Below are 144,179 nucleotides of genomic sequence, written 5' to 3'. Positions count from 1 at the left end.
TGCTCTGACTATGATAATTATTCCCCTGTAGACCTTGCTGTTGTAACCACTCTCTGAAGTGCACTGCAGGACAGCAGTAGACATTGCCTCCTACAGTCTGTGTACTCGATCAGAGAGAGATCACTTCAGGAGAGACCACTCAACAACTCAGTAACCAAATTACAGTAACAAACCAACTATGTGGGCACGGCAGCTGGTCTCTTTAGATTATGTCTTGATGCTCAGCTATGTAAATTCTATTAGATTTAAATTTAATTATTCACTTTATTTGATATATTAATTTATCCCTGTGATGAAAAGTAGAATTTTCAGAATCAGTACTCCAATTTTCAGTGTCCCATGATCATTCAGAAATTCAGAAGTATGCTGATTTGAATAATAATAATTATAATAGTAATAATAATAATAATTTTATTATAATTCATAGAAAATAAGTATTATATAATCTTATTTTAAACAGAATATATATATATATATATATATATATATATATTTTTTTTTTTTTTTTTTTTATAGAAACATTCTTTTAAATTGTAATAATATTTCACAATAGTATTGTTTTTACTTTATTTTTGATCAAATAAATGCAGCCTCAAAATACATTGTAAAATCAGTAGTGTATATAGAAAGCAGAATACTACCTTTTAGTATGACACATCATGCTTTCATAAATAGCCCATTTTTATTTAGCTGATCAGAAAAATGAATGCAAGTATTAACACACTACTATTGTGTACCCCTTTTGAAGTGTACACAGGACATAAAAAAGTGAATGTAAAATGTTAGATTAAAGAAGAGTCAAAAATGTACAGTAAACATCTATTAGTTCCTTTTAGCTTGTTTTAGTGCAATGGCCACACTATGTAAGGCCTGGCTATTAAATCAGATGTTTTAGCATTTAAAGTGCAGACTTAATCGAGCTGGATGCTGGGTTTTTCATGCCAGAGACTTTTTGAGATGTCAGTACAAATCATTTTATATTTTATTGCTGTATCTGAAAGTCTTGTTTATAATTAGATTTTCCTTTCTTCTTTGTTTTGAGGACACTATTGGACTGCGGATGGTGGCACCAAGAGCCACATATAGGTTTATGAAAGCTTTTTGATTTGATAGCTCTGAGCTTCTGTTTACGCCTTGATTGGGCTTTGTATTAAAATGTTGTCAAGAGCCCAAGTCGTGGATGGCTGGTGCCAAGAAGAAATCATCATGAACTGTGAATCTGTGTGGCGGTAATTACCATGGCAATCAGCAATCTCTTGTAAAAGCGCCTTAAAAAGACAAGGATATTGGAGTGTCTTTTACTATATGACCTCATTAAAATATCACATTTGATGAATACTCTGAATGCACAAAGTGCTAATGATTAACAGCTCTGATGCATAGAAGAGCCCCATTATAAGTCTGAACATGACTTACCGTTTCCCACTGTGGGAACGTTATCACTCCATCACTCAAGATGAAATGCTTTAGGGATAGACTGTACTGTAAACATTGATGAGCACAACAGACAGCTGAATTGAAGGTGATGGTTTGGAGTCTGTAAACATCACACGGAAATATCGTGAGAAGATTTGTTTTGTTTTTTTTTTGTCATATTTCAAATGTCAGCTATTTGCAAACAGCAAAAATAAAACCAATATTTGTGGATTATGATAAGTGAACACATTTTGGACGCCATATGTATTTGAAAAAAGTAACTTATAGTGTTGGGGAAAGTTATTTTCAAAAGCAATGTATTACAATATTGCAGTACAGTAATTACATATTTACTTTTTATGGAACATAGCATGTTGTGTTACTTTTGCTTAACCTTTTCTCATAATTATTGCAGGTTTGCCTCATAATTGTGAGTTTGCATTTCACTGTTTTTATTCATTGTAAGGAATACTCAATATGTTTTAGTGCAAAGATGAATAAATGTGTGTTCACATTTAGTCTAGATTACACAGTGTTTACACAGTGTACACAACGTCTCTCTTGTTAGAAACATGAGGAGCCGAATTCCTCAGAAAGGCAACAGGATGTTGTAAATCAATTCCTAGTGCTGCAAGTCAGAAGCAAGTCCACTAACCAACCAACTCTTTCACAGAACAGCTTTCAACATTAACACCAATAGAACAATTATTGACAATTTCAATTCGGAAATACCTAGCCAAACCAGACTGAAATTCCTAAGGGAACCTTTTAACCTCTGGTCTCCACAGAACATCTTTATGTCAGAGAATGGCACAGAAACTGTCTTTTATAGATGACGATGCACCAAATGAACTCAAAAAGACTTGACATGAATATCAGTCCATTGCTTAACTCCAAATTAATTTATATGTAACACACACATTTGACAAATTGAACATCATGTTTCTAATCACTTATTGTGTATGTCTTTTTAATAACCATTTAATAGCTTAAGGATTCATATTCATGTTTAGTATGTATGTGTCTGAATCTGTTTGCTTGAAACGTTTCTGACCATCAGTTGTTTGTCAAATGTATCATATTTTTGTTACAGGAATCATGTCAAAAATTATACCCTTCAAGAGTGGGAAAATATGGACCACTTGATTGATAAGATAACATATGATTTATCTATGGGTTAAATAAATGTTGCAACACCCCAAGCAAAGACAATATCTAATTGGTCAAGACAACATTTGAGGTGTGGCTGAAAGGCCAGTTTAAATACTCAGGACACCATAAAATTTAGCTTTTAGCTTTTGCTCCTAACTTTTGCCCTTAACCATGCCTTTTGTCATTACATTTAGCGTTCTTTGAGTGTGATTCCAGCGTGCTTCGTCCTTCATGCCTGCTGCTACGGAGCCAAAATGAGAAGAAAAATCACCTAGTTTCATCAAACTTTACTTCTATCCTTTTACTTCAGTTTCTTTTCTTTTCCGTTGAGAGTTTCGTGTTCTGAGTTAAGTTTTGTAACGCTTTGTCTCCAAGTCTGACCTCGAGCGCCTGCTTAAAACTAACCAGCCCATAACTCTGCATCATCAGCCAACGCCCCACCACAGGCTTCCCAAGATGTCACTTCAGCGACTTCTGAACTTCAAGCCAATCAGCAACCTCGGGAAAACCCCTTTTCAACTACGACAAAGGGAACCACCTTTACACAGGCAACACAAGTAACGTACCTCCAGACTCTGATCTGTACTGGTGTATCTAATATAACTTTAACCTCATTGAGGAACTAAATGCGAGAGTTAATTAAGTGTATGATGATTGTTCATGTCTATGGAACTTCACATATTGCTGTAAACTTGGGATTCAACATTTTCATTCTTCCCTAACTTTCTAAAAAAACTAAAATTACCTGCAGAGCTGTAGGTGCTACACAGCCAGAAATAGCAAAAGATTTAGCGGTAACACTTTAGAATAAGGTTCCATTAGTTAATGTTAGTTAATGTATTAATTAACATGAACAAACAATGAATAATACATTTATTACTGTATTTATTCATCTTCGTTAATGTTAGTTAATGAAAATACAGTTATTCATTGTTAGTTCATGGTAATTCACAGTGCATTAACTAATGTTAACAAGCACAACGTTTGATTTAAATAATGCATTAGTAAATGTTGAAATTAACACGAACTTAAGCCCTATTCGGACGGGACTAGTTTTACAGGGGGTCGTTAGAGAAATCTGCGTTTCACAGACGTACTTGGTGATTTTAATCCCGTCCGAATCTGCCACGTCTGTGTTTTTCTCACACAACCTCTGTGATAATTCCAGAGCAAATTACCTACCGTTTTTCAGCAAACTCAGTGATCCTCTGAAAAAACTAATCCCGTCCGAATGCGAATGTCTGTGATTGTCGGTGATATTTTATTTCACAACGCATTTCCTTGTGTGTTTTGGCCAACGTGAATTACCGTAGATGCTCTTACCGTGCGGATGTTTGATAGATTTGCTTACCGGCAAATAAATAATAATAAAAAAATAATACAAATAATAAAATCAAGAGCAAGATCGCGTAAACTGTTAATACCGGCTATTGTAATATCAGCATCAGGTAAGATTACTCACATTCATTTATGTACTCAGTTACATAATGTTTTAATTACATTTAATAAAAAAAAAGGAAAACAAGTTAAACTAAAGGAACCACACATTAACATGGTTTTGCTATACTAGCCATTTAGTATTTATTGTGTAATAATACTAAGGCAATCATTCTGAATAAATGCAATGCACTCATACAGAGCGCGTGATCTCTGTGACGCCCAGATACACAAATCAGACCCTCCCACCTCTGTAATAAACACGGAGATACTAGTCCCGTCCAAATTGGTACATGAAAATCACAGACGTCAGGTGGTAAGAATCGAAACTCAAACGTAGTTTAGAAAACTAGTCCCGTCCGAATAGTGCTTAAGACTTATAAATGCTGTAGAGGGATTGTTCTTGCTTAGTTCATGTTAATGAAAGTAGTTAACTAACATTAACTAATGGAACCTTATTCTAAAGTGTTACCGTTTATATGTCTTAGGTTTATCTAATAAAGCCTTATTAGAGAAGTATCTTGTGTTTTGTGCTTACAAGTTAATGTCTTAAACTGCCAATCTTGTTACTGTGCTAACTGATAGTGTTTTCACTATACTTTGGATCTTAATATCCAGCACAGATTTGATGTTAAACGGCTCGTTCAGTGAATCGCAGGGCGTCTCAGTGATCAGCCGTGAAACAGTGATTCTGTTCAAATTCCCTTTAAAATCATAAATGATTCCCTTTGAGCTAAACTGACTTGGTTTCCCTTACAGTGGCATTACTTTATTTTTATTTATTTTTTTGGTATTTTCTTGTAAATTGAAGAAGTAATGCATTGCTTTACTAGTTACTTGGGGGGGAAGTAATCTCATTAAATAATTCACATTACCTGTAATGTGTTACCCCCCAACACTGGTTGATTATGTTCTCACATATTCAGCTTCATGGAAAGATGAGATGTCATGAATTTACATGAGCAGATTTCCACAACAACAGTTACTCTTGGTTGTAGGAGAAAGCAGTTTGGCATCATGCTGATGCACATTATTTCTAAAGCAACTAATGTAGATTCACTACATTGTCTGAGCAAATGTATCATTTGCAAAATGACAACAAAAAAGTATTTGTTTGCAAAGCATCTATGATCTCACAAAAAGAAAAAAAATCAAGCTCTTTTCTTGATGCAGTTTAAAAAAAACATCTTGCTCTATAGGCTCTTGCCTAATGAACGATGAAAGTCATTTTAGGTCCTTTCACTATAATTTCACACTGATAGTCCGCTCTTAGTCTGTTTCATCATGTCAGCAGTGGATGTGATAAGTGTCTTCTATACACATTTGCAATCTGAAGCAAGACAAATGCCAAAGCAAATCTTCATTCTAAGTTTTTAAAAGAATGTTTGAATTTCTAAGTCGTATATATGAGCTGTCTATGAAAGTTAAGTATGTGCTGAAATCTATATAGGTATACTTTACTCAAAATGAAAAGAAACTGTTGTTTACCTAGATTTCTTTCAGGAACACAAAAGTAGAAATTCTGAAGTCACTCTTTTCCAATTAAAAAATGTACTGCTTTACACTATATAATTATACAATATCCTACACTTTACACAGCTGTCATTTCTTATTGTCCAATAATCTCACTGATAGTAGGACTATGATGGCTTTGATTTGAAGTACACCACAATCTTGACTTCTGTCCAAGTTCTCTTTGGGGAATCCGATTCATGAATGAATCATTCTTATGAAATGGATAATTTGATTCAGTTATCAAAAACAGGAAACATAACAATGTGTTCTTGATTCAATGATCCAGTCACAGGCAAGAGCTCACTGGAGGAGAACATTATCTATTGAACAATATATCACCACACACTGACCGCTTTAATGCTGATTTTACAGTCTTTTTAACGTGTGGAAGCTCCAATCAGCAATGAATGTAATTGCATGGAAGAGAGTACCCAATGAGTGACCAATATGGATGACAGAATTTTCCCTTTTTAAATAAAAGTATAACTCCATCAGATTTTTGTTTCTAGCAGAGGATTCCATTAAATAAGGTAAGTGCTGAAAATGGGAGGTGCTGCCAGGGAACGATACATTGACGGAGAGAGAGAAAGCGTGCAAGCCTCAAGCTAATATTACTCTCACAGTCCTCTACTTGCACAGGTTAGTGCTTTAAAACAGATTTGAGCTTTCCCCTGTGTTGACACCTCATGGTTTTATTCTGAGGTAATAGGACGCCTGAGGAAGGCCAAAAAAGGGGAATTGGAAGGGGATGAAAAGAATGAGATGGAGAGAGAGAGAGGGGTGAAAGTTGTGAGGTGCATTTTAACAGATTGAAGTACTCAAGGTTACACCTGTGGGCACCCAAGTCACCTCTACATGATCAAAACACCGGTTCCCCTTTAAATCCTGATGGCCAAAACATCCTAAACCAGGTCAGAACCTTCAAACACAATCAGTCTGAGGTAGTACTGAAAAAATAGTTCAGTCTATAGTTATATGCACACGTAGTATTTCTTCACACATGACATCACCAACTACTGGCCTGGCATTCACAATGAAGCCTTTTTAATTGTTTTCATTGATCCGTGTGAACAGGGACCATTTTGACAATGTTGTCGTCTGTACACAAAACTTTTCAAAAATGCAAAGGAAAACCTTTCTGTTTTACTACATTGTCGTCATGTAAACATCCCCTATAATGGTATGACCCTATAAAACTATACATATACATAACCCTATAAAAATCAATATACTTACTGTAAACAAATTTGTCTCTTTTATTAACAACCCAGCTCAGCCAATCTTTCGAGGTCTTTATAAGTGTTATTTTTACTGTTTTTTATTTTTACTGAACATCAATACTTGTGTGAAAAGGGTGTTACTGTACATAAGGATGTCTTTCAATGTTTCTCAAAATTGTTTTTTTTTATATGCAGTGTTTCCAAATAGGCAGTTTGAATGACATGTAGACTGGGTTTTCCTGTCTTATCAAAGAAGTGCAAGATGTTTCCACGAAAGATGTTTTGGGAAATAACATCTCTGATAACTACGGGAATGGAAATAGCAGCAACTCATTTCTGCATGGATTCTCGCTAACAGCTGTCTGGAAAGATTTAAATATAACATGGGGAAACTGCATTATTCATGGCATTTAACCAAGGAAATAATGAGTGTTATCGACCTATAACGTATACACCTGACACTACACTTGCCGTGAAGAGTCACACTTTCCCACACCATCCACACTGAGGTCATTACTTCGGTTGACTCCTGAATCTCTGAATGGTGAGGCAATTCCCGTGAATGGCTACTGAATAATTCATGGGTTCATATTATGTTGGTAAATTATTTTATACGATCGGGAAAGATTTATCTTCAGCACTAGGGCCAGTGAGGGGGAAAGCTAACGTCTGTATTATTCTGAAGTAATGGCTGAAGATGTGAGCAGTGCCGCTGAAGTGTTCACATTCGATATTCATAGGCAAAAGTACGGTGACTATCAAGGGTCAAATGACTGCCATCAGTACACAACACATTTAGCTGTTTTCGCTACTTCTAGTCATTTTTTTTCCATGTAAAAAAGGCGATCCAATCCAGCTGGTGTTTTTTTTTTTTTTTTTGGCTGCCACTGACATGTCCCCACTTTAATGGCAGTTGAAAATAAAACTCAATAAAGATTAGACATGAAGTGGTGTCAGAGTGACAGAAAGCACCATTAGAGTGACGCGCCGCAGACCCGCTCTGCTATTTGCCTTGCTTAGCAGAGAGAGATACTGAGACGTGTCTTAACAATATCAGCGAAGTAATGGTGCAGCGGGGCCTGGAGAGAAAGATAGACTTCATTTGAAATCACAGATAGAGAGAGAAGGCTTACTCCTCTGAGATATTCTGCATGGGAGGGCTGTGTCGTCGGTAGAAAATAACTGCAGAATGTGAACCGTTCATGTGGCTTTCTTTCTAAAATGGTGACACATCCGACACCTCATTAAACCTTGTTGTAATTCATGTGAGAGGACCACATTTTATGTATGACTTTTCATGGATTGCTGCCAACCCTTGGATGCATTTAAAAATCTAAAGATTAGCCACTTCTTTCCTCTAATTCCTTTGAGCAAAAAATGATTCATTCAATTCAAAAAGTTAATTTTTTCAACTTCAACTCTGTGCCAATAAATGGGTAATATTTCCCCTGGCTTTAGCTTTTTTTTTTTGCTTAGTGTTTCCATAATGCATAATCATTACTACTGCAGATTGAATAGAGACATTTTTAAAGGAATCTGGATGCTTAATTAGTCTCATAAACATGATGATAGATGTAAATGTCTCAGCATGTGTCTCATTAGACTTTTCTGCTCTCTCTCTCTCTCTCTTTCTCCATGTCTCAGGGAGCAGGGAACTCTAAAGATGAAGTAGAGCATTGGAAGTCAAATCATTGCTCCGTTATCAACACATGTGATGGACTGGTGAATTGAAAAAAAAATGTTGCTTAGAGATATAATTTATGTGTGGTTAAAAGTAGAACAAGTTAGAAATTGTATAGGGCAGGATATTTCCCTGCTTGCACAATTTCCTTTACAGTATGTATATTCATGTAAATTACATTTTCCACAATTGAAAAAAAAACTGGCTTTAGGGAAATTCATTAATTCAAGTCATGATTCAGCCAACAACGTGACCATGAGAAACTGTGAAGCAAGAGTGCCTTATCTGTCAATATCATGCATCTTACAAGACATTTTTTAATAATGATAATACAGAGTTGGAGACCATGCAATACTGCATTTAAAAGTAGCTCAACTGTTAATGAATTTACCCCAATATGCTCTCTCTTATTTTATGTAATGGAAGAGAAAAACTATCAGAGGACTTGGTAATAAAAGTGTCCCTAAGGCTTAGATCTGCATAATGAATGCCAAAATTATCATTTTAAATACATCATCAGCTAACATAAGATTTACAAAACGTTGAATATGTCGCAATAACAGATCCCAACATCATGCACCTCTTCTGCGTCTCTCATAAATTGGGGTCAGTAACTACAGTGGCTGCTGAGAGATGGCTATATGCTGACATTTTGCTGCTAACAGAACAAATAAACAGCACTCAACCAAGCCCGGATGAGATTGGCTTTCCTTTGGAAAGGTTATGCATGAAAATATTCTTTATCAAAAGACCAATATATTCATGTATGCAGGTAATTTAAAAACATAAACCATATACGCTGAAATTTTGCGACTTAGACTTTTTACTTTTTGTCAAACACATACCTGGTCTATTTACACAAAATAATATATTATTTGTATTATTTTTACAATGCATTCACAAATTAATGATTTGGAGAAATGTAGCATTATGTTACTTGCTCACCAATGGATCCTCTGCAGTTAAAGGCTGTCAAGAGTCTAAACAGCTGATAAAAACATTAAAATAATCCACAAGATATCCACATTACTGCAGACCATCAATTAGCATTTTGTGAAGCTAAAAGCAGTGTGTCTATAAGAAGCAAATCCATCATTTAGACATGTTTAACTTTAATATTGCTTTCTGTAGTGAAAAGCTGACTAGTACTATTCTCATTTAATATTTACAGTATAACAGTTCTAAACAAATATGTTATTTAATTTTGATGTGGAAGGACAATAGGGAATGGACTTGTTTTACTGTAGTAAGCATTATTATAGATTATGGACTGAAATTTTAGAATTATAGAAGCCACAGAAAAGTTAAAATGCCAAAATGAAGAATTTGTTTCTTACAGACACATTCAGCTTTTCAATTCTCTTTAATAGACAGTCTGAAGTCGTGTGGATTACTGTGATGTTTTTATCAGCTGTTTGGACTCTCATTCTCATGGCATCCAGTCACTGCAGAGGGTCCATTGGTGAGGAAGTGATGTAATGCTAACTTTCTCCAAATCTGATCCAAAGAAGAAACAAACTATTCTATATCTTTGATGGCAAGTAATTTTTTTTTTTTTTTTTTTTATCATTTAACACATTCCCTTGGACTCTAACCTTATCATTGCAAGTGCCATGCTTTGCTGTTTGAGCTACATGAACACACCTTTAGATATTCTACTAACAATAAGTAGCTTTGCAGCTATATATCAACTCTAACTATAGTTTATGGTTAGTAGAATAAGTTGGCATACTTTTAAAGTTACTTGTTGTCAGTAGAATGTCTGTTGGGGGGGGGGGGCATCAAAATAAAATGTTATCAGATATTAAACAGACAGTCTACTAATACTCCGATGACTGCTAGTCGACATGTTGCAAAGTTACTTATATTTAGTAGAACATCTAAAGTGGACTATCAAGTTACCTAAATTTCATTTTTGGATTTTATTCCTTTAAGACAAACAACAAGAGTAAATCAAAAGTATCTAAGCCATTTGTGAATGATGTGGTCTCTACTTCACATTTGATTCAATGTTTTATTTTGAACAAACCAATTTAATTTCAAGGCTGACTCGATTTTGTAGACGATGTGGAGCATTGGCCGGGTGTGATTAAGTGGGTTTCCAGCTTGTTAGATACGTGCACAGCTTTACCAAACACACAGAACAGCGATCTCATTTGGTCTCATTTGGGCATGCTTGCACAAATCGTTGGCACAGGCTGCTGTTTATGCAAAATAATAATTGAGATGTCATGTTGAGCTTGTTCTCTGGCACATTGGTACTATTTTAGATTGTAAACAGCAGATTTTATTCTTGAATTGTGGTGCTGAGATGTTTATGTAGGGTTTGGTGATTTTTAGATGTGCAAAGTGGATGAGTGACTTTGGGTTGTCAGCTCTCATTACGAACAAAAGCACATTCAGCTATTAAATAATATCTGAGATAAAGCAGGAGATATAGTTGTGTAATGTGTCACTGTCACACAAAATATGTTTTACGACTCTATTACAATGATTTCATGTATTATAGAGTTTTATTCCTCTTAACATTTTAAGTGTGTATATGTCTTTAAGAAATGTATGGCTGGCCTGTCATGTGACTAGGGAGCAGGAAGTACAACTGAATAAGAGAGCAGCATGACAAATGCCTTGTCCAAATACCCAAACTTGTGGTCTTTGCACTTGATCACTTGACTACTTCTATGACATATTTCCTGTATTTGGCCCAAGTGTTCAGTTGAGTATAAAGACCACAGGTGTGTGTACAACTTGTCATTACCTGATGGAACACACTTACAGAGTTGTAATTTTTTTTTTTTATACTTTGCATTTCAAAATAAACTTTTAAATATCTGTTCAGTAGTCCCTATAACAAGTGATAAAAAGCAGTTGCAAATGATGTACATAATAAATATAGGCTACTCACCTTTGAACCAATAAAACATTTAGCACTTTGTTTTACTACCAAATTATATGTAATATCTAATTATTATTAATATTTAACTTACATTGGAAAAGTTTCTGTGACCTCTCACGATCTTGGCAAAAAGTCTTGAGATTTATTTCCAGATCATGATGCATGATGGGGTATACTAAGCCTTGAATACTGCTCTGGAGCGGTTATCAAGATAGTCTGGATTTAGTGTGCGTTAAGGACACTGTGCTATGGTGTTTTTAAGAACTTGGACAGTCTTGCGCACCTAATTCCTGTCTCGTGCACGCACTCTCAAGGGGCCAAGACTGCAATTGTGGGTATTTGGACAAGGCAAAACAAAAGGGAAAACAGTTACCAAACTTACCTGTTTTGAGGAGTTACACCTTCAGAGCTCACCTTTCTGAACACCATCTACGAACTTTGGATTACACTTTCTGTGGATTGTATATACAGTGGTGGACTTACGTTGGACACACTGGGATCCTTGGACTGCTTTAGGGTATGTTTTAGGGTATGGGACAAACAAACCATTTTATTTTAACAGACTGAGTTAACCTGTTTTTATCGTGTGGTTTTAAAGTCTTTACAAGAACATTGTAAATATACCAATCAAAGACACCATTGTAATTGAAATCAATCACCATGTATGTTTCATCCTTTTAAACACTAGTCATTTCTCACAGTTAAATCTGACCCCATTTTACTTTTGTAATTTGGCTGATAAGGCCGAGTGTTACCTATGGTGGCCTGTACAAGACACCAATATATAATTATTGTTATAGTTATCATTCTTGACGGGAACAATTCTCAACTCTCAAGAAAAGTTGAAGGTTACTCAGCTGGTTTGGCATCATAAGCACTGCACTAGAGAGATCAATGAGTTCACTCTAATGTCAGATGTCCTATATGAAGGAAAGTAAGAAGATGAATAAACTGAGATCAAACAACGAAAATAAAGATCAATCTTAACTCCATTTGAGGGCTGGAGGATGAGACGAAAGTTGGAAAGAGGAAAGGGGCTTGATGAGAAAGAAGTAAAGAGGTGAGAAGAGTATCAAGTAGGTTATTCCCCCATGGATACATTCAGCATTTATTAAACTCCCACTCTTCTTTCTCTTCACTGGCCAGAGATCAAACATATGCGCACACTTCCTAGGCTACTTATCAACTTCACCTTTTTTTATTTTATTTTTTTGCTTTCACTTTCTCTTCATCCCAGTCTAGGCATTATACTGGTAAGAAACTTCAATTCAGCTAAAAGAAAAGAATAGAAAATATTCCTCTGTGAAGAGCTGTGTGTCAGCAGCAGTGCTGAGTCATCATGACCATCAGTGAATTAATCAGTGATCAGTCTGCTCTCTCTACAGAGACACCAGGCCTTTGTTCGCAGTGCATTAGCCAATCCATCACAAACAATTTAATACACACTTGACCGTAATATGGCAAATTAAAGATCTTTAAATGCAACTATTTTTCTTGTGAAACACTTTTAGCCCCACACTGCGAGATGGGCATGGTGTCAAGTGCTGCTATTATACAGAGACGCAAGCACAGGCGCTTTTCACAGTCCTCCATTAACTCCCACAGAGATCTTATACCTCAGGCTTTGCATTAACTTAATTGCAAATGTAGTGCATGTATGTGTGTATGGTCAATCTTGACAGAGTTTTTAAGTAAGTATACATAGGCCCACTTTCAGAAGAAATTGACATTTTCATTCAGGGAACCTCGATGTGGGGGGTTTCAAATCAGACTCACTCATGTTGGGATGTGATCTAGTTTGAAACTGACTGAAAAAAGAGAATATCAACCACAAAATTAACAAATATGATTGTAAGGTGGGTATTTTATGGTGTTAAAAGTTAGTTCACCCAAAAATGAAAACATTGAGTCATTAATTACTCACCCTCATGTCCTAAAGTAAGATATTTTTGATGAAATCTGAGAGATTTCTGACCCTGCATTGACAGTAATTCAACTACCACGTTCAAGACCCAGAAACGTAGTAAGGACATTGTTAGAATAGCTCATGTTACATCAGTGGTTCAACCTCAATTTTATGAAGTTGTTATTTTTGTTTTCTTTGTGCAAAGTAAGTGTTGTTGTGGCTTCATAACATTAGGTTAAACAAAAATGGAGTTTCTCTGAGTCAAAAGGACATATCTGTAGGAAATTTTGAAAAGGACATTCTTTTTTAGCATTTCCAACTGTCCTTACAGGATCCAAAGAAAAAGATGGTTGGTGGCAACCATGACAATGCTTTTTTTATGAGGAAGTGACACCACTGTGGAATAAACAGGAAAGGGAACTGTTGCAGTATGTCTCCTTTCTCCTGATTAATTTCCTGGACACCTGTGGGGCCAGCTGGTGAGACAATTTGACTGAAGAGTGCTGACAGACCAGCAGAAGGGCTCATGCTGATCCTGCATCTCTTGCACAAGAAGTGCCAGGCTCACCATGCATTGCTCCAGGACAGAGACAGGCGAGGAGACAAACTGCTGGCAGGTCTATGGCTTGCTCCTCTGCTGTCTCTCATAGTGGCACAAAGTGTCCCCTTGAGGGTGCTTACACATTTTCAGATGAGTTAGATTACTCGGTCAAAATCCAAGTTTGATTCCCTTCCACTGCTGTTCTCCGTTCGCACTATACATAGGCTCATTGGAAAAATGTGCCTTTACCTAAATTTTTGCAAACCCCATAACCTTTTTGCATGATGACCTTAAAGCGCTTTTACCATAGCGCATGACTTGTAAACTAAAAAAAAAAACATTTTAATGATTGCGTCACACAACCATTTGCATATGGTTTTTCTAACTTTGTAAACTTGCTTTGCAGCTCACCTGATACATAATTGCACATTCAAGGTAGAAGTCAGCAAATCCGTTTTTCTCACATTTGCTTTTCTTACAACTATCGATGAAGTTTAAGGTAGGGTCTAGGTAGGTGGTACATCATTTTCAATCGTACATTAATCTTTTATCGCCACTTGCTAGACATTTAATTTCAAACTGCCTCAATATTTACAACAACCAATAAATAGTACAAAGTAATAAAATAGTAATGTTCATCTGTTTCTGAGAAAGCTGAACGTGATTTTAGCGTCACTTACTGGATATTCTAAAGTATCATGAAATATGCAAGAAGAAACGTAATATCATTTTGTACTAATATTGCCACAAATATTGTTTGATACTTTGAGTTTGAATAAGAGTATGATTGTTTAATCAACTGGAGCACCACCTTGAGTATGGTAAGTGTTACCGCTGTAACTAAGTTATGATTTAGGACTACAAGGCCAGCGTCATTGTTTTATTCATGTTTTGTCATTTCAGATTGACCGCCATTAATTTACATGCACAAATACCCAAAGAGAGTGAAAGAAAATTACACTTGCTTTTCTCTGCTACTAATGTACTGCACAGGATTTATACATATAAAAGCAAACTGCTCCGCAAATGCATATTTTGGAGACGCCTATGAGAAATAAATGCAAAGATTACATGATTAATAATTTCAGATGGATCGCATTCACTAAAGAACTTTATAAACATGAACTGCATTACCTTTTTCAACAGTTTCCAATAGCACTTTCACATGAACAATTCAAACCAAGCTCTGAAGACAAAAGCTTTAATGTGGAAGCCCTCAGTGTGAACCTCAGTCTCAGTTTAGTTTTCTAATGAAACACTGAGTCCCTGTTGCCTTGTATCCTCTTTTGCAGCTTGAAATAATAAAAAGACAATGTAACATAATGAGTCTACAATAACTCCGACCTTGTGCTAGAGAAAAGGTCAGGTTCAATAATGAAACACCTTTCACAATCAGCTTCTACAGTACAGAGAACAAACTGCTAACTTTATGCTGCACTGAAAGAATCCAGTTGTCACATCGTTGCACAAGTTTCTTATAGAATATTCTATCCAGGACATGGGACTCCAAACTTTAGCAAAACATTTAAGGCAGCACTTCAGAGGCACTTCATCAAACCAAAGTCTAGGTGTAATTTGTGGCTCATTTCCCACATCGGCATCCAGCCAAAATGTTCTGCAGCACATTATACGAGCAAAGAATCTGAAACCAGCAGACCGACATTAATGTGAAGCCCCTGTGCTCTTTATCATACCTTCTCCAGCTGTGAACAAGACCATGTGACCACATTTAAATCAATAACGCAATTCACTTTCTCTGCCGTTATCCACCAACCTATTTCGCCTCATCCCCGCCGCTCTCTTAAGGAGCTGTCAGCACTCTGATGGGGGGTGGACGGGGGGGTTGGCGGTATGTCTCTCCTGCTGTGTGCAGATGGTAAGGTGTGTGTGATCGGCTGTTCTGTGATCCTGAGGAAGGCACATGGCAGAAACACAGTTGAGCAAGAGTTTACATGAGCACAATAATACAGATGGTGAAAGAGGCAGGTTCTGCATGCATTACAACATTCTGATGAAACATTCTGTGTTTATGAGTGTCCTTTCAAATGGAGATGTTGAGCAAAGGTTTATATGCAGGTTTAATAATAACACCAAAAACATTAGTTGCCCCATGTCTTGTAACAAATTTGGGTCTGTTCTTCCCACAAAGATGTAGTACTTTTAGGATGTGTATATATCATATTTCAAGCTTGATAGTGGTCCAAACCCCTTCACTTTCATTGTATGAAACAGAGCATCCACAATCTTCATGTTCCAGATACACAATCCAGATTTGGACTGATATGATTGAGTAAATGATGACAGAACAATAAGTCCTTTATGGAGGCCTCATAACATCCAGCAGCATGTCCACAGTCTCCTGAACACGCCATAAAGGCAAGAATCGGAAAATGAATTCAATTGCATACAGGTCGGCATGTACCACATCATAATCCTTGAGCCTTTGACATTTATTATCCAAGACAATGTTGTCAATGAGCCACACCAGTGAGGTGGGAATACAAGAGGTAAATGGCGCTTTCCCTCTCAGCATGTTAAAAACCATCTGGCGGAGATCAGAAGGCTTGATACGTTACAGGGCTCTCGTCATGAGAGCACCAAAAAGAGATGCTCTACTTGTGTAACGTATGCTTCCCTTACAAACCCTGTGCTCCACCCGCTGTAGAGACACACTCCACTGGAGTAGATAGTTTAATGAGAAATTAACACAGCTAAGGCATTGGTACAAATATGAGGACATTAGCCACTGATACAGTGGAGAGAGAGAGAGACTGTTTCCGTATGTAAGCACATGCGAGGATGGAGCACCTGTGTGTGTTTGCTTTCACAAGCCTGCTTGAGCATGTGCATTACTGTGTGTACTTACTTTTTTCTATTACCTGTGCAGGTTGTGTGCTGACAAGTGAGTAAACATATCAAGTATAGGGATTTTAAGATGGAAGTGCTGTTTTTAATTTTGCTTCAATCTGATTACTATTCATGCATGAAATGGTTTATACAGGGTCATTTACTGGTTTAATGTAGTGCTAGCTGTGATCTTGTTCTTTAGGCCTGTTTTACACTGTTCATACTAAAACAGAGCATGGAGTGGAATTTTAAGTATACTCGAGCACTAAGTGTAGGTGGTCGGGGCTGGATTCCAGTTCAGTTTTTATACCTTACTAATTTCCCTGTCTTGTTAACATGTACGCCATTGATTACACTGCATGAGCACCCACTACTGGCGGAGTACTTGCAATGGGATGAACTGGAATGCCCTTGATCACTTGGAATAAAATATTGAGTTGATTTATTATTTATACATTTTCCCTTAAGAATTGTTTGATTCAGCATTTATATTGGCAAAAAAAAAAAAATTTATATATATATATTGCCAATATAAATGCTGAATCAAACAATATATATATGCATTACAAGATCTTTAATAATTGCATTTGAGGCTGCACTTGATTCAGAGTCTAGCATCAAGTACCACAACTCTAAGTTAGGTTTCAAGATTGTACACTGTGCTTACACTAGTTAAAAAAGTATTACATTTAAAACAGATATATTTCATACTAATTACAGTTTAAATCATATTTACTGAAATGTTGTTTGAGGCTTTCTGAAAAAAAAAAATCAGCTTTATTTGTAGTTATAGTGATATAATTATACAAACATGTGGACAAAACACATAATATATGTATATTATGCACAAAACAGGATGCGTGCTCTCTCTCACTCGGATGTGCATGCTCAAACCTGTGCACTCAAAGCTATCAAATTGTCTTTTCTCCTGGAATTAATGTTGCCAGAAGCCCATCAACCACCAGACTTCCATGACTTACTGATGAAATAACAGAGTACCTTTCAATTGTAAAAAAAAAAAAAAAAAATACGGATCCATCTTTGTTAGCATTTTCAAGCTTATTTTAGTCAGTGAGTTTATTTTATTGTTTAGCCTAATAGTTATTTGAATTAAGTGCCTATTCTAAATAGGTATTTATTATTTTATGTATATCAGCAAGTGAACGAGTTGCGAAGAAGCTCTTGTAAAGAATGTTTTGTTAGAGTATTTCTAGTCTCTTCGCGAGACATAAATAATATATTTTGTGTAGCCTAATGAATTCAAGCACAATATCGAACGGATAAAAGTATTTCTTGTTTTTAATGAATTAGGCTGTAAAAAAATTGAATTGTTAAAATATTTAAGGTACAGTTGTTGCATGACAACCTAGTAAGTATCATTTGCTCATGGAAACTGATGAATAAAATGTTTTATATTTGGTTTGGAGTGCTTACCGTTGTCCTGTTTCCTCTTTTCCTCCTCCTCTTTTTTTTTTTTTTTTTTTTTTGCTTCAGGCTGCCTGACAGATCTATCCTCTTCTTTATGTTTAACGTGCGTGTTTATTTGTGCACGCAAACTTTTTTCAGTTCATTCCTAAATTGCGCACACTCAATTTCCATATGAAATGGATTAAAAACGCTCTGGTCTGGCATTCTTCTCTACTCCAGTTCATGCATTTTGTAGCATGGTGAGGACACGCAGCACACGCATATTAATATTCCTGTTGGTTTAAATGGTTGGCCATTGGGGGCCCCCTTAAAGTGCAGGGCCCCAGGCATTTGCCTGTCCCATTGCTACGCCTCTTTCTATGGCAGGGCTGGCCAATCTTGCTCCTGAAGGACCAGCGTCCTACAGAGTTTAACTTTAATCTTCCTGGAAATTTTTAATATTTTTTTGCTGTCACAGTTTTACTTTTTAACGTTCATCAAAACACAGTTTATGAAAGTTACTACTGTAGAACAAACACATGAATATTTGATAGGCCGAGATCTGAGACAGTTTCTTATTGGTTGTTTTACGATTAACAACAATTATGCCTCCGGCAGTGTAGTTCAAGGTTAGCAAATAAGCTAAACAAGGATATATATAAAAAAACTTCTCACATTAACAGTGTGAAAATCTTTTTTAATTGCATGTATAAACTGAAAATGTTTGAACATATTCAAGGACCTTTTAGAAGCGGCTGTTCTGGCTGGATTATGATGTGCAGTGGCTTAGAAACTCGACCTAGACAAGTAAAATCCTGGGTTGTGACATTATACACAGGTGGTAAAGCTTATATCTGCTGCCTCCCATGGACATCTGAAGAAGGTCAGCAACCAGAAGATTAAAAACGTAGTATGTAGTGTGTAAAATCGAAACATTTGTGTTTGTGTAAAAACTGCAGGTTCATTCAGACATGGAGGGCGGTGAGATTCATCTTTTCTGTGGAGTGTAACCTCATTAGGAGTGATTAATTCAGCCTCATGACTACTATAGTCCAGAGTGACCCCGAGCTTCCACCCAGCTCCCCATAGACCTCTTCATTCCGTTTCACATAGTTAATCTAGATAGGAGTCTGGACCTGCGGTCAAGGTTGTTCTGGTTAACATGGGCCCTGCTGCTCATACCTACACCATTTTGTAGGCAAAAAGCATCATTCTCCATTGACAGCCACTGAAAAACAGCTGTGTATCCTTACATTGTGGGTATATCGTTAAACTGGAGTAGATGTTTTATCAGTGACAGATTATATACACACACATTTCTCCAGGTAATATAGACCTCCTTAGCTTTGACTCAGACAACAGCTGCTCATCCTTGTTATCACTACACAACACCAAAGCAGGAACCACATCACCCACACAGACAGACATGTTTGCCCTCGAGCTCACCTTCATTTACCTGAATGAAACAAGACAGACGGTAAATGTAGAGCTGTCACCTGGCACAGCACATCACAGATTCCCCTGAGAGGTGAGCTCCGAGCAAAATGCGCTTCACCTGCGGTTGGATATTCACTTACTTTTGACAGCCTACTCAAAAGTTTTTGCACAACTTCTTCAGTCGCTCTCTCTCGCCTTTTTTTTTAGTACCACTCATAACCTACTTAAGCTGTATTTTTGTTTCGTTTTTTCCCACCCTGTCATTCCTACCTATGTGTGAATGTGAGCCCACCCCAGCTCACTGCTCTTCTGGAGCTTGATGTTCTAGAATCTGTGCTCAAGTGAGGTATGAGCTTTACCCATAAGTCCTCCTCTCACCATTTTCCACTGACACATGTTCCACCAACTGCCAATGCATGCGATGTTTCACGTGAAATATTTCCGACCATCATTTCACCCTTAATTTGCCATTTGTGAGAAGATAAGATATAATCTAAGTGAGAATCCACTTCTACAGTCAGTTTAAAGTTTTCATGTGCCCAAATGATCGGGGCAGACTGTTATGAAATGTTAATGAGCTGTATTGACACTAGTCCAATCTGTGCTGAAACGTTATTGTCAATCAAACAATTGTGGGAGGGGCCTGTCTGTGAAAATTCTGAAGTAAACTGGATTTTAATGTTTTGATGATGCAAAAATTTGACCAGAAAAAAAAGTACAATAATGCATGGCCTCTAATGGCTTCTGTAGTTTCTCATACTGTGTAATCAAACTGCCACCAAAATGAAATGCTTTAAAACACTTTCTGCTTGCTGGAACATCACTGCGGCACTGCCAGCTACTGTCACACCATGCTATTCTGGTATTAGTCAACCTTTATCTACCCTGAGGGAACTTCCAGCAGCTCTTCGTACCAGCCACAGTTGTCTGAGTTTCCCATGGATCCTATGAAGTATGATTCAGTGGTTCCAAACATTAGTAGTCTCAAGTCAATCAACCCCTGAGGCAAGGACCCCTGCCAGAATGCCAGAAAATCCGTCCTGCCCAAAGCTGTCTCTCAATAACCTAGTTGAGGGAGGGATATCCTCCCACTTTTAAGTCAGAGTCGATGCCGGGGAAAACATTACCATTTCTATCCCAATCCATTACACTGGTGGAACACCATCCGAAGAGACACCCTGAGAAAAGACCTCATAAGCAGCAGAGGAACAAGCAGTTTCTCTAGTCCTCAGGCAGGCACTCTCTCCACCATTAAATTAGAGGCAGATAGAAAATCCACTAGTTTCAGCTCTGACAAGGATGATTCAAGCGGTTCTATATGCTGGCAGACTACAGACATATCCCTTGGCGCTGAGACAAGTTGGATTTTGGCAGTATCCCCTGAAACAATACTACATTTAGCGGCAAAATCACAATTTAATTAGTAAAGTCTTGGTTGGCTCCCGATTATCTTCAGGAAACAGAAAATTACATCAGATACGGCCAATTAAAGCAAGCCGGACTGAGTGTAAACATTCTGAACATAGCAATCTCAAACTCTCCGACTCCGACAGTTACTCAGAGATGTAAGCTGGAGGCAAGAATTTTGAGGAAACAAGGCCTTGGAGTATTTGGGCTTATACAATAAAGGCCAAAGGAATGATTTCAATCAGAGGGACTAATACATGCAGTTTCTTCTTCGCCGTTCATCCATCAAGGCTAAGACCTCCAATTAATGAAGCTCAAGAGATTTGGAAAGGCGGAGGGCTACTTGTAGAAAGACGAGGAGATTATCACTTGGACAGCACTGATTAAAACATAATCAAAGAGCCAGGTGGGTGAGCCCTTCGTCTTCCTGTCACTTTCATCTCTCTGGTGCTCATCATTTGGACGATGCTGAGAAGACACTTGGGGATTCATATGCTCTGTAGCACTGAAAAGACAACTTTGCCATCATGTTAATCAAACCCATGAGAACACGGCAGGTCTCTGACAGTTGGAGCTGCTCCACTCACCACTTTTAGCTCACTGCTGAGGTACTCTGCATTTGAAATTAGAAACATTAAGGGAAAAAGAGGGGGCTGGAAATTGTTCTGTCATCTAAATTATTCTTGTGCAATCTTCCAAATGATTATTTAGGGCTTAATTAGCAGTGGTTGCTAGTGCTTTAATATGACCAATACTGTTCTTGAAAGAGTTTGCCCAGAAATGAAAACGGTTTCATCATTTTCTCACCCTTTCTGCTTTCACTTTCTGCCGTGAAACACAAAAGATTTCTCAGTATGTCCGAACTAACACGGCACTAAAAAATGACGCCAAACCTGGGTGATGAATCTGTGGATGCATTTCTAACAGAAGACAAGCTTGAATGAATCCTTTAAGGTTCGAGATTTCAATAAAGTACATAGCCTAATGATTAAGCTTAACATATTGATCATCTACTTTTTATATGCAATCAGCTGAATGTGCAATGAAATACTTATATACATTTAATCTGAGCCATATTTAGACACCAATTTATTTGAGAAAGATTTGAATTTGGATTTAGGCCAATAAGCAACGACAAAGCAGTGCACAAATAACCATTTAAAACACCTTAAAACACTCATCCCTGCTCAGTGTAGCCTATGTTAGATTGGGCAGACACCCAGATGGATCTCATTCAGACACACACTGTGTCCAAAACTGAATATGCCCCTGCTATACGAAAAACGTTATGCCAAAAAGTATGTCCATATTCACTGTATTCAAAACTTTCACCAAGATTCTGAACAGTGCATTCAATGGACACTTTTACTATCCAGTGAGGCCATGGGAAAGAATTTCTAAACAGCAGTGTAGTGACACGACTGACGCTGTTAGGTCATGTCATAGTAACAACATGGCAGATCTAGTACATATGAATTTAATTCATACTATATAGAACATAAAGTACTTGCAATGTAAGTTCAAATTCAAATGTAGTACCTACTCATGTGTACTCATTATGTGTGGGGCGGAGCTATCAAATAGGGGCAATACCCTTTTGGGGTAGGGGTGTGTTTGTTTTGGTGATTTGAAATATCAACATTGGCTAACAGAAACCACGTAACCCCACCTTTAATGTGATAGAATCTTGGCTTGAGTTCCACTAAATCATTCTAATCAGTAGAAAGGTGTTTTTATTTTTTTATTTTGGTTTAATTTGAAGAGACAGCTGATGAGTAAGCCTGATTTTCTAAAACAGTGTGATCACTGTGCTTTCAAAACATTACTCTGTTTGATGGAACATCTGAAGTTCTGGCTCAGCCAATATGGTGTGTTTTAGGAACACAACCTTTATGAATCGCCAGAAGTAGAAAGCTAAATGTAGGCTCTAAACAAACTACATCACCTTCACATGACCACCACCATTAAGCTTCCAAAAACTCTTATTATTTTTTTATTTTTTACATCTCTGACAGTTTGAGTTACAATAGATTGCAAGTGTGTAAACACAACAAGGTTGTGAAAGCAGACTAGATGAGTTTTCCTATTCGGTGTGATGACACTTAATATCCCTGACAACATCTTTAGTCATTAGCATTTTAGAATCAACATGAAAATATCCTGAGCTTGTGTTATCCACAGACCTTATTTCAGTCATTTACAGAAACCCATTCACTAATGTCTAGGTTTTGTCCTACAAAAATGTGTCATCCCTACAACACTTTGTATTTTGTTTGGTACTAGCAATGCATAAATTATACATTTCACTTTTTTAATATTTTTGTCCTCTGTTTAGACCCCACCTTAGTGTTGTGTGGCTGTACCAGGTGAGCTACTGAGCAAGTTTACATTTCAGAAAAGCCAAACATATTTAGCTGGTTATATTATAAAAAATTTGCAAATGTATAGATGACAAATTATGCACTATTTAGAAAAAAGTCATGACATTTGCCAAGTATGGTAACATATAATCTGCCACTGCAATCATAATTTGCAATAGTTAGGGGCACTTTTTTCCAATGAGCCTATGTTGATTAAAACAGTTCCCATGGAGCTTTAAACCACCATTCTTTAAGTACGCTGTCACACACGTTCTCTTGCCGTATCTCTCTCCTCTCTTGCTATCTCTCCTTATCTGTCCATCTTCCACTCCCATCTCATCTGCCGCACCATCTGTACTGCTTTGATAAGTGCAGTGCTTTCTGTTTCCTCCCTGTCGTTCCGCCCAGACCCTTTCCCCGTTGCTTTCCTGTTCGACTGGCGCCTCTTCCACTACTGTATGATTCGACAACACTTGTCTCCTGCAGTGGGATGAGAGTGCTGTTGTCAGAGATGGACACACTGTTATTAGACCCTGCAATACATCCGCAGTCCAAGTTGCTACAATACAAAAGCATCGGTTCTGACATGGTATTTTCAACACAATGACAAAGCACTATGCAGCAGTGATGGAATATCAAATAAGGCATTTTGTGATGCCAAAGTGGCCCCAGCAGTTTGAATTCGGAACATTTTCAAACATCGCAGTGAAGACATTTAATAGAATCTGAATCAGTTCTTCAGTGTATGTTTGTCTTAATATAAATACTGTATGAAAGTGGCTATTTATTTTAATTTATGCAAAAAAAAAACATTCATATTAAAAGTAGTCTATTATAGTTCAATTTATTATTAAATGCAATTATTTGAAATTAATGCTTTTCATCCACCTAAAAAAAGACACAAATACAACTTCATATATAATTTCACAACTCTCTTATTTCAAAACACAAGAAGTAATATGTTTAAAGGGATAGTTCACCAAAAACTCTCTGACCCTCCCACAGACAGCAAGTGTCTTTACACCAGAGGTCACCAACCTGTCGATTGCGACAGATATCTACCACTGCCCAAGTAGATCCCAAAAATAACTGTAAAGTAAGTACAAAGAATGTATTACATTTCTCCATTCTTTGTACTGTATTTTTCTGTTATTTTTGGGATCTACTGGGGCAATGATAAAGAAAAATACATCACACCATCTCGAAAAGTTTCAATGGCAATTTTCTTCTCCTCTTACCTCCACATAAAGCACAAATCTGCTTTGTTTGCAGCGGTAACCAAGGAAACTATATATCATGGCTGGTTCACTTGTTGTCAGAGAGTGAATTTGCTCATTCAGACCTGACATTTTGTTTCATGCAGTTTTATTTTATACAGTCTATGGTTTTATGTAGCAAAAAAAAAAAAAAAAAAACATTCTATTTTTGTTTTAAATCCTGAAATCAAAAGCAACTGTCCGTGCAACATGTGTGTAGCATCTTTGTTTGGTTGTGATGAAAATGGTCAAATGGTCACATATATTTTTGTTTAAGGCCAGTTTGTTTTTATAAAGCAAAGAGCCAATAAATAATTTTGCTTTAAAATATATATATATGTGTATCAGAATCAGCCAATTTGCTAGTTTAAAATAAATTAATAAATTGGATTCTGAATCAGCTATGATCAGTGCATCACTAACTAAAATGCTAAATAAAAGGCCTCAAATTGGAAGTAGAATCTGGGATGTCTTTTCTATTTAGAAGATCATGATTTTTTTTTACTTATTTATATAAGGGAAACTCTCTTATATTCTAGATTCAATACATGTAAAGTAAAACATTTAAAAAGTTTTTATATTTTATTTATATTTTTTAGATTATTAGAGCTCACAGCTCATGAAATCTGGTATCTCAAAATATTATAATATTTCCTAAGATCAATCAAAGAATGGATTTGACAGAAAATAGAAAAGTTCATTTTCTTTAAAGTATGCTCATTTATGCACTCAATACTTGGTCAGGGCTTCTTTAGCACACATGACAGCATCAGTGAGGAATGGCATGGAAGCAATCGGCCTGTGGCTCTGCTGAAGCACTATTGAGCCTTCAGCAAATCTGTATTGTTGGATCGACTATTTCTCATCTTTCTTTTGAAAATATCCCATAGAATCCATATGGGGTTCAGGTCAGGCATCTTAGTGTGTGACTTAGCCAATCAAGCACATTAATATCTTGGTCTGCAAACCATTTGGAAGTGGTTTTGGCAATGGATCACTGAGTAACAGTCCGGTTATTTTTCTCCATAGCCCAGGTAAGATGCTTCTGATGTTGTTTCTGTTTCAGAAGTGGCTTTGTAGCCCTTTTCCTGAAGACATCTGAGTGCTTTGACTATCGATGTACTGACTCCAGCTTCAGTCCCCTCCATGTGAATCTCCCCCAAGTGTGTGAATCAGCTTTGCTTGACAGCATTCTCAAGCTTGCAAGTCATCCTTGTTGGTTGTGCACCTTTTCCTACCCAATTTCTTCCTTCCAGTCAACTTTGCATTTAATATACTTTGATACAGCACTCCGTGAACAGCCATCCCTTTCAGTAATTACCTTTTCTGATTAACCCTCTTTGTAGAGAGTGTCAGTTATTGTCTCCTGAACCATTGCCAAGTCAGCAGTCTTCCCCATTATTGTAGTTTCAAAGAACAAGAGATACCCAGAATTTATACTGTTAGGGATGGATGGAACTCAAATGTAAATATTTTGAGATACTGTATTATTATTATTATTATTATTATTATTATTATGCAAGTAAAGAATGTGACAATATTTACATGTATACATGTAACTACTGGATTTGGGAGATACTGTTGGAGACACAGGATTTTGACTTTCATGAGCAGTAAGCTCTAATCATCCAAATAAAAAATAAACAAATTGTTTTTTAAAAACTTTACGTTTCTTTACAAAGTTTAACTTTTGAAAGAAATTACCAAAAAATAAAAAGAAAAACTTTTTCACTATATTTTCTATTTTTATATGTGCCTGACCCAAACGGTTTGAGCTGTGTTTATCTCTCATTTGATTTGTTTAATTTTTACTATGGACCTTCCCTCTGTACAACTTCTCTATCTAGAACAGGGAGATCTCCTTGGTCAGTTGTCAACATGCATGCATCGATTCCATTGGCTCAGCCTCAGGATTTCCGGTTTCTCCTCGGACGCTTGTCGCCGCGGCTCCTACTCGGTCTCCAGGACCATCGGCTGCACGCGGGCACATCAGCTCATCGGCCATCTGGGTCTTCATCTGTGGTGGCTGCATCTCCATCAGTCATCCCCAGGCTGTCAGCTTCCTCATGCTCCTGGCTTCCCATTGGCTCCTCCCACCATGGATTTTTAATTTTTTTTGTACTGTGCTTGGTTTGTCCGCTCCCATGCTTAATTGCATATCTTAAATTGTACTTTAGCACTACTTCAAATTTTAGTACAAAATTGGTTGTTCCAAATTAGCAGACCTTTAAGTATACCAGTTTAGTATATTAAAAGTACAACAGCAGGGCATTTTATTAAGTGCATAAATATGAAAATGAATTTATAGTATACTTAGAATTAAATAAATATATTTCAAATACATTTTAAGTATTTTTATTTTTCACTATGGAGACCATGTTAAGTTGAAAATGACGCAGTCTGTCACGCTACAGTGAAGCTTCTTCAGCACACAATGCACAGTCACCCTCTGTCACAAACCTATATAAACGGGTAAAGACAGCTATAAATCACAGTCGCCTTCCACTGAATGGGAATCACACAAGATTACGTGGCTCAATCCAACTCATCAATAAACCCATTTTATCGGCTGGAGAAGTGTGCCCCATAAAAACAACAAGAACCAACATAAATCCTTTCATGACACAGCAATACATGAGTGCTGTAATAACAAATAAAGACGTTCTAATCACAGAGTGTCAATACTGAACCCAAAGACAGGTAAAAAAAAATAATAATTGAGGTATACAGGTTTGTTAGGACCTAGAGAGCTTGAATTGTTGAGAAAGTTTTGAAGATGCCAAAGGGCAAAAGCTGACTGCCAGCACTGTTCGTCATGCTGAGTGGTCATAACATGGGTCATTAAAGGCATTAAGGCGAAAGAGGTGAGTGTTTTTCCAAGAAAACAGAAATTTTCACATAGTGGTCAGAATTTATCCTTTAACTTGTCAAAGGCCGTTGTTAAACGTGGCACTTCAGCATCGTGATGTTCTACCCGCAAAAAACAGCGAGATGCAAAAATAAACAGATGACTATTTTGCCTTGAAAGTGATGTTTATACTGATGATAGAGAAAACCATCATCCCAGCAGAATGAAGAACTCGAGCTAAACAATGACAAATCACTTCTGTGATTGGCAATGGAAATGTACCAAATCATAAGCACAAAACGTTTTTAGAAAGACTGTGGTGCTGCAAAAGAAGTGGCTGGATGACCATTTTAAGCCCAAAGTTGTTTTGAATGGTTGTGCAAACCGCATAATTTACCTCATTTGAGTTCATGAGTGTGAATTTGAATTAAATAGGCCATGCAAAGAAAATCAAGAAACTTAAGAGGAATGTTTACAAGCTTACGAGTTAAATTGTTAATGTTATATGCATATCAATTCATGTGATATTGCTTTAATAACTGCAAATGTTGACAAATGAGAGTGGTTTTACAATCATAGTTAATTAAATGATTTTATTATTTTATAAAATGTATTAATATTTTAAATAAAAAATTAAACTGAGTACTGAGTTTAGTGTAAAAAAATATAAATTGAACATGCATCTTTTAGATATACATGTTTAGTGGAACTTTGTTGCTGATAATATTTAAAGTTCAGTTATATACTACATAAATATGTTAATTTACATACAAATACAACACATGTTGTAAGTTAGTTTAATGATGTCACTGCTCTGAAATTAGCACAAAAAAAAGTTTAGCAAAAAAACACTTAATTTCCAAAAATTGCACGAAAAAAAAAATGTAATGTGACATTTCAAACAATAATCATTAAGAACATCTAAAGTTCCTGGAACAAACTCCACGTTTCTGTGTATTTTATATTGAAATACAAGAAATTATAATTATACATCCTGTTTTCTACCTTGAATTAACAATAATTTGATGTTCAAGAATCAAATTCCCAATTCAACTCAATTATTGGTGCACAACTCTGGCATTTTGCTCATCCAACATGAAGCAATAGCTGAGGTGAAGAGGCCTTTGGAATATCAATCCTTACAAATCAGTCAACTTAAAATCCTCAAAAAGAGACAAGCTGTTTGAAAACAGCCACCATGCATGTCAATGCCCACAACACAAACATATTGATATTCTAAAATTAAACTAATACATGATGAATGTGAAAGCAATCTTAGAACACCGGTCCTCGGGTGGAGAGGAGCAGATGAGAAGCGATCTGAAAGAGTCAAATTATTTTTCAGATCGATTTGGCTTTATTTAGTGTGTGTATTTAGATTAAAATTGGTTTTTAGAATCTACTTTTTCAGCCATTATCTTGCCTCTAATTCTTCCATTGTAATGAATATCAAATGGTCCAGAGGCCACGGCCAATCGATGCAGCTCTGCTTGATCTCTCTGTGCCAGCGAGGTTTATTCAAACGCATCGGAGGTCAAAGCACTTTAGGGAAAGTTAGTGATCAACTGAAGGGCCGTGCAAGTGTGTTTACACGGCACTGTAGTAAGCTGAATATGGACCGCAGCTTAAAGAGAGAGCAATTGATCAGAAAATAGAGGTACACTTTATTGTGCTTTTATTTACATTTGAAATCAAATGTATTCTAGTTTAAATTTGTACCAAATTCAACTTTTTTTTTTTTTATTGCTGAATTTGCTTAAGTAGGACTTAAAGGGATAGTTCACCCAAAATGAAAATTCTGTTATCATTTATTCGACCTCATGTTGTTTCAAACCTGTATGATTTTAATTCCTTCGTTGAAACCAGGAGAAAATATTTGGAAGAATGTGGGTTATCAAACAGTTACTGGTCCCCATAGGCTTCCATCTGGTGATCGGCAACTGTTTGGTTACCAATATTTTTCAAAATATCTACATTTATGTAGAAAAGAAAGAAACTCACATACCTTTAACTCACAAACTTTTCATTTTTGGTCAACTATCCCTTTAAGCGCATCTTTAATTTCATTATTACTTTTGGTGTCTTAAAGTGTGCTGCAGATGTCACACCCAGGGGCTGGCTATGCTTTGACTAAGCCACACCCCTTCTCAACTTCCACCTCGAGGAGGTCCCCAAAGCCAACCCAATGACCAAACAACACGAGAACAAGTGATAAAACAATCTTTATTTAAATATTTAAAAATAGCTTGGGGAATAGGGAAAGGGCAATTAAAACTAAACTCTGACTCGGCCCTCCAGATGGGCTATGGCCGGGAAGAGGTCAGGGAGCAAGGGGGCCACGGGGATCCGGGGCGTGGGACTCGGGCCCCGGCCTGAGTCTTAGGTATCCGTAGCGCCCTCCTTCCTCCTCTTCGCTGAATACAGCTCACGGTAAGTACTGGTTCACACAGTTCGTTCTCGGGGTGCTCACTCTCTTTCTCTTCCTCCACAGGCAACGGCTGGGACACAAAGGCACAGTTAATTCGGCTTGGTTTTGCTCTCACCTCTTCGCTGATTGCAGCTCACAGTAAGTACTGGTTCACACAGTTCGTTCCTTGGGTGCTCACTCGCTTTCTCTTTCTCCACAGGCAGCGGCGTAAGTACAGGTTTCCTCGGTCTCTCCTCGTGTTACCCACTCTCTCTCCTTTTCTCTCCACAGGTATCAACTTGGGCACAATAGCACAGTTAGTTTGCTTTGAATGGCTCTCACCTCTGGGCTGGACACAGCGTACTGTAAGTACAGGTTTCGCTCCATTTCTCCTCGCGTTATCCACTCTCTCTCCTCCTCTCTACAGGTATCAACTTGGACACAAAACACAGTTACTCTGCTTTGGATGGCTTTCACCTCTGGGCTGGACACAACGTACTGTAAGTACAGGGTTCGCTCTATTCCTCCTCGTGTTATTCACGCTCTCTCCTTTTCTCTCCACAGGTATCAACTTGGGCACAATAGCACAGTTAGTTTGCTTTGAATGGCTCTCACCTCTGGGCTGAACACAGCGTACTGTAAGTACAGGTTTCCTCTGTTTCTCCTTGTGTTACTCACTCTCTCTTTCCTCTCCACAGGTATCAACTTGGGCACAATAGCACAGTTAGTTTGCTTTGAATGGCTCTCACCTCTGGGCTGAACACAGCGTACTGCAAGTACAGGTTTCCTCTGTTTCTCCTTGTGTTACTCACTCTCTCTTTCCTTTCCTCTCCACAGGTATCAACTTGAACACAAAGCACAGTTACTCTGCTTTGGATGGCTCTCGCCTCTGGGCTGGACACAGCGTACCGTGCTATCTCCGGAGATCTGAAGCACGCTCACAACATATACTGTACTGAACTAGGCTAGGACCAGCAGTCTCCTTGTCCTCCCGCGACGAAGTGCGTGAAGGCGGGGGTTTATCTGACAGGACACACGGCAATATACAGCACCACGTCAAAATTATAGGTTTTCACAGCACGAAGACTCACCCACCACACTCAGTGTACGAAAAGGACACCCGTCTTCCTTCACTTCGCTTGGTTCGGATCTGGCGATGGAATATGCGGCCTAGCTAGTGATGTCGTCGTTGTGACTACTTCAATAAGTATTCCTACGGCCCTCCCACCACGCTATATTAGGGGTAGGGCCGCCCTCCTCCTCCTGGAGAGATCTACACAACGCCAGGTCAATATACAGGGCACTTTCGACTGGCTCTTAGTACTCACATCAATGCCGCTTCCAATCCCCTTTTTCACGTCGTCTCAGTTCGCCGTATAATCCGTTCACTTCTCAACCTTTAAGGTTCGCGATGTCTTCACAATCATACAATTCCAGCCTGAGGGAGAGAGAGAGAGTTAGACAGCCACCAGCAGCGCACCAAGACGGGCACAACACAGTGCTTCACACACACCAGAAAGAGCTCCTTGACTGTGAAATAACTTGGCCTTAAGTACTGCCTTGTCCAGCGTATCCTCCAATCACCAACCGCTGTCCCTAACTAGGCACAGGTGCATCGAATTCCCTGATTTTCCCTCTTACGGCGCTACCGGAAGTTCCGGTGTTCTGTTTCTCCGGTCCGGGCGGAACCAAACTTCCCGAATTTTGGTTCCGCCCCTAAAGATCGTCACCTTGTGACACAGACTTTCACAACTAAAAAATGCTTTTAATGTAATTTCTACTGAGACTTGTAGGTTATGTATTTAAACATGTTTATAATAAAAAAAAATTAAGTGGCTAATTGCATTTAAAATATATTTAACAACATTACATTAAACAATTATAATTAAATATTTTACATGTGCTTTAGTTGACTCATTAAAATAACTTAAAGCATAATCAAATATAATAATAAAACAATTAAAAATAGTTTGACAAATCTGACATTATTACAAATGGCATTTTGAAAGTTTACTAAGAGTATTACAAACAATTAAAGAGCATTCTCTTTAAGTACACTTAAGTGGCCTTCTAAATATACAGTAACAGATATTTTAAGGACCAATACTCGCTGTTAACTAGCTGCTTATTAGCATGCAAATTAATAGTGTTAATTAGTACTTATAAATATTAATGCATGGTTACTGTGGACTACATGAACCATATTTTAGATACCTTTCATAACTACCTTTCTAATTATTTAAGCAGCAAATTAGAAGTTTAAAGCAAAAATAAGGAACTGTTGAAGAAAGTCGTTATTTTTGTTTTCTTTGTGTACAAAAAGTATTCTCGTCGCTTCACGTTACAGCTGACTCACTGATGGCAGATGGACTATTCTGATGATGCTTTTCATACTTTCCTGGACCTTGACACTGTTATTTATTTGGCAGTCTATGGGACAGTCCCAAGCCTTCTGGTTTTCATCCAAAATATCTTAAATTGTGTTCCAAAGACAAACTAAGCTTTTACGGTTTTTGGAACGGCATGGGGATGAGTGATTAATGACATTTTGGGGTGAAGTATCCCTTTAAGTAATATGTGTTCCTTTTTCTAAAGAGTTATAATTATTATACTTTTATGATTTGAAGTACACTATAAGTGCACATTCAATACAATTAAGCACACTTTCTTTTCACAGTGGGTGAATAGGAGAATATTATGTTTTTGCTATCTGTGTATGTTATGTGACAGCACCTTGTTCCGTGACAGATCCTACACATGGTGGAGAAATGTTAGTCTAGTTTGGAAATCATGTGTCTGTAATCTATAATTTTCTACACTGAACAGTCTAAAATGGCTGACATCAAGGGCTTTGTTGTATAAGAACAGCATGCGGCCATCTTTGATAAAAGGATCCATTTGACAATCAAATACTCCCCAATATGTTCAGACATGGTTTGAAGTCACCACATTAATGCGTTATGGTGCCTCACAGGCAGCTCCATTCTTATTCATCCCACATACCAGGGATCTGTTACTCTAATAATGTTCCCACAAAGAAAAACTGTCCCCCTCCTCAGCTCCCTTTCCTCCCTTACAAATGGATCTGCCTCCTCTCAGCGCTCTGATTAGGTTTTCCTTATGCTGAAGACGCTCATAATGTGACTTATCACAATGAGTTGACTCTAAACGAGCTGCCGCAGACAACTGGTGCGTGAAAACACCAGCCGTCAGGCTTCAGGATCCTCATTTAATAACATAGATATGGATACACTCTTATAATCTCAAATACTATAGTCATTTATAGTAAATACTACAGTGTTTCTGATCCATACTATAGTAAAGTGTATTATAGTGTATATAGTATTTACAACACTATGTTAATGAATGCTTCAGCATACTGTAGTATTAACTATAGTGAACTGATAAACTGTAATAAGTACTGTAGTATACTTTAGTTTTTGCTACAGTAAACTGTAGTTTATTGTATTAAAATATGCCATATGGTTGTAGAAAACAGAACAGTATTGGGCAAAATAATCTGTTGTTATATTACCACAGCAACTCTAATACTACCACAAATTAATTCAAGTACTTTAATATAGTTTGGTTCAAAACAGGGCTGTCTCTAGACAATTTGACACCCCAGGCAAAATCACTATTGGTGCTCCCCCAGATATATATATATATTCTTTTCAGACACCAGTTTCTTGTCACGTTCAAATTGGTTGTCATAGTAACAACATTAATTTGTGGAGATTCAGTGCATTGTGAGTTCCACAAATCTGAATACATTTGGATTTGGATGTTTAGATATTATCAATGGCTACTTTTTGTATTAATCTGTTTTTTGTTCAATTGTTTTGTTGTTGTTGCTTGAAATGTTGGTTTCAAGTGTCAGTTATTGCCCTTTGTTACCCCAAACTACATATAAAAGCCTGATGGGTGGCATAAAAGTAATCAATGCAGTTACTTAATCCTTTGCTGCTCATTAAAGTGTGAACTTCCACCCTGCCCTCCATGTGAATGACGCTGTTCAGATTAAGTGCTGTTAGAAGCACATTGGCGCATTGTTAACTTCAGGAAGAAGAAAGGAAGCACGCATGACCCCATCCACATAAACAGGATGGCTGTTGAACGTGTCTCCAGCTTCAAGTTCCTGGGAATCACCATCTCGGAGGACCCGTCCTGGACTACAGACACCTCCAGCCTGGTCAAGAAGGCTCACCAGCGCCTCTTCTTCCTCAGGACACTGAAGAAGAACCAGCGGTCTTCAGCCATCCTGGTGAAATTCTCTCCTTACTGAACTCTGTCATCTGACCTCCCCCCCCTTCTTCCTATAGTGTTCATAAACTTTTACATAATCCATCTGTATAGTATGTTCATAGTACACCTATCTGTATATCATGCTGATAATATTTAAAATCTGTAAATTATGTCCATGTATATTTATTGTACATTTGTAGCATATTGTAGACCTTGTATATTCTGTACTTACTGCTTATTGCACTTCTGGTTAGATGCTAACTGTATTTCATTGCCTTGTAACTTACATGTGCAATGACAATAAAGTTGAATCTAATCTAATCTAATCTAAAAACACACACCTTTTGGATAAATCTTGCAACATGATTTATAAAACTGCCACAAGTTTATTTACTGTACCAATATTTTAAATTGGCCTTGAACTTGATGGCAAAGCACTGACAGAGCCCATTGATCTAATAGTGTTGATGAGCACTCCAAATGCAAACTTTGCACGCAACAACCAGGCAGCAATCGACAGCACTCCGATCCAAACACATTCAGGCATCGGTTTGGCAGTACTCTATCCCAACGATGTCAGTCATATTCCATGGTGACCATGCCACTCATAACAACCCTGCAAAAATGTAGCAATGGAGTGCCAGTATGAGCAGTCATTGGCGCCCCTAGATGACCGCCTAGCTAACCTATGCCTAATGGCACTGGTTCAAAAATACCTCTGTGGTGGCATAAGATTCATTTTCAACTGGTTATTATTAGTGTAGGGGTGTAGTTAAAGGAATTTCAAATGGAATTGTGAATATAATCCAATTTCAGAAGAAACACGTGGTGTGCTTGTCAGTGCAAATATGGCTGCCAGGATGTTACTGTGTTTTGGTAGGGTGCTTATGCTAAGATGTTCAATGTCTGTTGTTATGTGATTGGATAGATGAAAAAGGTGAATAGTTTAACTTTGTTACAAGTTGGTAACTGAAAGCTCACAGGGTTTTATGGAACAATGAATTAGCAGCATTTTTCCCTTGAGCATTGTTCTGAATCTTTGCAGTTCCTTTTGAGCTCTGTAAGATTTAAAAACAAATTTGCTATAATTATAACTTCAACTATTAAGTAGCTGGGATATTTACACAATATCAACAAAGAACTAAACTTGTCAATGCAAAGTAAAGGGATTACGATTATGATCATCACATTTGACAGCTTCTTTACTTCTTATCTTTCAAAATGTGAAAATATAAGGAGTTCTGTAATTTTATCAAACCAAATAAGACAAATCAACCAGCATCACAATACGTCACAGAATTCTTGAATTTTCTTGCCAATACTTACTGGTTTTTACACACTGTTGTTTTCCCTCCAAAATGTTGTCACTTCCTTCTGGATGATGTTATCAAGGAAATGATTTTATAAATGACTAACAGGATAGGAAGTATATAATATAAAGTGGCCTAATATACGTATATAATTTTACATATCGCTTGCAAGAGAGCATTTTGTTTTCACTTCATGTTTCGGTCATAAAAACGGTTTAATATTTTATCCAATATATAAAAATATGAAGGAGATGTTATGCCTCTCACGATTTAAAATACACAATGTTGTATGTATGTTGACCTAGCTAGCAGCTGTGGAGAAGATGTTTCATGGCTTATCGAACGATCTGTGCAGTTTCAATTCAGTGAGAATAAATAGGTAATGAGATAAATGAAACCACATCAGCCATCATTGTGTTCCCGCTGGTATGACGATGACAATCCCCGCAGAATCACAATCACTTCATCTTCGCACTTTCTTTCTTCACTTATTCTCACAAATGCTTTTCTTGTTTTTAAAAAAAAAGTTTGAGAGGTCAGCAATTCTTCAGATGTGGCTTGTGACCTTCACACACACTACCTAGAACAAAAAGTTAACTATAAAACCCAGTGACTAAAAATGAAAGAAAATGTCAACCAACCCCCACACACACACTCTTTCTCTAAAAATACACTTGTTCACACACAGGCTTAGAGTCAAACAGAAACACTTTTCCACATAATAATCATACTCCACATAAAAAGTATGTGCAAATTTCCGATCAGCAATAAGCCTTCTAATTAGATTAGAGCAAATTACCATTTGCAGTGTCAGCTCAGTTTTAGTCATGATGATAATCTTTTGATCCTGCCACTGCAGAGACATTAATTACTACCTAAGACAATGAACCTGAAAGAATATAACACGATGTCTATAATTTTCCATTGGATTATATCAGCTACATGTTCATATCACAGCCTTGCAGACTGGGTTATTATTTTACCACAGTTACTTCTGGGTAGATTTTATTAAAATATGCAGTCTTCAGGTGAGTGTAAAACAAATTATAAAAACTACCATTGGTTAAAACGTACTTTAAGGTCCCATTAGTTAATATTAGTTAATGCATTAACTAAAATTAACAAAGACAAATTCATTTATTACAGCGTTTTTATTTTCCACTTTTGTCAACTCTTCATTGTCAGCTCAGGTCCATTTAATTATACTTAACAGATGAGTGTAACATTGTGTTACTAAATAATGAAATAAAAATTTACGAAGATCAATAAATGCTTTTGAATATTTTTATAGCATTAGTTCATGTCAACAAACTGAACCTTATTGTAAAGTGTTAGAATGCTATTCTCTGCTAAACTTTTTTGGGTTCCCTCTTAGTTCCAAGAAAAAAAGCAAGCGAGTCAGACAGAAAGTCATCGACTGAATCATTTCAGCTTCAGCTGTTGAATGCAGATGTGGAGTTCTCTAATGTTTCCGCTGCTTCAGCCTCCAGACTTCACGGATCAGGAACAGAACAGAGATTTTAAGATGGGATAGATGAGTGCGATCAGAATGCTGCCACTCAGGACACTCCCTCCAGAGCTCAGCCTATCACCATACTGGTTAAGCAGCTGCAGAGCAACCCCATTGGTCCACCCGAATCCCAACTATGAGAAAGAAACAAGATGGAGGGTTTGGGTTATCATTCACGGTTGCATAATCCCCACAAGATGAGCCATTCGACATCGTTTAATTTGGTTTGGGTTCGGCAATAGCAGTACTAAAGCTTGCAATACTAATGTCAATCAATGTCTGATATAAAGACTTTTCATGATACATCTTTTTACATTTTCTCTATGAACTTGGAAATTGATGATCTGAGCTTCTATTAATTTGCCGTTCATACTCTAGACACTCTATTGGTCCTCAGGGTCCAGGAGAAAATGAGATTCTACATTTCAAGAACGGTTCTGCTGGACTGAAGAATGCTAATTTACCCCTAATTCCTCCAGAGATTAAAATGTCTCCGAAGCGCTGTGCCCAGCTCCGAAGCAGATTTATGAATTTGAATATGTAAATATGAACAGACCATTAATACCTGAACTTCATACTCGCCACCTCCTCCGGGCTTTCCATCACCGTTGACATCGTACTGTAACAAGGACACGGGGTGAAGAGAATTGCAGGGAAAAAGAGAGATAAAGAGAGAGAGAGAGAGAGAGAGACAGTGAGGAAGTTACAGTTAGTGAACACTAAGTCATAACTTATTCATAAGCATTATTTTATTTTAAAACTTACATTACATTAAGAGAGATAATGCAATGCGACATTTTTTTAAATAATGCATTTAAATAACTGACAAATAACATTTTATTATTTTAAATTACTGAACCTGAACATAGAAACACGGAGCAGTGGGCAGCCATTTAATGCTCGGTGCCCGGGGAGCAGATGGTGGTCAAACTCTCTAACCACTAGGCCACAACTTCCCCAGGGCTGTATCCAACAGGGGTATCCAAAATCGCACACTATTCCTTACATTACTTCACTGATATAGTGACACAGTCCAGAGTGGATTTTAGTGGACTTTACCTTCTCAAACATGGCCTCATATTTGATGTACGCCCTCCAGTTGGTCTGAATCCACTGTTGGGCCAATCTGAAGGCGAGCTCTTTAGCGTGGGCTGAATCGAGCCTGGAGAGACCTGCAGAGACGTGATGGATTGGGTGAGAAGTGGGTGGGTGATTTAAATGGAAAATTCACCAACTACTGAGCATCATTAATCACATCTTAATAGTCACTTCCCAAACTCACAGACAAAATGTGACAGCAGGTAAATTGAATTTTGAAGGGAATAAAGTGATTTAGTTCACACATTGAACAGACCGAAGATTCTTCAAGCACACTGCTTCAAGTCAACTGAAGTGGCTGATCTGCAGAATGTGTGTTTGATGCTCATGTATTATGGCTAGCCTGAGCCTTCGGTGAGCAGTAAACTGCTGTCAGCAGCTGGACGAGAACCAAACTGTTATTGTCTAAAAGGTTTCTTTTTTTCAGGTATGTTCTCTCCTAAACATTTGGTTCCTAGTGAAACATAGCCAAATTTGACAAAAAATGGCAATAAAGTAGCATGACGTGCCCTCATTCTCAAAAACTATGAAAAAAACGTAAATGTAAAATATTGAGAAAACTGTGCAAAATAAGTAAATAATATATATTTATGTATAATACAAATATATTATCAGCTCTAAATTGCTTCATGCACCTATACTCATATTTAACAAACATTAACATCGTGACCTTCTGCTATTCATTGTGAATAGCACTATACAGATCTATGATTTCAAAGATGACTGCCGCAAGATTAAATGACTGCATACCCTCTATAATCATGTGTTGAAGCGGAGGCCAGGCGTTGGGCATGTCCCACTGCTGCTCACTTTTACTAAGAGAGGTGGGAACCCCGTTAGGATAGTCCAGACCTCCACTACCCTACACAGAGAAAGAGAGAGAGAGAGAGAAAACATGACCAGAAAGAGAAAGGGTTTGTGAAAAGCAGAAATACTGTGCAAAGAGTGCCATCTGCTGTTGAGCATGGAGCCTGCTTCAGGGAAATGCAATCTCCCACTGTTTGAGATCTCTTTTTTTCCTGTGAAACCTAAAAATACCTTTCTCTGGTATTTAAGACAAATTAATAAGGAGAAAAAAAATTGGAAGCGAACTGTAGTGTTACTCAAGAGGGAATATATGTGATACAAAGAAACAATTTACTGTGAGTGTGGATGGAAAGTCTTATTAAAGCAGCATTATGTCAAAGGTGAGGCATCTGGAGCATGTCTGCAGGAAGGAAGCACTGCACATGTTGTATATGTCGCCTGCTTATATGACCCACTATAAAAGGTCAGTAATTAACACAAGGGTTTGTACAGTGGCAGGCTCACCGTCAGGTACTGCACAGCCTGGTTGGCCATTTCCGGGTTAGAGTAACATTGTGCCCAGAGAGGTGCCAGGTTAGATGGGTAGAAAGACAGGTGCCGGGTCTCTTTCACCAGGCTGAAATCAAACCAGGCTCCTCTTTCTGCATCCCACAGTAAACTTTCAACCCCTTTAATTCTAGCAGAAAGTGCCTTCTCGTATTCCACTGCCTTCTCTTCATTACCTATAGGAAAAGATAGTCAGAGTGCTTTTAATAAAACACACAAAGCATGCTCTTCATTCTCTGCTGCCTAATTTTCATAGCTAAGGGAACTAAATCATTTCTACCACATATACACTATTACGGTTCAAATGTTTGGGGATCAGTACATTTTTATACTCTTATCTAGCACTTTTAAACACATTTACTGAACATTGTTACACAATAGTTACATTTCAAATAAATGCTGTTTTTTGAATGTTCTATTCATCAAATAAAATAAATAAACTGGATTAAGACATTTTGAACATGTACATTATTTATATATATATATATATAGAGAGAGAGAGAGAGAGAGAGAGAGAGAGAGTATTGTTAAAAATATCTCTAATAAATAAATCTAATTTCAGCACCCAGAGATCAGTCCTCATTTAAGCAGTAGCCTAATGAAGTTATTAAATTTAATGACATCAGCTGATTAGGTGGATACATTAACTTAAAGTAATAGCCAACTATTTGGAAGATCAAACAAAGTATAATTTCCTATGTGTGAAATCTTCTGCTTTGAAATACTGAAATATCTCTAATTTACTGAAGTGACATTACTGCTGACCTGAAAATTAATAATGACAAAAATAAATTATGACCAAAACATTTGTCATACATGATGACAAACTACAAAGGATGTTTCACAAAAAAAAAAAAAAAAAAAAAAAAAATTCGGAGCGACAAAGATTGCAGGGGAAAAAAGTGCACCCTTCTGGAAATTCAATTGGTTACTCAGAATTCAAACTCAAAACAAGGCTGATGACTGATATAGTGCACCATAATGGATATGGATATATATATATATATATATATATATATATATATATATTTTTTTTTTTTTTTTTTTTTATGATTTTATGATTTTATGACAAAGTTTGATAAGTTTGCTAGTTCAAGTTCCAGATTAAAATTTTTGACAAAGTTTAAACCCATCCTTTATGATACAGTAATAATACAGTAAAGATATAAGTAAAGTTGGGACAAGAAATGATGGGGAGAGCATGTGAAATAAGGTAATTAGTTTGAATCGCGAACTAGCATTGTCAACTGTAAATGTATACCAATTTCTAGTCATTTACTAAACTTTTTTTTTCAGTATTGTGTTTAGATCCAAAGAAGTGTGTTTTTACTCTTTTACCCAGAATCCTGTGGAAGGAGGCCAGCAGACGCTCATTGCGGCACATGATGGCATTGAGGTCAGCGGGCAGGATGGAGCTTGTCTTTGTGTCTCTCAGGGTGCCGCTGTTTCTGCCTGTGCTGTCTATATACCAGCGAGAAGAGAAATCCCAGCCTGACTCTGCACCAGATGCCAGTTCTGTCCAAAGTTTCTTCTGAGCCTCTGTAATACATAGTCATATTCAAGCACAAAGGCACAAAATAAATAACTTTTAATATAATTCCTTTAATTTTCTGATGCTTACATGTACCACAAGAAGATTGTTAAAGGAACCGTTCAGCCAAAATGAAAAATTGTTCAGCTTCACAATGTATCCACCTTCAGGCCACCCATGATATAGATGAGTTTGTTACTTCATTGGAACAGACTTGGAGAAATTTGGCATTACATTACTTATTTGCAGTGAATGGGTGCCATCAGATTGAAAGCGTAAACACCTGAATTCAAACACCACTTTTTACCATAATACCAGTTCTTCGTCCAGTGAAAAAAAATCCATCCCCTGTGAACCTCCCACATCAAAATCTACCCATATAAATATTTTTTTAGATCTGTTTTGACTTGTAAATGGTGCTTGATCCCAATGTATTCCTCTCCTGATTCAGACAAGACAACTTTTTCACTGGAGAAAACAAAAATAATGGATAGAGGACTTGAGCCCATGGTATGAATTTTCGCTTCACATGACATTAATCGATGGACATGTGGATTACTTCTAGATTATTGTGATGTTTTCATCAGCTGTTTGACTCTCATTCTGACGGCACCCATTCACTGCAGAGGATCCATTAGCGAGAAAGTAATGGTAATGCTACATTTTGCCAAATCTGGTATGATGAAGAAACAAACTCATCTACATTTTGAACGATCTGAGGTGAACACATTTTCAGAAAAATGTTCATATTTGGGTGAACTATACCTTTAATAGGTAAAAGTAGTCAAAATATTCGCATTTTGGCCTTGATAGAGCCCCTAGATTCCTACCTGCTGACAGGCCCTCAGCCAGCTCTACATCATCACTGTACGACTCAGGTCTGCAAATGGTCACAGATTGAAATATTGGAATGCACATTTTTCACATTTCATTTTGCTTTTGGTGGTGGTGACCCATACATGTTCTTAAACTGCATGGTGTTAATGAGTTGTCTCACCTCGGCATGTCCACCGGTACATTATATCGATTCAGGATGTGAGTCAGTCCACTCATCGCCACAGAAAGAGAGCGATTCTGCATCCAAAAGCTGTACTCTGTTTCCAGTGCTGGCAAAACCTGCCTAAACACACACACAGAGCTCATGCGGTGCAGAGGTGTTGTTCAGAGCGGCTCAGTGCAACACCTCAATATTCAACAAACCTGCAGGAGGGCAGTTTAGTCGGGAAGGTTACCTGAGGAAGTCTTTGTCTCCGGTGACCTCATAGAAACTTTCCACCATTAGCGGAAGGAAGGGAGGCTGACTACGCCGCTCGTAATAAACCCGACCACCGTTTGGGACAAGGCCATATCTGAATGGAAGTAAAGGAAAGCAGTAAGTGAGTGTTTTACAGCTTAAGTCCTTTTGAATTATTAAAATAACAATAATATTGAAAAAAAAGCTTGTGCATTTCTAAGTTAATTATTATGAAGTGAAGCAATCATACTTAGTTCATCATTATTAGAAAAACAGAGTTTATGTGAAGGTGAATAAATAATGAATTTCATTTAATCATTTAAGGAGTCAAATATCTGTTATTTAGCGGTATTGTTTTAAACCAATGAAACTGATCATGTGAAAAGCAAGAGAAATAAGTGCACCTTTCCACCAGGTACACAAAGTTTAGGATCATTCCTCGAGCCGTCTCAGTCATCTCTGACAAAAGGAGACCATTTAATATCCAATATGAGTCCCTAAAGAACAAAAACACCTTGATTATTACAGTTTCTAAAGAAAATATGAGTGGGTTTTGACGGTGCAGAACTAATCATTATGATGCTATTGCTACTATGTGTTTATTAAAGTCACCATGCAATCAGATTTGACAATATTGAACATATTTATCCGTGCATGATGTGTGCCCCAGCAAGAAGGCTGGCTGTGGACATACACTGACACCTAGTGGTGCGGATGCAGAATTACACACATTTATAAACTACCAATGCCAATGTAGAAACTCACTGTATGCCACTAACAGCCATGATTAAGATACATTTCATGAGTGAAAGTGTCCAATAACAGTGTGGTCCCCAAGAAAAATTGAACAACTGAGAGTGCATTAGCGCTCATCCACTTTTTCAGTAATGCTGGTTCATTTTTACAATAGTGATTTTAAAACATGTCTTTGTATTACAGGCTTGAAAAAGCATTTCAAAGGATGAGACAAAGAGTCTGGTGATGTCTATGGGACACAGACTCAATGCTCTGATTGCACACTAGAGTTCTGCAACTAAATAATATTTTGTTTAAATCTTTTCCATCTGCCTTAAGTTCAACTGTCCCAATACTTATGCTCACATCAAATAGTGGGATGAACTCTAAAAGTGCTGTCCTTTTTATTTGGTAAAACATGTATGTGTCGAAAGATCTAATAATAAAATGTGACATTCTGTAGTTTGGTCTCATATTCATCTTTTAATCATATTTGCAAATGTCTTTACTCCACAGCAAAGCAGAATGTTTTTGTTCCAATACTTCTGTAGGGCACTGTATATATAGCTGTCTATAAGCCACTCTTGCAGTGTGTTTAGGTCATTGTATTTCATGTGTCTCAACTGAAGAGAGGATTGAGTTTGGCCACACTGCCATAAAGCCCAGATCAGTGAAGTGTTGCAGTGATGTTTGTCCTTCTGTAAGTTTCCAAGTCATACTCGAAGTGTAGCGACATCTACAAGCAATGTGTGCTCCTGAGCTAAATTTAAACTCAGATAAAGATAAGGTAACGATTGCTTATGCAATGGAATCATTTACATTTTTTTATTTTTAATAAATTTGCAAAGATGTTAAAAACCTGTTTTTTGCTTTACCATTATGGTTTACGGAGTGTAGATTGATGTGGGAATAAAAGTAATTTAGAGCAGGTTAACTTAAGGCAGGAACATAAAATGTGACAAAAAAAAAATGAAGTGGTCGGTCTCTCTTTATTTCTCTCTTAGCTGCAATGATGCAAACAGATGACTTCAACCAAAGCATTTACCATTGACTCACAACAAGTCTGTCTTTAAAGGTCTACGGTTAGGTTTTTCTCCATGTGTGTGATAAAGGGAGAGACTAACCAGTAATAGAGTTCCCTAAAGCGGCCACCAGGCACGACAACTGGGTGAGGGGTGTAAACCTGTGAGTACAGCTCTGGGTGGTCTCTGACATCATCACGGATCTGCACAGCCATGTATATAGCAAGAAGATAAATATTAGTTAGTGGTACACAGTCCCATACATTAGTGGAAACCAACATTTACCTTTCGACCAAGGGACTTCCACAAACTGTGCAGTTCTTCAGCCCAACTGCGATATTTTGAGTCAGAAACCCTGGACAAGAATTTCGGTCTATCGAAGAGGGAACAAAGATGGTTGTGTTTTATTAACATTCAAATTTAAAAGAATAGTTCATCCAGAAATTTAAATTAACACACACTCAGGTCATACAGTTCCAGTATGGCTTTTCTGGAACACTCGTGTTCCACTATCAAAGTAAAGGAATTCCGGTTTAGAACAACATGACGTTGTTTCACATTTGGGGCGAACCATTTCAAGACAGTTCCACTCAAAATGTTCTTACTTTGAATGCCAGTCTGGGGGAGTCCACTGCTCAAACTCCTTACCCGGCTCTTCAAAGTATGTCTGCAGAAACTTCTGTAGCTCTGAGGACGGGACATCCTTATTTGGGAACTCTGAGCTCAGTTTGGCAAAAGCCTCCACAACGACTTCTACGGGTAAGCAGGAAAATAGCAGAGAGTACTGAAAAATCCCAGGCCTAGAGCTTTTCAGATGCGCATCAGGACAAATCAAACATGCTTGACTCACCGGGAGCTCTAGTCAACTTCATATCTACAAAATACTTGTCATCATCAAACAGTTTGGCCATCTGGACCTGTCGCAGGACTTCTCCAGTGCAGTAGATCTGACTGGTGGCAACAACACATGTCAGGCATCTGATGCTCAGAATAACAGGCAGTTTGTGGGTCTGCCCGCTTCTCGTCTGGCACTCACAGGTACAGCTCGTAAAACCAAGATCAATAACTTTCTTTCTACTGCTCTTCTTTGATTAAGGTTCAAAGTTCAGCTTCCCTGCATTCACACCTCCACCTGCTTTGTCATTGACTCGGAGTTCAGTCATATTAAGAATACTATATGGTGGCTGTTGAAGTAAACCAGTGAGGACCATGTTCAAAGCTGATTATTTATAAAGAAATTCACAAATCATTTTACATAACCTAAGTGACAAAAAGGCAGATTTGCACATGCGTTTATCTCAAAGTAATAATCTCAATATCAAATATGGCCACCTCAAAGGATAATTCAAAAAAGCTGCTCAGATTTCAGTAAAGAAGCCTCGTGCCTGTGGGAACTAACCTGTCACAAGGTGCCAGGAGCGTGTCCCCAGATGAGAAGAAATGAATGAACGAAAAGATCACCAGAATTTGCCAACGCATCTTGGTGAGCTAAATTATTGGAAGTCAGAAGAAATGACCAGACAGTGCACTGCTTCCTGGGTTTTTAAACTCTGAACCCTGTTTATCAACGATAAGGCAAAGGGTGAGTTTAAAAATCATACCACAGCCATTAACTTAATCGGTTTCAGCATAGGATAAGACTAGGCTGGCTTAGCTGTCAGATATCAGCACATGGACTATTATTAGTCACGGCATGAAGTTGTTACATAAGTAGCAGTTACTGGAAAATGCCAATTAAAAATACTGACATCTAGCGAAGCAATGTGGGATTGGAAACTGAGATTTGGCAAGTACACCCATAGACATCATATAAGTAGACGCCCTATTGGCCGCTGGGCGACGAGATTTGCGGCCGCCATCTTGAACCGGTCGTACTCCTAGTTTCGTTGCGTAGCAGCAGTTAAGATGCCAGAGCACTGTGCAGCATTTTCCTGTTCTAATCGGCGGACCATCGCAAGTACGGCTCGGGATTACTTTTCACAAGTAAGATTTAACATTACTATTATTACTACTATTGTTATTTGTGTTTGCGCACGTGATTTCAGGAAGTAATGTATATTAACTCTCTGATGGTCTTCGTTTCCTGTCCACACTCGTGTTTTTTGACAATAACATTTAATTTTGTAACAAGATAATAGTTTTTTTTTTACAAATGTAATTTTACTCGGTTTGTTAATGTTTTAACTCAACATTTTGTGCAGTTTTTGGAGGATTTATGATATCTTCTAAATTTCTATAAATAAATATTTATTTAAATAGGCTTTTTACAAAAAAACAGCATTTTATGTAAAATTCACTTTATAAAAGACACAGATTTCTAACTTTCATTCATGGGGATAACATGGATAATTTAAAATGATTTAATGTAACATTTATACCCATTTTTTAGAAAATGCAGTTTTAAAATAAAAATAAAAATCACTTTCACCACTAGATGGCTATAGAGCTCCACTATGTGCTATTTGCTATTTGACTACCTGAAAGATATCTTTTCACAAGTTGGATTCAGTTGGATTCATATCTAAATATTATAAAATCACAATTATAACAAAAATAAAATATTTTTTGTCAAATTTTAGTATTTTTTTACTGAAAAAATCCCAGTTTTTCAATGATGTTACATTACAATGCATTGCAGGCAGTAAGCATGGTAAACTGCATGACTTCTGCAGACGGGGTTGGAGCAGGTTTGTGTGTGTGTGTGTGTGTGTGTGCATGCTAAATTGTTTTGTCTCATCCTGTCATCTCTCTCTCACTCCCTCTTTGGTGGTTTTGCATTTTGCATGATTTTTTAAAAATAATTATAAGAGAGCAGTTGTTTTATAACCTCACAAGTGTGTGTGTGTGTGTGTGTGTACACATTGTCGGTGTCAGTGTCACCACTTTATATTTGTGTTGGTTCTGCATTTTGGATGATTTTATTTGACAAGTAATAAGAGAACAGTTTTTATAGTTTAAAAAAATGTATTCCTCTATATACAGATATCATTCCAATTTAAAAAAAAATTTTTGTAGATCTAGAAAGTGTTGAGAGCCGTAGAAGGTTTCATACCATTTGGACAAAGGGAACATTTTTTTTAATTTGAGCAAGTCATTTTGGGTCAAAAAGACCCCGAAGACCATCTGAGGGTTAAGGTTGCTTTGTTCATATTTTTTTTCTGTTCTGTAAAGTATATTTAAGTACTGTGTAAAGTAAATATGTATTATTTTTATAAGGTGCTGAGAGCTGCAGAGAGGGTGATCCGCCAAGCTTCAGCAATACAAGCTCCTCAGGTGTCAACAGTGCGGGAAGAGATTGGGACAGAGGATGTGTTCCTTCCTGGGGAGCACATTGAGGAGACCCAGTCTGGCATTGACAACCTTCAGTCTGATATGTTGTCATTGGTTGTGTCTGTGTTTCTAAAGATTAGGCTCCACCATGTTGCCAAACTCTCCTCTCTTTAACTACAGAAAGGGAGCAAGAGAAAGAATCTCCGCAAAACAGTCCTCTTTCAGGGGTTTTAGTGTGTGTGTGAGAGTGTATGAGAGAGAGAGAAAAGAGTGTGTGTGTGTGTGTGTGAGAGAGAGAGAGAGAGAGAGAGAGAGGGAGGGAGAAGAGTGTGTGTGTGAGAGATAGAGAGAGAGAGAGGGAGGGAGAAGAGTGTGTGTGAGGGAGAGCGAGGGAGGGAGGGAGAAGTGTGTGTGTGAGATGGAGAGAGAGGGAGGGAGAAGTGTGTGTGTGTGTGAGAGAGAGAGAGAGAGAGAGAGAGAGAGAACCAGAGAGAGTGTAGGCCTATATGTCACAAATTATAATACATTGTTTCTTCAACTAATTAAAATATCTTATTTTACTGCAACTATCTGTTTCTGCTTCTTTTCCCACCTCACATATTTAGATTTTGGGCGTCTGGTCACTTATATATTATATCAGAATATAATATGTCACTGTATGCCTATTATGAATATTAAAATATTCTGAATCATGTGTCCTGTATCATAGCTGCATGAATGACCTTTGCAGCAAAAAAACCCGCGTCAAAATCAGTTAGGTATTCAGTGAGATATGATTAATTTAATGCGCTAACAGCTCATTGCACCTGGCAAATAAGTTACACTGAGTGGAGCCGGCGACCGGTCCAAGATGGCGGCTCCACGGCTCGTTCGTGCCAATAGGCAGTAGCGTTCGATGGGGCGTCTACCTATATATGTCTATGAGTACACCCGTCTGGAGCCTGCAGATCAAGGCGGGGCTGCACACCTGCTCTGATTGGTTCGATCATCTTTCATAGACACACGTGATAGGACATGTGTGCGTAATTGGTGTAGGACGGAATATGTTGTTTAAAAAGCTAAAACTCTGTACAGTTTTGCAAAGCTTTCATTATAATGCACAGTTGTTTATTGTTAACTTGACTCACTATATCTGATTTATTGTATCAGGAGGTGTTAGCTGCGACAAGTTTAATCTTCTGGATCAATCGAATTATATATATTATAATATATTATTATATAATTATATTATATAATATAATATATATATATATATATATATATATATATATATTAATAAAGCATTCTATTAACAGACAAGTGGATATGAGCCCAGAACACAACGCGTTTAATTACACGTAATTAAATGCAATGCGTTCTTATTCTGGACTCATCTGCTTATCTGTGAATGGAATGCTTCATTATTGATGTGTTACTGAGTTTGGTCTTTTAAAAACACCGTTTTAATGCATTACGCCACGTTAAGCGTAGAATGTCCCGAATCATTCCAGCTGATTGAAAATAATCAGGGTGAATAATGGTCACAAAATGGCTATCAGAGAAGATACCAATTTAATATGTTTATATATTTAATATAATAAACAGATGATACTAGGGGTGCTCCGAACAGGATCGGCCGATCGTTATGCGCATCTCGTCAGTAAAGTCGGTTCTCTAATCAACGGTTAATCAAGTATAGGTCTCTGCAGGAAAGTAATGGGAGTTACGAGATCAAGGTGTTTTTACACCATGATACCTGATTAGTTGATGTAATAGTGACGTTAGGTTTAGGGGTGGGGTTGGGTAAGGGGGATACTTGGGATAATTTAGATTGCATGATTCAAAAACACCCACCAGTTTCAAAACACCCATATGGTGATAAACGCCCACTTTTGCTCTGCAGAGACCTAAGTCTCCGGTTAATTCCATCAGGTGCGTGATTTCACATAGAGCAGCTGTTACTACACAGAGCCGTTGTTAATAGAGAAGATGCGCAAATCCACTTCATTTTCGGCGTTTTTTGGCGCATCTTCTCAGTTAACAACGGCTCTGTGTAGTAACAGCTGCTCTATGTGAAATCACGCACCTGATGGAATTAACCGCTGATTAGAGAACCGGCTTTACTGACGAGATGTGCATTAACGATCGGCCGATCGTGATCGGAGCACCCCTAGATGATACTTTATAAAGTTTATCTCTATACTTGACTGCAGTAGCTGTGAGACAACTGCACTAAAATAAGAGCATGCAGTCATCATTAATATAGCAACAGATTATGTCCTTTCAGAATCATCACCGGCCGGTAAGTTTCTCGATTGATTCACTTTAAAAATGAGGAGCAAGATATTTTCCTGAAATAAATGTGTCATTACTATTATGATTGTCTTGTCATGCTATATAAATAAATAAATAAATACAATGCTGACGCATCCTTTTCATTTCCTTTCTCTTACTATGATGATATGAAATAATAAAAATTTCAAATTATTTAATTCATAATTCATTCTTCTATCACAAGACCTGATCCTCCCACTGTGAATAATCAACACAATTAATTTACTAAATGTAGTGGGTTGTTCGTCTGTTATCCTAAAGATCAGCTTAATTGAGCAAATATAATTTCAGGGACAAGGCGAGTTACAAGAATTAAAAGCTTTTTTTTTTCTTGCATTGTAATGAAGGCTTTGTAAAACTGCACATCGTTTTAGCTTTTTAACCAACATACTCCATCCTACACCAACTACGCACACATTTGCTATCATGACATGTGTCTATGAAAGATGATCGAACCAATCATATTGCAGCTATGGAGTTAGAAATGTGTCTTTATTACATGCGAGAAAATAAAAGATCTGAGAGAAAAAAAAAAGTTTGAGAGAAAAAGTTATCACACTGATAGCAAAAAAACATTTCATGAGAGGAAAAAGAATATTTGAGAGAAAAAGTTTTCATGCCAATAGCAAAAAATTATAATATTTGAGACTAAAAAAGTTTTGAGAGAAAGTATTTTCTCATAGAACATAAAAAAATATACATTTGAAATTTTTAAAATTATTTCAGAGAAAAAAAATCTCTCAAAATACTTTGAAAAAAACTCTCAAATATATATTTTTTGCTATCAGTGTGAAAATATTTTCTCAAAAAAAAAAAAAAGTGTTTCTCTCGAAACGCTTTTCTTTGCTCTTGATGCAATTTCTTGCTCTCGTGTCAGGATTTTGCTTTCACTGTGAGAATTGTGTCATGGGCGGGGCCACGTTCCTATTGGCCAGTCGGGTGAGCATCGTCTTGTCTTGGGAGTCGAACTGAATCATTACACCATTGTTCGGTTCACCTGCATAGATGCCGCCTCTGCCTTATGGCTAGTTAAGTTCAAGTATCCCAGAGTGCAGTCTGGACGATGGGGCGGGGCGACACGTTGGGGCGGAGCGACACGTGTCGCCCCGCCCACCTCAGCGGTTATTGGTTTATGATTAAGATGAGCTTATTGGTGTACAGATGAGTGACGATTTTACAGCTTATTGGTATAGAGAATTATGACGCTATTAGCAGGATTGGAATGCGGAAGTAGACACGAAGATGAATAAACTTTTAATATAAATTAAAAAGTGAATATACATGTTGTGTTTTTGCATTTATTGTTGCATTTCCACAACATACCGTATAAATACAAAGAGTTTTGGATTACAACGAACAGAATAAAAATAAATGGTCTACTCCCTCAATGGCTGTAGTGTAGACGCTACCTCGGCATTACTCGCTGGTTTGAAAATGACACGGCAATATTATGCGAAGTATGGTTATGTAGATAGTCATGGAGTACCTTGATTTATATATTCAAATAATATATACATACATATATATGTGTGTGTGTGTGTGTGTGTATATATATATATATATATATATATATATATATATGTATATGTGTGTGTGTGTGTGTGTGTGTGTGTGTCGTGGGTGTAACAAATTGTCACCAGTCTCTGAACGTCACCAATAATATTCTGAACATTCCCTTGGCCCCTACGAAAATTTACTATGGTTCTGCTACAGTAACTATAGTAAAACTATGGTGTTTTTATAATTACAGCTCACAGTAATTAATGTGCCAACAAATATTTTTACTACAATAAATCCATGGTTACTTTTTGCAAGGAAGGAACTATAAAGGTTCTCAAGAACTTGCCCAAAAACACTTGTTACTTTCTGTTATTTGTTTTCTGAACTGCACTACTGAAAACCTCATTAATCCTCACAATCCTGTCACAACTAAACTAAGAATCCATTATGAGCAATGCATAGCAAATCATGTTATCATCAAATATGAGAAACCTTAAAGAATGATAGACTGATGTAAATGACTGAAACCTGTTGTCATGCACGTGTTTTCCATAGCTTTTTATTAAAACATTATACAGTGCAAAGTTTAACTTTAAATTACATCAATTAATAATCAAAACCAGTTGATCTCAGCCCATTCTCTATTTCCCTTCAATTAACTTAACACACAAATGTGTTTCATGCAAAAAAAAACAGTCCTTGGAACAAAATCTTGTGTAAACAAAAGCCCAGAAGATCACCATGCCGGTCTCTTCCCTGTACCCTGGTGGGTTAAACTTGAAAAGGGCTCTGCACTGCAAGCGTTCCCTGATGCTGTACATCCGTCTGAACTCGTTCCGGTCAGGAGACAGGAGGACAATTCTTCCAGTTGGCCACAACTTATAGTGTAAAGACAAAATACAGGAAAGATAATAATAATAATACAAAAAAAGTTTAACAGCCTTCTACTACAAAATTCAATTGGAGAATGAGCATTAAACGGGGAAATCTTACTCTCTAGCCAGGCAAACTGTGCCGCTTTCCGAAAAACTTCGGAGCACAACCCTAAACCATCTGCAAACCAGAGAAAGTGTCAAATATGCAGAGTCACCCGCCGACAAAATAACTTCCCTGAGGATTTCCAGTGGAAGCTGTTGAATCAAAAACATACATAGGTTTATTTATATATGTATATAAAAGTTATTAAACATTATATAAACACTGAATACAGACAACCTTGCTTTAAACAAACTCTCATTAAAAACTCTATAGATTGTTGTCACAACTGCATACTCATTCTTTTACAATACCACTAATAAAATGTTAATATATACAGTACTGTGCAGAAGTATTAGTGTTAGTATTTTCACATTGAAAAAAAACTGTTTTAAGCCAATTATTTATATCTTTTGCTGTTGTGTGTCAGTAGGATATATTAGTTTACATTTCCACACATTCATTTTGCCATTAATTGTAATAATCCAGTGAGATATTTGTATATATTTGTAAGCATGATCCACATGAAGATCTTTTACATTGAATATAAATATTTCTATCTTATATGGTGAACAAAATCCACATTAGATCGCAAACAGAAGTTATTAAAAAAACTTGCTGCTGTCTGAAAATGAATTAAGCTGAAATGTTTTTAAATGTCTTTGATGCTGATGTTAACTGATAGTTATATATTAAATAATCCACAGTATTGACCAATATAGTACTTGTACATAATACCAATTTCACATCTGAACAACTATGTAGCTGTAATAACTAAAATACCTCTGCATGTACACACATATGTAATTATTAGTTCTTAATGAATGTAATAACCTGCTTTGCTGGACTCTGCCTGAAGACATGGTGAATGGTGAAGTTCCTCCCCTCAGTGGTTGAGCTCTAAAAGAACAAATGTCAAGAGGTAGGTATATTGCTAGATATAGTACAGAGTAATGTTTCATGTAGCAACATTCAAACAGCTACATACATTTGCGGAGTAAAGCTGTCCAGGAGAACAGAACACCACCACCTCCTGATCATGTCATCCTGAAAAATAATAATAATAATAATAATAATAATATACACACAAAAATCATGCATGTCTGTTCAAATAACTTGACAAATGTGATGCCATACCTCTGTAAAATCGAACATATGAACTAAAGCCATGTACAGAGTGTACTGTTACAATCCACAAAGAACAATAAAATGAGCAATTTATAACAATTATTAACAATAATTATTCAAATTGAACGTACCATGGATAAATAAATGATCGAACATCGCATTTCATATTATAAGATATTTACACAACCACTTTTACTCACCTCAAGCAATCAACGGAATAGCGTTATTACTCTGCTGCTGTAGTTGCCACCGTTCTGTTTGTTTCAACGCAAACTGCCCCCTGCTGGCTCGGAGGAAAATGTCAAAGGCGGGGAAAACAAGTATGGGCGGGGCGACACGTGTCGCTCCGCCTCGAAGTGTCGCCCCGCCCCATCGTCCAGACTGCACTCTGGGGTTACTCGTTAAGTTGAGCACGGACACTCCAATGTTTGGGTAAGATGATGACACACAGCTGGCTGAGCAAGTTCAGTATCACTGAAGATTAAACATTAAAAAATAGCACTCATATTCATGAATGAATGTGTATTATATTATTTGCTTGCTAATCGCTAGTAAAGCTAACCAGCCATCATGCTAGGTAAACTTGCAAACTCACCTGGTTTATACTATGTTTAAATCAAATGCCAAATTAATGTTTTGATTTAGATAGTTTCACGCCTTATTTAGTGAGTAGTGAGCTAGTTTCTACCTTTGCACTTGCTAGCCTCAAAGCTCCTGAAGAGTAACTGCTTGTTCATACAACCTCCCGTACAACTTTCAACTAACGTTAGTATGCATGGAAGGTGGCAACCCTACAACTAGCTAACGTTAGACAGTGATTGATATACCGTTTGAAAGTGTCCCACCTAGTTTTGTTTAAAATAGTCTTTGTATGGTTGTTGCACTACATGTTTAGCTACACTGCATGTATAGCTCGCAAACTCAGCTACACGGGGCTTATTCTAATATTTTTTATCATCTAGCCGAGGTCTAGAGCTGACAAGGTAAATTGCAGGTCTAGGACTAACTCTTACATTAGCAACCCACAAATATGTTTGTGCCTGTACTGTCATGGTAATTATTTTTTCTTTTAAATCCCAGCATGGAAAACCAACCACAGGTAAGCCATTGAAAATTATTTTTAGTTAAGTACATTGGAGCAAGATAGTTATTTTAAATATGTTTGTACATCTTAACTAAAATCCCTTTCCAGTTAAATTCAGCTGAGACACAGGAGAGGGCACGGCAGCTACTCGCCCTGATTTCGTCAGTAATTCCTCCACAAGAACAGCGACAGGGCAGCCAGTGTGAAATGGCCAATTCCTCCAGGCCCACAGGAAGTCAGATTGAGCGCAGCTCCGTCCAGTATGAAATGGCCAGGTAGACGTCTGACAGACACAGACCTACCATCAGACATTTTGTTGGTTCTAGAACCAATTAGTTAATTTGACACCATAGATTTAGAACACTAATTGTTATTATAAGAACACTAAATCTATGGGTTTTAATTAACTTATTAGTTATAGTACCATTGAGAAACCAGTCCAGATGACATAATCTGGACTGGTTTTGGCGTGGGAAAATATAAAATGTTCTAGGCAATGGTTACACTGACGACGATTATACAAAGCCTACACAAATAATTTAAACATTCAGTCCAGATAGCCTTATGCCAAAATTATACTAACCACCCTCAGGAGTGGCTGCCTAATATGCCTTTCCCCTGTGTGCTACTGCCATATGCAGTATCTGGCCAGACTGGGAATTTAACCCTTATCTCCAGTGGAAAGTTGCATCAGAAGCCTGATGATTATTTTGCTACACCACCTCAGACCCCAAACCCTTGTATTGTTTAATTTGGGAGGCAAAGCTAGAATAGTCTGGCTACACAAGACTTTTAACTCTTTCGCCGCCATTGACGAGTAATCTCGTCAATTATGAGTAAATATTTACCTGATAAAGACGCTTTTCTGACGAGTTTAAATGGTAAGCTGTAATAAATTTTAAGTGGATAAAAGTAACCGCTTTTATCCACTAGATGGCGCTCTAAAATCAAACAATACAAGGGTTGTTTTGTTTCCCAGTCTGGCCATATACTGCATATGGCAGTAGCACACAGGGGAAAGGCATATTAGGCAGCCACTCCTGAGGGTGGTTAGTATAATTTTGGCATAAGGCTATCTGGACTGAATGTTTAAATTATTTGTGTAGGCTTTGTATAATCGTCGTCAGCGTAACCATTGCCTAGAACATTTTATATTTTCCCACGCCAAAACCAGTCCAGATTATGTCATCTGGACTGGTTTCTCAATGGTACTATAACTAATAAGTTAATTAAAACCCATAGATTTAGTGTTCTTATAATAACAATTAGTGTTCTAAATCTATGGTGTCAAATTAACTAATTGGTTCTAGAACCAACAAAATGTCTGATGGTAGGTCTGTGTCTGTCAGACGTCTACCTGGCCATTTCATACTGGACGGAGCTGCGCTCAATCTGACTTCCTGTGGGCCTGGAGGAATTGGCCATTTCACACTGGCTGCCCTGTCGCTGTTCTTGTGGAGGAATTACTGACGAAATCAGGGCGAGTAGCTGCCGTGCCCTCTCCTGTGTCTCAGCTGAATTTAACTGGAAAGGGATTTTAGTTAAGATGTACAAACATATTTAAAATAACTATCTTGCTCCAATGTACTTAACTAAAAATAATTTTCAATGGCTTACCTGTGGTTGGTTTTCCATGCTGGGATTTAAAAGAAAAAATAATTACCATGACAGTACAGGCACAAACATATTTGTGGGTTGCTAATGTAAGAGTTAGTCCTAGACCTGCAATTTACCTTGTCAGCTCTAGACCTCGGCTAGATGATAAAAAATATTAGAATAAGCCCCGTGTAGCTGAGTTTGCGAGCTATACATGCAGTGTAGCTAAACATGTAGTGCAACAACCATACAAAGACTATTTTAAACAAAACTAGGTGGGACACTTTCAAACGGTATATCAATCACTGTCTAACGTTAGCTAGTTGTAGGGTTGCCACCTTCCATGCATACTAACGTTAGTTGAAAGTTGTACGGGAGGTTGTATGAACAAGCAGTTACTCTTCAGGAGCTTTGAGGCTAGCAAGTGCAAAGGTAGAAACTAGCTCACTACTCACTAAATAAGGCGTGAAACTATCTAAATCAAAACATTAATTTGGCATTTGATTTAAACATAGTATAAACCAGGTGAGTTTGCAAGTTTACCTAGCATGATGGCTGGTTAGCTTTACTAGCGATTAGCAAGCAAATAATATAATACACATTCATTCATGAATATGAGTGCTATTTTTTAATGTTTAATCTTCAGTGATACTGAACTTGCTCAGCCAGCTGTGTGTCATCATCTTACCCAAACATTGGACTGTCCGTGCTCAACTTAACTAGCCATAAGGCAGAGGCGGCATCTGTGCAGGTGAACCGAACATTGTACATTGTTCGCCGAACATTCGGGCGAACAATGGTGTAATGATTCAGTTCGACTCCCAAGACAAGAGGATGCTCACCCGACTGGCCAATAGGAACGTGGCCCCGCCCATGACACAATTCTCACAGTGAAAGCAAAATCCTGACACGAGAGCAAGAAATTGCATCAAGAGCAAAGAAAAGCGTTTCGAGAGAAACACTTTTTTTTTTTTTTAGAGAAAATATTTTCACACTGATAGCAAAAAATATATATTTGATTTTTTTTTCAAAGTATTTTGAGAGAGATTTTTTTTCTCAGAAATAATTTTAAAAATTTCAAATGTATATTTTTTTATGTTCTATGAGAAAATACTTTCTCTCAAAACTTTTTTTAGTCTCAAATATTATTATTTTTTGCTATTGGCATGAAAACTTTTTCTCTCAAATATTCTTTTTCCTCTCATGAAATGCTTTTTTGCTATCAGTGTGATAACTTTTTCTCTCAAACTTTTTTTTTTTCTCTCAGATCTTTTATTTTCTCGCATGTAATAAAGACACATTTCTAACTCCATAGCAGCCCCGCCTCGATCTGAGGCTGCTTCTCAGATAAATGCGGTGTTCCAAATGCCATACTATCAACTACTCTTACCATTTCTGCATTATCCAGTATTTATGTTGTGCATAGTGTGCAAATTTTCTGTATGCATCAAATAACCGATAATAATACATTCAATAATACATCTCAATAATACAGTTTTATTAGGTATTTAGCAGTATAGGTGTAGGGAGGTTTTTGTCCCAATAAAGTTGCATTTAATAATAATTTTAAGTAAGATCATACATAAAACACACAAAATGTTATTGCATACTGTTTTGTAATGTACTACGGTACTGAAATATAAATATCTACCACCTAACTACTATTTACACAATTATTAGTTCTGCTCAGTATATGTAAAGTCCATTAAATGAGTTCAACTGGGCAATATAGCATCCTTAACTAGTACGAATCCTTAATTAGCAAGCCTTTGTAAAAAGAATGGTTAGTACATTTATTTGTGAGGTAACAATCAATAGCAGGCACTATACACTGTGTACTGGGCAGTAAGCAAGTGTGCCATTTCGAACACAGCCTTAGAGACTAACCGCGTGTTCACACCGCTGCGTAGAGACAAGCGTCAAAGTGGCCGGAAGGCATTCATTTTCAAAGTGAACCTGCGGCGAGCAGCGGCGCGACTTGAACGTTGAGAGCGTCGAGGAGAGTTGAAATCACGGCAACTTTATGATAATGAGCTATGACGCGGCTTCCAAAATGCTTTTTGGCGCCCTTGAAGGGCACTTCGGGAAGGAGACTCCATTTATAGGGACGTTCCAAACGAAAGTGACAACTGAATCCCTTCACGAATGGCCCTTCCAGAAGTCCTTAAGTGAAGGGAACATGCGATGGTCACTTCACGGAAGTGAAATCCGTTTGTGATCATGTGATCTGCAGTTAGGAGATCTTGCTATGATTTAAAGCAAAGTTGAGGTTGATTTCGAGTTCACATTTAAAATAGACAAATGTAATAAAACTATTCCATTTACTTTGTAAGACAATATTTTCCGTCTGCGATAGAATTATGATACAAGATGGCAGTACAAGAAAGTTTATTTGGAAAAAGTTTAAAAGTAAATACGACACATTTAGACTATATTTGAATTAAAATAATTAAATAAATAAATAAAGCAACAACTGGTGGAGTGCTGAATGCTGTACGCACGCGCAGAGTTGTTAAAGGGATAGTTCACCCAAAAATAAATATTATTCAATTCAATTCAAGTTTATTTGTATAGTGCTTTTTACAATACAAATCTTTACAAAGCAAATTTACAGAAAATTATGTTTCTACAATATTTAGTAATAGCTTATAAGTGATTACTGTCAGTTTGTGCAGGTATGACAGGATTTTTAGAAAAATGTATACAAGACGTAGTCAGCCAGACAATGAACATTATTAATATCAATAATTTATAATTATTAAATGATGCAGTAACACTTATAGCAATATTTATTAGTTCTGTTTGTTGATTCAGGGTTAGCATCATCTGAGGTCCTCTGAGGGTCAGCATCATCTCTTCTCAGGTGTTCTGGATCCAGACTGGAGCTTGTGGGATGTAAATCCCGTGGCAAAACGTAGAAACAATTAGAGACATCATTAGCATAGCTGCTGATCCAACAAAGTAAAATTAATTAGTTTAACCCAAGCTTAAGAATAAAAATGCGCATTTGATCAGATGCAACTACACTCACAATTTAACATTATTCAAATGCTTGGCGAAAGCGATGCGTTTTTAATCTAGATTTAAACAGAGAGAGTGTGTCTGAACCACAAACATTATCAGGAAGGCTATTCCACAGTTTGGGAGCTAAATGTGAAATAGCTCTACCTCCTGTAGTGGACTTTGCTATCATAGGAACTACCAAAAGTCCAGCATTTTGTGACCTTAGGGAGCGTGATGGATTGTACCATGGTAGAAGGCTAGTTAGGTACGCAAGAGCTAAACCATTTAGGGCCTTATAGGTAAGTAATGATCATTTGTAACTGATACGGAACTTAAAGAGCCAGTAAGATGAAAATTCTAAGCTTCCTATCACTGTTTATAAGTCCTGTACATTAGGTTTAAATCCATCCAAGGTTAAAAAAAACATTGTCATTTTGTCAAAATATCATTTTAAAATTACCTCAATTTTTAGAGATCCCCAAACGGTTCGCGCGAAGCTGTTCAAAAGAATCAGTTTCCTTAAACCCCACCTTTCGGTAGACTATGCGTTAGCATCTGTTTGGGGTGAATTATGTCTTATTCCTCTCACCGCGAAGCAAACAGTAAAATAAAAAACTTGAACAGTCTCGCTGCTTTTTCTTCTGTGTGGGCGTATTCAAGCCGCGCGCTTCAGTTTGAATTTGAATAGCGTGTTCAGCGGGGCGTGGTCACATTAGATATAATGAAGGGAGACGTGAAAAACGGACATCACGTTGTTTTCATATGGATTACTTTATCACAGAATATTTTCGGCAGCACTTGTTTAGTTTTAAAGAAGACATGTCAAGCTTTCTATAGATATCTCTCTCATTTCTCTTCGTTGAGAATTCACGGAGTTACACTTCATTTTAATGGTGTTTGTACATGACGATCAGCACAAACAAAGGCTGCAGACAGCACACATACTGATAAGACGCTCGGGAGAAAACAAACACATAACTTCATAATCATACTTCGCATTGTGATTCGGAGATGCTCGTTGTTCTAAATAAAGTTGGTAATGAACCCTCTTTTATGGCCAAACGCTTTGAAAATCCCGCTGTACTCACTGAGATTAGAAAAGCAGTCATCAGTGAAATGCCATTGATTCTTCTGATCTTCATTCTTTGGCAGTGAAAATAAAACAAACTTGCCTTTACAATTAAAAACATACTGTCTCCTCGACATGATGCTCGACATTAAGCTGTTAACTACTTTGATGTTTTTCTTACCTTTCTGGACATGGACAGTAGACCGTACACACAGTTTCAATGGAGGGACTGAGAGCTCTCGGACTAAATCTAAAAAAATCTTAATCTGTGTTCCAAAGATAAACCGAGGTCTCACGGGTTTGGAACAACATGAGGGTGAGTTATTAATTACATCATTTTGATTTTTGGGTGAACTATCCCTTTAAAAGGTATCACTCGTTCACTCATTCGCTTTGCCAAGAGAGTTCCAAACGCTTATACGAGACAGTAATGCCCTACACCCTTCAGAAGAACACACTATGCCCTTCGAAGGGAGTAGGGCATAGGGATGCTCCCTTCAATTTGGAATTCGCCCAACGAATCGAAACTTAGAAGTCCACCGCTTGAGAGAATTCCATAAATGTGGTGGATTTCCCATTAATCTACGACGTGTCCCTGTTTGCGTAGAAGGACATACAAATGATTTGTGGACCAAGGCATCTGAGATTGTTGGTGTTCATGGTGACCTGCTGATGCGCATTGATGCTATAGGAATAATAACCTAATAACATTATAATAGTCCCAGTTCACTTTTAAACATTTAAATACATTTTCCTGATTATACTTTCATTAAGTAAATGTTTATACCCAATTATACTTAAGTCATATTTTCAATGCAGCACTTTTACATTTAGTCATAAATGTTACATTTAGTAAACAAAGAAAATAGAAAAAGAATAGAGCTTTTACTTGTATCAGTATTTTTTACAGTGTGGAATTAGTGCTTTATACATTAGGTAAACAAGCTTGTTGATCTTGTTCACTTAAAGAGAAGCATTGATCTACGTCAGAGCATCCACGAATCTTTCTACAGCGTTGTTGGCAGCGCGACCAGAGTGATTTGATGCCCTCAACGGCGGCGATGTGAACGCACAGTAATAAAGTGGTCTTTTAAGTGCAACACGATGTGGGTTTTGTTTACATGAGCACCGCAGTAAAAAGACTCCTTACATACATATGGAACTTCAGTGAGCTTTATTTTCAAACAAAAACCATCAGATGTTAACCATTGCATTTTTCACACATCTCAAATATTTAAAATTGTAGCATCACTGAGACAAATGCCAATTGAAAAAGAACAAAAAATTTTTTTGGATTTCTTAAATTTGGTTGGTCATTTTAATCTGCAGTAGCCAAAAGTTGGAAAATAAAAATAAAGTCACAAATTTAAGGGCAAAGTTTACAGATCATATTTTCCTTACCCTGAACTCCCAAATTGTTTATTAGAATCTTTGAAACCAATTCTTTCCATTTCCCTCCCTCCCTCCCACCAACCCAGACTGATGTACTCATGTGCTCCCAACACTGAACAGGTGGATAGTGTTAAAAGTCATAAAGATACATCAGGGCAGCCAAAAAATAAATAAAAAAAAACTTCCCACCCACCCAGATACAAAAAAAAAAAAAAAAAAAAAAAAAAAAAAAAAAAAAAAAAAAAAAACCTTGAAGAATGAGTGGACTTAATAGGTGACAATTTAGTATGAAAATTATTCTTAAACAGGCTAGATCTTCTCCACCTCATTCTTACAAATAAAATGAAAATAAAACCTAAAATTAAATCAAAACCCCAACCACCCACGTCAAGGACCACCACACATCCAATTACATGCCGCTTCACAGCATCTCAGGAACGAATGGTGATTTTCACTGCAAGTGGTCACTGAAAAACATTGGGCTGCTGCCAAAGAGCCCAGTAACTCATATACTCCTCTCTATAGGCAGATGTTTAAATTCGCCCAAAAGAAACCAAATGGGATTAGACTGCTGATGTACACACCAAGGGGTATGTGCTATAGAGAAGAGAATACAAGCTTGGATTCAAGCAATGTCACTGGGAAAAGGTTGCATTTTCTAGAGTATGGGATAAATAACTTTTGCTCAGAATTTGGTAACAATAAACCTTAATTGTATTAGGGGAAATCTAACAGCAACACGCCCCAGTAGACAAAGCCAATCCATTAAAAAAAAAAAAAAAAAACTCACCTGTATTTTATTATTTGTTTAAATGGGGACGTTGGTGATGTTAAATTTCCAACGTAAAATTAAGTAAATTCTATAAATCAAAACACACACACACAAAAAAAAAAAAGGTATCCCTCCCATCCGCCCACCCCATAACGTTGCATAAAATGCGTAACTTTTTCAAAAAGCAGCAGAAGGGCTAAAGTGTCTCAAGCAAGCCCCTATTAATCCCCACCAAAAAAAAAAAAGGCCTATTAGTGTTTTTTGGGGGGGGGGGTTAAATGTTCTGCTGCAAAAGAAAAAATAATTTGGTTATCAGCACCCATTAAATCCCCAGAACCCATGTTAAATACCCCTGTCCCTACCACAATGCTTCCTCAAAATAAGAAACTAAAATCTCCCTTTCAGTCTGTATACCTCTTCCCTAACCGAGGAAGTGCTCCCAAATCATGTGCAGCCCGTTTTATTGCCCAACCCTTGAACTAAAGTTCAAACTTAAGTGCAGCCCACAATGCAAAGGTTTAGATTCTTCTGTTAAATCTGTGCAGCATCTCAAGAACATGGTCTTGTTACAAAAAACAAAAAACAACAAAAAAAAGCCCGCTGACGCACAATGCACTGCATGTCTCTGCTGCTACATTATGTCAGTCCATCATTTAGAAGTCTTGGCATCCAGTTGTTTTTTTGTCCATTTTTCCTTTTTCCAATGTGAATATCCAAGCATTTTTGACCCCCCCCCCCCCACCGGTCTGTTTAAAGTCATGTCCTAGTGCCAGTGGCAAAAACACACAGACCCATGTAACAGCTACACATCTCGCTTATCAATTCAACATTTTTGCACACTGCAAATTTGAGCTGCACTGCAGCGAGTTGCACTATTACATGATGATAATATTAAATTATCTCTATGTTTAGAGTCACCCAGGCTAAGGGACTCTGCTGAGTGCTTCATAAGTCAGTCTAACAAACAAAAGGCTGGAAAGGAAATAAGCCTCATGTTTTCACAACCTTTAAGTGAGGCCATTTATTTGAGCAACCCATGTCAGGAACTTGTCAACACTGGGTAACGGATGAGAGTTAATCATTTAGAGTGAAGCGCAAGCCTAAATAACTACCACCTGCTGAAACGCTTAGAAACTTACTCAAAACTTTGAAAGTATTTTTTTGGATTAAAAAAAAAAAAAAAAAAAAAAAAAAAAAAAAAAGTCAAATTTTTATATAACAAAACAAGGGTGCTGCACTGCCTGAAAAGATTTAAACACTGCTAAACTTACTTGCCATTGGGCAAAAAAGGGCATAAACTAGATAAGTGCTGCCCAGTGCTGACAAAATCCTGATTTTCAAAATATTTTTTGACATTCTCTTCAAATGGTCATCCAGCCTTTTTTGCTTGTTTTAAAACAATCTATAAGAAAGAAAAAAAAAAAAAAAAAAAAGTATTTACAAAAATGTTTACAACGTGCCAGATCTGTATAAATGGCACATTTAGGAAAGAGTGCCTACCCAATAACAATGTAAAACTGCACATAAATCAGGTGGAATGGGGAAGGGAAGAAAAAAAAAAAAAAAAAAAGGACAAACAAGTCCACATTCGTCTCAAAGCAGGAGTCCTCATGGCCAAGGAAAAGGCTGGTCTGAGTCTAGTCAAGTCTCTTAGTGTTGGCCCACTGAAGACAGAGAGGGAAAGAGTTTTGGGTCTCTAGAGGAATGGTATGTTCCATGAGCAGATGAAGGAAAGCGCCACTGGGAGCCTTGTTTGACTTTTGAAAGCTTGCCATAGGAACATTAGCCCCATCATTGTCTTTACGCCCACTGATATCATCTCAGTTCTCCAGGGGGCTTTCTCTTCACACGACAGTCAAGTATGCCAGAGACGGCACAAATCGCACATGCCACCCCATCCACTCTCCCGCTGTGAAATCCTGTTCTTCATCGCCTCAAATCTACAGGTGGCAAATGCAAAATAATTCTTCTGTCAAACGGGAGGACCAGAGAAAGATCAAGACCACATCTTCAAATGAGTTAGGAGCGAAAAAAAAAAAAATCAGGTTATTACTTTTTGAACAAGTTAGACTGCTTGTTAAGGCACTTGTTTCAAATGACTAGAAACATGAAGATGAGCAGAGGAACAGAGAGAGAGAGTGGGGTGAGAATGTGCTTCCAGGCGATGGGTAGTCTTTTTCTTGGGTGATAAATCCTCATGTCCCCTCTTTCCCTCCTCAAATGATTTGAAGTCTTCAGGATGAAAATATCGGTGCAGCAGTCCTTTATTAGGCCATAAGTCCGTCCCGATAATTGGGTCGTCACATCATCACATTCCTTGTGGTGGCACCAAACAAGCAAGAAAATAAAGTGGGGGGGAAGAGGAAGACAGACGGAAGATATAGTTTAAACAAAAAAAATCCTCCTATTCCCTAGACACAATAGGGAAGGAAAAAAGGTGGGGAAAGGGGACGAAGGATTGGAGATCTGGAGGAGGTAGAAAAGAAAGTCCATGTTAAAATCAAACATACGTGTATATTGTTCAGTCATTCTAGAGCTTACATTGAACTCACCTCTCCTGCTCACAGTTTAACCTCCTCTCCACTCTCACTGTGGTACTCCGCCACATATAGACTCTTATCAATACTGCTGGGAATGGGCTTTATTTCAGTACCCAGCTGTTCTTCAATACCTTTCAGGTTAAAGCGGTCATCATAAGTGATCAAGTTAATGGCGAGACCCAAGTGTCCAAACCGACCTGTGGGGAAAGACCAATGTCACTGAACACAACTACTATTTCACTTGCCAAACAGTGACATAATGAATACATTTCATGATCTTGGAGTGGAAACCGAACGAAACCCTACTCACCAGATCTGCCAATGCGATGGAGGTACGTCTCCCCCAGTTTGGGGAAATCAAAGTTGATCACCACATTCACAGCTTGTATATCAATTCCTCTTGTGAAGAGATCTAAACGGGGGTCAAAACAGTTGTTAAAGCCAAAGCAACTTCTGGGTTTAATAACTTTAATGCGTTTATCATACATTAAACATCCAGATTTTCAACTGTACTTACCAGTGCAGACGAGATTTCGACATAAGCCATTTCTAAAATCATGGAACACACGGTTTCGGTGTTCCTAAAGGAAAATTAAAACTTGTATTAGCATGGCAATAACAAAAGACAATTCACAACGTCAACAGTATGGATGGTTTATCAAGCAAAACTACCGTATTTTCCGGACTATAAGTCACACTTTTTCATAGTTTGGCTGGTCCTGCGACTTAGGTGAGACTTATTTATCAAAATTAATTTGACATGAACCGAGAGAAAACAGTACCTTCTCCAGCCGCGAGAGGGCGCTCTATGCTGCTCAGTGCCATAGACAGTAAAAGAAATGGACACAGCGACCCCATTGGAACTCAATTGAGACAAGTGAAGCCCATTTTTAGTGTTTTTTAGCACTTCCGTTTCTGACGCGCAGACTCAAACTAAGCTTGATGACATCAGCAACCTGTCTGACAGATGTAAATCTTCTAGTAGCTGTGCGTGTTAAACTTGCAGGGACGGCGAGTTTGAGAGGGGAGTTCTTTGGCGTGAGTGAACAGGAGTAAGTATTCCGATTAATTATTTTGTATAGTATTTTAAAATGTAACGCCGGTACGCCATATTAAGTTAATTGCCTGCCAGCTTCTCCTCCTGTCTGTACGGTAATTTCTCTACTGTGTGACAGAGTCGAGTGGTTATGACACAATCGTTAGCCTATTTTTTTACAAAAACTGTTTTTTAACATAGAATGTAACATAGAAGGTAATGGAGCCCTTTATACATTGTCGTGTATCTTTAGAAATAAATAATGGACAAACGGAGTCTTTAAACGCCTCAGATGTAAAGTTATTCGCTGTCAAAATGATGCCAAAATGAATGGGAGGTCAATGGGATGCTAACGCAAGTGAAGTTCTGCTACAAGATGGCGGCACCCGGCAGACTTCAACTTCCGGTCGACTTCCTTGCCGCCTGCTCCGTGCTCCTGTAGTCTACACTGAGCAGCATAGAGCGCCCTCTCACGGCTGTAGACGGTAATGGTTTCTCTTGGTGCTTGGTTCTAAATAAATGCGACTTACTGTCCAGTGCGACTTATGTTTTTTTCCTCATCATGACTTATTTTTGAACTGATGCAACTTGTACTCAGGTGCGACTTATAGTCCGAAAAATACAGTAATCCAAATATAAATCTTGCACATCCTTCAGAATTCATTACATAAACACTTGCACAATTTCAAAAGTCTGCCAACAGCAGTGCGGAAACACCACATGCCCTCTATATTCCCACCTGTCTCATCTTGGCGTGAATGTAGAAACAGGAGTATCCAAGCTGAGAGATCTTCTTTGCCAGGAGTTCCACTCGCTGTGATGAATTGCAGAAGATTATAGACTGATTGATCTGGAGCTGAAAAACAAAAACAAACATTAAAAGGGATGTCTGCATGTTCTCCAACAGTCAGGAGGACAGTGATGCTAATTTTAAGATCTTAGAGTGTGGGATGCACAAGGATCATAAGGCTTTTTACCCTGGAGAACAGAGTATTAAGGCAATGAACTTTCTGCCTTTCAGTTACATAGGCGTAATACTGGGTAACCCCCTTCAGGGTCAGCTCCTCCATCAGGTTTATCTCATAGGGCTTCTGCAGATGGGAGTTCTGTTCACAAAAATTGTGTAAATTAACTCTTTCAGATACAAGAACAATGGAAATAAAAATGTATTTTGGCTTTGTAACTACTATAAAAAAAAAAAAAATTGAAATGATGCTCTGGTTTCTTTTTGTTATGAAATAACAATTAACAAATAACAATTCCATGCCCAGTTAAATTAAAATAAAAACATGCATACTTCCCAAAAAAAAAAAAAAAAACCCACACACACACAAAAAGACACCTGTATCATTTAAGCAGCATACTGTGTCTACAATCTTTTATTTAGAAATCAGTGGTCTTACCATAAACTTCTGCACACTCAGTGGGAAGGTGGCAGAGTACAGCAAAATTTGCCTTTGTTTGGCCAAATAGCTCAGAATCTCCTCCATCATCTGTACAAAGTCCTGTGACAGGAGCTTATCTGCCTACTCGGTAACATGGACAAAACACACAAGACATGAGAATTACGGTACGACAATTAGGTCAGTTAGTTAAAAGCTCTTATTCACATACCTCATCCAACACGATCATCTGTACTTGATTGACTTTGGCCACTCCCTTTTTGATGAGGTCTAAAATTCTTCCTGGAGTGGCAATGACAACATGCACTACAAAGGGCAAAGTTCAATCCAATGTTTACAAAAGTGTATATGCAAAGCAGTTCAAATCCATAAAAAAAAAAATCCACCAGATTAGGAACTCTTGCCTGTTTCGTCAAGTCTCATGATGTCATCACGGAGGTTGGTTCCACCTGTAGTTGCCATGACCTTGACCCCGCCCATGTGTTTGCTGACCTGAATGCATATTTGGCTCACTTGTAGAGCCAGTTCTCTAGTGGGCACAATAACCAACGCTGCAGAAAACATTTAAAGCATGGTGTTACTTCAAAGCAATTCAATAAATCATGTATAAACAGGGCTTTTTCCTAATGGTCGCTTTTTGAAACTAACTTGAGCATGAGCACATGATTTGGTCGCTATTATTTTTTTTTTGCCATAACATGGGATTGGCCAATGCATGCTGATCAACTTTTATCATAAGTTATAAGGAAATGAAAGTTTAACATTCAACCTGTTCTTTTTCCATTTAGTATTATTTGTGATTTGAATTTTGCAAAGGAAGTCGTGCCGTAATGGTTAGAGAGTCGGACTCCCAATCGAAGGGTTGTGAGGTCGAGTCTCGGGCCGGCAGGAATTGTGGGTGGGGGGAGTGCATGTACAGTTCTCTCTCCACCTTCAATACCACGACTGAGGTGCCCTTGAGCAAGGCATCGAACCCCCAACTGCTCCCTGGGCACCGCAGCATAAATGGCTGCCCACTGCTCTGGGTGTGTGCTCACAGCGTGTGTGTGTGTGTTCACTGCTCTGTGTGTGTGCACTTCGGATGGGTTAAATGCAGAGCACGAATTCTGAGTATGGTTCACCATACTTGGCTGAATGTCATGTCACTTTCACAAATGGGAGTTCCTCCTTTGCCATGTTTGTAAGCAACAGGCTTCGGATGCCTTCACTTTTGAACTTCCGATCTGGTCAAGTTTTACAAGAAAAGATAACTGTCTGTTTTGCTTACATCTATAACTTTCACTTTAAGACTAAAACAAAAAATAGATTGTTATTAATTAAAAAGCACAACAATAAAAAAGATAAAATGACAAACAAGCAGAGCCGTTTTATTATACTAGATACTTCTGAGAGTTCTGTTATAATGCTACTCTGTGCGGTCGTCACCAGTCTATTAAAATGCATAAGGCGTCTTTGGTGTTTCCATGTGTCTTCTACAAAACCAAACCAGAAATCAAGGGGTTTATGACATCATTGGCAGGTGACAATGACACTATGACATGGTCCATGTCACCAGTTAAAATTGCTTAATAGCTCTGGATTTTAACATTCTTTAAAACATTTGGGGTAACGCAAGTACAAGTCAGCAAAATGTAAAACACTGTTCTAGTGGTTTTGGATATTTTAATAAAATCTTACATATTGTGCCTTTAACAAAAATTTTAAAGATGAGGCATGGCATACACCACATGCTGTATTATATATGGACTAAAATACATTACAGAATGTTAAGCAAACAAGGGAAAAATCAAATACTTTTTTTTAATAAAAGAGCCTCCATGGCATAATGTGAGGTAAACGGCAAAGATAACGCAAATGAAAACAAAGTAAAACTAAACTTGCTGTCAGGGACAGTACTTGAAAGTTTTTTCCCCCCACAAGAACACCAACATATTCACCTTTGGTTTAAGAAGCGGTCTTACTTTAGCATGAAAACCATCCATCGTTTCCTCATTTTCAGGTTAAATTCCTCACAAAAAAATCCTGAGCCTTAACTTTTTTTGTATGGATTATTAGATTAATTTTTCCGCAGGCAAACACAGCACCCCGGAGATCAAGCACAGTCCAAGAGAACCTAATTTTTGTTGCACGTACCTAGTATATAAACAATGCTCTACGCTCAAAGCACTACGTAGTTGAAATGAATAGCGCATTTTCATTATGCTCACAAAATTTAGTTGCGAACTAAAAAAATGGTTGCAAAATGCGACCATTTGGTCACAGTCTGGTGCCCCGTATAAAGCCTATAATCGTGAAACCTAACATCTTGTAAAAATGCCAAAACTAAGACAGTTACAGACCTTGTATGCTGTCTTTCTTCAGGTCAATGCGTTCAAGTAAGGGAATGAGGTAGGCGCCACTTTTTCCTGTGCCATTCTTGGCTCTGGCCAGAATGTCCCTCCCAGACAACGCAATGGGAATGCTCTCCTCCTGCAGGAATGAGTGAGAACACAGTAATGAGCAGATGGGTCCGATTAAATGCAATCTGTACACTGCAATTCAGTTAAAGTGACAGTTTAAATAATGATCAAAATTCATAGACTTTAACTATGATTTAGGAGACTGCTATTTAAATATGAAGTGCATCTGTGTGAATGAGTGTCATGGTTTTGTCTAATACACATGCTCAAGCATGTGTGACGATTACGGTTTTTTTCAGCACCTTTTGTCTCACTATGAGGATATTCATGAACTTCCTCTCCAGAGCCTCTGAGAATTCACTTTACAACCATTTCACTTGACAAGAACTACGGTAAGATACACAGAAACTACACAACCAGTCCAAAAAAAAAAAAAGAAAAAAAAAAAGAAATGAGGTTTCTTCCATGTTTTCAATTTTAACAGTAACCTGGTAACTGCACCACCTTGCACACATAAAAAAAAAAAAAAAAAAGTAGTGAAACTTTCATTTGACTTAAAATTCAATAGAATTAACCAGTCGCAGGGAGCTTGATTGTAAGTAGCAAAAAGTTTACATGGCCACTCGAACGTTAACCTAGAGAAACGTATGTGCGAGTGTGAGAGCTTAACAGCAGTGCTTGCCAGAGGTGTCAAGCCACAGTACAAGCATATTACCACACAACCACATTAATTTATCCCTCAGAAATTAGCTTTAAGTCCTGGATCAAGTCCAAGTCAAGTCGAATTAATGCGAAGTAATGCGAAGTATTGAGTACTGTACATGCCCATACTTTTCATGTTCATACTTTTCAGTTAGCCAAGATTTCTAAAAATCCATTCTTTGTATTGGTCTTAAGTTATATACAAATTTTCTGAGATACTGAATTTGGGATTTTCCTAAGTTGTCATTTATAATAATTAGGGATGCACCGATCATGATTTTTCATGGCCGATTCTGATAGCGATTTTTAAAAAACCAACTGGCTGATTCCGATACCAATTAAAATAAAATAAAAAAATAATAATAATTATATATCTATCTTTAAGCAACAAACAAGAAAGGAGGAAAGTATGCATAAACAAGATGTTTATTTGGTATTTAATAGGCCAAACTGGCTTTTGGCTATTGACAACAATAACTGCAACCATCTGAAATTAACGGCATTATATGCACAATAAGTAGCCTACATTCAATACAAACATAGATGTTACAGACGTCAGCATTTAGCTTTTGTTTTTGAATTGGGTTGAAACTACAGAGAACTGGCCTTAAATTTAAAGATTAACCGTAACCATGTAAAATTAAAGGCAACAACTGCATAGTTCTAGAGTCCAAACAACACAATCAACACATATTCTTGATCAGCATTCAGTATTTTAGTTTCTAAATTTGGTTAAAAAAAAGAAAAAAAGAAAAAAGGCATTTACCAGTGTCTTTATTTACAGACTAAATAAAAGTATGCTATATAAATAGATTATTCCAAAATGTTAACATCAAATAATGTTGGTGCAAATAAAACAGATGCAAAGTGTTTTCATTCATCCAATAATAAAAAAAAAATAGGTTAATGATTTACATCTATATTTTTTTAACTTGAGCCAATGAAAAATAAATAACTATTCTCTCAAGTGAAAAAATATAGATGTGAATCATTACCCTAAAATTTTTTAATTGGATGAATGAAACACTTTCTCAGTGTGCTACAGCAGGTGATTTTTAAATAAAATGAAGTCGATGTAATTTTAAGGTAAAATAAAAATAATAATCTTATACAGAACTGTCGTTTACTTCTGGCTTTTCAAACGTGTATGCAAGTTCCACTTTACAAAAAAAAAAAAAAAGTTTCGTCACAGTTTAGTCCGTTTCGTTTCTCATCCAACACGTGAGAAGTAGATCTGAATATCTCTTCATGGTCTACTCGTGTTCAGGCCAGGGCTCGGTCGGACCGGTAACAGTAAGCTCGCGCAGCTTTAGTGCGCACAGAAAAGTGACTCTTATTTGTGCGCCAGTACGCCAACGGCTGATCGCTTCCTGCTATCTGTGCCTCAGACATGAAGCTCTGCACTTCCAGTACTGATCGGCTGCCCGTGTCCTCCGCACAGATTTCGAAATACTTCCACACAAATGACATAGCGAACGATTACAATGTAGTCTGTGCACGCGGCCGCACTCCCGTGGCCGGTTCCGATTTATGGCCGATCAACCGGTGCATCCCTAATAATAATCAATTAACAAATTTAATTGGCGGAATACCATGGCAAGTGCTTGTAAGCACTTCTTTTTGGCGCAGTAATATCTTCACTCGTGAAAAATCCTCTCACCGGCCCCCGCTCCCTCTAGTGAAGATATTACTGCGCCAAGACGAAGTGCTTACAAGCACTTGCCGTGGTATTCCGCCACACAATATAGTTATCCATTTTACACGCTTAGAAAAGCGCGACGTTTTGTTTTGTGTTAACGTCCTAGATCGAGTTACACTACGCGAGTAACTATTTAATTAGGGAAAACGTGGAGGTGTTTGGTAGCTTCTCTGCTTGGCCCGTATTGAATGAATGGGCTAAGCTAAGTGCTTTCAAAGTGTCACCGCGCGCCAAAGCGATTGAGTGCACGCACTGAGACGAGAGAGGTATGTATCAACTCGTCTTAGTTAAGGGAAAAACATAGTTTAATATGAAACATGGTGGAGTATCCCTTTAACCTGTTAGCCAGCACCCCCCATTATGGGACTCAGAGCTGAAAGTGCTCCACCTAACTTATTGTAACCGTTTCCTACTTCAGTGTGTTACAAACATAATTTTGGACTTGCGTCTCGCACAAGAGAGCCGCATGTTTAGAAAGACATGTAAAATTTATGCATTTAATTTAATTTTCTACAAATATCTCGAGACTTTGTTGGGTTTTTGTTCCCCATCCCACTGAATCTCATTTTTTTTTTTTTTTTTTCATTTAAAAACATGTATCCTGTGTCTGGTTTTCCACCCTTTTTATTTATTTAACAATGCACGCATACATGACTCTGCATTGTTTTTAGTTCTTTAAGCAACTTAATAATTGGTTCATAAAAATTATTTTAAATGTTGTTTTTTTCACAGTCATGTATTCTAATGCTTTGAATAAACGTGCAGTAATATTTTGCTCCATGCGCTATCTTGAGGCCTCAGATTAGAAGCAAAAAGCTTTTCCTCACCCTAACTGAAATTATGCATTTTAAATTTGAATACAATCATAAAGTATAAAAAAATGTGAATTTAGTTTTTCAGCTATTTTGACAGCCCTAGGCGATAGGCCCCACCCCCCAAAAAAACCCCACACAACCTGGACGCGCTCTGAGAGAAGGTCGTTAAAATCAATTTCCCCATTTTCATTTTCGAAACTTGTGTTGGTTGGTCCAATCGATTCGTGCAATAGATTTTCAAACATAAAGTGACCGTGGAGAATCACCGAAAGTGACCAAATTAGGTTTTGTGAACTTTTTTTTTTTTTTGCAAAATTTGAAATAACATTTTTATCGAATAATTAGAGCAGAACGAAAATTCGAATGTTCGACTATCCGTGCACACCCCTAGTGAGTGCAATGACCTACTTTTGATTAATTCTTTTAAAATGACAAATTCCGTGACATTCCACGTTAAACTGTAAATTCTGTTTTTATGACTGAATTCGCGTTTTCTGCATCGCGGAAATCATAGGGCCCTACAGTAGACATCTGCCTGCTGTTCGCCCGACGCCTTAAAACCGATGTATCTCCATATAAATGGAGCCAGATGTCTTTTTTTTTTTTTTATACTAGTTCTGCAGTCTCCGGTCTGGTTGAGGACGCCGCCATGTTTATGAGACAACACGTGACGCAAGGGGAACAAAATCAAGGAGGCGGGGGCGAGCACAGCACAGAGAAGACAAACAGGCAAAGTGTCAGAATTAATCAGAATTAAATATAAACAATATATTGATATATACGATATGTCAAAATCCATATAGTGTTTAAAAAAATATCTTGATATATTTTAAATAGAGATATCGCCCACCCCTAGCTAGTAATGTTAGTTTGCTTGAGAGTGAAAGCTGCTCCTATTATACCATTGGTAGGTGAATTCATGGATTCGAAAGTGATAAATATAGGATTAGTTTTTTGCCAAATGCGGCAGACTGGAAATCCGGCACAGTGCCGGAGAACTTTAAGCCCTGAAGGAGAGATCACACATTGGCTAATAATCTTGAGACAGGCGGTAGTAAAGCACATGAAGGAGAGACGTGAGGTCACGATCAGTACTGTAAAAATTCTCTATTAAATCATGCTTTAAGTAATGTGTACATATTTTAAAGTGATTCATTTGTTTCTAGAGTTTGAAAATCAATCAATAGCCAAAATCAATGATTCACAATAAAAAAAAAAAAAATCCATGTTTCAAGATTGATCGAAAACAAGTGAAGCCGCGGTCACTATACAATTTTCATTCCATTGACTTCCATTCATACACATGCAAATGTGTCAGACTGGAAACGCAAGCCCGTGTGAAAAGGGCTGCATGAAAGTGGAGTAGATTGCATATTTTTACATTGAAGGTGCATTGTTTTTGTTGAATTTATGCGTTTTTTTAAAAAGACGCTGCAGAGCATGATGTCATTTCACAATCACTGAAGCAGTCCGAATGAATTTTGCATGCTCAAAGTGTAGTGTGACTGCAGCTTGAATCTTTACACCCCTAGAACTTAGGAAAACAGCAAGTGATTTCATACGACCCTAACACATGGTATTTGTGCTTGCGATTGTTTAAAAAAAAAAATAATACTAATTCTCCAGACCTCATATCTCTTCAGCTAGGAGTGAATCAAATTTAAAATATCTTCCATCAAACTTCCATTTTTTTCCCCTGCCTTTTACCTGTATAGGTGACGGTTTCTCCCAGCCCATTTCAAAGATGCCCATAAGCAGTTCCCGTTTCAGGCAGTAATCCTCAAACTCATTTCCCTTGGTCGCCGTCACATCCTGTAAATTTCACGACCACAAGCAGCACGTTAGAGAAAAACTTCTGTATCAGACGATACTTTATTATAGATACAAATAATGTTTTAGAGATGGACTTACTGAAGTCCTCATGCGCAAATCCTTCGGAGGAAGTTTTAGATTCTTCTTCCAGTCATCCCCAGGCCTGATAAGAGAAGGAGGGGGGCATCAAATCCCAGTCATCACCATTCTAAATTAGCACTCGCAGCATTATTTGCACTTCCTTCAAGGACTTACTTGATGATAGTGTTGGCTGTAGGTGCAGGCTGGGAGTTGCCGTTGTTGACTGTGCTGGAGGGTTTGACCTGGGCTGGCTGTGTTGTTTGGGACACCCCTCCACCTCCTCCTGGACCACCTGCTGGCTTCACAGAGCCTCGCATTTGGCCATTTTGATTCGATAGTCCTAGAATCACTGGATTCTCCATTCTGGCTGTACTCATGACTTAAATAGTTTTTTTTTTCTTTCAAACAGTGAGAGACAAACAACAGTGGAGATAATACTTTATATTAATGGGCCAGCAAAAAAATAAAAAAATTGCAAGTTGTCCTTCCCACAGCTTTCTCAGTGTCCAAAGCGCACAAATTTAAAGCGGTATTTTTCACCAGTTCCTTGTTCCTCAAATTGCAAGTCTCTTGGGAAACATCTCAATGTCAGTGTCTCTCAAGCAACAGGTCACAGATATCGAAGCAGGAAGATTAGCTTCAATTATCCTTTTCGTGAATGAGTAAATCCTTCCTCTGCAAAAGGAAAGTTTCACAGACCAGGGGCCAGGGAGCCAGCGTTAGTCTTTTCAATTTGGTTCATTCCTTTCTCTCCAATTATTCAACATCAATGATTTCAAAGGTTTTCAACCTGCGTGAGAAAGAACATCATAAAGCACATAACATGAAATGTCAAACACAGCCATGAGTCAATTTTAGTCAACGTTGATATACCCATTAAATGTGACGGGGGTTTCCCAACCTTTACAAACCAAGAGACCCCGCATCCAAACTCTCAGACAACCCCAAGGATACAGAATACGAAAAAGTCGTTAATGGGTTCCATTTCATAATATGAGTCAAATAACAACGGGGGGAAAAAAACCTTTTAAAACATTTGTGAATTCCAGCATTTACATAAAAATAAAAAGCTGTATCTGTTCGTATTAAAGGTCCCGTTCTTCGTGATCCCATGTTTTAAACTTTAGTTAGTGTGTAATGTTGTTGTTAGAGTGTAAATAATATCTGTAAAATTCTAAAGCTAAAAGTTCAATGCCAAGCGAGATATTTTATTTAACAGAATTCGCCTACATCGAACGACCTGTTTGGACTACACCCCTCTAGTTCCTGTAGTAATGACATCACTAAAACAGTTTTTTGACTAACCTCCGCCCACATGAATACACAAGAAGGGGGCGTGACCTTGTTGCATTCGACGGAGTAGAGCTGCGTTTGTGTTTGTCGCCATGTCGTCGAAACGGTGTTATTTTCATCTCGGAGTCCAATCATCTTTGTTTGGCCTTCCCAGGGATGCTGTACTTTGAGATTAATAGTTACAATTTATGTTTAACTCAGTTCCCAAAAATTATAATCCACATGTAAAACTATGTGCAGCACATTTTGATGACGACAGCTTCCTCAATCAATTTAATGCCGGATTAGCACAAAGATTATTCTTGAAAGATGGAGGAGATCCCTCTTTGTCTGGAGAAGGCGTTGTTAATGGACCACAACCAGTAAGTGTATTTTATTATTTAAGTTGATGCGTTTAAAGCTGCAGTCGGTATCTTTTGACGCTCTAGCGGTTAATAAACAGAACTGCTTGCGTCTTGCAGAAGAACATCGTAGCGGGAACTACTTCTCTCTGTTTATGTCTATGAAGAATCACAAAGGTACTGGGTAGGGGTGGTTAATCTGTCTGATTTCCTGATTCGATTCGATTACGATCACTGAAGTCCCGATTCGATTACAGTCGATTTTCGATTATTAACGATTCTCGATTAGCAATTATTGATTTTCCATTTCACAACAGTAAACGAAAATACACTACAAAGTGATTGCAGTACTTAAAAAAAAAAAAGTCAGCTACTGAATTACTTAACTCTTTTATTGAGTAACAACAACTCAAAGCACTTTCTGTGTCATGTAGTTATAACTTCAGAATTATTTGTATGCAGCTTATGTAGAGCCCGACCGATATATCGGCCGATATGAGCTTATTGCATTTAAATCGGCATCAGCGTTTATAATGGCCGATGAAACATGAGAAACAGAGTCTCATGCTTCACTCATGTAATGAGTGTTGCATAGTTTGCCCACCAGAGGGATCTCCGCAGTTGCAGAGAGTCTGCAACTCCACTATAGAAGAAAGCAATCAGCCAAGCCACAGAGATGTACTGTTTTGACGGTAAGTCTGTCGTTCGTCATGTGAGATTATTTAGTTCATACACTGTATATAAAAACGGTGTGGTAGTTCTAGCTAACGGTCCTATCATTATCACTTCTAAATATTCTGTAACATCACTTACAGCCGCTAATGCATTGCTATATTAGATTAGCCACAAAGCTAATACCATGTTTAACAGTGGAAGAGCGCTAACTTTAATAAGAGGTCAAACTATAACTTCAGCGTTTATCTTATTCTAAATATATCTGCAGTGTTTCCCACATAATGACCGCGTAAGGGGCCGTTCACATATCGCGCCTAAAAACGCGTGGAAAACGCTAGGCGCGCCGCTTTTTCCTTCTCCAAAGCCCTCGGGCAGAAGCGCTCCTGAGGCGTCTGCCTTTGATAAGCACCATGACGTGCTCTCTGCATGAAGACGGGGAAATTTCAGCAAAGGATAAATGGATTTGCAGCCCTAAAAATCGCTCGCAGTAGCTCTGCTACTAAATTTATTTCAAAATGGCAATCCATATACAGCTAAGAACAGCTGTTCCTTCATCTTGGCTCAGTTTTCAACGTTGTTACGGGAAAGGATGAACCTGATTGGTTAGTTCTTGTCACATGACCCGCGGTGTGCTTGCAGCATTCTGAAAAGTTGAGATGTTTTTAACTCAATTAGAGCTGAAACAACGAATCGATTTAATCGATTAAAATCGATTATTAAAATAGTTGTCAACTAATTTAGTAATCGATTCGTCGTTAAATAAATTTTATTTGCCATAAGCGGCTCATTTCGTGCATATTTCAAATCTGCGGTGACCAAAGTGTGGCAGTAATGAGCCACCGGAGGTTTTACTCAGCCAGTACAGCAGGTGAAGTAGCGAATAGCCAATAGCTGGCCTCGTTTTATGTCACGTGCTTCCCGAACAGCGTCTCTGCAGCATTCAGCGGGAAGTGGGAGTACTTTACTTTGAGCCTTCAAAATGAAGAGTAACCTGTAAACTCTGCACTACTGAACTGTTTAAGGGGCCGTTCACATATCGTGTCTTTTGCGTGCTCAAGTTCGTTATTTCCTATGTAGGCGCGCAGTATGCACTCTCATAATGGAAGCGACGCGGTCGCGACACGCACGCGGTGCGATGCGCCCGTTTTTCCAGGCGCGTCCACACCACATCCATTTATCCTTTGCTGAAATTTGCGGGTCTTCAAGGAGAGGGCACGTCATGGAGAGAGCACGTCATGGTTGCTTAGCAAAGGCAGACGCCTCAGGGGCGCTTCTGCCCGAGCGCTTTGGAAAGAAGGAGAAAGCGGCGCGACTAGCGTTTTCCACGCGTTTTTAGGTGCGATATTTGAACGGCCCCTAAGAATTTTATTTGTGCAGATTCTCCAGTACAAGGTTGTTTGCAAATGTTTAGTCGTAAAAGCTGATAACATTGCTTTTTAACAGTTAACATTTAAAGCTTTACAAACATGTTATGTGATCAGTTTGTCGTTTACCAGTTCATAATTCAGACTTGCAGCCTAATTATGACTGAATGAGAGAGGTAAATGTTTGAGTATATTTAAAATGCACTTCTTTTCTAAGTATTCACTGCTCTTTTTCACACAGCAGGTTTTTTGTGTGTCCCAATTTTTTTTTTCTGGACAACCTTCTGATGGATTTTACTTTAAATTGTGAGTTCCATTCAGGTTTCATGCCATTGGCACTTTTTTTCGAAGGATTGTTTACAATTTCACAGCATAAGCTATAAAGCTTTTTCCCAGTAAATAATAAAATACAATGCACTGCAATTTTATTCTGTTTTATCCTTATACTTCGTGAAAATATGTTCTCAAAGATTCCTTAAGCTTTGTTTGGGATGTTAAACTACTTTAGGAGCTCTAAGGACTGCCATGGTGAAAACAATATTTGAAATCTCCTTGTGAATTTTGCTAGAGTATGGGTCAGTGTTTTGATTGCAGAAGAGTTCTACAAAGGATTACTAACATAATAAAATAACTCCAGGTATATTTTTGATGAGGATATGACAATGCAAAATGGTTAAAATCTCTTAAAAATCTATGCTGAATGATAAAGACCCTTTATTAGTAATTTACTTGGGGAAAAAATGGAAAAAACTAAAATATAAGTACATAAACCGATTAATCGATTAATCGTAAAAATAATCGACAGATTAATCGATTATCAAAATAATCGTTAGTTGCAGCCCTAAACTCAATGCGGTGCGGGCGCGCCTGGAAAAAACGGGCGCGTCGCACCGTGTGCGCATCATTTCCCTGCACAAAGAGAAGAGAAGAGAAGATATACGGGTCCGTTGTGAGTGTGTCTGTGAGAGCAAATATATTGTAGTTACAGTAACTACAGTAGGTGCGTCAGAAATGATTAAACCAGAGGGGACATGTAAATAAATATGAGTTGAACACGCGCTTTTTTCTTTTTCACAGATTGTTTCAAAGCAGCTTTACAGACATAACAGGAAAATGTTGTAATAATATGGTTAAATATAAGTAGGTAATATGTCATACCTATATATATATATATATATATCTCTCATTTTTGCCTATGTAGGAGATCCCTGTCTATTATAATTCTAATTCTAATGATGACATGAGTAATGCTACATGGTGATATTATTAATACACATGCTTATTCTTTCTCTGTCTCTCTTTCTGCCCTACAGATACCTGAAAAAGGTGAATACTGTAGCAGCAAAGTGTGGGACTACTTCTGCAAATACTTTAACTTTAGTATTATAATTTACAGTACACACACAGACTGTTAAAACCAGCTTCAACTGGAAGAAAGTAAAAGTGTTAAATGTTTAAAATCAGACTGTTTTTTGATCATTAAAAAATATATACTTTTGATGTGCAATTGTTTAGTCATTGAGACCGTAATCTAAGGCTTTTTTTTTTTTTTTAAACATAAATCCCTTCTGGAAAATGGTTTATACAGCCCACATACATAGAACAGGCAGATATTTTGCTATTGAATGTTGTGTAAGTGCAGTTTATAGGAAATGGGTCTAATATTCAGTTTATTTTCAAAATCAAAATATCGGCTTATAAATCGGCTCTTTTCGAGTTAATATTGGCATCGGCCCCCAAAAATCCATATCGGTCGGGCTCTAAGCTTATGTTCTGTAGAACACAGAAATGAATACATCACTATTCCACCTTGTTGGAGTATCTGTCTTAAGTTTGTGTTTAAGCAGTTCTGGTAAAATTAAAAAAAGAAGAAAAGCTAATTACTAGTAGCCTATATAAGGAATTATATTTTTAAATAGCCTACTAGTAATTTAGAAACTGATAAAAAGCTTGCTATGAATGCAACCGTATAGAAACAGATTCACTTCTATTACAAAGGTAAATATTTTGAAATTAATTTTAAATTGCTAGAGCTACTCTCCACCTTGCCTCCTAACTGTCCTATGAATACTTCGACCTCTTCTAACATACCCAGAGGCATTAGACAAAGTCTCCACTACTGTCCTCGCGATTGCGGAGAGGTGCGGTCAGAAGACAATATACATGTCTAGCGCAGAAAAAAAATCTCCCGCCTCATCCCCGCAACAATAACACACCTGCTAATTTCGCAATGAACACTCCGACGCCTGCAAACATTGTTCACACCTCTGACATTTGGCAAAGGACCATTTACATTGGGCAATGGATTCACCGTTTGTGCTTGGTGTAGGGCTATACTTTCACTTTCAGTATCACCGTCATCTTCTGAATACAGATATTCCCCTTCAGAATCAGTGTCCGCGAATAGAAGTCCCAACACTTCATTGCGGGTTTATTGAAGCTTTATTGATGCCATTAGATAATAATAATAATGATAATCATAATCATCTAATGACAATACTTGCTGACGTTGACAACATTGGTCAGATAAAATGGCTCACTCTCACACTAACTCCGCCTTTTTTCGCATTGATTCAATGCACTCTAGCTCGAAGATTTTGTATAGGAGCATGACGTTTTTTGAGTCAGAGATGAAGTATTACATGTCTGCTATCTGGTGCAGGGGAGGTCGCGTGAAATTTGACACCCTATTTGACAAAATCGGCCGTCTTATTCAGTGCCGAATCTTGTCGAGTAAACTCGACCATGGCGCCAAGAGGGTTAGAGCTCCTGCCATGAAAACCAAAATGAATCCACACGCTTGCTTTGAGCCCAGATGGAGCTGGGTGGATCGGTTGGTTGCTCGCTCCTGGTTTTTCCATTTTACACACCTGCTCTGGCTGCTTGCTAACTGGAACTGGGCGCGTTCGTGACGTTCAACTCCCAGTATAATTTTTTCTACAAAAAAAAATAAAAAATTGATTTTTGAAAATTTAATAATCGATACTCGTCCATAACATACTCGCGATTAATCAATCTATTTTTTTCACCACCCCTAATACTGGGTTACTCCGCCGCGGTACCCCCGAAGCAATCTAAAATAGTCTGAATATAAACACTTATTATAGGTGCACCCCAGTGATTCGGGACAAGCTAAAAACACGGTTTGGAAAATGGATTCATGGTGTACTCGCTTATTATATACATTTTTCTACATTTTGAACACAAACAAAGTTACGGACCGCAGCTCTGATTGGTTGTTTCTTAACGGGAGCGATGCATTTCTGCAAATGGCAACAGGAACACTGGGAGGAGCCAGAGGAGCTTGATTTTTTCACAGATTATCGGTCTCATTCTACTGTCAGGACATAATGACAGGTTTAACAAATATGTAAAAAATATATTTTTACAAAAGTTACCTACTGCAGCTTTAACAGTTTCTGTAACTTATTACACAAAGGGCAACGCTGTTTAGCTTTTTTAACTAGAGGTGTAAAAAAAAAAAAAACGATTTTCATGCGCATCTCGTTTGTAAAAACGCTCCTGTGATTATAAGTACATCTCCAACACATGCTCATGCCCACTTGCTTCTCAAAACTGGTCCAATCGTGTTTCCAGGAGGGCCGCGTGCTCTCAGCTGCTGGCGAATCACAACACAGGAACCGCTGGCACAATCAGAACCCGTTAAGTATTTCTGAAGGAGGGACTTCATAGAACAAGTCATCATCCCCTTTTTTTGACAGTGAAAACAGCGGTATACAGATAGGTGAATTGTGTGAGAAATACTGTGTTTTTTTACACGTGAAACATGAACACGTTATATTGCACACTGTAAACACAAAGCTTCAAAAAAGCGCAAAAAAATTGACCTTTAATGTAACGGAGCTAACAATCTTAATTTAATTAGGTAATAAAAACTGTTACAAGTCAAGTGTATTGATGATTGTTAATGCAGTAACTAATAAAAAATAAAAGAAGCAGTAAGCACTTTACAAATTTGTACAATTTCCCAACTTTTCAAAAATGTTAACTTAACAGATCATTCTTGTAGCACACTTAAAATTACAAATTTTCTAGATCTTAGAGAAAATGTTTCCCACATAGCTGGCCAATATAATGCCTATAAATAGTGTGTAGCAAACAAGAAACACAGAATTGCAGATTATAAAGACACTCGTTATATAGCCTACAATATTTGTTTGATTCACAAGTCACTATTTTTGTGATTTCATAGACAAAGCCTGTGGGCCAGTATTTGCAAGGTTTTGTTTTAAATTTGGTTTAACTATTGCACAATCTCAAAGTGGCCAAATGTGTCCTGATTATCAACCATCACTAATACAGACCAATGTGTGTAGTTATTTATCATCCGTGGCATTAAAACGGCACATTTTCACTAAATTGTAAAAGAATCAACACTATAGAAATAATTAATGTTATACTAAAAGAAAATAAATTAAATCGTAAAAGTCTGTCAAATCAAATATCTTTTGTAATCCAATTGTGAACGGTCTTGAGGAAAAAGTCCAGGTCCGTACGTTACATAAGAACTAAACCACCAACCTTATAAATGTCAAATCCTAGTTACCCTCAATAATGATGGCAGCAGCACCTGGCACGAAGTCAACACGATAGGCCTCAGTTTAAAAACAGCCCCGCTTAAACGAAACCATTTACAGATTTCATATACATTCATAGTTTGACTTCGCTAACGTTGTGTTTGTAACACTTCGGCTAAACAGCTGTGTGAAATCCGGTTAAAATTACAGACAATTTAAACCCGCTTTAGTTAACGTTAGATGCACGCCACCGTTCACGAAACTCACTTACCGAACACGGTAAACCAACGTATCTCAATGGAATCAATACAACTCCGTATTTATTTGGTAAACACTTAAATTTCAACCGTCTTGATTCCACACAACGTGAAACTCGCCGTCACGCAGCTAATGTTAATGCTAAGCTACACAGCTAAGTTACCCCTGACAGCTTCTTATCAGGGCATTTTAAAAGTAGGATGTTTTACAAATGATGAAATACAGATATAATAATACCATCTTGATGTTGCTTTTGTTGTCGGTAAAATGTAATATTTGAACTGTATGGGGGAAAAAAAATCCATATTAGCGTTAGCTGTGTGCGCGAGATTGTTGGCTTTTACGTCCACACACAGGCCTCACGCGAATTAACCCTCAGACATTCACCATTAACGGTCTACACGACTAAACATTGACTATTATAAACGACAATACATTTGATAGAAACGAAGTACTTCTTAATAAAGCGATTAACGTTACCAGAATGCTGAATAACTGAGCCGAAAATATAAGACACCAGCTAACGTACATGTAAACACTCGGCTAACGAACAAAAAATTAGCCACGAAATCGATTTAAAATGTTACTAACGTTACGTACAACATACATTTAACTTTCTGTAAACTTACCAGATGTGGCTGAGAAAATCTTTCTATGTGTCGGTGTTTGTGAATTATAGGTGTAGAGTTGTGACATATATTTCGGGGTGTAAAGCGAGTGTGTAAGATGGCTTCCAGTCATCTTTAAACCCTCCCATAATCAGTCACATGAGAGCCCCATTTAATCCACAAAAACACCACGCGAATTAAAATTATTTAGGAAAATATATATTTTTTTCTTTCATGTATAATACATGTTAAATATTTTTGATGTTTGGTTTTTAAAACAATACATATTGCATATCCTATATGCACTGAATTGTATTTTTGCGTCCTTTGTAGGCGTATGAGATGATCACAATTCTACTTCTTTAAAAGGATCATAATTATATGGCAACAGAGTTCAATTCTTACCTGAGCTTGTTTTTATCTTTGCTCTTGGCAGAAACCTGACATGTGAGTCCTTTAATTAGTTAACATGTTTGTGCTAGCTTGACTAATTGGTGGTAATGTATGTAGGCTATTTATGTGATTCAAAGCGCTGACATTAATTTGGATGCCTAAAAACATACTTTATTATTATTTCTTATTTCTTGAGGTGAAGAGGTTTGGGGTCCAAAAAGTATGAATTTGTTGATAGAGACACCTGTAGGGTTGAGAGATTGTTAATTAATTGCCTTAAGTAGCCGAATGACTCTTCCTTTGACAATTAGACTGATGTATATCCACAAAATGAACTGAATTTGGGCTTCAGCTTCATAGGACAAGCTGTTGGAAAATGGGTAGATGGATTTTATAGTTCCATAGCTAAACGCTACATTAAAGTGGCAACAAGAGAGTAAAATCAACCATTTCTGAGTGATTTTTTTTTTCTTTCTAGATAGTAAACTGGAGCCACTCCAGAAAGCTTCACACACTCATAATGTGTTCATGGTTGTAGCAATCATTTTAACAGCCAGGTTTTACATTTACTAAGAGAGAGTATATATATATATATATATATATATATATATATATATATATATATATATATAATTTTTTTTTTTTTTTTTCAGTGCTTGTCCGTGCGAAACTTGCTGCTAAGAAGCAAGGGCTTTGTAGGTGGTTACTGAGGTTTATATGTTAAAGTGCAACATCTGAAGTACATCTAAGACCAAAAAAGAGTAATAGTGAAAGTGATGCGTGCCTTAGCAAGACATTATACTTATAGCCTACTTATTAGATGTTATGTAGTGTCCAGATTTATAATATTATAATTAATCAGAATTTGACCTAGAATCCATAAAACGCACACATTCCAAAAACTTCAACTTTCAGATGTTATTGCTATGTTTAACATTATTTATATATATATATATATATATATATATATATATATATATATATATATATATATATATATATATATATCACTATACCATATATATAGAACTATACCACTCAAAAATGTATTATTATTATTGATTTATTATTAAAAGATTTGGATAATGCTAAAATAATTAAATAAATATGGGAATTATGTAGTGGCCAAAGTTCAATAATTTTCGCTTCATTATCCGCTTTTACTTTTTAATTCAAAATATAAAGCCATTGTAATTTTAGTTGTGTTACGTGCTAAGATTTGTCAGTGCTAAACCACTGCAGCTTCCAGCAATAATGAGCAGCTCAATAAAGATCAGAGTGTGAGAGTTTAGTGCAAATGTTCAAACTATGTCCATTAGTGCAGGATAGTGGGGGTGCTTTTGTTCTGTAAAGGAAATGTGTGGGTTTCTTTCATTGTTTTTGTAAAAAAATTCAAATAAGGTGAATGCGTGTCCTTTTCGGAGGAATATTTTAAATAGGCGTGTCTTGAGACTTGAGTCTTGAGCGTAAATCATGGGTTGGTTGTTCAGAGGGGTTTTTTATCACGATACACTGCATTCTTTAAGCCCGGAGTGGAGGACGCACACTTCTGAGACAATAGCATGGTTGCAGTCACCACAAACATGGATCAAATAACAGGGAACATCATTCTTGAAGTGAGTATTTTTTAACTCTCAACTTTATTATTATTATTTTTTTATTTTTTTTTGCTGCATTGTTTATTCATGATAATTTATGGTTAGATGTTTCCTGTGGACCGCTAATCATCATTGATTTAATTTTCATTCTGTAATGAATAAATAAATTAAGAGAAATTTACGATATTAAATTAATTGTAAATGTTAAGAACAACAGCAAAAAATACAGTCCACATTAAAAATCTATAGATTGTTTCTTGTGAATAATTTTATCTAAATCACAGTTTTCTATATTGTTATTATTGTTGTTGTTATTAATAATAATTATTAATTGTATTATTAATAAATTATAATTAATTAATAATATAATTAATTTTAAATACTGAAAAAAAATCAGGAAGTGAGATTTCCTTTAAATAACTTTCTGCAAATGCAACAGTTTCCAGTTAAATAAATGACAAAGATTAAGCAGTAAGATTTAAGGATGCAAATTATGCACAAAATATGGTTTGGGATAAGTTGACGCAAGTCAAATCAGTAAGATAAGACCTGTGTGTAAAAAGACCATCTGACTGAAACTTATTCAAACCCATGTGAAATAACTAAACAGACTAAGCAGAGTGTTTGTTGGCCATTAGTGATTACAGATGGGAAAAAAAAGAAGAAAAAACCCACACACATCATATTATCTGTCAAAATGTTGTCAACGCTATCAAAACAGTGCATAACTAGTGCAGAGATCTGTAGAACAAGTATGTTATGTCTATGCTATTTCATATTGTAGTTATATTTTCACAAAGTCGTGCCAAAAACATTCATAAAGGCACTAAAGTTATCATCGATATAGCAATGGTTATTAATGAAAAGTATAACAGTAACAGGCCTATGTGTTGCTGAATTAATAACACAACTGATAAACAACTGATTTTTACAGTCTGGCAGAAATTATTAGTGGTTCCAAAATACTTTGTCGCATGACAGTAAAAGTGTACAGTTGCCAAGATGTAGGGACTGGGTCAACTTACCCACTGGCTCAACTTACCCCACTCTCCCCCAACTTCAATTGAAGATGAGGCAGAAGCAGGCTCAGAGAGTAAAGGAGAGCCTGCTCTTATCAAAACATCTACAGTAAAGTCAATTATTACAGAGTTTTCTCTTTTAATTGTATATTTGTAACAACTGGATAATTTGTATTAACAAGCGCCCATCCTCTTTGTGTTTTAATACTTTTTAAGGGCCTTCATTTTCTCTAAATTGATTTATCAGCTTGTAATACTTTTTAAGACCCCACGTTGGATTGATCGTGGAGGTTCTCCATTGTAAATTTTGTGGTGTCTAGAAGAGAAATCAAAAACTGTTGATCTAACTGAAATGTTTATTTCAGGATTTTGAAATAGATTACAATGACAGTGTGACAGAAGGACCTCCTGATCCAGTACTGTACACCTGCGACAATGAAAGTAACCCACTGCATCTTTTTCACACCGTGTTTCAACCTCTTGTATATGGTGTGGTTTTTCTCCTGGGCCTCACAGGAAATGGCCTCCTCTTGACCGTTCTGCTTAAACGGCGGAGGAACCTGCGCATCACAGAGATCTATCTGCTACATCTGGCACTGGCTGACCTGCTCCTCCTCATCACTCTACCGTTTGCGGTTACTGAAGGGGTGGCCGGATGGCTTTTCGGAAACTTCCTATGCAAGCTATTGGGCCTTGTTAATCGCCTAAATCTGGTGTGTGGGAGTCTGCTTTTGGCATGCATTGGCTTCGATCGCTACCTCGCCATTGTGCACGCCATCCCCAGTCTCCAGACCCGTCGACCTAAGACCGTTCACCTCACCTGTGCACTGCTCTGGCTCCTGTGTCTATTTGTGACCTTTCCCAATATGGTGTTCCTGTCTGTGGAGAAAGATAAGAACAACCCTTCCAGATTATTTTGTTCTTACAACAGCCATGCCATCCATGCAAGCAACTGGATGCTGACCAGCCGCTTCATCACACACCTGCTGTGCTTCTTTCTGCCTCTGGTGATCATGGGGTACTGCTACACAACTGTAATCATCACTCTTTGCCAAAGCCAGAGAAGTCTGGAGAAACAAGGAGCTATTCGACTGGCCCTACTGGTTACACTGGTTTTCTGCTTGTGCTGGTTACCATATAACATCACCATTTTCATGAATACCTTGGTGGTGTTGGGTGCCATGCCGGAGACCTGTCATACTCGCAACACATTGCAACAGGCGATAATAGTCACTGAGAGCATTGGCTTCTCCCACTGTTGTCTGAATCCAATCTTGTATGCCTTCATTGGGGTCCGTTTCCGAAGAGACCTCCTGCAGTTGCTTGCAAAGATAAAGTGTCTGCGTGTATGTTTGTCAGGTCAGCGCACAAAAAATTTGAACAGATTATCTGTCTCAGAGGCTACTACAAGTAGCCAGTACATCTAATAGCAGCTGGAAAAATATATATATCTTTAAATTGCCAGCTATCTGTGACTTACAGCTTGTCCTGCATTCTGAGCCTATTACTGCACATGATGAAATGCACATAGAGTGCTTGAAATCATATAAATTTGGAAAATCTGTTAGTCAGAGGTTGAATTTTGTTAATAAGCAAAGCTAAGCATAGTAAATGAAATGTTTTAGTGATTTGCATTGTTTTGAATGTATTATATTAAATTAAATACAAGATAACAAATCGTTTTGTAACAAATAATTGGAAATAAAAAGTGATAATCCTATTTCCTGATTTTGTTTCATCTTTAATTGGCAGCTATCTGTGATTTACAGCTTGTCCTGCATCATGAGTCGATCACTGCACAAGACGAAATGCATATAATGTGAGCGCTTGAAATCATATCAATTTGGAAAATCCGTTAGTCAGAGGTTGAATTTCATTAATAAGCGAAGCGAAGCATAGTAAATGAAATGTTATTGTGCTTTGTATTGTATTTTGAATGTATAATATTAAATACAAGATAACAAATGGTTTTGTAATAAATAATCAGAAATCCTATTTCCTGATATTTTTTTTTTTGATCATCAGTCAAAAATGTACCCTCACACACATCAAACAAGGTCAACAGAAAGTGAACTGATGTTTTTTCATATTTGTTATTAGATTTCTAATAAAACACAGTATACAGAACAGTTGCAAACAAGCACAAATTGCATCCTATTTACAGCAACTACATATATATATATATAACCTTCCACAACAGTTTGGTAGCCAGAATGTAATTAGAACATAGAGACCAAGAGGCTTTTTCCTTTTGCCTTTGCAATCAAACACATTGATCTGAAATATACATATTTTACAATTATATTTAAAAAATGGCTTCAGATTGTATTACTTAACTGTAATGATAACCCTCAACAGTTTTCTTTCCACCAAAAAATAACTTCAGAATCAACTTAAACCAACATTTTTAGCATCTGATTGCACAGTTAAGTCAGTGGCAATAAAAACATGTACAAGTTAGAAATAGCCGTTTAGAAACAAGGTTTCTACAGTTTTACAGAGAAGCCAGATTAAAAGGGCATGTTGGCCATACTTCCAGGCCCATAGCCCAGTGGGCTGTCCAGGGACATGCTCCGTTGTCTAAGACTCTGGGGGCCCATCATGACTGACTGTGAATGTGGAGGTCCCATCATAGGCCCCTGAGGGGACATGAGGGCACCCTGCTGGCCAAAGTGTTCCCCAGGGAGAGTCATGCCCCGCTGCTTAGCCTGCATCATCATTAGATTCTGCTGGGCCATAAGATTATGAGGGAGCTGATGTGGAGACAGCATACCACGGGGAGGGTGGGATGGGTGTTGTAAGAGGTTGTTGGCCATCATGGCCTGCTGCTGCTGATGGTGATGTTGTTGTTGGAGCTGTTGTTGTTGTTGTGGAGACATGACTGTCCTGCCCATCATGTGCCCTGGGTGGCATATGGGTCCCATACCACCTCCTGATCCCATGCCCCTGGAGCCAATCTGAGGCATGCCCATACCTGGACGCATTCCACAATGTGAATGTGAGGGGTGTAGAGGCAGCTGTTGCTCAGCCATCATGTTCTGCAAGTTAGCAATATGGGGGTTGGAGGAGGGGACGTTGCTATGGGGAGGTCCAGATGAGGATAGTTGTTTAAGAAGTTGAGCAGATGAAGCCTGTGGAGGCAGCTGGCCCTGGTGTGGATTTTGCTGTGGCTGGGACATGGCTTCACTTTTGGGGAAGTACTGCAGGGTGCTGCTGGGCTTGTCTGCAGGAATGATACGTGAAAGATCGAACTCAGGAATGCCTGTATGTGTAGGCCTAATGACCTCACTCAGGTCTGGACCATCACCCATGGGCATGGATGGAAAAGAGTCTGGTTGGAGAGGAGGCCGCTGGTGAGACATGCCTTTGCTTAGAAGGTGCATCTGTTGGGGTTGTAAGACCTCTTCGGGGCGCTGGGGGTACTGCTGCCCCATTCCACTAATAGGGGAGTGAAGTGGTCCCTGCATGCGAGGGAATCCTCCCATCTGGTTTTGGGGATGCATTGGGGAAAGATTACAAGGCCCTATCCCATCTGGAGGTCCCCCTCCACCTCCTATTATTGCTGAGGTCATTCCTGGCATTCCCATAGGGTTAGGGGATGGGAGCATAGGTCCAGAAGGATCGTGGGATAGCTGTGGGACTCCTTGGAGAACCATTCCCATTGGACTTTGCGGACCGCTGTGAGGTCCCATTGAACCCTGCGAGTTGAGGAGCATTTGCGTAGACTGGTGATTTCCCATGTTGCCTACTGGAAAAAAGGTTACATGTAATAATTTTAATTCAACTTCTCTTTTAGACAAAGAAAATAAGATAAAGTAATATAACAGGGAATCAAACAATGATCTGAAGGAAAAAAATAATGCAGTTTTAGTTCTGGATTCACTATAAAAATCTGTACCTGACATGTTGATTCCAGGTAGGAGGGGTCTATCAGTTAGCATCTCATCATCTGATGTGGCGATTGTCTTGATGGCATCATGGTACAGCGGAGTGGAGCTAGGCATGGCATACTTTGACATCTGAGACATTATTAGGGATAAAGGATTCTGGGAGGGAGGGGCATCTTGTGAGGATGTGAAAGGCATACTAGGATTGATAGAGTTGGAAGGCTGACTGATGGGTGTTGAGTTAGAACTCCTAGGTGGCAGGGACATACCTAATATAAACAACAACAAAAAAATGACAAACAAAAAACATGTAATTAAAGCTAAAGCATAAATATACACAAAACCCTAAAAATCCAAAAAGTTTTTCATATTTCAATAAACAATTCTAGTAGTATGAGTACCTCTAACTTTACCTGTATCAGTGGAGGTGCTACCTCCATTGCCTGCGACCTTGACACTAGAAGGCCCCCCAGGGCTAGGCATAGTATTCTTGGGTGAGGCAATCCAGCCAGGTGAAGCAACAGGCATGGTTGGAGATTTAAGGTGTCCAGGGGAGCCAGACGGTGAGCGAAGACCAAGAGAAGGGACCATTACCTGGGGGGACTTGATAGAGGTCGAAGAGGGTGTTCCAGCCCCAGAGGCTGCAGGTGCAGGAGGGTGAGTCGGACCACCCTGTGGTAGTTGGCTGGGTGATTTCAGGCCTGCTGCAGAGGGTGAAGGCATGAGGGGTGATGGCTCCTGACTAAGAGAGGGTGATTTGAGCTGGTGAGATTGAGGTATAGCTGGGGATCCCATCTGGTTAACACTAATGGGCAGATCAGGAGGGTGTCGGGCACCAAGGTCTGTACCTCTTGAGCCAGGGTTCATGGGAATGTGACTAAGTCTTGAGGTGTTGCTCATGTGGGGAGGACCTGGCTGGTCTGGTCCAAACATATCAGGCCCTGGCTGCTGCATATATGAGCCATCACCCTGACTACCAGGAAATGAGCTCTGGTTAGAAAACTGAAGAGGTCCATCTGGGCCAGGGATCATTCCTTTGTTAGCACCACCCCGGCCATTCTGTGAAGCCCTAATGCGGGAGATGTCATCAGGGTTCAACATCTCCCCAAGTGGTCCGCCAATTCCAGGACCCCCCCTCAGCTTCTGAACCAAGAACTGCTGCCCCTGTGGATTCATATTCATGCCCATATTCATATTTAGGCTACCCCCTAAAGGAGAGTCAACTATGTCTCTCATTGTGGGGCCACCATCACTGCCTACTCCACCAATAGGAGAGCCCATTATAGTCCGAGAACCAGGAAAGTCCATTGGATCACTACGGGAGGGCGGGCCTCCTCCCATTCCAGGATTGGGGAAGCCTGGTCCCCCAGTATTATCCATCATCCTAGGACCTCCAAGCCCTGCCTGCTGTTGCTGTCTGGATAACTGCTGCAAGTCCAATCTATGGAGTCTGCGGAACATCTCTTCCCGTGTTATGGGGCGATCCAAATCACCCTGAAAGGGCTGGGGAGGTCCCCCAGGCCCCCCTGGTGGATAGCACCCATGAAATGGGCCTCCACCACTCATGTTTGGAGGCATCTCTTCTAGCCAACCCATGCCTGGCCTTGGAGGTCTTTGAGGACCCAACCCCTCCATACCTATAATTCCTCCAGGACCTTCTGGGTAACCCCCACCCCCTGAAGGACCTCGCATCTGTCCAAGAAACCTTGGCCCTCGAGGACCTTCCTGATGCATGTCTTTTAGTCGTGAATTCCCTCCCATTCCTCCCCCTACCATTGGCCCTGGCCCCCACTGTTGGTCACCGGGTTTACTATGATATGGTGGTGGGGGTCCCCTCATCAGCATTTGAGGCCCCCCAGGCATGCCCATCTCTGGCATCATGCGGAAATGCTGGGGATGTTGGTGGGGGTTCATGTCGTGTTGCCGCCTTTTCTCCTGGTAGTATTCTTCTTGAAGCTTCCTCCAAGCTAGCTGCTCTGGTGTTACACCTTCAGGTCCCATAAGGGGCCCCATGTCTAACCCTGAGGGTGAGGATAGGTGGTGGGAATGAGGTGGCATAACATGGTGTGAGCCCATCAGTGAGTCATCCAATCCAGGCCCACCAAGATTCTGTGTCTGTGAGATGATGGACTGTAACGGCTCCTCATACTTTTTTATTCCACCAACAGGGGGCATACCAGTTATACCAGCATTGTTGCTATCCCCCACACCATTCTCACCATCTTGCAAACCTCTACCTCCATCATTACTATTATTGTTATTAACATTAGTGCCATTAGGATTACCATTAGGTTCCTCATGGCCTGCACTGGCTCCACTACGGAGAAGCAACCTCTCAATGTCTCGAAGAGTCTGTAAAGAGCGTTCACGATGTTCCAACTGCTCCTTAGAGAGGCCATCTGTGTTTCCTGGCCCTCCACGTTGGCCCAGTTCGCTCTGATGGCATACAGATAATAGAGAAGGACTTGACGAAGGAGACACACCTGCACCATGGTGGGCAATAGTACCTGGCCTGTCCACTCTGTCTGGTCCTGAAACTCCCACAGACTGTGGGCCGGAACTTCCTTGGCCCAGTGAATGAACTGCAGAGCGGTTGATGCTGTTTGACGTTCCTCCTCCTCGGAGGGTTTGGGCTGGCTCACCATCTGGATGCCCTGTAGAAGAAGGAGTGCTGGTGCCTTGAAGGTGTCCACCAACAACTCCACCAACAGAACCTGGCCGAGGTGTACCACTTTGGGATTTGGGTGTGCCAATGGGAGGACTGTGACTAGAGCTGATCTGCTCTGTCAGGTTGGAGAGTTTTCCAATGCCAGAAGACTGCTTAGACAAATACAAAAAAAAAAGGAAAGAGAGAAAGAAATGGGTGCTGTTAATGGCATTATTAATCTCAGGTCAATACATCACAAAAGACTGTAAAACTGTACTGTTCCTCATCAAAACAGAAACAGGAACAAAGATAAGCATTGTGATTTAAATAGCCATTTAAACAAATACAGTGCCTTGCCACCATGCACCTGCAAATGTGGATGCTGTGAGACCATTTTTCCACTCTACTTACAAACATAAACAAACCCATGTAATTTAGCAACTATATATGAAGACATGTAGGCACACCGTGTCTCTATACATATAGACAGACCTGATCCAGCTTGGTACGAGGGACATTCTGCTGGTGATACAAGAGGATGGAGTCTGTGTGGCCATGCATCACTGCTTCTGCAGCACTGCAGAACAAAAAAAAAAAAAGGGTCGTTAAATCTACTTAACAACAAAGAAATTAGGGGGAAAAACAGTTTCCTATGATTTTAATAGTTTTCTATTCAGTCACATGACAATGGCTTGTAAAAGCACACTCCTACACCGGTTAAAAGATTGTGGTGGAAAACTGGCTGCTTAGATGATACGTGCATATAAATGATCTCCTTTGTTGTGGCTTTCACAGAAATTTCCGGCTTAGACATGGCAACGTATGGTAAATATCCCATTTGTTCAAAACAGATTGTCAAGCTGCAGAGACTATTAACACAGAGCAAAGCAATCATACTGACCTGTTGGCTAGGCTGGTGGTGAAGACATACACTACTTGCTGAGGGGGACGAGGATGTAGATCTGTGCGAATACCAGGTCCACTTAGTGCTGGACCTCCTGGATCACTAACATGGCCTGTGGCAGATGAACCAGAGTGGCCCTGACTAGGACAGATCACATGCTCACCTGTGAGAAGAAATAAAAATGTGAACGAGTGCTAAAAAAATATTTGTAATGGCGGAAAAGTTATCACAGTTTTTATACATTTTAGATGGGTCACTTGTTATCATGTGTCAATTTTTTTTTTTGTGGGGGGGGGGGGACAAAATAACATTTTACATTACAAACACTGGAAACAGTGATACACTTGTGAACATGTATGCCCAACCATTATTTTAAGAGAAGGTAAAGTACTATTTTTCTTTTCATTTATCAAATACATCTGAAATATTATTTATTATAATTATTTACTATTAATCATAAATATTAAAAACTGTCAGAATATTATAATTATAATGAAATATCAATCCAATGACCTAAATGTTTGTTTACCACAATAAACATTTCCAGAAAACCACAAGGAGGAGCTAAATCCCACAGAAAACTTCCCAGACCTTTGGTTCTATTATGTATGTCTGATGGCTGAGCATTTACGTCATAAATTTATGTGGGCAGATATGAAACACTGAAGATCTGTAAAAAATGAAAAACAAACAGGCCATGTTTCTGTCTAATGAATGTCACACAAAATGATTTTTTTTTTTAACTTTGATTAATCTTAATGTCTTTAAAATTCTGGTATGACTCAGGCAAAGTCAAGGTTACAGAACGGGACATTTTCCTTAAAGGACAATACAGAGTTTTTTAGGGGTGTTGTGTTGTGCTTATGCAGGTAATGTTTCATGACACACCTTCAGTCACGTGTCTATACACAGATAAGGAAGGCTGAACTTACTTCACAAGAGGACAATAGCTTTAAAAGCTCAATGTCATACCTCTATTACTATTAAGTGGCAAGTTCACATTCAATTGCCTACAATACAGTTTTAAAAGTATAATATTTCAACTGCTTTTGCATATACAAATGTCACTCTAAGTTGTAGTTAATGCCTTAGGAACCATACTAAACCCACACTAGTTTAGTAATAGTGAACTCGCTGGGATAGAAAAATATCATAAACAGAAGTGCAATACAGCTGACTGTTGCCCCAAGTTTTCTACTGTTTTATCAATAACTGTATGTCAATTGTCAGACATGAGCTGAAGTTTTGAAATGATTTTTGACCCATTCAATTCTTTCATCATTTTCTCCTGATAGTTCTCCAAACCACCCCGCACAAGGAGGTTTAGGCATTATTTACAGCTAGTTACCATTCATTTTCATTGCATCCCTTTTTATATTAAACAGCGAAGGTTAATTGTGCCAAAGGCTGACAATCAGAGAAACTTCTCGTGTTCCACAAAATAAAGTCAATACAGGGTTTGGGTAGACATGAGTGTCTTTAAATGAAGACAAAACCTTCTTTTTGGTTGGACTATCCCTTTAAGACACATTTCTATTTTTCTTTCTCTTTTTGGCCTATGCAAACAAGTCTTCATACAGTATGCCTCTTCTGTGCTGAGAAGCTGTTTGGGGGAATCTCATGTGACCTGTCAGGAACGTGTCCTAGTCATATTTCACCCCAAAATCAAAAGACAGAAACCCAGAATTATAATTCGTTTCAAATGATACACATTTTTATGACAACTGATCATGTTCACACCACCTTAATTCTCTTTATTGTAATGCGGTGGTAGTTTCATACACTTGATACATACGAGATTCAATGAAATTGAAGTGCTGTCAGCATAGATAAACTCAGCAAGCGTTGAATCCCAGATGCATTATGCACTGCTACATTTTATACGTATACCTTTATTTCTTTTATATGGATTGACATGGAAGCAGCATTTCAGTTCATAACCATTAGTAGGGCTGTTTGTGTTTATATCTGTTTTTTGTTTGCTATGCAACCTAGTTTTCACATGTTTCTTTCACAGATTCTGTCGAGCACAGAATAGCAGGTAGTGCAGCGTGTGCATGCATACACTCCGGGATTGTGGTCAGCAACCGACAGATGCACAACCAGACTCAGACACAAACACACAGAGAATGTGAAGCTTTGAAGGTGACACTAAAGCAATCTAGGAGTGTATAGGTGTGAAGTGTTGCAGCGGAAGACGAATGACTGCTTTAATATCTGATGGTTGGCCAAGGTCTAATTGGTGTGCATTTAGAAAAGTAGTTGTGTTGGCTTGTCGATCCGTCAACATTCAAACTTTAAGCTAATAAAACTCATTTTCTGTTCACGCTTTCCTTTGACGACAAAGTTTGCCTTGATGAACTTTTTGTCTAGTAATGTATTTAATTATTTGTTTGTGTGTTTTTATAAATTGGGGTAAGATGTCTCTGGTTTAGGGAGTGATTTTGCCCCAATGGGTGTGCAAGATGGTCCCCTTTCATAATAATTTTTTTTTGTGCCATTACAACTAAATTATTTTTTTTCTTTCCATTTGATTCCGCTTTATTAATTTGCTGCTAATTAATAGTTAGTTAGGTATGTGTTAAGGTTGGATTAAGGGATCTAAAAAATGGTCATGCAGAATAAGGCAGTGTATGGCAATATATTAATATTTGCTTACTTTATAAAACGCCAATACCCTAATAATATGCATACATGTTAATAGTGAGAATTGGTCCTTAAAATAAAGTGTTACCAAAAAAATAGATTATGTCGGTCAGAAGAGAGAAAGATGTCCAATTTGTCATCACTCCATCAGCTGCTGTATAAAAAACAGCCATGAGCCAGTTTTTTTTATTTTATTTATTTATTTTTTTATTTTTTTATGTAATGCCAGTATAATATAACACAAAGTATAGTGTTAATATTATATTTTTTAAATCAGGTGGGTAAAAGTATGTATGTATGCATGCATGTATATATTTTTTTCTTTTTTACACCGAATCAACAGCCGTGTGTGTTTTTACAACAGCGGCGTCTACCAGACGTTTGTGTAAACAGTCTACAGGAAGAAACATTCATTAAGGTTTACAAGACAGTATTTATGTAAAGGTTCAGACTGGCAGGTTGTACCTTATGTGTGTGTGTGTGTGTGTGTGTGTGTGTGTGTTTGTATGTGAACTCACGGTGAGAGGCAGAAAGGGGTTTCTCATCCTCTTCCTCAGTTTCGGCCCCTGAGCACCATTCATCACCACTGTATGGCTGCTTTCTCTCCAGAACACACCGGCGCTTGCTGCGCATCACTCCCTCTACTGGACACCATTATAAAAAACACAAAGATGCAGCAATGTAAACATATTTAGAATCAATTACACACATTTATATAAGACAGTATGGTTTCGATCCACACTGATATAAGCCAACGCACACAACTGGTCTCAAAAAGCTAATTTAAAACGCATTGCAATCTCACAAACTCCAGAAATGTTTTGGCATTTAAACGGAATGAGAGGACACACAAGGCCTCCAAAGCCTTGAAACATCCCCTAACCTTGAATACCAGACACAGTGAGGTAGAAAACAAGAGAGGGAGAGAGAGCACAGCGTTCGGTTGTTGTGTCCTCGGCCTGCGCACGCCGTGTTGGCGGCGGGCAGAGATAAAGAGCTGACCTTTTCTGCATCCTCTTTTGTTCCCAGCAGACATCAGTTTACGTAAATGAGTGAGTCAGCTCTCTCTCTGGTCTACTTTCTCTTTAATCATTGGCTCTTTCCAGGTGTGGCAGTCGAGTGGTCTGAAGTGGATGGGTGACTTGCATTTCATTTGAATGCCTTTCTGTTTGCTTTTCTATCGAGGGAACAATATATGCAGAGAAAGAGAGAGAGAGAGAGAGAGAGAGAGAGAGAGAGAAAGACAAAACAAAAGAAACTGTTCCCTGAAGAAGAGCTTAAGTAAATAAAGTTCTCACTTCCCTGTTTCTGATCCTTTCCACCATTATTTTTAACCAAAACTAAAAGTAGAATTAATCGTTCCTCCATATTATTAGGAAAATTTGTTCTGATAATTTTATATTTAATAACTTTTACATTGAAAAAATATTTGTAAAAAACAAAATGTAACTAACAAAGTTGATCATTACAATTGTGAAAAAAATATTTATTTTTAGAAGTATTTTTCCTTTGAATTAACATGCTAAAATATTTGTGTGTACTACAATGAATAGTAATACTTAAAATTTCAACTAGTGCTGTCAAACGATTAATCGCGATTAATCGCATCCAAAATAAAAGTTTTTGTTTACATTACATATGTGTATATGATGTATATTTATTACATATATATAAATGCAAGCACATGCATGCATATAAAAAGATATATATATATAGATAGATAGATAGATAGATAGATAGATAGATAGATAGATAGATAGATAGATAGATAGATAGATAGATAGATAGATAGATAGATAGATAGATAGATAGATAGATAGATATTACACACACACATATACATATATATACACACATACACATACATATACATACATATATATATATATATATATACATATACATACCATCAAATATAAGAATATAAATATATAAGTGCATATATGTAAATATTTTCTAAATATATACTGTATGTAATCGTTGGACAGCACTAATTTAAACTATTTTTTTAAAAATTCAGAAAAAGTTACTATTCAAAGGGAAAGATCCCGTTAGAAGATATTTGTTCTTGTTTTGTTCTTCATTTTGCATCTCAGGTAAATGTATCTTGCCTTAAGGAAGCTACATATTTGAACTAAAAATAAAAAATAAAAATAAAATTATATTTTAAAATGTTTTTTAATATAATTTTTTCAAATAGTTCCTAAAAAAATGATTCTATTCTATTTTGAACTATAATTATCCCACCTTCTAACTTTCAGCCAGGTGTGAAAGAGTGAGAGTGTGTATGCACACACAAAAGAGTTTCAGTGCTATTACAGGAAGCCCAGATGACTCAGTTTCTCTAAATCACTCTATTGCCCCGTTATTTCCCCTGATCTCTCGCTCTAATACACACATCACATGCACAAAGCACGGAGCAAAATGGAAATAAAATAAGAACTGCACAATGAACCAAACAAAAAGAAATGGCACACACACTGTGAAAAGAAAAACACGCCTCCGCAATCCAGGAAGAGAAGACCTGTTATTGCTTTTTATATTGGACAGCAGCAGTTTGGCTGAATCTCGAGTCTTGTCAGCAACATGCTTTGTTCAGATTTCAACCCAAATCAAAAGAAAGTATAAGAAGGTATATTTTGCATAGATAATATGCATTAGTATGACAATTAAGCATGTTCTCACCATGTACAGCTGCCATTATTGTAATTTAGTCATTCACTTGCACACATTCAAATACTACCGCGCTGTCAGTGACATCACAAGTTCATTCTTACATCTTTGATATGATACATTTTGCATTGCTGCATTTTATATCTAACTCTCCTTACAGAATGTTCATTTTCAGTGGCATAAAACCTGGTTAACATGGACTGACACTGAACAGCATCTTATCTGTAGTGGCATTCATAACTGTTACTAAGGCAACCAGGACTAGAAACGCAGACTAGCATCCGATCTGTATAGCAACCGCTGACATGCACCAAAAAAAATAAATAAAAAAAGTTAAGGTGTGAACAGCTCTTCAATGATGAGCGCATTTTCATTTTGGTGAAGGCCTCCTTCCATGATGATCCTGGCAAATCTTTTTCATTTATCTAATTTATTACATTTCATTTCATTATTTCGGACCGTCGTATTATACATTTTAATTTTTTAACCATTAAATAATTAAATTTTTGCAACAATTAAATATAATAGCATAGACCTACTGATAAAAAGTTTGTTCACTTACATTCTTTTCAAATTTGTATTATTCACTTTTTTTTTTGTTAATAATACAAATTTTAAAAGAAAAGTAAAAATTAAAAAAATATATATTATTTAATAAAAATGTGCAATACGACATTCCAAAATAATGAAATTTAATAAATTAGATAAATTAAAAAGATTTGTTTTTACTTTTAATAGGACACATGGAACAATAAGAAATTAATTAAATGATTAATAATTATTATTAATTAATGAAAACGTAATGATCAATATTAATGATGGGGGAAAAAAAAATTACAATAAGGTAATTTGAGTGAAAACTCTACTTAACTGCCTTAGGGGGAAAAAAAATCTCTTCCTGCAAAATATAATAATTTTATAGTTGTTTTTTCCTTTGGCGTTGGTGTGAAACGTTACACGGACATGTTTTTGTCAGAATCACAAAACCACATAAGGGAACTTGTGTGTGTGTGTGTGTGTGTGTGTGTGTGTGTGTGTGTGTGTGCACAGTAAGGGACCTGTTGACATTCAGGAACTTGTTGCTAATAGAGTCTCCCTCCCCCTCAGTCTCTCCACCCCGCTCTATTCTACTTCCTGTCTGAGCGCAGAGTCTCTCTCAACCCCCGCTCAATTAGTGAGTGACACACACAACAGGACAACCAACAGGAAAACACAAGCATTTTGCGCATTTGGTGCTGTTCTAGGAGCATAACATCTGATACACACATATTAGCATGCATACACACACACAGAAAATGCTCAGAAAGGTCAGGGCATTTTGGGTTTGCTGAAAACAGCCAGTTTCATCTTTACTCTGTTTCCAGTTGAAAGGGGAATTCCAGATTTTTTGCCTTTTTTAGATTGTTGATCGAGAGATACAGTGATAGATGAGTGAAGCGAGTTTGGTTGTGCACTACATATTGAGTATCATGTGTGTGTGTGTGTGTGTGTTATGCAAGTCTCTCATATGCTGAGTTTTAATTATTGCCATAAAGTCTGGTCCACATTACCGCATATTCTGTCCACTCAGACAGGAAAAGGCAAGCTATTTTTCATCCCAAGCATGAGCAAAAAATAAAAAATAAAAAAAGGAATTCGGTTAAAATAATAAGCATAATACGGATGATATCAGAATCAAAATCAGAGAGTCACAAACTAATATCTGATGTCAATATCAATATCAAGAAATTGAAATTTGCGAGCAAGCTAAAGTGGGAAAAGTAACTAAAAATGACATTCATTTGGGTGACATTTTTTCTTATGCTGGATGATAGTCTCTTTGCATCCTAACAGGAATCAATTCAGTGGTCTAAATGTGCTTATATGTTATAGATTCACAATAAACCTCATTCGATATTTAATGTGCATCTTGTCAGTAAAGCCGGTTCCGTAATCACTGCTAAATCTCCATCACCTGCACAGAATTCACATGGAAAAGCATTTACTACACGCTGATTACAGAACCGGCTTTTTACTGACAAGATGCACATTGAATATTGCATGCAATTTATCGTGCAGCCCTATAATATGTATTTATATATTCCTTGGATGGCATAGGACCAGAAAACGGTTGTCCAATCAAATTCTTTGGTCCAAGGACTATGATTGGCTTTCCTACCTGCCAGTCAACATATGTATTTGCATACCTCCGCGCACCCTGCTTGCGTAGACATTATTTGTCATCAGTGCGTTCCACTGCAGACCGAGGGAAAACGAAAAGCGTTATTATTGCTATACTATGTGCTGTGTACTGTAATGTTTTACATGAGGTAATCTGACAGTGCTGCATTCAACCCAACGCCATCTCTCAAGATGTCACAGGTAAGTCTCTGGTCTGCCTAGGTGTGTTTGTGTGTTTTGGAGGAGGCATGGCCTCGCAAAGTGATTTGCAAGGAGGGCAGGATCTTGCTTTCAAAGCTAGCATGCTATTGCTAGCCTCTCCGTAATTGCCTACACTACCTTCAATATACACTACCTAAACAATTTTTTTGTGTTTTTAAAACAAGTCTCTTCTGCTCACCAAGGCTGCATTTATTTATTAAAAGGTACCGTAAAAAACAGTAATAATGTGAAATACTAGTACAATTTAATTAGCTGTTTTCGATTTGAATATTTTAAAAATCTATTTCATCCTGTGATTCAAAGCTGAATTTTTTAGTCTTCATTGTCACATGATCCTTCAGAAATCTTTCCAATTTGCCAATTTTCCAAAAACTGTTTTGAGATTGAAATGGCTGGATTTTTATTGTTGCTAGGAGGAGGCCTCACAAAGAACAGAGAGCGTGCTAGAAGGAAGAGGATTTTTTTTCAATGCATATTAATTTATTTGGAATGCCAAAATAACAATTTTTTTTAATCTTGGTCTTTCTTTGGTCATTCTGGAAATGAGATGTTGTGTCTGTGTTCTTTAATTTGTGCATTGTCAGTAAATCAGCCGCAGAAATTTCCACACCCACTGGTGCTGTTCTGGAATTGCACTTTCGCGTAAAACTGGCCCTTAGTATTATTATCTGTGTTGTGCTGCCTAATATGTCTGTGGATATCATGACACACTAGGATTAAAAATGTGAGGTCAGATTTTTCTTCTTCTTCTTTTATTCAATAAATTATTTTATTTATTTTAGGACACATTAAATGGGTCACAATAATATAAAATATATTTAAAAAAAAATAAAAATGTATAGTTACAAAAGTTTTCACCATCGATAATAAAAAGAACCATTATAAATCATTGTGCATGAGTAATTGAGCAGCAAATAGTATATTACAACAATTTCAGATCATGTGACACTGAAGATTGGAGAAATGATGATGAAAATTCAGCTGTGTCATCACAGGATTACTTTACATTTTAAAATGTATTAAAATAGAAAAGTTATTTTACACTGTGATAATATTTCACAATATCAAATTTTTCACTAATTTTGATTTTTTTTATCAAGTAAATGCAGCTTTGGACCAAACTTACTTTTTATACACTACATGCTCTCATATTATTTACACAATGGCAGTAAATTATCAATAAATTATTGATTTGCTCTAATACTTCTATTTTTTCTCTTAAATCTTCCTTCCTAAAATACTATTACTGCTTATTTACTTTCAGAAAGTCTTGTAGTTTTATGGAACTGCACACACCAGCCACTAGTCACCTGTAATTACTAAGAAAATGGAGAGGCCACACAATTAGTTTAATTAGATATTTTTATGATTGAATTAATTATTAGTTTTCATCACCTCACGAACCCCTGCAGGTCTTTCCCAGTTTGGGAAATGTTGAGAACAATGAATGAAATATTTTCTCACAAGTTAGGTCAAAAGTAATCTAAAAGTAGTGCGTAATCAAGAAGTCCGAATGCATTGCTAATATGAGACATCTGTAAAGCTAGTCAGGCAGATTGGATCTGATGTTTTGAGAAAGCTCATGCTATTTTGTGTTTAAATCATCAGACAGTCCGTCTACGGACTTTACGGACCATGGTCATTACGCCTACCTTTGGCATCTGGCTCCAAAACAGGGGTGAGTGACTCCCTTTGGTCTCCCGTGTCCGTGGAGACGCTCCTTTCCCTCTTTGCCTTGGTCTTCATTATCCCGCCAACTCCACCACCTGATTGGTTGTGGCTCTTCAGTCCAGGGTTGCCAGGAGAAATCTGGTTGGATTTGACTCCATGGTTCCCAGACCCACTGCCCTTTGACCCTTGGTTGCCAGCAGGTCCTTGCTGCTGCGCTTGGTTTACATTGGGGAGCTGTGATTGGGCCCCGCTTGTCACTTGCTTGCCATGATTGGATAGTTTATTTTCAGAGTGCATTTGATTGGCTGGTGATGGAGAGGAAACTGAGGGGGTTGGGTTGCAGCAATATGTTGTGTCTGTCTGTCAGTAGACAGCTGAAAAGAGAAAGAAAGAGACACGAAAGACTGTGAGAGTTGGTCTTGCACATTTCTAGTAATGATATAGATTCAGTTTTACTCACTTCATATCAGACTCACACAGTAGGACTGGGAGGTATAACAGTTAATATTAAAAAACATTGTTTAACTCATGTGCAGTTGTGTATATACTGCCTATTTTACAATGGATGTATTATGATTATAGCGTTAAACTTATCAAGTATCTATTTTATAATATTAGTCATACTAGTATTTTGATTTTAACTCAAAAAATTTCAATTTCTTGGTGAAAATGATTAACTTTCAAAACTTAAAGTTTGCTGTGTTATACAAAAATATGTATTCCCACATGGCTGTTTAATATTTAAAAATACTACTAATAATAAATTTATTTAAAAAAATGTTGTTGTTGAATGTCATCCCATATCACTATATTGTGATATACACAAATACCATCATATAAAATCACTTACAGTAATGTATATGATTTTGTTCTGACCCTCCACCAATCACATCCAAGGAAAGTGTATGTTTCACTAAAGATCATCACAACAGGTCTGTTCACACTTAATGCTTAAACAGGATTCAAAGGTCATTGCCAACAATACCTCTCTTACCTCATAAGAGAGATGATACAACTCAAAATGATCATTTATTATAGCCATAAAATCACAAACTGGTTTTCAAGTTATACATGAATATATAATATTAAGTCTGACTATATCGCTAAATCTTAATGCAAGAATGGAAATAAAGTTATAATTCTCAATATATTCTGTAAATGTATAAATTATATAATTTATATAAATATCATAAACCCTGAATATAGAACTGCAAATATGAATATAAATGGTCTTTATTTTAAAACGTGTTAATAGACAGATTTTCTTGCAGATTTTTTTTGCATCAATGCAAATATTCTACTATATTAATTATTATAATTATTTTTCATATTAATACTCTCAATTAAATCACTGTTGATAATTTCACTAGCCCTGTTGAATTGTGTAGAAGAGCTAGATATTAACACGGTCACGGACTCTGAGGAACTTCCAGCACTAAAGTCTTACTATAGTGGAGAGACTGCATCAAAATTCTTGTTATAAATGTTAATGGCCTTGTACGTGTTCAGAACAAACACCGTCTCAGGACACTGAAGGCCGGTTCGCAGGGGATGCTGCTGGTTTGCTATGGATTTTTACGCACCTCACTGGGATGAAGGTCCAACAAGCAAGTGCATTCCGACGTCTCCTCACTGCATGCGCACTGATCTGTAACACACACCACAGAGATTTAATTATGCTTTCATTCCATTACGACCCATTATTACACAAAAACATTCAAATAATGAGACATTTTAGCATAATTACAAGAGAGAAATGACAGCCTTTGAAAGAGAGAGAGAGAGACTTTTGGATAAGTGTAACTGTCCCTTTAAGAAGGAGGCTGCAAATAATGTTTGGACACTCTGATGCCCAGAAGTGAGTTTCCTGTTTAATTTGCTCCACCCACAGCGATCAGAAACCACAAAAACTCCCCACCTTAAGTAATAATATCCAAACGCTCTTATTTGTCATCAAACTGTTCTTATTTTTAATTCCTCGTCTTGTTCATATAGCAATAAACAAATCAATGTTTGGAAATGAATAAGAGCTATTTACATATTTTTTAAATCTACTATTAATATATACACATTTAAATATTTCCTAAAGATCCTAAAGGGCTCTGGTCTCATCTGACTAAATTAACCTTTAGCACTGACCCATTTAACATTTAGTCTTTCACTTCTGACAGTGGACTGATGACTCATCTTGCACTCAGAGGCGTGTCCATTTTTGTCCAAACAAATGCTTTCTAGTCTACAAAGAGAAAATCCCACCCTATAAAAAAGAGAGACAAGACCTTTGATATGCCACCAACTTTTAATTGTGATATTTATTTATTTATTTTTTGATATAAAATTATGATTTCTATTAAAAGAAAAGAAGGTTTGATGTGCTTTTTTGTAGGGATACACAATTAAATTTGTGATTATCCATCAATATGACTTAAAAAAAAAAAACAATAATAAAAAAATAAATAATAATTATAATAACAATAATAATAATATTATATATATATATATATATATAAATAAATAAATTAGTATTTTATTTTAATATTATTTTATAATTATAATAATTATTAATATTATTCATTTTAAGCATTTAATATTATAATTACTACTACTATTACTAACAATTTGTTAGTTTTCATTTAGTAATATTATTTTTTATTATTAAATATAATAATAATAACATTAATAATATTAACAATAATAATAATATATTTTACATTTACTTTATATTTTAATAATTAAATCAAACTTTATCTTGACAGATAACTGCAGGAAGCCCTTCCAGCTTCCCTTTTGTTGACAAGAGTTTCTCACTACAAATATGGGTGCATGTTGCATTCCTAAATGCATGTTAGTAACCCAAACTTTGAGCAGATGCAGAGGAGTACTGAAACACTCTGAGACGCTACAGTGGAGCATAACTTGCTCACGTGTAAATAAACATTGTACTACGCTTCACTGTGAAACATGCAGCACATTCTTTAATTGAATTGCAGCCTTTGCAATCTGATAAGCACACTAAGCCATTATGTGATTTTTTCGGGATTTTGATGAATCATGCAGCCCAAAACTCAAGACAAGGCAGAAAAAATTCATTCATCAAACCACTTCAGGGGCTCTTGAAGACAATGGACAGCAACTGATCACATTCCAAGTGTTACCATAGATCCAGAATTAACACACACACACACACAAACCTCAGCACAGCTGCCAAGACTGAAAAGTGCAATGGATTGGATTTCTCTCATGTGAATGAAAGAGGAACTACACACTATCCCAGAAGCCACATGCCTCTGTCCATAACCTGCAGAGCTCTCCTGCATGTGTGTGTGTGTGTGTGTGTGTGTGTGTGTGTGCGCATGTTGAGTGAGTTCCCATGCTGTCATTGCAGGTTTGTCATGTAGACTGTGTGGTACATGTCATGCATACAGGTCCGAACAGGACACCTGTTGCACAAAAGACATTAACACACACACACACACACACATACACACACCCAATGACACTGGCGTTCATGCAAATTATAAAAAAAGGCAGTACTTTCCATTTTCTATAAGCTAGCAGGGCTGCACAAATTGGGAAAATAAATCAAATTGTGATTTTTCTGATAAAAATTGTGAATGAAAACCAATCTAGATTTATTTTGTTTAGGGCTGAAGAATTTTGCCAAAATACTGTGACAACAGTACATAGTAATAATAATAATCTATACATGGTAACTTAATTTTTTCCAGTATATTCTGTATAATAGTATTTTATAGTATTTGTTGTGTTAAGTGCTGGGCAATTTGGCCAAAATCGCATTAAATAAAATACAATAAAATTACAAAAAAAATTTGTAAAATAACAACCTAATTATTTTATTTTGCATTACAATCAGAACACAGTGTTACGCTTCACTCACACACAGTGCATATATTTATTGAATTAAATCCCAGCTCTTGCGACTTCAACTCATATAGCAATTTCAGTTCGATTTTGATTAATCTTGCAGGCCTCAGAGCTTGTAGTATAAATTTGTATAAATCCAAATTTTTCAGTCATAAACAGTGGGTACACATTCACGTGCACAAAAACACTTCCAGTCAGTCATAAAGCGTGTCGGTAACGGGTTCCAGGGTCCCACACATATTTCCATGCCAGAGACATTCAAGCTATTGACCTCAAAAACAAAAGAGACATTATCAGTCCCTCTCCCACCCCCTCAGCAGCACACCTCTGTCCCTCCATCACACTCTCCGTCTCTTCAACAGGAAACTTTGGTTTCCACTTGCTGCCGTTCACAAACACCCTCTGCTTCCTCTATAAAGTTATTTGCGCCCTTTCGTTCTCTCAGTCTCAAATAACAGACTCTTTCCCCTTCTCTTTTTCTCGAGGTGTGTCATTTCTGTGCCACAGCGGCACCAAACGGATATGCAAAAATAGTTCGATTTCTACATTTTCTGAAAACCTTGTGGGTGGTGTTTACCTGTGCAAAACTCAGCAGCGCCATGGTGTTGTGGCTCTTAAAGTGATAGTTCACCCAAAAATACATTTTGCTATTGTTTACTCATCCTCAGGCCATCCAAGTAAAGACCGAAGACGTCAATATATCATCAGAAGCTATGTGTATTCATTTTGTGTTGCCTGTATGCTACTTTGACTGTCACACTGGTGGTAGCCATTGACTTGAATCACCAGGACCATAGCTTCAGCTAAAAGTCTTCTTTACTCTTCTACTCAAGTGGAAGAAAAGAAAAGAGTCCACTACATCTTGGATAGCCTGAGGGTGATTTTTGGTCAACATATCCCTTTAAAGCTACTTCAGTCCTACAATTTAGTGTTCACACAACATTCTGTTCATTACAAACACATACTGCAGCTCTGTCTTCTGTCCCTTTAAATGCTCAAGTTCTTTAAAGCTGTTGAATCTGATTGGCTGTCAATGTTTTTATCATTCATCAGTTGGCAAAACAAAAAAACCCTTCTGAAAGTGATTCCAATGACTTTGTTCCTCTGCTGTGTTATGGTTGTCGTCTAGCTGTGGCATTGATTTCCCTATTTTCATAGAACAAAAATAATTAATAAACTTATATGGGACAATTTATGCAATGCTACGTGGTTGCCAAAGTGTTCTGAGATATTTATGTTGTTGTGATGTTTCTAAGGTGTTTTAAGTGTTTGTTTATTACTCATTGTATTGTTGCTAAGGTATTTTGAGTGTTTATTTATGCATTGTTGCGTGGTTGCTAAGGTGTTCTGTACAGTTGTAAATCCCTGTATATATGTTTGTAGCATAAATTATGCACGACAAGTTATAAATTCCAAACAGCTGTATGGTTATATGTTTTATGATTTTATGTTTTAATGTAGCCAGTGCTATGGCATTATGTTTTATTGTTGTATATCAATTGTTGTGTGCCTTAATATGTTATTTTTCAGTTATCTTGTGCCTAGTATAACATCTTGCCAATGGACTACAGTTGAAAATTTGCCTGCTGGCTAACACTGGCACATTTACAGTAATGTTGATTAATGTGCACTGTCCTAAAATAAATAAATGAAATGAAATGTGTCCGTTTGTTGTTCTTTTCTTTAAAGAACTACATTTATGCCCTGCCCCAAATTCAGTCAGTGTTTATATTTATTAGAAGAATAGACCTGTAAATGGGGTACTGATAGTCACCTTTGCACCTAAAAACTGTAAAATAGATCATGAGCATCCTAAAATGGGGGGGGTATACAATTTATCTTTGAATTGACATTTCAGAGGAGTTATCTCACACAAAACCTGCTGGACACCAATTAGTCATTAACTAAAAGACACACAGTGCTCATCACTCATTAACCCCCGGAGGAAATTCTCTCATGATAATGTAATCGCAGCAGCCTTTGTGCACATCATCTAGCGTGGACAGGTCAGGTCGACTGAGCTAACTACAATCATTAGCATCAGAGGTTGACCAATATGATTTTTTTAATGGCTGGTGCCAGCGAAGGTGATGATTATACATCTTGTCTGTGTTGAAATCAACGTCCACTCACAGACAATTTGGCTACTAAATTTTTAAGTTTTAAGTTTTAAGTTACCATGACTTCTACTAGCCAAAAAAAAACAAAAACGAAAAACACCAGCTATTTGTCATGCCGCATCCAGTGGAGACTGCATCACCGACTATAATGTGTCACATCACAGTCTTAAGGCGTTTTTCGACTCTTCGCTGTTACTTCAACGCACCATTGGTGACAGGTCACGGGTATGTTAAAGTAAGCTAGATATGCACAAATGCTGCGAAACTAGGCTGTATTTAATCTATAATGATATCTCACATTTGCGTTAAATCTGCACAGATTTGGCTTGCAACATCCCTAAGAAATTAATAAGTGAACATAACTTACGAAAATTAACCCACCAAATTGTCTAGTGATTTGACAGCATAACCCACCACAGCTGACTTTTACCCAAATTTGGCAGGTGTTAATTTCAAACCCTCGTAACCAAGGTTTTATTTGTAAAACATCTAGTACTCAACTGTCCAAGAGTGTTTAAAATGAAAATAAATGGGCCATTTGATATGAACAGCCTAAAGTTCTTGTTAAAAATGTTTGTTACATTTGTCAAATTTGGTGTGTGTTAAACCATGGAGTCTCTAAAGCAGCAATCACATCAGAGCTTCTGAATAACTTAGAGAACACAATCACACACCTTTTAGACCAATGAACTGTGCTTGTGAAAGAGAAAGAGATGAGAGAGAGAAGGAGATGTGGGAGAAATCAGACAGAGAGAAACAGATAACATCTTTTTTTCAACCTTTCTTCTCAAAACTCAGCTATTACCGCTTGGCACTTTGATCCCATTTACACAGTCCAGAACAAATCGGAAAGAGTCTAATCTGAGAAAACAAGAGCTCAAAATGGGAGCTCAAATGAGAACATGAAAATGACGTCAGCTAGAGAAACTTTCCAGAGATTCAAGTTTATGTTTGAAAGAAGCAAAATGAATGTCTGAGATGATTGATTTTTTCAGGGGAATTTGAAGCACATGTTTGATGCTCACAAAAGAGAAGGATGCTGATGTCATTAGAAGACCACCAACATATAAAGCCAGAATGGACATGGGACAAATCTGTACCCACCCTTATGAAAATTAACCATGGTTTTATTTTAGTAATAATGTAGTGACCAGGTTTTTTTTTTTTTTTTTTGGGTAATTATTATCATCGGTATAACCACAGTTTTGCTACAAATACCATGGTTAGTTTTCATAAGGACAAAAGTGAGCTATGTTTGACTGCTCAAAAAATCATTTGGGGGATGTCCTTGTTTATAAAGATGGCTGAGGCTGACATCAAGATCAGTTAAGATCAGCCAGCTGTATATATATATACAGAATCTGAATTAAAATGTTTGATTTAAGCCTATTTAAAAATTTGTGTCATAAAATTATATTGCGCATAACGCGATCGTTATAAAGGTGTTTAAACAACAATACACTTCCACTTGCATGTATTTGACAATCGGAATATCAGATATTTAATTCCATAGCTAACACATTTGTGAATATTGGCCTAATCTAGGCTATCCAGGGTTGTTGTTTTTTTGACTTTGTGCAGCTCATTTACATGCGCGCTCTGGCGCAGATCCACCTCTCGCCACGCGCAGCTGTGAAGGATTAATAAATGGTACGATTTGCTCTTTTGTTGTTCTGTTTTCTTTCAGGATCAAAAATACAACAAATGAAAGCGTTTATCTGTATTTCCGACTGATGAGAACTATGCATATACATTCATAAATTAGTCAGTTTTGTATTTTATTATGAGATATTTTATTCTAATGTGATCAGTGACTGATGGACCAAAGAGCACGTATTTCGACATTTGCAGTAAAAAAGTGAAATATAAATTCTCAGAAAATGCATTTAATACCAGTATATTGAAACGTCTGTTTATATAGCCTACTTCATTAATAAAGGAGTCCAGACTTTGGAAAAATATTAGTCCACATGTGTTTTATATTTAATATGAGGGAAATAGACATGCATGCATGCGTGATACAAAAAAATATTTAAATTTTAGGAGGCAAAATATTTTTTAGTAATTCTGTCAATTACACTAAGGTTATTTCATTGTCTGCTATATATTTGCTTCTTATTTATTAAAATATGGGCAATTGATAGATAAAACATTGATCAAAATTAAGATACAATGTATAAAAAACGAATATCTTTTAAAAATAGTTTTCCATAAATAACTTCTGTATGACCTGGCAATAAAATTCGAAAAAGTGTGTCTAATGTGATTTGCTTAACTGATTTGATTTCGAGTGCGGGTCGGGTGTCGGTTCTATTTTAAGCGGGTCGGGTTGGGTGCGGATTTTAATTAGTGTTGCTGTCGGAAAACGGGTCGGATGCGGTTTTTAACACTGCGGGTACAGGCGGGTGCGGATTTACAAAATCGGACCCGTGCAGCTCTCTGGTCCTTGGTGATTCATAATTTGCAATGCAATAACGTGTACGCAAGAAACGTAACATTATTTTCAACATAATTTAATTCTTATCAACTGGTTATTTTTGGTGAACGAGTTGAAGCAGTTCACCAAACTGGACTGAACCATCTAAAACAGTTCGCGGCTGAAGCAGCACAGATCTACAAGTTACTCAAATAAACCTCAATTTTGGACGTCCGACAGTCACTTAGACTCAAAATGAGCCAAAATACCAGGTGGGTAAAAAGTCGTTCCCATTGATCAGACTTTCCCATTGCCTAAGTCTAGGGATTACAAGTAAAAATGTTGTAAATTATATTCAGTTTCTAGCACAGACCAATCGTTTTACTTCATAAGACCTCAATATATCATCAGGAGACACAAGTGTTAACTTGGTAAAAACTTAACATGTTTATTTTGATTACTCTCAAAAAGAACCACCATTTCAGTAAAAAATCTTTACCTTTCTGCTTAAGTCAAGAAATGGCCCGAGGGTGAATAAATTAACGAATCATTTTTGTAGTCAAACTTGTACACAGAATTTGAGAATACTCCAAATACTCCAAGTTATTTTGGTGATGTCCACATTTGTAAAAAAAAAAAAATAAATCCCCTTAACAAAATAAAACAAAATGTACAGCCTTTTAATACACTGTTACCTCCACATAAGTGAAAGAATATAGACAGAATATAAACAGAAACATACTCACTGGATTCTGAATAAACCCCTAATGCTAATGCCCACACTCTTACACATGTAGTTTTGAAATCTAGAAGACACACACACACACACACACACACACAACGTACACTGTTGCACATTTTTAGCATGCTGAGTTATATTTATAGCTCCAAATGCCCAAAGGAGAGCAGGAGAAAAGTAATAGGAAAATTCTAGGCCCTATCCTAAGAAACACACACCTCTCGCCCTCTTATACTTGCGTAAACACATAAATCTCTCACACACATGCACACAGAGCTGTACTGTAGGCAATACAGGGTCAATACTGTGACCAAAGTGTGTCTGACAGAGGAGTTAAACGTTAACAACACACACACAGTGAAGGCTTTATGACATTGGCCCTGCCTTAACAAACTAGATTTGAGCGCGGCGCCAGTGGAAATGTTGGGGGGGGTGAAAGAAGAGAGAGAGAGAGAGAGAAGAATGAAAGGGTCTGACGGCCATCTCTGTCCCAGGCTGTCCACTTAAGACTTGTTTGTTTCCAAAACAACAAGCTTTTTGACTTTTGCAGCTTAACCTTGTCAACACTGCTGCCGGATTTAATTCAGTTGAGAAAATGGCGTAAGATGAGAGTTGTTCTCCAGTCAAATTGCAAACTTTTATTTCTTTTCAGAAGCATGTTGTGCACTGATATGTGTTTTTGCTGAGGCTTATACCAACATCTAGAGAGCAGATCCACGAGTAATACTGTTACTGCAGCAATAGCTACTATTTTCAGGTGCTGTGTAAAAACTATTTTCAGAAATTGCTAATACGTTTCACAACTAATTACAAAGAAACAGAAAGAAAGAAATAGAAATGTAAATTTTTTGTTGAAACAATGAAACGGTATTTTCTTATAAAACGTACTCCAAATATCTTTGTTCTGTTTACTACTTTACAAATTCTTAGAGTTTATGGTCATAGCTGATTTCATCTCAACTTTAATAATAGAAAATGAGATGCACAAAATAAAAATGTAGAAAAAACAACAACAATGAAAAAACAACACTGCAAATAATTGAAAATTATGCATACTGTACATACAATAAAAATGTAAACATAAAATGATTTCAGGCATTAACAAGGCTGTTGAAAAACAAACTAAATGATTTCCTGGTAAATTTCCTTGACAAACTATTTTGAGTAAACCGTTTTGTTTCCCACAAATAAACCGTAAGTTGTGTGTCAGGACTTACACACTTCATATAATCAATGCAAATCACAGACAAAGGCTAGTCAGTGTGACGAAAGTTTGTGTACGCATACGTTGTCAACGGTCTCCTATTTGGCACAGAGTTCAAAGGGTCAGCGACACTGTACTTTTAATCTCACTCCATCACCTGATGGCAAGACCTTTGCTCATGCTACTAAAGGAAAGTTAAACACACTCAAGCCGACAGCCACGCTGAAAGCCATAATCATTCACCTGCTACCGGCATTTAAAAGCCCATAACTGTGTCCAGGTCACTAGTGAGCATTCACTGCTGCCAATCAGGTCTTTCCACTTCAGGCGTTTTACACTCGACCAAGCCCAGAAATGCTGATCTGATCTTCAATTAGAACAACAAATAGGATTATTATTAAAGGTTTTTTTTTTTTTTTTTTTTTCACAGGTAACATCAAATTATTTCAGTCCATGATTCGGAGTCAAAAATTTGGATTTGGAAATTTGTTGTTTAAAGCACCCCAAAAATCTTTCTTCACTTCAACACCAAAATGAATGTTTACTGATAGCCACTCATCGCTGAGTTTGCTGGTTGACGTCGAGAACAAGAATTTTAGAGATTATTATTTATTTCATGAACTCATTAATCTTTTTTAGATATTTTAGCTAGGGATGTGCAAAGAAACATATATTTAAATTCCTCTATATATTTTTCCTGCAATTGTAACCTCTAATCAAAAGCAAGGTCAAATTAAAAATAAAATAATAAAACTATCAGTGAGAATACTGATTTGACTCAAAAGAATAATTCAAAAAATAGGATATAAAACTTTTTATAAAAAAGTTATCTTACGGCTTCAGAAGAAATATATAATATAAATATTATACGTGAAAAAAATTGAGGAATATTCATGGTGCTTTCGTATCCTGAAGCCATTAAAAAAATAAAATAAAATAACGAAATTAAGAAGCGATCAGCACATTTTTCAAAATAGCTCTTTTTTTCCTCTACTGATGAAACTGTGAAATAATATATGAATGAAAGATATATAAATATCACACGCAAAGAGACTTGTGTGATATTTATGGTGCATCCTGAAGACATTGAAAAAAAAAAAAAGCAGTTATAATTAAATTAAAACGCGACCAGCACATTTTTCAAAATGGCTCCTTTTGTATTCTACAGATAAAATTAATATAATATTAATATAATATAATTTTAATATAAGTGGAAACTTGTTGGAAATTTAAACAACTGAATTAGAACAAAATGAGTGAGAGTAAATGATTTTCACTTTTGACCCTTAAAAAAAAAAAAAAAAAAAAAAACTACCTGAACCGAATTTCTCAGGATTGAACATGCTAATGGCACTACCGTATAAAATATGGCCCCACACCCAGATTACAAATGATGACTCAGCATTCGCCATAACAGCTACTCATCACAACGAGGGAAAGACTGGGAGGTATAATTGTTAGAAGTTGGGATTGTGTCTTGTTTGAACATGAAACCTGCCGAGCCGAAACCCAATTTCCCACACGTCAGCTGAAACCACCCGAGTCAAACATGCTTTCATTCCATGTCTGACTAATATGGCCACTCTCTCACACACACAAACGGTGACTAACACACTTTCTCGCTTTCCTTAATTTCTTCTCTTCCTCTGCAGCAGGGACTACTTCACACCGTCTAAACACTTCCCCCTCCCCGTCGCTCTCTATTTCTGTCTCGGTATGTGTTCCGCTCATTCCCTATAAAGTGTGTGAAGAGGGAGCCATTAAACGCGTTTTAAACCATGTTCAAACTCATTATTCATTCTGCCTGTAGGATCGCATTTGACATTTGACTGAGCATCAATTATGTTTGACAGCTCTATAAATGATACACAAAGGACTTGTTGGCGGGGCTTGCTGAGGCGAGCGTTACAATTACTATTGCTCATGCTTAGGGTTTGGGGTTCATCAAATGCTGAACTCTAAGTATTAAACTTCCCAATCATATGGCCTTTTGAGAAGAGTACGACGACTTGCACTTTTTTAAGGGACAAAGAAACTGGAGTAGCATACCTAGGAACCAAAATACCATAGAGACTTGAGGATAGGCCTAAGGTTAAGTTTGCTTTTTCAAATTTGTTTTGTATTTGAATAGTAATTTTACTGTAAAACCAGTCTAGTTTCTGTTAGATTCAACAATGCAATGTCAGTTTGAGATATATTTTTCATTTCATGGACGCAATGATTTAAAAATGTTTTATATTTTGCATAGGTATCAGCAAAAACCGTTTTTAAAATCGACTACATATTTTTCCTCTAATGTTTCCTTATATTTTCATTTTAAGATTTTTTTCTCTGTTCCCACTAAGACAAAATAAAATAAAATAAAAACGTGAATGAAACGTGAAGATCTGTGAACAATTTCATAAAATAAAATGAATTATTTAAACAAGCTCTGTAAACCATTTCATATTGATCATAATTGAATGAAAAAGAAGCAACAAGCCCTTTTTTATTTCTCCTTTGCATTCTACTAGAAGAAATAAATGGAAACTATTGGAAAAACATGTGGTAGAGTAAATGATGACCATTTAGTAGGTATATGCAAAAAAACATACACTATAATTTTCCTCTAAAAAGGCAAATAAATAAATATCACACAATGTTTTTTTCTTAAATTGTGCAATTTTGTGCAATTAATATTGTGCGAACAGCTAAACTAGTCGACTTTATTAATCAAATATTGGACGGGTATATGTAGTTGTCTAAATTACCATTGTGACCAATCCATAAATTTTGTTTCAGTGTTTGCAATTAAGAGATTATATTAGAAATTAGATGAAAAATCAACAACAGAATATAATTATCTAAAATAAAGTGATATTTGCATTTAGGATTGGCTAAACATGCCAAAGGAAGTTTTAAATCCACTCTGCTTCCATTCATTGTACTGTAAAACCATATTCTCCAACAAAACAGCCAATGGAAATGTTTTAGGGCCCAACGGGGATAAGATTTGACACATTTCTGTGATTTGACAGCGGGGTCGAATTTTGCATGACGTTATTCGCCCATTCTAGGAAAGATTGTTATTGGAGGCGGGACAAAGCCTTGCTCGGATGCTTGATTTGCAGCCTGTCAGCCACAAAACGGGGGCAGCTTACTGGATTGAGTGCTTATTCAACAGAATCACTGGATTAAACGGTCTATCGTCATCTGCAGGTGGGATGTGTTCTGCCATTCTGACACAGATCAGACAAGAAAATTATCAAAATAAATAGAAAATTTGGAGTTTAATTCGTTTCAGTTTTCAGAGTCACATACTTAGTTACTTTACTTTCCATTGGCGGTTTTGTTGCAGTTTATGACAACATTTGCACATGAACCATTGCCACTTTATAAGCAACCACCTAGCGGAAAATCTTAGAAACCACCTGAAACACCATAGCAATCCCACAGCAAAACCTTAGCACAGAGGTGGAGAGTTTTCCATGAGAAGTCTAGTACTTTTAGCAAGGGGTGATGGGAAATTTGGCTGCTTAGAGGTCAGTAGGTCACAGAAATCTCCTTCCTGCTGAATCATGTTTGAACATAACGCATTTAATAAATGCTTTTGTGCATGTAGGCCTTAAAAATTTGTGTTGCATAACTATCAGAGGAGTAAATATGGATAATAATGGCACTGAACTCTCCCAGTCTGGCATTTAGTAAAAAATGGGTAAGATTGTAAAATGCTGTTTTCATCACAATAGACGGTTTACCTAGAAACTTCCCACCGTCAGAGTGTCTGTCTAGTAACTTTCTCTCTCTCTGTCCAGCTGTGTGCCTGCCATCTTCAGTCAGTCCATTGTTCCTCCGTTTGTTTTCCCGTCGCCTGTTGTCGTGGGAGTGAGTGCAGTGCAGTTTTGTGTAGAACAAAAGGTTACGAGTACAACTGTCATAAGTGCAAGACAGCAGCTACAGGGACTCGCCAGGGACTGCAGGTTAGAGTGTGTGTGACTTTATCAGAAATCAGAAATTACTCAGACTGGCTTGGTGCATTTTGGGAGCGCTGAGACTTTAGGACGCCAACTGCAGGCTGTATGAGTCAACAGGCCGCTCATTCACACTGATCTAATTTTCTCAGGAATAATTCACTGTCCGAAGCTGATGCGTCACAGAAAGCCATCCAAAAATCTAATCTGCATGATTTCTTGTTAAAATGGTCTTGATGATACAGATACAGTTTTTCGACCGATGAATTCCAATGACTTTTCCAATCATTTGGTCAAGGATTTAAAGGGATAGTACACCCAATAATGTTAATTCTGTCATTAATTACTCATCCTTCATGTCGTTCCAAACCTGTAAGACTTTTTTTTCATCTTCGTTCATGACAGTACCACACAACATGCCTTGTTTCAAGTAGAGGAATAAACACATGCATGCATCATGGTACTCTCGTGAATGCGTGTCAAAGACTGACACGGAAGAGAAGAAATTGTTAAATAAAGTCATTGTGTTCGTTTTCTTTGCACACACACAAAAAAAAAAGTATTCTCATAGCTTTAACAAATCATGGTTAAACCACTGATGTCACATGGATTAAATATTGATGTCCTTTACTATGTTTTTGGGCCTTGAACGTGGTACAGATAGTTCTATTGCTGTCTATGCAGGTTCAGAGAGCTCTCGGATTTCATCAGAATATTTTCATTTGTGTTCCGAAGATTAACAAAGGTCTTTTGGGTTTGGAATGACATGAGGGTAATTAATGACACCACTTTGGGTGGTAAACCATCCCTTTAAAATAAAATAAAATAAAATATTATTTATAAAAAGCTACGAAATATCGCGTTCATTATCGCAGATGAAACGACTTCGATAATGAACGCGATATTGTGTAGCTTGTCAGTGATCTACAGCTCTGTCTATTAAATGCTGCTCCATTTGAAAGCAGGTGATGGTGATTTACCGCTAATCAGGGAACCGGCTTTACTGATGAAATGCGCGTGACAATCGCATGCGATATATCGCCCAGCCCTACAGGCCAGCTCCACACATGCTCTTTGGCCACAAGCTAAATTTTCATGTCAAAGTCAAATAAAGAAAAAGAAGAAGAGAAAAAACTGTTGGGTAATAAGATTTATTTGTTACATTAAACATTTGTAATGTGCTTGGCACATGAATAAATAAAAAGGGTGACAAGAAGATTTGTTTTGCCATAATATGATCATCACCTCATGAACAAATATGATGTCTCACATTGAAATATGTATACAACATGGCGAACTCAGTCACATTAGTGATATGGTTCATCTAAAAGTGAAAATCTGCTAAAAATTGGCTCATCCTCAGGTCATCCAAGATGAGTTTGTTTCTTCATTGGGACAGATTTTGATAAATTAAGCATTACATCACTTGCTCACCATTGGATTCTCTGCAGTGAATGGGTGCCATCAGAGTGAGAGACCAAACATTTAATAAAAAACACATCAAAATAATCCACACCACTACAATCCATCAACAAATGTCTTGTGAAGTGAAAAGCTGTGTGCTTGTAAGAAACAAATCCATCATGAATGTCGCTTCTGACAAAAATACCAGTCCATAATCCATAATAATGCTTCATTCAGTGAAAAAGTCCATCCTCTGTGGTCCTCTCACATCAAAATCCACCAAAATATGTGTTTAGACCTGTTTTTGCCTGATATGTACATAGTTCTCTCCTGATTCAGGCTACGTTGTCACTGGTGAAAGCCATATTATGTACAGAGGACTTATAACTCATAAGCCAGAAGGAAAAGTATGAAGTTAAATTAATTTCTTGATGGATTTGTTTATTACAAACATGTAGTTAAAAAGTTAATTGATGGAGTCATGTGAGTTACTCCCATTCTGACGGCACCCATTCATCTGTTTGTGAGCAAGTGATGGAATTTCTCCAAATCAAGAAACAAACTCCTAAAATCTCGGATGACCTGAGAGTGGGTAAACTTTTTGCAAATATAAATTTTCAGATGAGCTATCCATTTAAACTATTATGAGGTATGAGAAAACAGTACTTGCAATACATAGACCAAACACTTGAGTCACATCCGCATTCGTGTACTTGTATAAAGAAAGCTTCTGGCCTTCGAGGAGACTCAAAGTGTGTACTGAACATCCGAGACACCCTGCTGAACAGCTTTGATAAATAACATGATCAACGACAACTCACGACAAATTATAATCACTTTCAAACTTCTTATTCAGCGTCAGGTGATTACTTTTCTCAAAAGCCAATTTGGTAATTATGTATAATTACCGAAAGCTTCTCTTCCAGTATCCGAGAATCAGTTGGATACGTGCGCCTCAAGCCAGGATATTTGCAAATGCAAACTAATCATAATCATGTTGTAATAAACATGATAGGCATTTACAAATCAAAAAAGAAAATGGAGGTCTAAATGACTTCTTTTTTTTTGCAAATATGGCAAGATAAGTATTTACATGATATTTCCAAAGTAATTACAATCAGCAAGATAAAATGTACCAAAAATATAAAATTATGCAAGAATGTTAATATCACAATGAATTTAATATACTTTTTATTTGGTGACTAAATTTCATAAATACTGTGTAATTACATAATGTGCGTATTTTTAAATCTGCTTTAAGATCTGATTCAACTATTTCTTTGCATCATCAATGTGCATTACACTTTGCACATAATTTGCATCATATATATATATTTTTTAAATGTGCATAAGTAATAATCTAATTTTATGTATATTAGTGCATGTAAATAAAACATTTCTATAACTAGTTATTTTGTTAATTCTGTGAAAAACAGTGTGGAAAATATCCATTGATTATTTTTATAGCTGTTTAAAAGTAATCAAAGGGATTCCTTTTCCATAATGCCACCAAATGGAATTGCCAAAATTGGCCATAAAATGTTTTTAAGTGTACCAAACACGAACACGAACAGATCCACTGGTTGAGCCAGTGTTGCTGCATTGGCCTGGTAAGGATATTCTTTTTCTTACCCATATGCGAAAATGACTACAAAGTCTGTTAGGTAAACATGTACGCATTGGTTTGGGTGTATACAGAATGATCACATCGTAGAACAGAGTTTCTTGGAACACATACCATGTGACCCCCAAGAGAACTGAAAAACAGAGACAGAGAGAGAGAGAGAGAGAGGAGAGAGAGAGGGCGGGCAGTACATGAAGCATAAACAGACTGTCATGGCCACAGAACAGCAGTGTGTGCAGCGACAGGCCAAGGCCCTCGGTGAGCTCTGCAGTCTCTTTCTCCATTTCATTCTCTGTCTGTAAAGACAGGGAAGAGCTCGGCTCACTTTGCACGGGGGTCAAGAGTTGTATCTTTTCCAACACACTCTGGGCCATCAGCCAACTAGAGCAAGGGGGAAAAAAAAAAAAAGAGCAAATTGCAGTGGCAGCACAAACAGACAGGAGATGGTGAGAGAGACATGGAGGTACAGCCTCTGTTCTGTAGATCAAGTGTTCATCAGGAAAAAAAGAGAGAGAGATGTAGGAAAATGAGACATGCAAGTGAAAACATCTTCTGAACATCTTCTGAAGATTTGAACATCTTCTGAAGAAAATGTTTGCCTGTGTAAGAGTCGCTGCCAGAGTGCCAGGATGTTTCAGACGGTCAAAATAACCAACTGCAAAGTGTATATGATATTCTCGAATCTAGATATGCTGAATATACTTAGAAGTTTGGAAGTGTGTTTCAATCACACAAAAAATGGTACTTGGGTCATTAACACATAAGAGTGTCAAAGAAAGAAAGAAAATACTTTTAAAAGATTTCTAGCTAATGGGGAAGCTAAAATGTACATTTTTACAAATTTGTGGTTGAGTCAGACTACATAACATTTCACAACAACAAAAAAGCCAAATTATCTGATAATTATCTGATATTTTAGGAGACAGCAGTGATACTCTCTTTGATATGACTTTCTGTTTTATATATATATATATATATATATATATATTATTTTAATACCCTTCCTTTTAAACAAAATTTTAACATGGCTATGAGGTTTTAGATCCAAAAAAAATAATAATAATAATAAATATATTTTTATATTTTTTTTATATACTTTTTTTTTTTTTTTCAGCCATTAAAATTATGTTTATTTAAGTCACTGAGTGTAGCTAAATACAAATGAATAGATCCAAAAGGAAAATAAATTGTCATTGACCCAATATCAACACATCTCTTCCATTGGACATCATCCATCCACTTTATTATTATTATTGATATTTTGCAGATCTCAAGCTGTTTTTACATGATTCGAACAATTTGGTATTTGGAAGGACTGAATGGTCGATTGGAAATGAATGTTTTACCATGTTTTCATTCAAGTACTACCTCATTTTTGTGGTGCACAAGACTTTTAACCATTGCACCTTTTAATTCCAGTTGTTTTGAAAATCAAAATTAACGCCAACAATCATCATTACAGGGGAAAGAATACAGTAAACCTTCACTTATGAGAGGAACTGCACTTCATCACTGGCGCATAAAGCTAAATATTTAAGTTTTTAATTAAGCCAGTATACACACTCTCAGTCTCCGCAGCGCTGGCGGAACAAACTCAACAGGAATCTTGTACACACTCTGAGTCATTTCCATCCCACCTTAAATGTAGGGCAAAGTTCTAGCTCAATCCAGCCAAAGAGTTTGTACTAAAGGAAAAAAAGGCTTGCTGTGTTGACTGTGGAGCGTTCTGAGCCTCACAGCTGGGTGCTGTTGTTTTCAGCTCCTCGATATCACATTATTCTTTCATAGCTCACCTTAGCGCTGCGACTTGTAACTCATCTGGAAGCTCAGATCACCTGAGCAGATAAGAAACACTTTGTTCCAAACATCGGATCTTACTGTCCTTCCAACGCACTACAAACGGCCTTTAATAGACCCAAAACACAGATCTACAATTGACCAAACATTTCGCTTTCCTCCTGCTTGACCTGTGATAAGACGGATTACGCCGTCGCCTCGTAAAACCATCGTAGTTTTTATGACCAGGTGATACTGTGGTGGTGCGTTAATGCTTATATGACATTACACAGAGTGGCAGTGGTTCTTGTTTTTAATATTCCTGATGTAAATATGCCTTCTCTGGATGCCTGTGCCTCCTCTTCCAAGAACATGAAAGCAGATGGTGGCACAGGGACAAACACAGAGGTGATCTGAAGTGTGGCATCATGCAGTCTCAGGTGAGAGGCCATATGTTAGGCTGTAAAAGGTTTGCACAGGCCAGCATGAAGAGGTCCGTTCTGGTTCTGCGGCAGAGGAAACTAAGTGGCTTTAGAATAGGGCATGGGTCAGCAACCTTACACCGCGTCTAAATCTGACACATGCAGACATGACTGTCCCCATTATAATCAACGGAGCTGGACTTTAGCCCATTCATGGATACTAGCATTACAAGACATTTTTTCTAAAATGTATTATTTATATAAGGTCAAATGGTTTATTAAGCATACCTTCAATGCTTTAACAGATAGTTCACCAGAATTTTTATTCTCCATCCAAGATGTAGATGACTTTGTTTGTTCAAGATTTTGAGAAATGTAGCATTACATCACTTGTTCACAAATGAAGCCTCTGCAGTGATTGGGTCGGATGCTAAAAAGAGCATTATTTTGTGTATTTGGTGTAATGTAATGCATTTATGCGGTTTTACAAAGCTCGATGTTCTGAAAAGCGAGGTGTGCACTGATTGGCCTGCTATCCAGCACGTTGTTATTGGCCGAATACCTCAAGCGTGAGACGGAAATGTTATTCCCCTCACCATAATGTGATGCCGTGTCCTTGTGTGACAAGACAAAAACAATAAACCCATTAAAAAATGAGGCATTTGTTGCATCCAGTGGAGACATAATTACTGATTATAATGATTTGTACGGTCTTTTTACACATTGCCTTGTGTATCGCACCGCGTAATCATAAAACCATGTCTGCATTTGTGATCAGAGAAACGATAAACAACAAGCGCTACTCTACACTGCTCAAAACTCACGTTTGAATCGTCATGTGGCAAATTCTTTAAATATAAAAACATACTTACTGGCTGTGAGTCAGAGGCACCAGACTGTCCTTGCAAAGTTGGAACTGCCCCACTTTATAGAAACAGCCTTTGTGCACAGGCTTTATTATAAGCTACTCTCAAGTAGGAAACAGTCCTCCTTAAAATGCGCAGAGCACACATCTGAATATTTAGGTTGAACTATTCTCGAACAGTGTTATAAATACAACTTAACCACTGATTTCTAGTTGTGTCCTCTTTTGGAAGATCAACCAAAGTAGTTTCGCTTTCACAACGAAACACAGCATCTCCACGTCACGGCAGCGACAAAAAAAAAAACAACTATTTCTTTGTGTAAACATTTGTGCGGTGTTATGCAAATCTCCCCACACAGTGATGTAGACATGTGGGGGCGTGTTTAAAAAAAAAGACATTTTAGGAGGGCGTTAACGAGTCTTAACTTCCATAAAGAATATTTCTTTGGGTTTGAGACTTTAGTCTTTGCAACTTTAGGAATCTTATCCATGCACGGAAAAGCTTGTAACACTCCTCAAACAAACGAATGTCACAATTAATTGATGTTTCCAAAGCTCTACATATTAAAAAAAGTAAAAGTTATTTATATTTAAATTATACATTATATATACAATTGCATTAAATGTAAATTAAAATGGAATTAAATGTATAGAATTAACTATAATTAGAAATACAATTAAATTATTCAATGTTTTACAAAAATGTTGAGTGACTGAAATTTCTGAAATGGTATCCCATATGAGTGTCCAAAGCAAGCAGACATTTCCATCTGTGTCATACAAGTGAAGTCAGATTTATAACGTTTCCTCACCTACTTTTCGGGTTGTTCTGATGCCCCGTCTAGCGTTTGTGGTACTCCGTTAGTATCTAGCTTGTGTCAGTCAGTGATCTCACTTCCTGCCCCCATCATTTCCCCACTGTATCTTATACACAACATAGTCAAAAAGAATCTCAAGAATTCAAGCGCATTATCTGATAAATGTTCCTTCTGGCTAAAATGTGACATCACAATGCAGTCTAGTCTAGTTCCTTAGAGCAGTATCCTCTACTGTTTTCACAGAAGCAGAAGTGAATTGTAGGTTTGAACTTGAGGTCAACTCAGTGCACTCTAACCACACTCAGTTCCTCAGCAAAAGTGTCCAGGAAGAACATTTTTTCTGTAACACACAAACCAGTGCATAAAGGCTTCTAAATTCAAACAATTTATATGGAGCTTATTTTTTAAATACTGAAATAATTACTCTTATCCAGTTAAATACTTAAACAACTATAAATACTGAATTTCTAGCTCGATTCCCTTTGGAAAAAATGTGTAAACACTGTGACTATGTATGTTTAAGAACACCAACTAGCCTGGCACAGCAATACTGACTGCATCAATGGTGTGGGGTTGAGACTATCTGCTTGTTTAACCAATGACAGATAGAGGGAGTGTTCCGAAACCAGTTTGCAGGGTTTTTTCAATGGCTGTACGGGAGAGGTCACGTGGAAAAAGCCCTTATATGGAAACGGTTTTGGGTGTGTATTATGCCAATTAAATAACTGTATACACACAATATCTCATTAAGTACAATCCAGATTTGACAGTTTATAATGAGAGTAGGAACACATTTGCTTGCATACACCCTTGTGGTGAATTCTACGGTGTCCGAGAGAGCTCAACTTAAAAAAAAATACATGCAAATTGAAAAAACACCAGCAAATGAAGAAAACATCTTCATCAGTTTGACAACACAAGTGCTGCAAATCCTCACAACACATGCATATAACGAAACGCGCTGCAAATCACCACAACACATGCATATAACGAAATGCGCTGCAAATCCTCACAACACATGCATATAACGAAACACGCTGCAAATCACCACAACACATGCATATAACGAAACACGCTGCAAATCACCACAACACATGCATATAACGAAACACGCTGCAAATCACCACAACACATGCATATAACGAAACACGCTGCAAATCACCACAACACATGCATATAACGAAACACGCTGCAAATCACCACAACACATGCATATAACGAAACACGCTGCAAATCCTCACAACACATGCATATAACGAAACACGCTGCAAATCACCACAACACATGCATATAACGAAACACGCTGCAAATCACCACAACACATGCATATAACGAAACGCGCTGCAAATCACCACAACACATGCAAATTAAGAAACAATGAAGCATTACAAATTTATTTTCACCAACCTTGAAATTATATTTAGCTTAGGATATTAAAGTTAGCCATCTTAAGTAACGTTTTACATTTAATCATGTAATTATTCAGCTTATTTAGGCTAATAATATCCAAAATATAAAGGAATCCTGCAAACTGTTGAAAAAAAAACCCTTCACCTTTCAGTTCACCAACAAATTTGCAGCGCGTCGAGCTCTCTCGGCCACCGTAGATTTCAACAAAGTTTGCATGAAAAACTTGGCATCTCACATAAAGTAAGTGACACACTGTATAACTGTATAAGATAAAGTCCAAAATAAATCAAAAAAATAACTTTTTAAAAAAAAATCATGTGCCAAGCTCTAAAAACATACTGTTGCATTCGTATCACGTGTTTTTTACTATACTTTTATTTGTTTACCATTTCAAAATAATATTTTAATCCTAAAAAAATGTTATGTGCAGTTACCACAAAGTAATTAAGAAATACATTTTTCCTTATACTATAAATGTATGCATGTGCACATCTTATTCCTCAAGCCTGTAAATATAATTTAATTATATTAGGAAAATTTGTTTAAAAAATAAATAAATAAATAAATAAATAAATAAATAAATAAATAAATAAATAAATTTTATTTAAATCTCAAAAATGTATTTAAATTTAGAAATTAAGAATGTGCATCAGAGAAGATGAGTATTCAAGTCACTGTATGTATGAACTATATTTTTTAAGAATAAACTAGATGGAATTGCTGTCGTGTTATGATGTAATAGTAGAATTATCTGTAAATGAGGACTGAAGTCTTGTCTCAAAGCAAAAAGATGTTGGGTAAACATCTACCAATGCACTATAATGTCTGTGTGGTACTGTCCCTCCAGTGCGACTATGCCAAGGCTAAAGGGTAAAGGGTCAGACATGTGCAGGTGAATTTTTTAAACAAAACCAGCATACTCGCCATTCACAGAGGATGCGCCAACACCTCAATTTGAGACTGACGTCACATCTCCCTCATCTCTGTGACATTACAACTGGAGCTTTAACACTATAGATCCAGATCCCTCGAGCGGTTCGCTCTGAAACACTCGCTGATGTCTGCGAGGTGTTGAGCCAATGTGGGCCAGAGCACGCTGTGAGCCTTGAGCCTCAAAGACAATTCGGATCAAGTTGCAAACTCTGTGAGCTCCTAAAAATAGCGTGGTAGGATATCACGCTCACAGCACTAGCTAATGGCCTGTGTGGCCAGTGGGCTAAAGAGCAGCCAAACACTGCCAGAAATACACTTCACACATTCTCTCTCTCTCCGCTCACACTGCTGACTACTTCTGACGGTCTGTCGGGTTCTTATGATGGAGAAAAAATGGGGAAAAGATATGTTTCATTGAAACGGACCTCTGTGCCAAAACTATCAGGAGAAACCGCAAGATTATCAGCTCTGTCTGATCTGGGGTCAGCTCATAGTATCACTATCTCTGCCTCTATCACACACACCACTAACTTAATCAGCTTGCGTCACTGAGGCCCTGGAGATCTGACAGGAAAAAGAGAATTAGGGAACATGGGTAGCACCCTTCAGTGAGGGGTTTGAATGGGACGCAAACGGTTACTCAAATATAAAGAATGAAGGCGATTTTATTTCTTAATACACACTCCTGATTCAGAGGAGCACATTATTTCAAATTGAAAAATAATCACAGAATTGATTGTGCTCGGCCTCTGAAGCTACTAACCTTTTTGTGTGACGTCATCAAGCCCCCACTTTCCCAATCCAATCAATTTACAATCTTTGATTAAATCAATACCCAAAGTGCACTTTTCTCACCAAATAACCCATTTTACTCAGGAACATTTCAACCCAAAAATGAATATTTTGTGATCGCTTGCTCATCCAATCCTGCATGACCATCTTCACATCTCATACTTTTAACACCCATGGCATCTTTTCATTGGAGAAAAGGTTCTTTACAGTGGAACAAGGTTCTTTCAAATTATAAAAATGTTCTTTTAACATGGGGGGGAGGGCTTTCAAAAGCTTTATTTTTCAGGAATGTTCCCTACATATAACAGAAGATATTTTACAGACGTCCCAAGCACTCATTTCCACACAATGAAAGTAAATGGATGTAGTTGGAAAGCAAATGGGAATGTAGTGCACCGGTCTTAGTTTTAGTGTTATATTTGGAGCTCAACAGGCCCGTCCAATTCTGCAGAATAACTGTGCTCCGAAGTTGACCATGGTTGAATTATTCCTCCAAAACCATTAGTTGTCATGCCAGCATCAAAAAAGCTTGCGTTCAGGGTAAATCTGAATATATAATCTTTAAAAGGTCATCAGATTGTTTTAGATTCGCCAATAAATCAATCATGTGATTTTCCACAACAATATCTGATAGTATACTGACGTGAATTAGGCTAGCTACAGTGACGCCAAAAACCACTTGGCCCCTTTAAAAACATTTTACATTTACTCCATTAGACACAAAATACATTGTTTTCTCTTAAACTAGAACTAAAATTCACTAAATCATTCTGCAACTACTGAAAATTAAAGTCAGTTCCCCTCAAGATCACACAGGTGTCCTAGCAGAATAATGTTTAGAAACCCAAATGACTGAATTTTTTCCATGAAACATGTCCTGGCCACTTTTTTCAGTAGGATTAATAGAACTGGGGGGGTCAAGAGCATAAATTACTTTTTTTTTTATTTTTTATAACATCTATGAAAGTGTCCCGTACAACTAGGCCTTCTGAAACCATACATGACAGCTAACAGAACAAATATATAGTCATTGACTTCTGTCCTGACTCTTCTTTGCATGTTCACAAAAGTTCACTAGAGAAAATGTCTGGTTTATGAATGAAATTATCTTTTCAATCAGTCTGTTGATCCATTTCAGAAAACCAGTTTGAATGATTCATTCAATAATTTGACTGACGCGGTTCTTGATTTCAGTTCACTGACTTAATGATTCAATCACAGCAGTTAACAGCTCATTGGAGTTCAATTTCAGTCTGCTCCTCACACAGAGCTTTAATGTGGCTTTGGAATATCATATCAAACACTTCTATGATACTTTGGCCTCATTTTTGAAGCTTGAAAGCTAATCCCCATTCATAGTCACGTCACGAAAAAGGAGCAACCTGTAAATTCCTCAAAAATTCTCCTTCCGTGTTCCACGAAAGAAAGCAAGCATACAGGTTTCTAACGGCATGATGTTAAGTAAATGAACTTCCAATTTAACTAAGAACATGTTCCGTTCAAGTTTGACAAGAGAACATGCGTAAATAATCTTAAGTATTCATTATGAAGTGCATTTTATCATTTAAAACATACCAAACACACTTCCTGTAATGTTTTGCTTACAAACTCTGCTTGTGTGCCATCTTTGTTTACAGTAAATGCCTCTTGGATTGAGATGGGGTTTTTTTTTAGTGTGTGATGCAAGGACATTCAAACATTCAAGTCTGTTGAATGTGTGCACAATATTCAAATTTCAAAGAGAAACTAATGTCATGTAGGCCTACGCATGCCCTGTCAGCTGCAGCACACTTTTGTAAAAAGCCCATCTTTAATGCTGACGGGATTACTACAGACAACCGCTTCTTTCCACTGACTTCATGAACGTGATGGTGAGCAGTGACCACATTCACCGTCACATTCTTCAAGTGCCTGCCTCTTTCTGCCAATCAGTCGCGACATTGTTACTGCCTAGCTCGTTTTCCTCAATCTAGAGCTTTAAACGACCATCTAAACGCCCTAACTCACTCTTAAACAGCAGCTACAAGTCTTTACTGGCTTTTCGTGTCTTTTTACGGTCACATGGAGACGGGCCCGACGTTACTCCGAGCCTATCGTCAGCTCATTAGCATCCATTGCATTGAAGAGAGGCAGTTAGCAGGCGAGGCTAACTCCAGGATCCCCTACAGCTGCTGCTGTGACTGCGAGTTCAGCGCCGGAGCGCCACGCTACAGACGCGCCGCGATACACGCAGCCAACTGATGGTCTGATGCTTCGGCGTTTAGTACGCGCCGAGCTTGTGTGGATGCGTGAGCGCGGAGCTTGCCTACCCCATTCCAGCGTGCGTCTGCGAGCGGAGGCCGATGTCAAGAGTGACGGCCAGCCGACATCACCCGAAGTGTCCGCCGCCACTGCGCAAGATCCTCCTCGGCTGTGTTGAGCGACCAACGCGATGTCCCGAAGGAAAGCCGCTGGTTAAATATCAGATGCTTCAAAATGTTGCTTGGCTTCGGCTCCGAGCGGAAGACGAGTCCCGGGGAAGACGGCAGATCATGACTCCGCTGTTGGAGACGCTGTCTGCATATTCCAGCCCGTAGTGTAGAGGTAGCAGAAGGCGCTCAGACAGACAGCAGCTCTCGCGCTCATTACTCAACTCACTGTACACACATATGAGTGACACGCACGCACGCACGCTCTCTCACCCAGAGCTATATCAGGACTGTTTCCTGCTGTTTCAGTGAGCTCCTCTCATATTAGATCATAATCATACACCATCGTCTAATAAGCACACATTTTCATATTAAAATAAAAAATAGTATCCACAATATCATAGATTTTTATAAATTATTATAAAAATAATAGTTTACAAAGGGTTTTACTGAGATATATATATATATATGATTGCACATGCAAACAAAATCAAAAATGAATACAGAACAACATATATATATATATATATATATATATATATATATATATATATATACACACACACATACATACATACATACATACATACATACACACAGGTGTATCTCAATAAAATAGAATGTCATGGAAAAGGTTATTTATTTCAGTAATTCAACTCAAACTGTGAAACTTGTGTATTAAATAAATTCATTGCACACAGACTGTAGTAGTTTCCGTCTTTGGTTCTTTTAATTATGATGATTTTGGCTCACATTTAACAAAAACCCGCCAACTCAACAAATTGGAATATGGTGACATGCCAATCAGCTAATTAACTTAAAACACCTGCAAAGGTTTCCTGAACTTTCAAAATGATCTCTCAGTTTGGTTCACATGGCTACACAATCATGGGGAAGACTGCTGACCTGACAGTTGTACAGAAAGACAACTTTCACAAGGAGGGTAAGCCACAAACATTCGTTGCCAAATAAGCTGGCTGTTCACAGAGTGCTGTATCCAAGCATGTTAACAGAAAGTTGAGTGGAAGAAACAAAAATTGGAAGAAAATGATGCACAATCAACCGAAAGAACTGCAGCCTTATGAGGATTGTCAAGCAAAATTATTCAAGAATTTGATGAACTTCACAATGAATGGACTGAGGCTGGGGTCAAGGCATCAAGACCCATCACACACAGACGTGTCAAGGAATTTGCTGAACCACAGACAACCTCCGAGGCGTCTTACCTGGGCTAAGGAGAAGAAGAATTGGACTGTTGTCCAGTGGTCCGAATTCCTCTTTTCAGATGAGAGCAAGTTTTGTATTTCATTTGGAAACCAAGGTCGTAGAGTCTGGAGAAAAGGTGGAGAAGCTCATAGCCCAAGTTGCTTGAAGTCCAGTTTTACATTTCCACAGTCTGTGGTGACTTGGGGTGCAATGTCATCTGCTGGTGTTGGTCCATTGTGTTTTTTGAAAACTAGAGTCACAGCACTCGTTTACCAAGAAATGTTGGAGCACTTTATGCTTCCTTCTGCTGACCAGCTTTTTGAAGATGCTGATTTCATTTTCCAGCAGGCTTTGGCACCTGCCCACATTGCCAAAAGCACCGAAAGTTTTTACCACGTTGTTGGTATGCTTGATTGACCAGCAAACTCACCAGACCTGAACCCCAGAGAGAATCTATGGGCTATTGTCAAGAAGAAAATGAGAAATAAGAGACCAAACAATGCAGATGAGCTGAAGGCCACTGCCAAAGAAACCTGGGCTTCCACACCACCTCAGCAGTGCCACAAACTGATCACCTCCATGCCACGCCAAATTGAGGCAGTAATTAAAGCAAAATGAGCCCCTACCGAGTATTGAGTACATGTACAGTAAATGAATATACTTGCCAGAAGTATTGGTTTTATGAAGTATTCTAATTTGTTGAGATCGTGAATGGTGGGTCTTTGTTAAATGTGAGCCAAAATCATCACAATTAAAAGAACCAAAGATTTAAACTACTTCAGTCTGTGCGCATTGAATTTATTTAATACATGAGTTTCACAATTTGAGTTGAATTACTGAAATAAATTAACCTTTCTCCGGCATTCTAATCTATTGAACTGCACCTGTGTATGTATATATATGTATGTATGTGTGTGTGTGTGTGTGTGTGTGTGTGTGTGTATATATATATATATATGATTGCACATGCAAACAAAATCAAAAAGAAAAATAATATTCAATGCAGCAGTGTTTATCCCGTAGTAAATGTAGTAAACAAGTCATTACTATATAATTGTTATGTCTTACTTAGGTCCATGAATTGTTTTGTCTATCATTTCAACAATTTGCCAATCACACCTTTCAAATAGCCATGATCATTTAAGACAGATAAAATATGGCCTTACTTTTATTAAAATATTTTTTTTTTGTTGTTGTTGTTTTATAACACAGGAGCATGAGGAACACAGTTATGCAATTGTGGTTGGGTGAATGAAGCTCACGCCTGCTTTGTCTGAAACATCAGACACATAAGCTGACCTGACAACAGAGGTATCAGATGTATCAGCCCTCTTAGATCACTCCTTACCTGGCATATGCCAAGATCAGCGCTCTCTCCCCGGGAGGCTTGATACCCTCTGATACATTTGGACCCTCATCGCTGGGTGTTCAGACATCATTTCACAGGTGAGCACTCCCTCTGGTGGTGCAGGAAACCTTTCAAAGTCCCAAAAAGTCACTTTAATGATGCCCTGATGAATTTAGTATGTTACTGTTAGGTTGGCAAATCAGACAAATCTTCTAAAACAAAACTATGATTATGTAAATGTGCATCCCAAAGTGAATTAACCATAGTTTCATATCCGACAGGCTTGTACTAAATGCACCAAAAGCTGCACCATAGAGAAATCAACCCCTCTCCAAACTGAAGCTCAGCTTATCTAATTGTGCGCATACAAATAGCTCTTTTATGAGCTGGTTCTGTTTATATTTTTTACCCTGAGGAAACGTGTTATAATCAGGTATACATGATGAAACCTAGAGAAATGCAGGATTCTAATTGTGCTGTTAAATTTATGTAGTAAACCCTGCTGAATGGACAGAGTGATTTACAAAAAAAATAAAAAAAGGAATGATATTTTGCACTGGCAAAAGTGTATACCTGAAAAGAACTGGGCTCTTTCTCTTTGTCTCCCAAATCTGGTGTTGTATTACACTCTTAAACCTTGAGGAGAAAGTGGGAAAAAGAGAGAGATGAATGAAATCTTTTTTTTTTTTTTTGTGGAACATAAAATTTGATATTTTGAAAAAATTTTGGTATTCAAGTCACCAAGCAATACCGGTTCCCTTGACATTAATTACAGTCAATGGGAAAAATAATTTGGAATTCAATGGTTGGTTGCCAATTGTTGAATTCAATAATGTTTACCAACATTCTTAAATCTCTCTCTCTGTCTCTCTCTCTCTCTCGTTCCACACAAGAAAGAAAGTCATACAGGTTTTGAATGACATGAGGTTGAGTAAATGACGACAGAATTTTTATTTTTGTTCGCTTTATAAAATATTCTATTTATTTATAATAGTATATATATTATTTATAATAGTTTTTCTTAACTTTATAATATTTAAATTATTATTATAATTTATTTATTTTTACTCATACAATAAAAGTCAATTGTTTTTGCTGTGCAGATTTGGAATGGTATTAAGGTAAGGAAAATTGTAAGGCAGTAGTTGTGCCCCAAATGGCATATTGTACATTATGCACTTTGATATAAACAACCATCTAGTGAATGAATATTAGAAGGTTTAGAAATAAAGTGCATTCCACATATACATATATACATATATTGTGCATCATCCTGGCATTTGAAGTGCACTTGTTGTTGTAGAAATGTTCAGTGTGAATGCACTACTCGCACAACTATAAAATGGAATAGTGCATGTGAATTGGGATGCAACTAAAGTGTTGCTGAGGTTAACTAATGAGGAATACTGTACAGTCAGCCAGACAGAACAGAGTCATCTTTAAGAGGTTTATTTTCCAATAATGACAGACTGAAAGGACATCATCTTGTTATTGCATGGGTGCTTATCAAATAAACACAGAAACTGACATGAAATATTGATTTAATTTAAAATAATTGTAATATGTGAGAAGAAATGAGACCACAGTGTGTTACCAGAGACAAGAAACTAGCTGTGTAGGAAACTGGTCGCTTGGTACAATGGTCAATTTAATAGTTTAACAGCCATTACACACAAATATTTGACCACAGAATGCATGATTGGCCAATCAGAATCAAGTACTCCAAGAGAGCCAAGTAATGATGTTAAATAAACATGGTCACATTTCTGGAAAATGCATGGAAGTGCATTCAAATGTTTGGAAGTGGTTGAGGTTCATTTTAAAATGACTTCACAGGGTCTCTGGAACAGTAACAGAATCTCTTTTTAATCCTGAATAATGAGTAGTTTATACGCCTGTACCCAGGGATGATTAATATCATTGACACAGTTATTTAATTATATCGCCAGTACAAAATGATCCTCGGTCTGCAAACAGCAGCAAATAAAAGCGTCAGAGACCAGACAGCCTTTTGAAACAGAGACAGGGAGACGCCCAAATAATTTCCTCCCGGCACTGATCATTTAACACGCAGAGAGTGTGATGTGTGTTAATACAGACGTTTGGGATGCATCTCCCTCCTGTCCATCACACTTCTTCACTGTTACCATCAGCTGCTGTGTGCCACCACAGCAACCACATCAATTAGGCAAGGAAATGAGAGTTAGATGCAAAACCCAAACAGAATATAAAGAGAACGAAAATGAGACCGAAGAGGAAGGTCAAGAGTAAAGAAGGAGAGCGAAACAGTAGGGAATGAAAGATCCTGAGGAGGAGAAAGGGGGAGAAAGAGTGTGAAAGCAGTGTTGTCATGGAAACTGGCAAGGATCTGAAGACCAAAACAAGAATGTAAATTGGTTTACCCTCCGCGAGTCTGATGGAATTGGATAACAAGAGGAGAGGAAAAGGGTGAGGGAATGATAAAAAAGGAAGAGCGATGTATGATTGAGGCAGAAAGGAAATGGTTATGACTGTCAAAGTCAGATATTAATCAGATCCACATAAAATAATCAAACCTGCATAACACCAGCCACCAATATATCAAATCTTGGGAGAATACCTGGTGCAAAAGGAGCAATTGGAAGAAAGAGCATCTAATTACGCAGCCAAATCAGGGATTTAAGTAATTACCAAGTGCTTTTAATTAGCCTTGGGAGGAACTAAGGTGGGTTAAAGAGAATCTTGTGTGTGTGTGTGAGTAACTGTGTTTCTTTGTTGCCTTGTTTGTCTTTCACGAGTTTAATTTAGCTTGTTAGTGGTGGGGAGTTCTCTGGAGACTTGGAGCTTCCCTCACATCAGTGTTTTATAGAAAAATGAAATAACTCTATCACACACAGCCACCGGCGGGAAGAGAGAGAGAACAGGCTGGATGAGTCCCAATGGAAAACTGAAGATATTAAGCATAGACAATCTGATAGTAGCTACAGACTAATATTTCGGTGTCAACATTATGTGTATCACCAGCGTGTTTTTTGTAGCATCACTCATAATTGGCAGAGTCAACATTTGGAGGATGGTAAGTATTTCATCACTTTGGTTGTTAATTTTAGGTTTCACTCAAATAGTATTAGCATGCAAAGTATCAAGTCATTCGTATTTGTGTTTCTACAGAGATATAGGATCATACATCAAGGGTCACCATGATTTTGCCAAGTCAGACATGACCTCTGGAAGTTATCAACATCTTTTTTTTCCTGAAACAACATCACTGTCCAAAATATAGACATAACCCTACCTAACCCTGCCCAAAATGAATGCCAAATATCAGGTGGAAAATGATCGCTGAATGACAAGGGTGCAGAAGACATGACCCTTGTTGTAAGCCTAAAACAGACATATCCTGTAAATGTATCCTTCAATTCTGATTGGTTGATTGGGATGTTGTTCCAGGATCAACAAGGATGTAGATCCAGGAACATTTTGTACTTGGTTAAATCAAGTTTACCTAAAGTACCATTGAAGTCAGTGTGATATAGTATTCGCAATCCATTTTACTTCCATAATTCGACATGTATCTGTCTGAAACGGGGTATTTAAAAAATGTAGTGCTGGATTCTGGAGAGGTGTTTGTGAACTACAAGGGTCTGTGTAGCCTAAAGCTAAAGTATACTTCAGTTTTGACTGTGAACACAGTTTTGAAGCTTGGTTCACGTCAAACCAAACCCTTGTACAGATTCTGCACCATTTCTCTCCAGAAGTTATTACAAAGAAGTACTCATTTAAGCTTGTGAGATATTTTAACGCCCTTATGCAAGCGTTGTTGCTGTATCTCCAGCTCTGTAAGAGCTGTGACACACCAAACTGACATACAAAAACTAGCGCTTTTGACAGCCAACAGTGTTGTTGTCTCATGTCGCCTGTGTTTGGGCCAAAAAGTTGCCTCATAGATGGCAGCCAATGATGAACTACCATGTATGTTCTGTGCTTGAGTGAGAGGAAATAACAGTATATACCAACAGGACAATTTCTTCATTTAAAGGAATAGTTCACTCGAAATTGAAAATTATCACATAATTTACTCACCCTGAAGCCATCCCAGGTGTATATGCTTTTCTTTTTTCAGATGAACACAGTTATATTAAATAAAAAGCTGGCTCTTTCTAGCTTTGTAATGGCAGTGAATGGTGCTCAAGATTTTCAAGCTCCAAAAAGCACATCCATCATAAAAGTAATTCGTACAACTCCAGTGAGTTAAAGAATGTCTTCTCTAGTGAAGCAGTGGGTCCTTCGGAGTTTAGCTCTAACCAGCTGGAAACACACTTGTCTGGAAGTTTCTAGTCAGTCTAAAGACCTTGATTAGACCTTGATTAGCTTGATTAACAAAACCCTGCAGGACAGTGGACCTCCGGTAACAAGTTTGGACACCCACCCTAGAATATGTATTCTACTTAATTCTGGCATGATTCAAATGTATCTGACAGTACAAGATTTACCTGAAAGCCAATGTTGGGCCTCGGTGAGCAGATGGTTCAGCCTTTCTTCATTCAAGACCGCACTGGTTCATTAAAATGAACAGCCAATAAGAGTTATCTCTCTCTCATTGACCAGCCAACACAAATTCAACATTTTCAAGTGGCCTGCATCAGGGCCTGACTAGTGCGGACAGAGCAGATCATACTCAAAAACATAGAGTCATAGCTCAGCCAAAAATGAAAATTCTGTCATTAATTAGAAGATGACCCGTAAACCCGTAAAACCTTCGTTCATCATCAGAAAACAGATTAACGTATTTTTGAGGAAATCTGAGAGCGTTCTGACCAGGGGCGCCCCACCACGGTATAAACTCTGGCCACCCCCAGGGTGATTTGCAGTGGGTACTATTAATTTAAATGCAGAATGTAAATTCACAATAGTTTAAGAAGTGTGTGTGTGTGGGGGGGGGGAGGTGCAGCACCTGCTGCAGCCACCAAAAAAGATTGCAGGTTGGTGCGTTCATACATCATGTGATGGTCTAGACTAGTTTGCATACGCATTTATAGTGCATTCTTTCACTGGAAATGTAGAATTATCACATTTTTCAAGATATGATGCAGAAAATGTATAGATCTATATTATTTATATAATTTCATATAGTTACTATCACACAAAGAGTTACGTTTTTCTCCAAAAGTCAGCATTATTACAAATGTGATTTTGATTTATACAACAGTTCAATAAACGAGAAGTTAATATTAAGAGACTTATGTTTAAGACAACATATACCCCATTTCTGCTCTATTTCTAAAAACAACAATCGTACCAAAATCAGCCACTGTTTTGCATCTGTGACTGTGAGCAACATGATAGTGTTTCGTTCCTGAATGAATCAACAGTTTAAATGATTCGGTTCAATCGAAATGACTCAGTTATTAACAGTGACTCGCTGCCACCTACTGGCAGTTTTTAATCTTGAGTACTGCATCCTTCATATCTCCAAAAAGTCTTTAGTTTTATTATATTTATAAGAGAAAAATAGTCTGTGCCGATTTTTTTCGGAAAAACAAGAGCCGCTGGAGGCGTGACGTGTGGGCGGAGCTAAAGAATCACGAGCGCCAGTAGTCTTTTGCGTTGAGAGCGTCTGGAAGCTGTGACATTACCGTGAGGAAAAAAAACCATCATCCCAAACAAACCATGGCTAACAGTCAGATTCAGCCGTTTATTTATGATCCAGAATCAGATCCAGAGGCTGAAACTGAACGAGAGCAGCAGCAGCAACGACTACAGCAAGACGTCTCTATGTTGTATGTATTGAAGCTGTATATATTTGCTTAGCGGTTTTGGAAAATGACTAAGTTCCACTTTATGTCATCTTTTTTTTCAAGGTTTACTTGATTTGCTAACGCGCCGATAGCTAAGTTAACAACACAGAGATATTTGAAGCAGTTTTACTCACCGCATGCAGTTCCAACACACGATCGTGACCCTTTTCCGTTGGGATTGCATTATCCTTAAGAAATAAACGATATGCAAATCCGGCGTCAAACTGGGCCTTGTTTGTAAAACAAGCATCTTCAAAATGCAGGGAACAAACAAAAACACTTGCACAACTCCGTCGATGCTCTGTAAAAATAAACTCCGTCCACTGGTCCCTTAATGTTTTTTTTTTTTTTTTTGGTAATCTGTGCAGGGTTGTCTTGCCCTCGCAACCAAAAACACACTTCTTTTGTGACATCTCGGTCTCTCACTCTGATCAGTGAATGTCTCTGCTGTGCTCTGCTCTACGGGAGCATGCGTTCTTCCAGCAGAAGTGCCATAGGACCCATATAAGGAAATTCCGCTCCATCTAACGTCACACAGAGCCATAACTTTGTCCATGTTTAGCATGGGAATCCAACTCTTTAACAGTATAAAAAACTCAGTATGCATGAAATAGCATTTCACCCCCCCTTTAAAGGTACAATTTGTAAGATATTTGCAGTAAAATATCCAAAAACCACTAGGCTAATGTTATATATTTTGTCCAGCTGATTACTAATAATATCTCTAATGTTTTCAACTACTTGTAAATCATGAGAAAATCCCCATTCTAAACAGTGACACGGTGCAGTGCAGTCGTCTGTCAATGACGTTAGTTACCCTTTGTTACCGCCTTTACTGACGTAGAAACCACATGACAACAGTGTCGTGGACAAATGCGCAAGTAGTGTCTAGCGACCAGCAAACCACTAGCTTGCTTCAAGCAGTTCCTTATTTACTTCTTCGTTTTATGGAGGATTGTGTTAATAGTTTATGGAACATAATTACTGTTTACCGTCTGCCGCTGGTTCTGTCGACAATGACAGCTACCATAAACGTAAGCGTACGGGCAAACCAAACGAACTAAGAAGAGTTTGGGACGAGAGGAGAAAAAGAGCGAGGACCAATATCGGTGTTACTTTTCATGTAATCTACTCTCGCAAATCGTTGAACTTAAGTTTGCTATGTATGCCCGATTATTGTGTATTGTGTAGACAACAAATCCCATCATTCCACACTCTTCCTTAGCATCATAAAACCACACGATTGTTATTGTTTTGGTAGTGCTCCCTCTAGTGGCAGGTCCTACAACCTGTACCTTTAAGGTCCTGTGAATTAAACCGTAAAATATTGCTATTGTAATTGTACAGTACAATGCTATTTTGTGCATGCAAATTAGTGTTATTGTAATGTGTGTATGAAGTGAAGTTTGCAGTTGTTTGAACAAATTTAGGACCAATACAGATGCTGCATTCATTGCATCTGACATGTTTACTCCTCCAAACTTAGTTTTAAAGAAAGTTTTACACTCGTAATTACGACTTTATGGTGGAGTTCATGTGCATTTCACTAAATACAATCCATCACAGTGGGCTTTCATCTCCACTACTTCTTTTGATGTCAATTTGTTGTGTCACAGAGGAAAAATGAGGGAACAAATTAATATCCATGCATTTAAAAAAGTGAAAAAGCATCCATTTGGACTTCATGTTGACTCTATAGAAGTCTACTCCAGAGACCCCATAAAGACTTTGAATAGATCAATTTGCGGAACAGAGCTTTAATCACATCTGCCACTCTGTCTTTGTTCTGTGGTTGTTTCTTTGATGAGAAATGGCAGCCACTCACCGCAGTTTGTCCTCAAATAGCGAAGGACGTGTCACTGATGACAGAGGGTTCATTCAAGACTAGAACACTTCCAAGGCCAGGTACACTTCATACAAAGGCTGGCGTTAATGGACATTTAGTCATAACACACTTGCTGAAGGCAAAGTGAGTCAGTTCCCATAAATTCCTTCTCCTCAATGACTGAAAGCACATCTTGTGCATGTTTCCAGTTTCAATGCCTTCAATCTCTGGTCTTTTTACATTTTCAAAGCAATACTTTACTCTTCTCACAGCTTGCCACCCACCTTCCTTTCTTCCATTCTTTCATTCGTTGCTCTCTCTCTCTCTCTCTCTCTCTCTCTCTCTCTCTCGCACTCACACACACTCAAACATCACGCAGATGTATTTTAACACTCTGAGCTGCTGGAATCCCATCATTAGTTGACACGCTCACAGTCTTGCCTTGATAGGTCAGTTGCCTGGCAACTAATGGTTTCCGTGGTGACAACAGTACCCCAGCCATTGTGTCTGTAAGTCATCTTAACCTGCTCCTCGCCATCAGTGACCCTCATTTCTGAAAGCACTCCGCATTAGCCTGCTACTGCTCTCATCTGCTGCCACACAAAAGGCAAAACTGCATTTTCAAGCATCTGCAGCTCTGTCAGCATCAGTTATCCGTGCAGGTGTGCAGAACGTGTTCTTCACCTCTGTCCGGCTCTGGGAAAATCACCTGTTAACGCTCATGCACTGTAGTGTTAATTGGGCTAATGTAAGGTTTTGCAGGGCTAATGAGGCACTAAATAATTCATGAATTTCCCAGCAGCCATTGTTATTGGAGATGGAAGATGTTCTGCTACCTGCATATACATATTAGTGTTTACTAGAATAATATAATGCTTTCTCAGCCTGCTATCTTGTTAATGAATAATACAGTAGGATTTCATTTGATTTGTTTAGGACTGTCAAAACTTTTATATTTTGCTCAGGACAGTATATAATATAATAATAACATGTGTTAATGTTTTTTAAAGAAGTCTCTTGCTCACCAAGACTGCATTTATTTGATACAGTAAAAAAACAGAAATATTGTGAAATGTTATTCCAATTTAAAAGGGTAACATTTTATTTTAAGGTGTCCTTGTTACACAAGTTACATGTACTTATATTATAATAAAAATAAATTATGTTTACTTACATGCAAGTAACCCTAAACCAAACCATAACCTTTAAAATAACTTTTTTCTAGTTGAATATATTTTAAAGTGTAATTTATTTATGGGAAAATGATGTTATGTGTTAGTTGTGATATTAGTTATGTGATGCAATGCTGAATTTTCAGCATCATTATGGAAGTCTTCAGTGTCACAGAAGTCTTTAACATGCTGACTTGAATGATCAATTATTATTGGTGCTTAATTATTAATTATTTTTATTTTTATTTTGGAGAAACTGTGATATGTCCTTGTAATATTTTTTGTAATATCATTAATTATTTACTGTTATTTAAAATTGCATTTCTATTTTACAATATTACTGTATGTTGTATACCAACACCAGAGCAGATAGATGGGGAGTTGTTCAGACATCAAGTCTTGTGGTATAACATCATTTTCCTCATTATTATGAATTATTTGGTCAGCAATAATCCACTTATGAAAATAAACTATATACAGTATAGACTCAATCACAACAGTCACACAATCACACAACATTTTGCAAAAAGTACAAGACAATAGGCGTCTTTCTTCTGAAGCTGGAATAAATGGATGGATAAATAGACACATAAAAAGATAGTTATTTTCTGCAAGTATAATACTAATTTCATATCAGACTTTTCTTCAGCAAATCTGGACTACTTCAGGCTTAAACTGAGGAGAAGCCTGTGCATTGATTAATGTGGCTTTACATGTACACTAAGTTATCACTAGATGGCGCTAGAGACTTTCCTAAAACGACTCAAACTTTTTCAGAACAAGACGATTTGACGGACTGTAAATTTAAACACTGGCGCTGAGCTACAACAATAATTATAATGGCAAATCTCTGGACAATATTCTTAACACTCATTTTTTTGTGCAATTAGAAGTTGTGAGAAGTTAATTCATTAATATAAATTGTCACTTTTATCTCCTCCGCGTGCTACGGGGAAAACACGTGGGTAAGTTGTTTTTAAAATTACGACTCAGTAGACTTGAATAACATGGCAGCACGAAACCTACATCAAGGTGCCAAATGGGCTTGAAAAAGAATGAATCTTAAGTCTGTGTTTCCAGGTTTCACACTTATTAGCATAGCTGTCGAAGTATGCCTCATCTGGATGGAGCGCTCCTTACAATCTGGACTGCATTAGATTCTTTTGTCTCCCTCTCTCTTCCTCCTTTCTTCTTCTTTTCCTCCTTTCCCCTCTGTTTTTACTCTGTGCTATTCATATTCCTTTCATTAGGCTCTGCTGCTCCCAGAATGCACTGCTCCCAGGCTGCATGGCAGATGTTTCACAGTTTGTGGTACCAGTGAAATTTAGATCAGTGCGAATAAGTGTTTTCCTCGATTTTAGGCATGAATGTGAGTGCTTCAATGAAGCAGTAATGGTTTTCATTCGCAGACACTGAACATCTGCAAGTTTACAGACACACATTTGTGTTTTTAATTATGGACGTGCGTATTATAAAATGGATGATGAGACACCGAAAAAAAGTGAGAACGATAACACAAACTAATGCAGCTGGCCTGTGATGCCTCGCTCCAAACTTCCCTGCAGAACCTCATGAGGACCGGTGTCACGGGGAGGGTCCACAACTACCCACAGAACAACCAATCCACAGCAAGACTCTATAGACACACTATATTTAAGCTACAGGTCACAGATAGCATTAGCAGTTGAGTGTGTGTGTGTGTGTGTGTGGACGAGACTTCAGCACTAAGTCTGTTCTTGGTTCCTACCCCCTCCTCCATTTTACTCTCAGAACGCTGTCCCTGTAATTGATCCCAGATTGTCTGTTTGCGTTGCCAGAAGCGATTCATATCGTTTTTATCTTTCAGACAAGCGCTCTACCGTTTCCAGATGGAGAAGGCACAACAGGGTTCAAGTTTGTTTTTCAGAAAATGTAATGCTATAATGTCTTTGACTCCCAGAAAAAGCAGCATAAAGCAAGCGGGTCTGTGAACGAGTAGCTCTAGCCATGGACAGATGGGGCGAGTGAAAGCGTGTGAGAGAAAATAAGATCTCCTTTTTCTTTGTGGCTGTGTTCTTGAGCGGCTTTCCTGAGGATCATTTGTTTACTCGTCTGTTTGTTTGTGCACCAATGTTTGTTTGCTCTTCTAAGTGTTAAGAAAGCATATTATCCTCGTACATTTCAAACACTGTCATGGTTAGCAATGTGGTCTGGATTCCATTGAGAGAGAAAGCTTTGCGATGGTGGCTTTCCAGGGCAGTTCCGTTGATGTGTGTGTGTGTGTGTGTGTGTGTGTGTGATGACATGTATGCAGTTTGAGAAGCTGACGTGAAAATCTCACTCCTCCATTGCAAGCAAATGTGGTAAACAAAAAAAAATTTGCCTGATGTACATTGTCTCAAGAAACCATTCGAAAGTTCCAAATGTTGTTTTGAAAAACCTATTACATTCAAAATCAAAATTTGAGTATGACATAAATTATTTTAGAAGTATCTTACAATTTTAAATTAAAGGAATAATCTGGAGCAAGCTTCTTGCTTTCATAAGTTACCACAGAAAATTATTTTGACTCATTCTGTAAAAGTAAGAATGTGTGATACCACCACAATGTAAGTGTATGGGGCAAGTGTAGTAGAGGGTTTTGAAGTGAAATAGTGACATTTGACTTTTTTAATTCTTCTTTAAAACTACCTTTTCTGGGTGAAAGAGGTTCTGTTTATATGTTAACCATTTTGATTTTCATTGGTGGAGTTTTCTTCATACTGTAGTGTCTCTCAAAATGTATCATGAACAATCGATACTGCAAAGCAGTTTTATAGTAAATCATATAAAATATATTTTTACATCAT

General features: G+C 37.5%; 4 protein-coding genes and 1 long non-coding RNA gene across 8 annotated transcripts; 2 read left to right on the top strand and 3 right to left on the bottom strand.

The window, feature by feature from the left end:
* Positions 1-36,420: 36,420 nt before the first annotated feature.
* Positions 36,421-57,857, bottom strand: LOC113118692 (trehalase-like). 2 transcript variants are annotated; one of them, XM_026288062.1, is made up of 16 exons: positions 57,525-57,857; positions 45,171-45,328; positions 44,622-44,722; positions 44,377-44,524; positions 44,057-44,144; positions 43,874-43,974; positions 42,419-42,511; positions 42,013-42,129; positions 41,778-41,900; positions 41,611-41,660; positions 40,588-40,788; positions 39,208-39,425; positions 38,647-38,758; positions 37,858-37,970; positions 37,364-37,417; positions 36,421-36,932 (listed from the first exon to the last, which is right to left on the bottom strand). In XM_026288062.1, exons 2-16 carry the CDS (start codon positions 45,248-45,250, stop codon positions 36,789-36,791), a joined length of 1,743 nt encoding a protein of 580 aa, XP_026143847.1. In that variant the 5' UTR covers positions 45,251-45,328; positions 57,525-57,857; the 3' UTR covers positions 36,421-36,788. The 2 variants fall into 2 exon arrangements, with proteins under 2 accessions (XP_026143847.1, XP_026143848.1); XM_026288063.1 differs by lacking the exon at positions 45,171-45,328.
* A 5,431-nt stretch (positions 57,858-63,288) lies between these two features.
* On the bottom strand, positions 63,289-83,583 carry LOC113118691 (probable ATP-dependent RNA helicase ddx6). The gene is made up of 14 exons (XM_026288061.1): positions 83,459-83,583; positions 74,535-75,150; positions 74,379-74,442; positions 74,175-74,279; positions 69,192-69,321; positions 67,257-67,403; positions 67,064-67,158; positions 66,853-66,975; positions 66,427-66,555; positions 66,189-66,305; positions 64,931-64,994; positions 64,724-64,825; positions 64,426-64,610; positions 63,289-64,339 (listed from the first exon to the last, which is right to left on the bottom strand). Exons 2-13 carry the CDS (start codon positions 74,735-74,737, stop codon positions 64,435-64,437), a joined length of 1,455 nt encoding a protein of 484 aa, XP_026143846.1. The 5' UTR covers positions 74,738-75,150; positions 83,459-83,583; the 3' UTR covers positions 63,289-64,339; positions 64,426-64,434.
* A 1,822-nt stretch (positions 83,584-85,405) lies between these two features.
* cxcr5 (chemokine (C-X-C motif) receptor 5) lies at positions 85,406-87,889 on the top strand. The gene is made up of 2 exons (XM_026288060.1): positions 85,406-85,446; positions 86,813-87,889. Exons 1-2 carry the CDS (start codon positions 85,414-85,416, stop codon positions 87,872-87,874), a joined length of 1,095 nt encoding a protein of 364 aa, XP_026143845.1. The 5' UTR covers positions 85,406-85,413; the 3' UTR covers positions 87,875-87,889.
* Positions 87,890-88,521: 632 nt separating this feature from the next.
* bcl9l (bcl9 like) lies at positions 88,522-130,388 on the bottom strand. 3 transcript variants are annotated; one of them, XM_026288057.1, is made up of 9 exons: positions 129,925-130,388; positions 104,841-104,905; positions 103,239-103,631; positions 97,050-97,175; positions 93,883-94,048; positions 93,474-93,558; positions 90,748-93,151; positions 90,346-90,603; positions 88,522-90,192 (listed from the first exon to the last, which is right to left on the bottom strand). In XM_026288057.1, exons 3-9 carry the CDS (start codon positions 103,552-103,554, stop codon positions 88,958-88,960), a joined length of 4,590 nt encoding a protein of 1,529 aa, XP_026143842.1. In that variant the 5' UTR covers positions 103,555-103,631; positions 104,841-104,905; positions 129,925-130,388; the 3' UTR covers positions 88,522-88,957. The 3 variants fall into 3 exon arrangements, with proteins under 3 accessions (XP_026143842.1, XP_026143843.1, XP_026143841.1); XM_026288058.1 differs by having other exon boundaries at positions 88,522-90,195; positions 97,050-97,172; positions 129,925-130,387; XM_026288056.1 differs by having other exon boundaries at positions 88,522-90,195; positions 129,925-130,385.
* Positions 130,389-132,445: 2,057 nt separating this feature from the next.
* LOC113118833 (uncharacterized) lies at positions 132,446-133,160 on the top strand. The gene is made up of 2 exons (XR_003294383.1): positions 132,446-132,675; positions 132,859-133,160. It is a non-coding gene; the product is annotated as an uncharacterized LOC113118833 (long non-coding RNA).
* Positions 133,161-144,179: the final 11,019 nt, after the last annotated feature.

This window comes from Carassius auratus, chromosome 18, assembly GCF_003368295.1.
Source record: "Carassius auratus strain Wakin chromosome 18, ASM336829v1, whole genome shotgun sequence".
NCBI classification, from domain to species: Eukaryota; Metazoa; Chordata; class Actinopteri; order Cypriniformes; family Cyprinidae; genus Carassius; species Carassius auratus.
This window is presented reverse-complemented; position numbering and strand designations above follow the sequence as displayed.

Excerpts from the sequence above, each read along its gene's own strand:
- LOC113118691 (XM_026288061.1), bottom strand. The coding sequence starts at position 74,737 with ATGAGTACAGCCAGAATGGAGAATCCAGTGATTCTAGGACTATCGAAT. Across the intron at positions 66,556-66,852 it reads TGAGTGTGCAGAAGTTTATG|AACTCCCATCTGCAGAAGCC; the intron begins GTAAGACCACTG and ends TTTTGTGAACAG. Across the intron at positions 64,826-64,930 it reads TCGAAATCTCGTCTGCACTG|ATCTCTTCACAAGAGGAATT; the intron begins GTAAGTACAGTT and ends ACCCCCGTTTAG.
- bcl9l (XM_026288056.1), bottom strand. The coding sequence starts at position 103,554 with ATGCACTCTGAAAATAAACTATCCAATCATGGCAAGCAAGTGACAAGC. Across the intron at positions 93,152-93,473 it reads CTCGTACCAAGCTGGATCAG|TCTTCTGGCATTGGAAAACT; the intron begins GTCTGTCTATAT and ends TTGTCTAAGCAG. Across the intron at positions 90,604-90,747 it reads TAGCACCTCCACTGATACAG|GTATGTCCCTGCCACCTAGG; the intron begins GTAAAGTTAGAG and ends TGTTTATATTAG.
- LOC113118692 (XM_026288062.1), bottom strand. The coding sequence starts at position 45,250 with ATGCGTTGGCAAATTCTGGTGATCTTTTCGTTCATTCATTTCTTCTCA. Across the intron at positions 41,901-42,012 it reads GGAGACAAAGACTTCCTCAG|GCAGGTTTTGCCAGCACTGG; the intron begins GTAACCTTCCCG and ends GTGTGTGTTTAG. Across the intron at positions 38,759-39,207 it reads AGGCTGTGCAGTACCTGACG|GGTAGTGGAGGTCTGGACTA; the intron begins GTGAGCCTGCCA and ends TTCTCTGTGTAG.
- cxcr5 (XM_026288060.1), top strand. The coding sequence starts at position 85,414 with ATGGATCAAATAACAGGGAACATCATTCTTGAA. Across the intron at positions 85,447-86,812 it reads CAGGGAACATCATTCTTGAA|GATTTTGAAATAGATTACAA; the intron begins GTGAGTATTTTT and ends TGTTTATTTCAG.